Here is a 144,179-nt window from a genome sequence, read left to right as displayed (position 1 = left end):
CGCCACTTGGCTTGCATTGCACAGGAAGACGTGCATATATCTCCAGGGTTCATAGTAGGAAAGTAGAATTACGAAGTGGGGCAGTGTCGTGTGAAGCTGGGATAAATTTTAATTGAAGTGGGAAAGCTGAGAGTGATAATGTTGTGACTGTTACCTGTGTAGTATTTCATATTGTAGTGTGGTGTATGTCATGTAATTTGGGTATGTGTGGTTTGCATGGGAGAGTAGCGAGGTAGTTTCAAAAGATTAGTGGGTTATGCTTGTTCCTTCTGTACCGCTCGGTCTGGAGGAAAGTTACGTGATGATGATTGTGAGATTAGAAGTGTGAGAAATAATAAAATATCCACCATCCAATCCAGAAAGTGCACTGTAGCGTTAAATAATTACGAGACCATAATATAGAGATTCACCAATGTAAAGCCATGCCCACTGGGCGGAATTTCTCACGTGTTATTGTTGTAGGTTATAGAATTTGTGTGTTTAGGTTATAGAATTTATCGGAATAAATAAGATAGTGAAAAGAAAAAGATTGGTGGACTTTTCCTTCGAATTGTATGTTGTCATGATGTCCCGAATTTATAATGTGTGCGCCATTCATATTCAGTGCGGTGGCCACGTGTTGATAAAAGCCGTTAAATAAAAGACATAAAGAAAATGTGGTATTGCCAGTGCGTAGTGAACAGTCTGAGTTCTGTAAATCACTGACAGTCAGATGTGCGTTTCCGTTGCGTATTATTCGTACAGGAGGATAATTTGTAACTTAATTGTGAGTACGAGAGTTCATGTTACTCGATAAATAAGAATGAATCCACTCGCTTGGCAGACCACTCATCTTGCAGGCCTGACTGCTTGATGCCACAGTATGACCAAGGCATGTGGGTGCCTCTCAAATTAATAAGGAGCAATAACAAGCCGCGCGGGGTAGCCGCGCGGCCTGGGGCTTCTTGTCACGGTCCGTGGGGCTCCTCCCGTCGGAGGTTCAAGTCCTGCCTCAGGCATGTATGTGTGTTGCCCTTAGCGTAAGTTAGTTCAAGTTAGATTAAATAGTGTGCAAGCTTAGGGACCGATGACCTTAGCAGTTTGGTCCCTTAAGACCTTACCACAATTTTCCAATAATAACAAAATAGGCAAATACGTTTCACAAAGGAATTGGACTGATACAAAAATTCATATTCTTTGAACTTCGTTGTATGAAATCTATTCCCAGTAAGACTACTGCGAATTCTTCAGGAAGTACCACAGACTAGCCACTGCACTATGCTTGTTTACAGCCCAAGGGGTGTGGAACGCATGAAAATTAATTCCCGGAAAAGAAATATTTGGAAACGTTAATCAAGTCTGTTCGCCCCTGAATCTTCGGAAGAAACCGTGTAGTTGCATCAAGACTGCGTTCATTAGATTGTCCCGGTGCCGTGAGTACATTTTCTTCGAATGTTTATGACCGGGGCTCGTGATCAACGGGCTAGCGCTGCTGACTCTGGATCAAGGGGTCCCGGGTTCGATTCCCGGCCGGTTTGGGGATTTTTCTCTGCCCGAAGAGTGGGTGTTTGTATTGTCCTTATCATTTCATCATCATCGTCATTTGTTAGAGTGACTAGATTGGATTGTGAAAAGAAAATGGACTGTGTAATAATTGGGACTTTGTACGGGCGCTGATGACTGCACAGTTGAGCGCCCCACAAACCAAACATCATCATCATCGAAAATTTATATAAGACGTACCATCTGTGTAATTGTTAGATGGAAAGTGAGGTCTTTAACAGTGCGAGTGAAAGAGACATTGCAACGCCGTCAGTATTAAAGTTTTAATTCTTTAATAATCGGAATCATTTGAGGTATTTATTTTGCTACCTCGTTGTTATTCTTTGTTGACTAACTCGCCTTATTAACTTTCCCATTCCCACCAATTTCGATACGGAAAAAGTACAAAGAAAGAAAACTGGTTTTGGGAACCGAACACGGGATTTCTGTTCCCCAGCTCTGCGACTTGGTCGTTCGCCAATGGCGCTTTCGTTAAATAGCCTTTATCTTATGGGAGCATAAGCGGCAGCTATGCGAGTTTCTTCCACCGATTTGCCTTTGCGGACCTCTTTCAAGATGATGAGAAATGCTCAATTTCCAATTATGAATGGAGTCCGTTAGTTTTGATTCGATTACTCGTCGTGAGTTTCAAGAGTGTTTTATCTAATATGGGCGTGGGCGTGAGGGTGAATGGGGGGGGGGGGCAATACTGAACCGAAACATCTTTTCCAATTTAGATTGTAGACGAGTGAACGGAATCGGTTGGCCGTGTCTGAGGCATTCCCTTTGTAAGGATAATGAACTAACTGCTTTTCTTATGCCAAAGAACGCTAAATCAAAATACTTAAAAGCCTAGTAAACAGAAATTAGAGGAAGAACATTGAAAAAATATAAAAAATATAAGTGGGTGGAAACGAACTTAAATGTCATGGCTCGCTGATCAAAGTAGGCGACGCTCGCTCGCTCCGCAGCAACCACGCGGCACCATCAAGCATAAACGCAGATACCAAGACGCGCACCGAGAGCTACAGACCACCGGATACCTGGCCGGGCATCAGAAGAGGTTGATGGCACACCACGAAAGCATTCGTCCATCCGGTCACGAGTGACGAGAGGGTAGCACGTCTGTTCCTGAAGAGCGCCCCTTTACGAGAGCTGGCCGAATCGTGCGCTGACTGCTTGCAGTCCACCATTTAAACTCTCGTCGATGGGCCATCAGAGAAAACTGCGTCATGCTTAGAAGTTAGGCTTCGTAATAGGCAACAGTCCTTCGAGTGCTAGTTTTTGCGTATTAGTTCTGGCTCCCGGGAGTTAGTTGGAACCTATAACTCGGAATTGCACTTTTTTGGAAGCGCTTAAGAGTCAGACTTAATTTGTCGTTATCCTCGTTGTAACCACTAGTTCTTTTGGAAGGTAATAAAGAAGTTGTGACATTTACCGCAATCGAGGCTGATAGGTTCTAATGTACACTAATGGCCATTAAAATTGCTACACCAAGAAGAAATGCAGATGATAACAGGTATTCATTACACAAATATACTATACTGGAACTGATATGTGATTACATTTTCACGCAGTTTGGGTGCACAGATCCTGAGAAATCAATACCCAGAACATCCACCTCTGGCTGTAATAACGGCCTTGATACGCCTGGGAATTGAGTCAAACAGAGCTTGGATGGCGTGTACAGGTACAGCTGCCCATGCAGCTTCAACACGATACCACAGTTCATCAATAGCGACTGGCGTATTGGGCCACCATTGGCCACCATTGACCATTCATTTTCAATTGGTGAGAGATATGGAGAATGTGCTGGCCAGGGCAGCAGTAGAACGTTTTCTGTATACAGAAAGGCCCGTACGGGACCTGCAACATGCGGTAGTGCATTATCCTGCTGAAATGTAGAGTTTCGCAGGGATCGAATGAAGGATAGAGCCACAGGTCGTAACACATCTGAAATAAAACTTCCACTGTTCAAAGTGCCGTCAATGCGAACAAGAGGTGACCGAGACGTGTAACCAATGGCATCCCATACCATCACGCCGAGTGATACGGTAGTATAGCGATGACGAATACACGCTTCCAATGTGCGGTCACCACGGTGACGCCAAACACGGATGCGACCATCATGATGCTGTAAACAGAACCTGGATTCATCCAAAAAAATGACGTTTTGCCATCCGTGCACAAAAGTTCGTCGTTGAGTACACCATCGCAGGCGCTCCTGTCTGTGATGCAGCGTCAAGAGTAACCGCAGCCATGGCCGCCGAGCTGATAGTCCATGCTGCTGCAACCGCGTCGTCGAACTGTTCTTGCAGATGGTTGTTGTCCTGCAAACGTCCCCATCTCTTGACTCAGGTATCGAGACGTGGCTGCACGATGCGTTACAGCCATGCGGATAAGATGCCTGTCATCTCGACTGCTAGTGATACGAGTCCGTTGGGATCCAGCACGGCATTCCGTATTACCCTCCTGAACCCACCGATTCCATATTCTGCTAATAGTCATTGGATCTCGACCAACGCGATACGATAAACCGAAATCGCGATAGACTAAAATCCAAAATCCGACCTTTATCAAAGTCGGAAACATGATGGTACGCATTTCTCCTCCTTACACGAGGCATCACAACAACGTTTCACCAGGCAACGCCGGTCAACTGTTGTTTATGTATGAGAAATCGGTTGGAAACTTTCCTTATGTCCGCATGTTGTAGGTGTCGCCACCGGCGCCAACCTTGTGTGAATGCTCTGATAAGCTACTCATTTGCATATCACAGCATCGTCTTCCTGTCGGTTAAATTTCACGTCTGTAGCACGTCATATTCGTGGTGAAGCAATTTTAATGGCCAGTAGTATATTAGATTATCACGATTGTTGACCGTCTTGCTGTCTGTTGAAAATACAAAAACTTTGAATATAATCCTGAAATCGGTTAGTAAATGTTTCACCCACGTTAACAGGTCGCTGAAAAGTAAAAGCCTACTATGAGTGCCACAAAATAAGACGTACTGCGCACATATAGCAGACGAGACCGAACTATTGATCACTTAGTACTGTCCTGCAGTAATTTAACTAAGGAGGGTGGAGGACAATCTCGGAAAACTAGTAACTGAAAAAATGAAGAAGGAATCCCACCTGTGATTTCATGAATTATCACAACAGCTTCTTAAGACTTTGTGATTCAATAAGTGTCTCAAAGACCACCATGCATGGTTTTACGTATCATTTCATGCATACTTTGGAAAACATGGACATCTCTTGTAGGGCTTAAGCCGTGCGGCTCACTTCGAACTCTCGACTGCCGGTGCGACGTTATGGGCCATCTTTCCCCAGCGCCACTCTGCGGCTTCGTAGTTGGAGGATGGGCTCCAAGCAGTAAGAGGTCGTAGGAAGGACGGCTGTGGTGTTAGTTGGAGAAGCTGTGAGAATTCTGGGGCAGACGGGGGTTTTGGGCGGCCAGCGGAGGTGTAATCAAGGGAAGCGACGGTGACTGAGCCTTGTCCGCTATTTTTGCGGCTGCCGGAGTATGTCTCGGGACGTAAGTTTTTGAGAGACAACCTGAAGCTTGTGGAGTTTCGACCATCGTCTGCCAGATGCGAACGGCCGGCTTCTGTCGTGGCAGTCTGAGACTGTTGGTGCATTGTTGAGGAGATGCCGTCCGAACATTGCCTCAGTAAATGAAAACTTTGGCCTTTTATATGAATCTTGCGTTCGTTAAATTTTGGGCTGTTACTGTGTGTTGAGCTGCAAAATGTTCAATCAGAACAGGTCAAAGGCTGTGCCTACTGCAAATTGTGTTATTCTCGAGTAAATTCGTGAGTTTAAATTACCATTCTGCTTGTTTAGTTGGTATTGCGTTACAGGCCGTAACTGCGGTATTATTGGGGGTTATTTATAAAAGCATTGAAATTTAGAAATATTTCCTTGTTAACTGTATAAGCAGCTTTATGTAACCAGTGATTACGCTTTCTGTCCGCTTGTTAAATCGTGGATTCTTGATTGTCAGTAAACTACGATCTGCGTATGAGCATGGTGTCAAATTAATCTTCTAGAGGTCTACTGTTTAGCCTTACCTAGCAGCTGGTTGGTTTGTGGGATTGAAGGGACCAGACTACTAGGACCATTACCTAACAGCCATTAGTTACAGGCCGAGTTATTCTATCTGCTTATTAATAACAACCGTTTCCTGAAAATTGTATATTATTGTTGCTATCGACAAGTCTTTTGGTTTTCTGTAGGATTAGGTATTGTCAGTTGAGCCTGGCCATTTTACAATCACCACCTTCTCTGGGCCTCCTGACAGTGTATTGCCTTCTGTGTTAATCGGCCTGTAATTGTGTAATCTAATTTTAGTTTTAGTTTTTTGTAGATTTCAGTAGTTCTCTGTCTTGCCTGGCCGGCTGTTAACTCGCCTTGCCGCGCGAACCCGGCCGTTGTTACCCGGTCTGTGGCGTCGGCGCCATGCCTGACTGCAACGTCATTGTAGCTTCATACGGAGCCTTGACCAACTGATCAATTTGTTAAACATTCTATTATCGTTATATTTTATTTAATATTGTTAACGTTAATTATGGATATGTTACTAAGCCACTTCATTCAGATGCTTTTTAAAAACTTACTTTGCATTTGTTGTTGCAGATACCAACTGATTTAAACCTACGTTTTTAAGATTCTAAACTATTGATTTTACTTCATAGTACACAGTGAAAAAGTCTGCATGAATAACAACATCGGAGACTTCTGAAAGGCTTTCAAAAGAAATCTCCCAAGTACACGGTTCAAGGGCCCAGATGGTAACATTGCCTACTATAATAAAGATAACCATAAAATCTTGGCAAATTATCTCGAATTCCTCCTCAGTTTTGAGATTCAAAAATGTAGCTTCAACTTCGAAAAGAGCACACGTGTCCATTTTGATTCATGATCTCCCGTAAGAGAAGAAATCGGACGGTCATGCTCTGACTGAAGAATAGCAGGGCACCAGAGAAAGACTCGATAGCTACCGAAATGTGAGTAAACGCACCAAACACGTCAACTGATGAACTAACTGAGAAAACCCGCAAGATCTAGGAAGCTGTGGAATTTGCATGTGGCTAGACTTGCACATTGTCTCCCACTCTGCACAACAAAGATGACAGAAGGCATACAAACAATTATCGTGACATCTCCTTCTTCTCTTAATAACCAACAAGATTCTTTCGATAGCGATTGAGACTAGGACAGAAAAACAGTAGAACTCACACCTGTGTGGTGATCAAGGAGAGTTCAGGAGTGGATGCTTATGTGCTGAACAAATGAATCTCTTACCTGAAACATAAGAATAAGAACTTTGTACTGAGCCTAGTACATTTCAAAAATGATTATGATTCAATCGATCGAACAGCTCTGCTCGCAATCCTGAAAGAATTGGCTGTAGATAACAACACAAGAGCTCTTACACGACACACTCTTAATGACACCACCACCAGCGTGAAGTTTATGGGACAAACTTCTGATGCGTTTGAAATGAAATCGGGAGTAAAGTAGACGGACTTCCGCTTCTACTTTACAATCATGTATTGAAGAAAATCATCACTGAGTGGAAAAACAAGAATAAGTGACAACTTGGCCAAAAATGGATTCACGCTTTGACAGTTGACTGCTAGGTGTTTGCAGCCGTTCTCTTTTCAATGAATCGCTAGACACAGCTGCAAAATAAAAAATAAAAAAAAAATTCAGCCAATTGATTACACAATAAGCAAAGGCAGAACTCCACATATCCTTCGAGGAAACTGAATTTATTAGAATCAAGTCACAATCTAGAATACACGAGGTAAAACAATTGCAGATCAAACAGACGGACTTATATCAAGGAGAGAGTGTAAGTAGGCTGTTTAGATTTTTATATTGGTAATGCCAGGTAGCGCTCTATATGAAAATCCCTGGCTGTGCTGTGTGCAGTATGTGGCTAGTTTGCATTGTTGTCTACCATTGTAGTGTTAGGCAGCGGCAGCTGGATGTGAACAGCGCGTAGCGTTGCGCAGTTGGAGGTGAGCCGCCAGCAGTGGTGGATGTGAGGAGAGAGATGGCTGAGTTTTGTAATTTGTCATGAACTGCTATATATATTATGACTATTAAGGTAAATACATTGTTTGTTCTCTATTAAAATCTTTCACTTGCTAACTATCCCTATCAGTAGTTAGTGCCTTCTGTAGTTTGAATCTTTTATTTAGCTGGCAATAGTGGCGCTCGCTGTATTGCAGTAGTTCGAGTAATGAAGATTTTTCTGAGGTAAGTTTTTTTTGAAAGATATAGTTTAATGTTAGTCAGGGCCATTCTTTTGTAGGGATTTTTGAAAGTCAGATTGCGTTGCGCTAAATAATATTGTGTGTCAGGTTAAGCACAGTCTTGTAAAATTGTTCTAAGGGGACGTTTCAAGAGGATAGAGCCAAACACCTCTGAGGATAAGGACCTTGCGTGGTGGAGCAGGAAAATGGAAACAGCATACCAGCTAGCCAAAAGTGTCTACAATAGGAAATCAATATCACTTAACTACAAGAAACGACATTAGTGCACAGTTATATGACCGGAGGCCCCGTATGCCGCAAAATGTCTCTCTGTGAACAGAAATGATCTGATCGAGTAATCGAAAATAAGAAAACTTTGGATCTTGAGGAAAACATCATGTGCAGTCAAATAAAATGGTGAATTCAGACAACCATGAAGTATTCGGAGGAAAAGGATTATTTTCTACGGCAACTTTTCTCTTATGGATCCAAAGTTGTTGAGCAGTCGAATACTCTCTTACTTTCTCAGCAAGAAAACGAAGAAGACGTGGTTCACTGACACAGAAAAACAACAAGATGTAGGGACAATACTCGAAGATATCCATAAATGCATTCCATTCAATAAGAACACCAAGGTCAGCTTGAGTTCTAAGAGACGCCAAAACTAGATACTGGGAAAACGTGTACCGAAGCGAGGAAGGAACGGCATTGCAGTTGAATGTAGGAATACTGGGCTACAGTCAACGCCCAGATGCAAGGAAAAGAAAAAAGTGGCAATTGAAATATCGCGTTCCGTAGATGGCCAAGTAGGCAAGGAAAAGGAAGCATGTAAGTACTACATATTCGTCAGAGACGTGGTTGTCCAAGCGAATTTTCGTTTACAGATCGCAATTTTTTTGTGATTGTATAGTCTAGTGCCCTTCGCAATGAATACGAGAACAATATTTTACATGTCGCGTTCGTAGCATTTGTGATACTTTTGAACCTGTCATAATCGTGACTGAAAATTGTAGTAAGACTCAGTAAGAAATACTGTGACGAAAAGTAAACAGCACAGCGTTTTCATCCACAGCTTCTAGACCATTAAATATTTACAAATTTAATTCTATTTCTAAAGAATGGATACAATACTTCAGTGATTGGAGTTGCATGCAGAGAGCTGTGATATTTTGGTGTCAGAATCTAATTTGTTAAGGACTGAGCTCATTTCGAAAAAATCTTAGTTGTACGAAGGGCGATTAGTATCCCACCTATGAAGAGATCATCAGTAGCGCTTGAACCTGATATTAAATATGGATTCGAACCGTTCCACTCCACTCTCCAGTATATTACAGATCACAAGCTCATTGCCTTAACCACTGCATCGCCTCGCTAGATGTGATCATTGAAGACAACGTGCTAATTAGGAGGAATTTAGAGCAAAATTACGCTGTCACTATTTAAGACAACCACAGTAAATCTAGATTAGGATACCAGGCGGGGCTTTAAGCTGAATATGAACGCACTGTTTTTAGCAGCTCCAGTACTTCACTAGATGAGGAAGGGGTCGGTGTATTTTGGTCAGATACCCATGCTGTATTAATTTAAGGTTCTTTTAAAATACCGCGAAATGTTTTAAAACTGAATGGTTTCTTGAGCATGATAGTCTCCTGTATGCGTTTTCTGAATGATAGTTAGCGAACAGCAGCCATCCATGACGTTAGTCATTAAAGTATGGTTGGTAGGTGGGAGGGGATGGCATTTGTAGCATGCAGGTAGTGCTCGTTTCACACGTGTTAAAGCACAATTAATACGTCCATACAGTCATCTCATGGCACTCGATACAGTAGTGGCTGCTGTGTCAGTAGTTATAGTGGCAGTAGCACTGACGAGCCAACTCGTAAATGGATTCGCTTCGTCCATATTGCATTATGACATACACAGTTGGTATTGTTCGAGTCTAATATAGAGCAGGGGCAGTCCTGGAGGACAGTCCTCGCTCCCTTTGATAATTTCAGCATTTCGCTTCTACAGGAATCCGTGAACTGCAGTACTAACAGTCCTAAACTATCCCCAAAACTATTACTCCAAACGTTTGTTCATATATTCGAAGTTATCATCAACACGATTAAGCGCTACTAGTAGCAGATGCAGAATAACAATCGTCTTAGATCTTTACTACGCAGCTCGTTAGAACGGTAAATAACGAGTCGCAAGATGTATTTATATCTTATAGGCATTGCCAGTTGACAGTTCTTCATGAGAAGACAACGGGACGTCAGCCATAATTTTATCATTGAAACAATCATGAAGTTCTACAGCTATTATATAAAAAGTATTGTTATTACGTCTACAACTTCCACCGTTTTGCAATAGACGACAGCAGCGACAAGTGATGATGCAGGTGGTAGGTCGTAAGCGCCATAATAAGCTTAGGCATTTTTAAACATAATGCCATCAGAATACTAGTCGATTTATGAATACATCATAAAGTTATTCTCAACTGAATACGTCACCTTACGAGCACAACTCCAGTCAGTTCCAAAAAGTTTCAATTTTTTGCTTTAAAATTAACAAATCTGCAACTGAAGGTGTTATGATGACGTGTAAGACATTTTGAGGCCCTTATTAATGACAGAACGTGCGGAGAATGGTTTCAACGCTTCGAAAACGGTGATTTTCACGTCGATGACCGGCATGGCGGCGGAAGAAAGACGGCTGTCGAAGGTACTGAAACCGAGGGAAACGTTCAAAGGAAACATTTATCGAAAGCAATTGATACATCTGAGCTGAGCACCGAAAGACAAACGGCCCCAATACAGCGATAAACATGGAAAGGTGATTTTGCAGCATGGCAGTGATCGATCCCGTGTCGCAAAACCCGTTAAAACATGCTCGGAACCTTTGAAATGTGAAGTCGTACCCCACCCGCCGCATTCTCCAGACATTGCACCCGCTAACCCATATTTTCCGATCAGTGGCACACGGCCTAACTGACTAGCATTTTCGGTCATATGAACAACTGCGACGCGCGGGATTAGCCGAGCGGTCTGGAGCGCTGCAGTCATGGACAGTGCCACTGATCCTGGCGGACGTTCGAGTCCTCTCTCGGGCATGGGTGTGTGTGTGTATGTCCTTAGGATAATTTAGGTTAAGTAGTGTGTAAGCTTAGGGACTGATGACCTTAGCAGTTAAGTCCCATAAGATTTCACACACATTTCAACATTTGAACAACTGCAAAATTGGGTCGATTAATACATCTCCACAAAAGAGGCCCAGGTCTTTCTCCGCACGATTCGCTGCTGCCCACAAGATGGAAGAAGGAAGTGGCCAGCCGTAGTAAATAATACTAATCGTAAGGTTTTCGTATGTTTTTCAGAATAAAGCCGCGAACTTCGAGAAAAAAAAAAACCGGCGGAAGCAAAGTTCACGTGATCTGCAGTAAATCTTTAGAGTATTCTGCTTTTCTTGCTCGCTAGACCGTATGTAGAATACGAAATGGTCTGACTAAGATCAATATTTCGTTCCTTATCCATTAGGAAATACGTGTTTCATATTTTAACGGAACGATTTGCAACATGGAAACCACTGTAAGCTTCTAGTGTTCCGTCAGGTAAACCATAAACCTACAAGTGTTTCCTTTGCTCTGAATGAGAACATAGCAATAAGGATGCGATCTACTTGCAGTGCATGAAGTAGCAAAGTAAAATAGCCATAATTACAACACTGTCAATTATGTGATAGTTATAGCTAAGGAAAAAGTCAGAATTCATTAGATATACTTATATGCCTCGCTCAATCTCTGTTAGTGTTTTAAATTAATCTATGTATGTATGTCTGTGTAACAAACATTCTTGATGATCTGCTTATCGTATCCAAGTTTGTTATTACTCTAGCGTATGTTCCCTCTATTACTTCTCACACTGAAACTTAACTATTCCGATATGCCGTAGCGTCCCGGTATTATTCTATTGCCTTTGTTAGTTCCTCTTATGCTTTATCTGTTTACTTAATTTTTAATAGATATAACGTGCACCAAATGCCTATGGTTTGTTCTTATCGTATTTACTCCCGGTCCATAACGAATTTGCTTTCAATGTTTTGCTCCAAACCTGCAGTCAAGGACTTTGTTCCTCAGTTCTGTGCTTAGATTTTACATCACTGTTCCATTTCTGACGTAGGAATCTACTCTGGTATGTATAAATTTGTTTCTGAGGATATTCTTACCCGTACTATGTTGTTTAAGTTCCTAGTTATCATATTTACTCCTGTTTTGAATGATTAGCAATTCGCTAACGTCTTTCGTACATGTATTACGTGGCAGCAGAGGCGTCCTCTCTCGCAATTCGCAATTTTATTTGTATTTTATACTTTTTATGTTAGCTGTTGGGCCGTCTCCCAGCACGGTTATACCAAACTCGACCAACGGACTGACACATGGCACACTCACTATTTCTGAACCAGACTTTACATTTGCCATTATCACTTAAGGCGTTGTTTTTGTAAGTCTGTAGATTAATAAAACCACCCGTTTATGGGCGTGTGATAACTGACTGCTCATTCATTTTTGTAAGATGACAAAACGTTAACAACAACCTATTTGTGTGCATCTTGTTTTATAAGTTTTAGAAAAGAGGAGCAATCCTCTAGATTTTAAACTTTCCACTGCATTTAACAACTCGTAATTTTTTTTCAAGATCACTGCTAACCCTCTGACTTCTGTATATTAAATTACCACGTTTCTGGTACGCTGAAATTTTCTATAGTGTCACTGACGACGCAAAGTTTCCGACATCGTCTTTTTCTTCTTCCAGCTCCAAACGCAATATCGTTATTTTTTACTTCTTCATCACCATCATCATCTTCTTCTTCTTCTTCTTCGCCTTCTTCGGTGACTTCCCTTTGAGTTAATCCTTTTCTACCTCCATAGGGCTCTTTCGTTCCAGCCATACTGTCCTAGATTTCTTTCTTCCGTTACTTCCTGTACATATTTTTTTCATTCTTACTGCTGCAGTTTCTCTCCTTCTCCTGAGTGGCCTGTATCACCGAAGCGCTCTATTCTTCAAAGGTTTTGTAACAGAGCACGTTACCACCATTCGCCTCATTTCATATCCAATCTTGCCTCGTCTATTGGAGATGTCTTCTCATTCAGTCCATTTACAATATTCTAATTTTCTCCCTATCTTCCTTTCTTTGAGGCCACATCTCATCTCCATACCGAACGATATTCTCCAGCATACTGTGAAATGTTCTTTTCTCAGTGTCCTACCGAATATCATTGATCTAGTTTCGGATAGGTCTATTTCGCAGTGCTGTCCTGGAATTAATATCCTTGGCAGATGTAGCAGTTACATTTGTTATTTTTTTACAAATATTGTACCTTCTACAAAATATTATTTCTCCTTCCTCTGTGTCAGTTTTCACCAAATCCTGTCCTGTAACATACACTCCGTCTTGTCCATTTGTTATACTTCTCCTTCACCTTTCTCAGCATGTATTCCATATTTCCATCTTGAGAGAATATTACCTGGTCATCGGCATATAACAGTGTTAAAAATGTCATTGTCAATCTTTATTTCCATGCCTGAGCATTTCGTCTATTAGTGTATCAGCTATTCAGCGCCTGTTCCAAATAGATGTTAAACAAACTATGTGACATTCCCCAACTTTTGGCAACGAAAATACTTTGGGTGACACATTCTGAGACGTCAAGGGTTCACCAGTTCAGTATGGGAGGGAGGTGTGTGTGTGGGGGGAGGGGGAGAAAGGGGGAGACTTTGTAGAGGGAGACTAAGAGATGAGAACAGCAAGCAGATTCAGAACAACGTTGGTTGCAGTAGTTATTCGGAGGCGAAGAGGCTCGCACAGGATAGAGTAGCATGGAGAGCTGTATCAAACCAGTCTTCGGACTGAAGACCACAACAACAAAAACAACAACCATCTTTCACATTTTAATCATTACTTTTGTGTTTTTGTATAACTTTTTTAACCAGGTTAAACCATTTTTCTCTCACATTAACCCCTCTCATTGCTTCCATTGATTTTATTCTAGGGATATTGTTAGACGCATTCAGTTGGCTCACAAAATCCTGAATACGCGTTTTTAACAAAACTTACGAAAAATTTACAAACTACTTAAGTCTAGACCGGATTTACATTACATACTCAAGATAAGATGACTGCTAGTTTCTGCTGTAAGTAATAACCTTCTTCAGATCTGTAAATAATCAAAAAAGAAAAACGTCGTGTTAGAAAATCCTCGAAACCTCTTTACAAAGTAAATAAATATACAAGACAAAAACGTTTGAAATAGGGGTAAAATATTTAGGTGTACTCTACTACACTGGTACAAAAATGGCAGTATTATCTCGTATATGAAAATCATCATATAGAAACATGAACCCACCTCACAGTCGAGATTACACTGCAGCTTAGACAAAACTTTCATGCTTTTAGTGTAATCTATCATGCACTACTCGATATACTAGTAGTAACCATCATACTGTGACATGCGTTCGTGTAGAAAGTAACATGAATAAGAAAACTTTTGAAGCTAAAATTATCAGTTGCAACCTCAATTATTTTTTGCATGTATTCCAATCTCTGTCTTACTCTACAGTTTTTGCCCTCTACAGCTCCCTCTAGTACCATGGAAGTCATTCCCTCAAGTCTTAACAGATGCCCTTAAATCCTGCCCCTTCTCCTTATCAGTGTTTCCCACATATTCCTTTCCTCTCCGATTCTATGCAGGACCTCCTCATTCCTTACCTTATCAGTCCACCTAATTTTCAACATTCGTCTATAGTACCACATCTCAAATGCTTCGATTCTCTTCCGTTCCGGTTTTCCCATAATCCATGTTTCACTACCATATAAAGCTGTACTCCAGGCGTCCATTGTCAGAAATTTCTTCTTCAAATTAAGGCCGGTATTTGATAGTAGTAAACTTCTCTTGGCCAGGAATGCCCTTTTTGCCATTGCTAGTGTGCTTTTGATGTCCTTTCTCTTTCCGTCATTGGTTATTTTACTGACTAAGTAGCAGAATTCCTTAACTTCATCTACTTCGTAATCATAACTCCTAATGTTAAGTTTCTCACAGTTGTCATTTCTGCTACTTCTGATTACTTTCGCCTTTCTTCGATTTCCTCTCAATCCATATTCTGTACTCATGAATTATTCATTCCATTCAGCAGATCATGCAATTCTTCTTCACTTTCAGTCAGGATAGCAATGCCATCAGCGAATCGTGAAAGGATACCTTAAGTTTTAATTCCACTCCTGAAACTTTATTTCCTTCATTGCTTCTTCGATGTACAGATTGAACAGTAACGGCGAAAGTCTAAAGCCCTGTCTTACACCCTTTGTAATGTGAGCATTTCCTTCTTCTTATTCCCTCTTGGTTCTTGTACATATTGTGTATTACCCGTCTCTCCCTATAGCTTACCCCTAATTTTCTCAGAATTTCAAACATCTTGCACCATTTTACATTGTCGAACGCTCCTTCCAGGTCGACAAATCCTATGAACGTGGCTTGATTTTTCTTTAGTGTTGCAGCCTTACTGATATGTGAAATTTAATTCTCTAAGTGCCTCAGAAAGTATTTCATTCAATGGAGTGCTGTGTAACCTTGTAACTTGTTTTTAACTGCTATTTTATTCTGGCCACTAATAAATTTTGCCACTCTTCGGGTTACAGCCGCAGTAATTTTCTGGAGTTTAAAGTTAATTTGGGTTTAAGCTTGAAGTTGCGATTGAGTTTCCTTCTGTAATGCTTCCTTGTATAAGTCCATTGTGTACGTGATTAATTAAAGGTGTAATTAAGATCCTGTAAGGATCATCTCTGAAATTTTATTTGCAATAAATAAAATATGATGTGTCTATTAACTAATGTAGCCTCTCACCACTCCAGCCCTAGCTCCTTGGTTCACACCATTTGAATTCTTGTTTGTGTTTACCATGACAGCGGTTACGTATTAAAATGACAGATGTGCGTTTGTATACATCCTCATTCGGTGACGGTGTAAATTTACTTGAAAATGAAAAACAGCCGAAATAAGTTGATAGCGGTATTAATGATAATGATTTTGTAACAACCAGGGTTCAGTATTGACATACCCTCTATTTCCCTCAGCGATTGGAGCTCTACGACCGTTTTTACAGAGCTTCAGCTTCCCCGATTGTGTGATTAGGTCACATACAACTTTATAATGTGGGCAGCCACAACCGTTGAAAGTCAAGGTAATTTAACTAGCGCCACCGGTATTATGGAGATCCCAGACACTTAAATATGAAGTAGACCGCCTCCAGTGTTTTACTCTCGCGACAACCAAATACAAGGTATGTAAATTTCGGCCGGCCGCGGTGGGGGAGATTTTCTAGGCGCTTCAGTACGGAACCGTGCGACTGCTACTGTCGCAGGTTTGAATCCTGCCTGGGGCATGGATGTATGATGTCCTTAGGTTAGTTAGGTTCACGTAGTTCTAAGTTCTAGGGACTGATGACCTCAGATGTTAAGTCCCTTAGTGCTCAGAGGCATTTGAACCATTTTTGGAAAATCTCGTGAATTGGTGTAACTGGACATTCAAGATATGTTAGGCGGTTCTTCTTGTTTCCAAGATTTGCCATAAATGGGGTCCCCAATTATCTGATGTTCGTTCTCGGTTGCGACTAGTTTGTTTTTGGTAAGTACTGTCGGTCGGTACTGTTGGGCGTTCAAGGTCTGTTCGAATGGTTTTTGGTTGTTTACATGATATTTTTTGTCGATTGAAAGGTGGCTACACTGAGCCACAGTGCCAGAGATCGCGCCAGAGCGTTTTGTTCCGCCGCCTCCACTGGCAGTGATTATTGAGAAGTAGCGGCAGGCAGTTCTTGTCGAGAAGCGATGGTAGGCGGTTCATGTTCAGATGTAGTGGAGACTGCTTGTCGTGTAGTGGAGAGTTGTTGAGGTGTGGTAGTAGTGCGTGTTTGTTCCATGTTTCATGCAGCTGTTTGATGGGAGAGATAGCAAATTTTGTTCTAATGGAGAGATTGTAATGATCAGAGTGCTTTTCGTCAATATATATGAAGGTAACAAATTCCCTGTTTTTTTATTTTTATTATTTGTGTGTCTCAAATAATGCATCATTACCGGTTCAGTCAACAAAGCATCTGGCTTGTGTTCTTGTATTAGAGTGTAATTCTGATTTTCTTGCGTAATTATAGTATTTCTAATTTTCTTTTATCACGTCAATATAAATGGTACTTGAAATTTCTTGTCTTATTGGAGAAGAACCGTGCCAGATGTGTACGTTGAGTCACACTTCCACACACAGAACAGTTACACTTGTGCTTGTTGTGGCGTTGGTTTTATAGTTGCTGGGGACTTAATTAATCAACTGTGTTAACGAAAATTTTGTTTCCTTGTTTGTTGTTATTCTATGCAGTCAGATTGCGTACTAAAACTAGTCAGGGCCAGCCGTTTACGAGACTTGCGTAATCGGACTAACAGCTACTAAAAAGTATTTTCATTATATTTAAATAAGCCCCCATGCACGATATAACACTGTAAAGCCGCCAAGTGATGTAGATTCATTTTTAATACAGGATGGTTTCTAGCTACATTATATACTCCCATTTTTTTATCAAAGTAGTACGGCATACCTTCGTATTTTGTACCGTCTTCAAACATTTTCGTCTTTTGCATTTACTTCGTAAAGGGGTTTGTAGAAAGCGAATTTATCTATTTTTGCTTTCCTGTTTGTTTATAGATCTGAAGACGGTTGTTATTTTGAACTGAAAGAAGCCAGTCCTCTTATCTTGATACATTACGGAAAAAAATTTTAAAACTTTAACTTATCATGGAAAGACCGTTTCCTCCATTACTGATAACGTCAGGCATTACTACTCTATTTTTATATCCCCACGATTTCAAAAGAGTTGCACTATTGAGAATGCCATTTACATGTTCCCTCACCAAATTTTACAAGCATTAGATAATAAAATAGCGCTGATTGCTACTGTCTGCGACCTATGTAAAGTATCTGACTGTGTCAATCACAGTATTCTCCAAGGTAAATTGGCCTTTTATGGCACTGATGGTAAAACTTCAGTTTATCTTGGAGAATGCAACCAGTGGATAATGTCATATCTAACCAAGACATCCACAAAGTCTTCTTAGAAGCTCATCCCTTGTAATCAGGGGAGATTCTTCTGATTGGGAGAAATCACCTATGGGGTTTCCCAAGGTCCACTACTTTTTCTCATAATTATGTGTAAACAACCTTCTGCTTAATATACAAGAAGCAGATTTCCCTCTTTTTGAAGGCGACACTAGTTTTGTAATGAGTCCAAGCATACACACAAAAACAGAAGAAATGGTGAGCGATGTTCTTAAAAGTATCCTTGACTGGTTTTCTGCGAACGATCTCACTCTCAATTTTAAAAAGACAAAATACATTCTCTCCTGCACGTCTAGGGATTCTACACCAATGATTAATGTAACACATGGTGGAGAAATAATAAATAGGATGGAAACTTAAAATGTTTAGGTGCCCATACTGATGACAGTTTAAACTGGAAAAAGCACGCGTTAGTACTCATAAAAGAACACGTCTGAAATCATAATCATTGGAAATCTTGGGGAGAGACGAATCTGTACGTTGACGTATTTTGCACATTCTCATTGAAAAAGTCATACAGAAATTGTTCTGGGGTAACTCATCTTTAAGAAAGAAAGTTTTCGTAACTCAAAAACGTGCTGTAAGACTAATGTGTGGAGCTCATCCACGATCATCTCTTTAAGCAGCCAGGAAATCTGACTTATTTGACAGTATATTTATTCACTCGTTAAGTTTGTTGTAAATAATCCAGTGCAGTCCAAAAGGAACAATCACATACGCAATTTCTATACCAGAAGGGAAAATGAGATTCATTAGTTCACATTTCAGCACTAAAGGGGGCGCACAATGCTGCAACTACAATGTTTGATCACATATTTGGGAATATAAATTGTCTTACAGATAGCAAAGTAAAATTTGAATCAAACTGAAAGTTTCTCCTTGACAAATCCTTGTATTCCATATAGGAATTTCTGTTGTGGTAATGTGTAAAAGGTGGTAGATAGGAGTCACTAACTCACATCTGTATGGTTTGAAAATAGTTTAGCATCTAGCCATATTTAGGAACTAATTTGTAGTGTGAAATGATCCATGGAAAATGAAACTAAGGAAAATGGTGACTCGGGGTATGACAAATTATAATGGAAAACGTTTTACCTCAGTATCAGCCAGAATTTTTCACAGTATTTTGAGTAAGAAAACAGAAAAACATTTGTCGGCTTTAAGTGACGAGCAAAGTACGTTTTCGTTAGGACAATAATGTGCAGAACTATACACCGTGGTACAACAACCGAGTTAGAAGACTGCTGCGGAAGCAAAGGGAACTTCACAGCAAACATAAACATAGCCAAAGCCTTGCAGACAAACAAAAATTACGCGAAGCGAAATGTAGTGTGATGAGGGCTATGCGAGAGGCGTTCAATGAATTCGAAAGTAAAGTTCTATGTAATGACTTGGCAGAAAATCCTAAGAAATTTTGGTCTTATGTCAAAGCGGTAGGTAGATCAAAACAAATTGTCCAGACACTCTGTGACCAAAATGGTACTGAAACAGAGGATGACAGACTAAAGGCCGAAATACTTAATGTCTTTTTCCAAAGTTGTTTCACAGAGGAAGACTGCACTGTAGTTCCTTCTCTAGATTGTCGCACGGATGACAAAATGGTAGATATCGAAATAGACGACAGAGGGATAGAGAAACAATTAAAGTCGCTCAAAAGAGGAAAGGCCTCTGGACCTGATGGGATACCAGTTCGATTTTACACAGAGTACGCGAAGGAACTTGCCCCCCTTCTTGCAGCGGTGTACCGTAGGTCTCTAGAAGAGCGTAGCGTTCCAAAGGATTGGAAAAGGGCACAGGTCATCCCCGTTTTCAAGAAGGGACGTCGAACAGATGTGCAGAACTATAGACCTATATCTCTAACGTCGATCAGTTGTAGAATTTTGGAACACGTATTGTGTTCGAGTATAATGACTTTTCTGGAGACTAGAAATCTACTCTGTAGGAATCAGCATGGGTTTCGAAAAAGACGGTCATGTGAAACCCAGCTCGCGCTATTCGTCCACGAGACTCAGAGGGCCATAGACACGGGTTCACAGGTAGATGCCGTGTTTCTTGACTTCAGCAAGGCGTTCGATACAGTTCCCCCCAGTCGTTTAATGAACAAAGTAAGAGCATATGGACTATCAGACCAATTGTGTAATTGGATTGAGGAGTTCTTAGGTAACAGAATGCAGCATGTCATTCTCAATGGAGAGAAGTCTTCCGAAGTAAGAGTGATTTCAGGTGTGCCGCAGGGGAGTGTCATAGGACCGTTGCTATTCACAATATACATGAATGACCTGGTGGATGACATCGGAAGTTCACTGAGGCTTTTTTCAGATGATGCTGTGGTGTATCGAGAGGTTGTAACAATGGAAAATTGTACTGAAATGCAGGAGGATCTGCAGCGAACTGACGCATGGTGCAGGAAATGGCAATTGAATCTCAATGTAGACAAGTGTAATGTGCTGCGAATACACAGAAAGATAGATCCTTTATCATTTAGCTACAAAATAGCAGGTCAGCAACTGGAAGCAGTTAATACCATAAATTATCTGGGAGTACGCATTAGGAGTTATTTAAAATGGAATGATCATATAATGTTGATCGTCGGTAAAGCAGATGGCAGACAGATTCATTGGAAGAATCCTAAGGAAATGCAATCCGAAAACAAAGGAAGTAGGTTACAGTACGCTTGTTCGCCCACTGCTTGAATACTGCTCAGCAGTGTGGGATCCGTACCAGATAGGGTTGATAGAAGATATAGAGAAGATCCAACGGAGAGCAGCGCGCTTCGTTACAGGATCATTTAGTAATCGCGAAAGCGTTACGGAGATGATAGATAAACTCCAGTGGAAGACTCTGCAGGAGAGACGCTCAGTAGCTCGGTACGGGCTTTTGTCAAAGTTTCGAGAACATACCTTCACCGAAGAGTCAAGCAGTATATTGCTCCCTCCTACGTATATCTCGCGAAGAGACCATGAGGATAAAATCAGAGAGATTAGAGCCCACAGAGAAGCATACCGACAATCCTTCTTTCCACGAACAATACGAGACTGGAATAGAAGGGAGAACCGATAGAGGTACTCAAGGTACCCTCCGCCACACACCGTCAGTTGGCTTTCGGAGTATGGATGTAGATGTAGATGTCTTGATAACATTTATTGTATCAATCGGTTATTGGAAAAATATAGACATTTGTGGACCTACAGCTAGCATATGCTAATGACATTATGTCCCCTATTACTTCTGTTATGCCGAAACCAGTCTGCCATCTTATTTGAAACCTAGGAACAAGCCGTTTTTCCTTCCGACGCAACTCTGCAGACGAATCGGTGAGGTAGCACGCGGAAGGGTAGGAACGCCGGTGAAAGCAACTTGCGGAATACCCCCAGGGAGCCCGCAGAGTTCGGCACAAAAGCATTTCGCAGGGCGTGGCTCGTACAACTCCCCTCCGAGGCGCCTGGCGTGCATAGGCGGGAGGCGGGGAGGCCGCAGCCCGGCACGCCGCGGGCCACACGTTATGCAGAGCCGGCGCCGGCGAGTCAGCGCGCCCTGGCCCTCTCAGTTTCTGCTGCCGGCGCGGCGCGGTGCTGCATCCGTGAAATACGGCGGCGCCGTCACTGCCGCTGCGACTGCCACTAGGTCACAGCAGACAACCCCGCGGCATGCGGGTCGCCCAGCGACGAGATTGGCTTCGCTCTGTGAAACACGTCTTGTTATCAACACTCCCCTATCGTCTAATACAAAAAAGTAAATAAATAAAAATAAGAGAAACAAAAACGAAAACAACGCACGACGGAGGAATTATGCAAATGGGTCGGAAATTGGTAGATGTTATATACGTTTACAGACAAACAAATTACAGAAAAATTGAATGATTAATTCGAGAGACAGGGCTTCACAAATTGAGCGAGTCAGTAAAGCGTTGGTCCGCCTCTGGCCATTATGAAAGCAGTTATTCGGCATGGCATTGATTCACAGGGTTGTTAGAAGGCCTCCTGAGCCATATCATGCCAACTTCTGTTCAATTTGGGCGTTAGATCGTCAAAATTCGGAGCTTTTTGGAGCACCCTAGTCATAATACACCAAACGTTATCACATGAAAATAGTCCGGCTGCCTTTCTGGCTAGCAGTAGAAAGTTACGCCGTGGGGGCGTGTATTATCTTGCTGAAGTATAAGCCCTGGATGGCGTGCCATGAAGGACAACAAAGCGAGGCGTAGAATATCGTCGACGTATCGCTATGCTGTAAGGGTGCTGTGGACGACAACCAAGGGGCCCTACTGTGAAATTAAATGTTACCTCAGGCCGTCGCTCCTGAGTGTATGGCTGGCGACAACTTGGTATCCCACCATTGTCTGGGCGTCTCCTGGTACGTCCTCTCTGGTAATCAGGCTTTATTTCGAATCGGGTCTCATCACTGAAGGCAGTTCCAATCCAGTTAATGAGATTCCGGACCGAATGTACCCTACACCGCTGCAAATAGTGTAAGTAGGCTGTTTAGATTTTTATATTGGTAATGCCACGTAGCGCTCTGTATGAAAATCACTGGCTCTCCTGTGTGCAGTCTGTGGCTAGTTTGCATTGTTGTCTGCCATTGTAGTGTTGGGCAGCGGCAGCTGGATGTGAACAGCGCGTAGTGTTGCGCAATTGGAGGTGAGCCGCCAGCAGTGGTGGATGTGGGGAGAGAGATGGCGGAGTTTTGTAATTTGTCATGAACTGCTATATATATTATGACTATTAAGGTAAATACATTGTTTGTTCTCTATTAATATCTTTCATTTGCTAACTATGCCTATCAGTAGTTAGTGCCTTCTGTAGTTTGAATCTTTTATTTAGCTGGCAGTAGTGGCGCTCGCTGTATTGCAGTAGTTCGAGTAACGAAGATTTTTGTGAGGTAAGTGATTTGTGAAAGGTATAGGTTAAAGTTAGTCAGGGCCATTGTTTTGTAGGGATTATTGAAAGTCAGATTGCGTTGCGCTAAAAATATTGTGTGTCAGTTTAAGCACAGTCGTGTATAAATTGTTCTAAGGGGACGTTTCAATAGGTCTGTTTGTGTACAGTCACCATAAGAGCGGCATGGGCTCACCTCTTGCCTGTGAGTTGTCTATTAATGGTCCTTGTAGTCCTGAAGTACCAGCTGCATGTCCGATTGATGATAACGATGAATCCTGGGCTCTGAGTGCCTCTCTGACGATTGTTCGGTCACCACGTTCTGTGGTCTCTCTCTAGGTCGAGCACTATTTCTTGACGCTGTCCGATTCCTCGATTACTCGAACCGGCTTCTTTGATGCCAACTACACGTCCCCCCTCTCTCATACGCAGATATGTGCATATATTGTTTACCCATCTGTCTTCGAGGCCTAGTTACTGTACGAATGAGTATATGGAATTAGATACTTAATGACTGTATTCCCTGGTATCTACGGGTCCCCTGCCAGCTTGATTCTTGCCAGCCCTCTTGCCACCTACAGCATCACATCCATCGCCTTCAAAGTTTAAAATTTGCTTTTTCTGTCCTTTCCTACATGATTTTAATTTGTGACCAGGTTTTTTTATTTATTTTTACTTTTTTTATTTTTATTTTTTTGCCTGGAGTGTTTCTTTCAATTTACGTACGAGTTGTTTACGTCACACAGTAAAGTGTTACACTCCTGGAAATGGAAAAAAGAACACATTGACACCGGTGTGTCAGACCCACCATACTTGCTCCGGACACTGCGAGAGGGCTGTACAAGCAATGATCACACGCACGGCACAGCGGACACACCAGGAACCGCGGTGTTGGCCGTCGAATGGCGCTAGCTGCGCAGCATTTGTGCACCGCCGCCGTCAGTGTCAGCCAGTTTGCCGTGGCATACGGAGCTCCATCGCAGTCTTTAACACTGGTAGCATGCCGCGACAGCGTGGACGTGAACCGTATGTACAGTTGACGGACTTTGAGCGAGGGCGTATAGTGGGCATGCGGGAGGCCGGGTGGACGTACCGCCGAATTGCTCAACACGTGGGGCGTGAGGTCTCCACAGTACATCGATGTTGTCGCCAGTGGTCGGCGGAAGGTGCACGTGCCCGTCGACCTGGGACCGGACCGCAGCGACGCACGGATGCACGCCAAGACCGTAGGATCCTACGCAGTGCCGTAGGGGACCGCACCGCCACTTCCCAGCAAATTAGGGACACTGTTGCTCCTGAGGTATCGGCGACGACCATTCGCAACCGTCTCCATGAAGCTGGTCTACGGTCCCGCACACCGTTAGGCCGTCTTCCGCTCACGCCCCAACATCGTGCAGCCCGCCTCCAGTGGTGTCGCGACAGGCGTGAATGGAGGGACGAATGGAGACGTGTCGTCTTCAGCGATGAGAGTCGCTTCTGCCTTGGTGCCAATGATGGTCGTATGCGTGTTCGGCGCCGTGCAGGTGAGCGCCACAATCAGGACTGCATACGACCGAGGCACACAGGGCGAACACCCGGCATCATGGTGTGGGGAGCGATCTCCTACACTGGCCGTACACCACTGGTGATCGTCGAGGAGACACTGAATAGTGCACGGTACATCCACACCGTCATCGAACCCATCGTTCTACCATTCCTAGACCGGCAAGGGAACTTGCTGTTCCAACAGGACAATGCACGTCCGCATGTATCCCGTGCCACCCAACGTGCTCTAGAAGGTGTAAGTCAACTATCCTGGCCAGCAAGATCTCCGGATCTGTCCCCCATTGAGCATGTTTGGGACTGGATGAAGCGTCGTCTCACGCGGTCTGCACGTCCAGCACGAACGCTGGTCCAACTGAGGCGCCAGGTGGAAATGGCATGGCAAGCCGTTCCACAGGACTACATCCAGCATCTCTACGATCGTCTCCATGGGAGAATAGCAGCCTGCATTTCTGCGAAAGGTGGATATACACTGTACTAGTGCCGACATTGTGCATGTTCTGTTGCCTGTGTCTATGTGCCTGTGGTTCTGTCAGTGTGATCATGTGATGTATCTGACCCCAGGAATGTGTCAATAAAGTTTCCCCTTCCTGGGACAATGAATTCACGGTGTTCTTATTTCAATTTCCAGGAGTGTATGTCACACGGTAAAGTGGGTAGAATAATTGTCATTTCTACGGTGTAACATTTCTGGGGCCTAGTCCGTGAGGAAAGTGATCCTAATTACAATCTCTGTGTTGACCGTGTAACGTTATGGAATTTCTTAATTGCTCAACAAGGGCCGCAGGTGGTGGACAGAAGTTACAACAAACAAAGAAAAAGATTGTCTTCTAAATATACTGAAAATGAGAACATTACACTTTGCGAGAACAATGTTCACATTTTACTGATACAACAAAGAAATCACTGCAGAAAATGACATGGAAACTGTTGGTATACCCTAAAGGAAGAACAGACTTTATGGATAAGCTACTAAACAGGATGCAATAACAAAGTCGTGAATAAAGTGTCGCTGCACTAGAAGTACAATTCTATCTCTACACAAGTGATACCACGGGAAATGATTTCGAGGTACATCAGAGTGATCAAAGAGATCACACACAGATCTGAACACATGAGTGAACGGTTAAGGAAAAAGGTTGGAGATTGGTGATGCCAATATATCCACCAGTCTGTAACAACACTCCTCCGCAAAGGAGTTAACCTCGCCGTGTTAAACTGGCCGACGCTTTATCATGGTCGTGATTACTCTTCTCTGCTCCAGGGAATGACTAGAACTGTAATATCACTTCATCCAGCCTTATCATGAGGGACGACAGGGCGACAGCCGATAGAGGTTCAACCAGCTGTATTTTCATCTCTTTTGTTCCAGAGACTACCGGCTTCGGCGTTCTATTACACCATCATAAGGCTCTCTAAACTAACATACTGGCAGGGCTTGTGTTGCCAGACAAAATGTGCAAAAGCAAACCAGTATCCACACCGGTGCATGTAACACGTCTGCACGCACACACAGTCAGAGCAAGAGTTGCCCACTGTTTGCGAGTGGACAGCTGTATTGCATACGTCGGTGCGGATAATGGTTCGCTTTTGCATAATATTTTGTCTGGAAACACAAGTTCAGCCACTATGTTAGCACAGAGAGAGTTATGATGGCATTAGGGCGTCGAAACCAGTTGTCTCTGGAACAAATCAGAGATGAAAAAACAGCTGGTTATACCTCCTTCGGCTGTCGCCCTGTCGTCCCTCATAGTAAGTATGGATGAAGTGGAAGTGATACTGCAGTTTTGGTCATTACTGGGGCAGAGAAGAGTAATTACGACTATTATAAAGCGTCAGCCGGCTTATTACGACGAGGTCAATGCGGAGGCAATGCAAGCTCAGACAATATTTTACCATAAAGGGCCTAATGATGGCATAATGGATGACGAAACCGGTTGTCTCTGAAACAAATCCGAGATGAAAATACAGCTGTTGGTTTATTTATTGTTGGTCAGAACTGTAATAAGTCTCTAGGTAGCAAGTTGAGTGCACAATATAACTGTGCCTGCTGATGTCCGAAGAGAAACGAGAGTGAAGTGCTCATGCTCCAGAGTTTGATAACTATAGAGTGATTACTTGGCTTATGACCTCTCCGAGCAACAGACGACAGTCGCATTCGACGACCAAGAGAGTCCACAAGTTTCCTTAGATGTGCCATAGCCAGGTGCATGCTTCCCAACAGCTATCAAATTGAGAGGATGTTTGTCTCTATATTTCTCCCACCGTTCCAAATACCCCTATATATTTTGTAAGAGATTAAGATTGGGTGATTTAGCGGGACAATCAACGTGGAATAGGATGCCTCAGTGTTCGTCTAACCAAGAATGTTTGCGTGCAGCCTGGTGAAGGCGTATATTGTCATTTTGGAAGACGGGATTGTTCACAGCATACTTATCATCAGCACTGCAATACTACATCTTTCTTCAGCTAGAAAAATGAATAAATATTCTGGTTCATGGTCACGATAAACTGCATAAGTGGAGCCAAGATAAAACTAAATATCATAGAACGACCCTGGCTCGATCTACACGCTCCATATACTGCGTATTAAACGTCTCATTGTGCCATGCATGCACTCGTTGTTTGAGAATATGGAAGATAGCATCTCGTCTGACCACAGTAGCAGACTTCCGTCACCACACGCGTTAAGACATTTATCCCACTGGGAGGCGGGATGATCAATACTTGATTAACAGAATGCGGTCAGCCGCTGACGGATCCACTCTCGCACTTCTTCAACTGACTGAAACCGACCCCCACGTGTGCCTTTCTTCAGGCCGCCTAAGATTTGAAAATAACATGGTTACAGTTTCGCACGTATGGAGGACGTTGCAGTGTTTCTCAGCCAACCGTCTGACACTGAGGCCGCACAGCCAGTCGGACGGAGGCTCCGCTTCAGCGATGTGGTCGACAAACAGAGTAGCACTGGCGCTACCGTTGCAGTGAAATGAAATTTCTTCAAAATAAAAATAAATCCCTCGACGTACGTACCAGGTAGATGAAATGATTTCATGAAATAAAAGAGTATAATAGATTAGAAATTTGTCAAGAATTTTGTTATATTTATGGAGCTTCAGAAGTGTCCAAAAGTACGAAAAAAAGTATCGTGTGGATATTAAATGAAGGACGAATGTGTACGATGCCAGAAGACCTTCCTGAAGTTGTGAAAAACTTTTGGATACAGTAGCTTCACTGAAGGAAAACTCATTATTTTCATTAATATCAGGGGCACCGTCGTACCAAGCAGACATGAAGATAGGTAAATACATTTCACAGATAATCTACACGACTTCTGTTAAAAAAAGGAAAGAGACGACTTAGAGACTTTGTCTACACGACGTGTTTGTGTGTGCTCGCCATTTACAAATTACTAAGTAATTACCAATTTCACGTGCATGGCTTGATTCAAACTGAAGCAGCTGTTAACAGACCTATACAACTGTAAGTAGGCTGTTTATGTTTTCTTTATGTAAGTTTGCTGTTTATGTTTTTTATTGGCAACGTTACGTACCGCTCTCTATATGAAAATCACTGGCTGTGCTGTGTGCAGTATGTGGCTAGTTTGAATTGTTGTCTGCCATTGTTGATGCGAACAGCGCGTAGCGCTGGGCAGTTGGAGGTGAGCCGCCAACAGTGGTGGACGTGGGGAGAGAGATGGCGGAGTTTTGATAATCTGTAAGACTGAATGTCAATTATGAATATTAAGGTAAATACATTGTTTGTTCTCTATTAATATCTTTCATTTGCTAACTATCCCTATCAGTAGTTAGTACCTTCAGTAGTTTGAATCTTTTATTTAGCTGGCAGTAGTGGCACTCGCTGTATTGCAGTAGTTCGAGCAGCGAAGATTTTTGTGAGGTAAGTGATTTGTAAAAGGTATAGGTTAAAGTTAGTCAGGGCCATTGTTTTGTAGGGGTTATTGAAAGTCAGATTGCGTTGCGCTAAAAAATTATTGTGTGCCAGGTTAAGCACAGTCTTGTACAATTGTTCTAAGTGGACGTTTTATATGTATAATTTTTCTAAGGGGGCGTTTCATATGTCGACCCTTAGCCTAGGATACCTCACTGGAATCTTCTGATTTTTTCTTGTAGTTTGTGTATTTAATGTAGCTTTTGTTTATTGCTAGTGCGTAATTGTAGAGAGAATCTCCTTTGTAGTTGCAGTCTTTCATTGTTGTACAGTAAAACAGTTGTGGCATGCATGTAGCTTTGCGCCAAGTATTTCGCTGCTGCAATTAACTAGATATTATTTTCAGTGCTATGTTAATGTGTTCTCTTGTTTTTGCTATTCAAGTTGTGCTTTTCTGTGTTGTCGTGTGAAATATTGTGACAATAATGGCGTGTGAAAAACGTAACACTAGGCTCCAAACTAAATTGAGAAATAATAGTGACGACGAACGTAGCTTATCAGCACCACTGGGTAGTGAATTAACTAATATTCAAAGTAGTAATTTGGTAACTGTGCATAGGGAAATGGAGCGGGCGTCAGACAATGGCGTAGGCAGTGAAACAGGTAGTGAACAGGGAAGCATTATCGATCGATCGGTCGGCAACAGCTCGCCTCAGGAATCCGAAATGACAGGACACAATTTTGCAAATACTGTAGATTCAGGTTTTGCGTCCTCACCGTTTTCTCAAATGAGTCAAGACACATTTTCTGCTTGTCAAAATGTGAATGCTGCCGGTGAAAACGCACTGCCAAAAAGCATAGAGAAACAGATTCCAGACACTAATACATTATTATTGCAATTAATGCAACAAATGGAACAAAATCAGAGACAGATGGGACAAAAGCTTCAAAAGTTAGACACAATGGAACAAAATCTTCTAAAGTTAGACACAATGGAACAAAATCAGAGACAAACACAGCAAAAGCTTCAAAAGTTAGACACAATGGAACAAAAGCTTCAAAAGTTAGACTCAGTGGAACATATGCTTGAACAAACACGTGAAGATTTAACTACTGAGTTACATAAAATAGAATCGAAATGTCAAAAAGTCTGTAATGACGTAAAAACACAAATTTGTGAGCATTTTCAGCCTATTTTTTCGCGGCATGAAAATGCATTACAGAATCACGAAGCAGCCATAAAAGAGCTGCAAACCATTGTTCATGAAAATCATGAGACCTTGTGGGCTAAAATTGACTCAGTTGCATCTACCGATTCGGTTACGCAACTGGCAAAAACTCAGGAAAATTTAAAGAACACAGTAGATTCGATTTCAACACAAATGGACACTCTGAAACTTGGTTCAGAAAAACACACTGAGGAAATGTGTTCACTATCGGAGAAAGTAGCCGAACTTTCGGATCAGGTCACTAACTTATCTACAAAGGTAGATGATGATCTGAATGACACAAGACCCGTAGCCTTCACTGACACAGAAGACTATGAACAAATAAGAAAATTCAAACAAAATCAAAATCAAATTAATACACAGTATAAAAGAGAAATCCGGGAAGTACAAGATCAGTTGACGCAGGTGATACAAGAATTACGTATTTCAGAGGACACTCGCACCCCAATACTGGAAGAGGGACATAGAAATACGGAAAAGCCACAATATAATAACACAGAGCATTTCGGTAATTATGAAAGAAATTGGCAAGGTGCACCGAATTTTGAGATGGAACCGCCGACACGACGTAACAATGACCGATATGTGACTCGCCGACATGATGATTTTGACTATAAGCTGTTCATTACTACACGTAAATTCAAAACATTTAAGAATTCTGGCAACGACATTCATCCACAAGCGTGGCTCCATCAATTCTCTCATTGTTTTCCTCCCAACTGGTCATTAGAACACAGATTAGAATTTATGTGTGGCTACTTGGAGAATGAACCAGCTGTAAGAATGCGATCGGTCATTCACGATTGCCACAGTGAAGGAGAATTTTACCATGCGTTCCTCTCAGCATATTGGTCACAAGCTACACAAGATCGCGTAAAACATAGCATCATGATGATGAAACACTTCGAACAATCTGAATTTTCCAGTCTTGTGAAATATTTTGAAGACATGTTGCACAAGAATCAGTACTTGTCAAACCCATACAGCCCCTCAGAACTCATCCGCATTTGTTTAATCAAACTGCCTGAACATTTACGGCATATTATTTTGGCAGGACGTTGCAAAGACGACATTGAAGCTTTTCAGGGACTGTTACAAGAACTGGAAATTGACACAGACAGTCGCGGGATGCGAAAACAGGAAAACAATCACTACAGGTCACATCCGTCACAATTCCGTGACGACAGAAACAATAAATGGCCACGACAAACCTATTCTTACAACGTAAATCGTGACCAAAACAGACACCACCCATATGACAACCACTGGCAGAGTAATAGTTACAGGGAAAGATCACCTTTCCGCAGTAATGACTATCACAGAGACAATCAGAGAAACAGACAATATGGGAACCAAAATAACTATTATCAAGGGAGACAGAATAACTTTAGACGCAACGGTCCAGCACGCAGTTACGACTCAGGCAGAAATTCTCCACCACGTGACAGACAAGAAAGAAACTATCGAACCTACCGACATGACGACAGACGATATGATCGTAACGACAGACCTGAATTGCATCAGAACTGGCGAGATTTAAATAGAGCAGAGCACTCTCGTCATGATGAATTTGTAGAAGTTAGGTCTCCAAATCCCAATAACGACGCGCGCCAACAAAGAGACAATAGGCGATGACTCACACCACTGGCAGCCACAAGACGTACTTATGAAACTGACGACGCAGCTGCCGTAGCTAGTAATTACGTAAAAATGGAAGACATTAGGGACATCTTACTCCAGGAACACGACGTAAAACATAACAACATTGCATATCCTGTGATTCATATTACTGTAAATGACGTAAAATTTACGGCAGTACTTGACTCTGGCAGTCCCATTTCAGTAATTAGCGAAACAGCTTTTAGCAAATGCAACAAAGCGAACGATTGCCCCACACTTCCGTTACGTAAGATTAAATTACAAGGTGCAATCTTTGGAAAAAGTGTAGATGTACGCCAACAAACCAACTTAGAATTCTTTTGTCAAAGCCACAGCTTCTCTATGAACTTCCTTATTGTTCCATTATTGTCGACGGAAATTATACTGGGAGTAGACTTTTTGAATGAATACAAAGCAATCTTAAGCTTTCACGATGCTGAAATAAGTTTAGAGAAAGAAGGTATGTCAATAGCTTTGAAATTTGAAGACTGGCTCTCAAACCATGATGTGGAAATTAATCGGCTTTACCTTCTGTTAGATAACAGTTCGGAATTTTCTACGGAACTAGACACTAACAATCACTCTGCAAGTACTGACAGGGATGGTATCGACGGCATATTTGAAACTAATGAGTTAATTCAGAATAAAATTCAAACAATTGAGAATTGTAATGACACTGATAGGCAGGACCTTTTTGAGATTTTACAAGCACATTCCACAGTTTTTACTCACAAAACAGAAACAATCAAGGGATTTCAATATCAATTTCGTGTTCGTGAGCATACTAAATTTTGTGTTAGACCATACGTAATTCCAGCACATTATAGGGACCGTGTTAGAACAGAAATACAATCTATGCTTGACGAGGGCATTATTGAGCCTGCAGTAAGCTCATACAACAATCCGTTACATGTTGTTGAGAAGAAAAATGGATCGATCAGACTTGTCTTAGATTCGAGACAAATCAATATTATTATCACTCCTGAAACAGACAGGCCGCAAACGTTGGAAGAACTTCTTCAAAATTTTAATGGTGTAAAAGTGTTGTCTTCCATTGATCTCAGATCCAGCTTTTATCAGATCGAACTACATCCAGAATGTAGAAAATACACAGCTTTCCTTTGTTTCGGCGTTTGTTATCAGTTTCGGAAACTTCCTTTTGGTTTGAACATTTCTTCAGCAGCATTCATTCGCGGGTTAAATTCCATATTACCTGAGTTCTTAAAACGTCACATCACCTTATATGTGGACGATATTCTAATAGCAGAAGCCTCATGGGAACAACATAACCGCATCCTCAACAGTTTGTTACGTATTTTTGCAGAATCTGGAATTACAGTTAACTTGGAAAAGTCTGAATTCGGTAGGTCAAAGGTGAAGTTTTTGGGACATATTATTTCTTCTGAAGGCATTCAGCCGGATCCTGAAAAGTTAGAAGCAATCAGAGCCATTCCTGTTCCATCCACAAAAAGACAAGTCCGCAGTTTTCTAGGTCTCGTAAATTTTTACCGTCGTTTTCTGAATATGCAAATTCTAGTTACACCAAAACTTTGTTCTCTCACTGGAAAAAATACTATTTGGAACTGGGACGAACAAGCACAGTTGGAATTCAATTCTTTGAAAGAAGCGTTACTTCACGCGCCAATACTAGCTCATCCAGATCTGTCACAAGATTTCTGCCTTAGCACGGATTCTTCTAAAGTCGGTCTTGGTGCCCATTTATTTCAAGAAGCCATAGAAAATGACACTACCATACAGAAAACCATTGCTTTTGCTAGCCGAGTGCTAACAAAATCTGAAAAAAATTATTCCGTTACTGAATTAGAAGCTTTAGCTATCGTTTGGGCATTTAACAAATTTCGTTTCTTTCTTTCTGGTAAGCACGTAAAAGTATACAGTGATCATCGTGCATTACAGTTTCTTATGTCTTCAAAATTAAATCATGATAGGTTAAAACGTTGGGCATTGTTTCTGCAAGAATTCCGCTTCACAATAGTCTACATTCCCGGCAAGGAGAACATTGTTGCGGACGCGCTGTCACGCGCACCGGCTGGGCTTGAGAAAAGTAACACAGAAGGCAACCTCGAGAAAAATTTCAGTATTCTTTACATTCAGAAAGTCGCCTTTGAAAACTTCATCACCACATCTTTAAAGGACATTGCTCATGAACAAGATAAAGATCCGATTTGGAAAGATATCAAAAGTAAATGGCATGAAAAGACACACACTCAGATTCGGCATTATTACCTGGTTAGAAACAACATACTCTTCAAACGCTGCACTGTTGATGACAAGCTATGGGTACTTTGCATTCCAGACGATTTTGTTAATAAGCTCATTTGGTACATTCATTTCAGCTACGCACATTTTGGTCCACGAAAATGTTATCATATTCTTCGAACGACTTGTTATTTTAACAATATGGAAAAGCGAATTCGAAGAGTCTTGTCTATTTGTAAACTTTGTCAAAAGGCGAAACCATCTACTATCTCACATCGTGCTCCGTTGTTTCCTATTATTCCTTCCAAATTAAAAGAATTTGCTGCTGTTGATCTCTTGGGACCCCTTGTCACAACATCGAATGGATTTTCGTACGTTCTAGTCGCTGTTGAACTTACTTCAAAATTTGTTTCTTTCACTCCGTTACGTAAAGCCACTGGACGGTCTGTATCCAACGCCTTTGTTAAAAATTTCTTACGTGAAGTGGGACACGTTAGTAAAGTCATTTCAGATAACGGACCGCAATTCAGATCTGCTGTTTGGTCACGCATGCTTCGGAATCATAAAATCAAACCTGTTTTTATTTCATTGTATTCACCACACTGTAACCCGTCTGAACGGATTATGAAAGAAATCAATAAGCTTTGCAGACTTTATTGTCACAGAAAGCATCAGCATTGGGACAGATATTTACACTTATTTCAAAATGTGCTGAATGAAATGCCTCATGATTCCACTGCTTTACCACCTACTCTTGTACTGAAGAATGAAGAACCTCCGAACAGAATCAGAGAGCTTGTACCTTTCCCGAATACACGTAAACTTCGACACAAAGACATAATTGATTTGGCTCTTAAAAATATAAAATCTGCAGCAGACAAAAGGAGAAAACTACACGGTAAAGCAAATGCAAAGAAATTATATATTGGTCAGAAAGTTCTCATTAAAGCTCATTCATTGTCACATAAGAAGAAACACTTGAGTCACAAATTCTTTCTAGTTTACAATGGACCTTACAGAATCCGACGTATGCCACATGATAATTGCGTTGAAGTTGAAACTCTGCGTACTAGGAAGAGTAAAGGTTTACACCACATTTCTCATGTAAAACCATTTATTGACAGATAATCTGCTTTTTAACTTAGTCTTTGCAATTTTCACTTCACATCACTTGTACAATTTGTCACACTGAGAAACTGTTAACATGCAACTATGTTTTAAAGCTAACTAACCATCCAGTCAAGAACATAGGTAACTTAGACAAGTAATTGCGAATGCATTGTTATTGCGAACAGACGACACAGTGTTGTTATTTATACATTCCTCCTTGTTAGTTGCACGATTAGAACATTTACCAGCCCTGCTAATGAAATTTTCATGCAACATTTTGGTTTGCTTGAGAGTGGATTCTGGATTTGAGGTGCTTTCTGTGAAATGCCAGATGACACAGTGTTTAGTTTATGTGACAGCTACACGATTTTATCACGACACTGCTAATGCGTGACAATTTACAATGTTGCTTTTGCGGTGTATCTGTTTTATATCTGCACAGTTTTTTCTGAATTCTTCTATAAAGTGAGAGATGTTTTAGTGGTAACTTTTGTGCTATTGCTACAAGGAGACAGCCTTTTCCGTAGGACAACAATACGTTACAGCACAGTACTTTCTTCATCACGGCAATAAGCGTAATAAGTAAGATATCTATACGCAAAGCATTTCACTTTTGTGTATCATGAGGTAAGTACATTGACTTCTGCAGAACTTAGCTTTCGGAGGACAATAACTACGACACTTCCCAGAGATTATCTTACAGCAAGACGCACATTTAGCGCTACAGGACACGTATTTGAGTGATTAATTTTGTACTTAAAACATTTATTTTTAAAGAGTTTTGAATTACAAAGAAAGTTTTTCGTGATACATTTCGTTCGATTGCTGTAATCTGTAACACCTGAGGTTATAATTACAACAAAACCTCAGGGGGGTACACGCCTACTTTGTGTACCATGTGTTTGGCAAGCACAAGAAGCCCTAGCTAATATGGTATTTGCTTATACAATTTAACACATCGGTACCATATTTCTCTAACACATAAATTACACAGCTATCTGATCATTTAACAGAGAAACAAACATCTTTTTACTACGTCAGTGACACATGTTTACGTAATTACAGAATTGGATTATTTCACACTTAAGAAATTGTATTTTGTCTGTACTGTGTGAACTCTTCATATTTTTTCGGAACCATTGTGATACTATGAGAGCTTTGAATGATGTATTTGGTGTGAGATCATGATTTTTAAAGTACGTTTGAGGTAGATGACACTACTGAAATGAGCAGAGAATTTTCTTTAGGTTTTGAAATTATTGGAGGAAGCTACGACGATTTTGAGATTTGACTGAGGTTTTATGATGTTATTTTTACGACGACGATGTGTATTATGCTGTTGCGGTAAGTTTATGATCCATAAGCTGATGCTATATGAGTTATTTGATTATGCTATGTATCTGTTATGATGAAATATGGAAAAAGTGTCGACGAATAAGGTAAGGAGTAATGAATAGTGGTTAGGGACTCTTGACCTGTGAAATATTTTTATATGAGACTGTCACTGTAGCGAAAACTGCTGTCGTAAATATTTCCATAAGAATGTTAAGTGACCACCTGCACATGCGTCGTGGGCACACAGCTGTGTCAGACACCTGGAGAACAAGCCATTAGTTTGAGTGCCTCGTTAGAAGCACAGGTAGAAAAAAACAGAAAGGGAAGGCCATTGTACGCGCCACTGACATTTCCTCGTTGAAAGCATACTGTGGAGCTCGTAATTTATGATATTTACTGAAATGCCTCATGAAACGATGCGAAACATTTCACCGCTATTGTCTTGCTAGTTGAGAAAAATGCCATATGGCTTGCTTTATGTATTTATTTACACATTTTGTTTAATATCAAGTTTCTAGCTGCACTGCAGCATTGGTTAAAATAAAATTTAATATATGCACTAATATAAATATTTTATGCCTACAGATCCAGTAAATAATTTTATGATCTATCCAAAAAAATGAGGGAGCACAAAAAAGGACATTTCCCTTCACAGGAATTGTATAAATTATTTTTTATGATTTGGTAACTTATCTACTAGCGTAAGTTTTTGTGATGCATCACTCTAATGTTAAGATGTGACATAGGTATTAGACATGGCCATTTTAGTGTAATATTTTTTCTGCTTGCGCTATGTCATGTCTAGGTATAAGTTGCTGCTGTTTGCCAGGCATAGTGTTATTGAATTTGACTTTTGCTAATTTCTTAATGCTGCTTGCTTCGCAAATCTGCGTTTTTTTTCATTGCTGTTTATATTAACTGTGTTTTGTGATGCTGCATTGCCTCGTCCCTTGGTATATATATCTGAGCTCAGTAGATTTAAGTTAGCTTAAGAGGGGGTAGACTATATAAGAAACTGACTATGGAGAATAGGTAAAGTATGCATTGCAAGGTTACATGAAAAAGATTTGGGCCCAATGAGTATGGTACAATCAGAAATAATTATTTTGAAAGAAATATGAATAGAATACAGGAACGAGGTATAGGTAGGATTTTCTTGGAAATAAATGATGAGGTAAGCAATGTGTGAACATATAAATACAGAAAGCATGCTTGGATAGGTTTTTTTTTGGTGGAAACAAATGTTGAAATAAGACGAAAGATCTATCGAATGAAGTTGTGGGGTGGACTGCAGTACCAAATGTTACACTGAAAACACACCCTGTCCTTTCCTTTTGTGTTATTCCGCTATATGTTTGTGTGCCCTTGTGTATTTGTGTTTTCCTGTCTTTATGTGTTTAGCTGATGAGAGCTATGTTGTAGAATTTTTCTAATACTCTGTTATTTTCTTTGTAAAGATGCTTAGACTTTATTTATTCTGTTTTGTTTTAATGCTCATGTGTGAAGTTGACGTTTCAAAAGTGATTCTGATCTTTTATTTTTGTACTCATGTCATCATTCCTGTAACACTGATGTATATGTTTATTTCTATTCTTTTGTAAAGCCCCTATTACTACAAATATTATCTGTATTGTTATGTTTTTAATGATGTATTTTGTACCTTTGTTATTGTATTTTTATGTTATAAAATTGTAATTGACACCAGTTCATCTAATTAAGTAACTTGTACGTTACATTTCACTGCGCACGTTTCTGTTGGTCATAGTACATGGACAATATGTGAGAAGTTGGGACTGTTAGTGTCTGCACATGTGTTGATAATTCAGCAAGGGACTGGATAACAGCATTGCTGGTTCTAAGGATAATTCCAAAAACTTTGTGAGTGCACAAGTGGTGGTTATGGACTTGCTCTATTATCCGCAAGACTCTTCAATGGTGATTGTGCACCTGCACAGTTGCAACAGATGGCTGCTGGCCGTCTCTACAAGGACTACAGTGGGTCTGCATCTCTGGTGGCCCACCAATACGACAATCTCTACCAGGACTACAGTGGGTCTGCTCTGTGATGACCTACCTACCAATATTCATCAACTTCGACTGACTCTGCTGTGGGTTTGCTCTGTTGTGGCCCATTACCTGTCAGCATGTCAAGAGTCAGCACTGTCTTACCGTTGGAAGGACAATACTACTTCTTCAAGACTGCATGGAAATCCACTACTTCTATGTGCAATTTCTTTTACTAATGAGACTTTGTGAAAAACAAAAACTGTAATTACTATTATGATGAATGATCAGGACAGTCTTTATGGACTGTGAGAAAATTTTAGCTTTTGACCAACATTGTATCAATAAGTGTGTGCATTTGATATCTTTGTTAGTGTAATTATGAAAAATTTTATCAAATCATTATTGGCCACTGGCCAAAAACATTTGTAAAATTTTTTGTGGGGAGCATGGGGGCTATGTAAGTAGGCTGTTTATGTTTTCTTTATGTAAGTTTGCTGTTTATGTTTTTTATTGGCAACGTTACGTAGCGCTCTCTATATGAAAATCACTGGCTGTGCTGTGTGCAGTATGTGGCTAGTTTGAATTGTTGTCTGCCATTGTTGATGCGAACAGCGCGTAGCGCTGGGCAGTTGGAGGTGAGCCGCCAGCAGTGGTGGACGTGGGGAGAGAGATGGCGGAGTTTTGATAATCTGTAAGACTGAATGTCAATTATGAATATTAAGGTAAATACATTGTTTGTTCTCTATTAATATCTTTCATTTGCTAACTATCCCTATCAGTAGTTAGTACCTTCAGTAGTTTGAATCTTTTATTTAGCTGGCAGTAGTGGCACTCGCTGTATTGCAGTAGTTCGAGCAGCGAAGATTTTTGTGAGGTAAGTGATTTGTAAAAGGTATAGGTTAAAGTTAGTCAGGGCCATTGTTTTGTAGGGGTTATTGAAAGTCAGATTGCGTTGCGCTAAAAAATTATTGTGTGCCAGGTTAAGCACAGTCTTGTACAATTGTTCTAAGTGGACGTTTTATATGTATAATTTTTCTAAGGGGGCGTTTCACAACTAGCCACAGTACATCTCATAGAGGATGAACAGCGCCCTCTGTATCAGGGACAAATGTGTATAACCAGCAGTCCAAACAAATTTAGAGCTATAAAAGTAAAAGAAGGCAGATAGCAATAGCGTACAGAATAGAATTGCAGTATTTTATATTAGATTTAAAACATGCCTCACTGCCTATAAATCATTTTACGTCAGTAGACAAATGACCTAAAGTTGTTGTCGATACGTACTAAACTCCTCTTCCAGCTACTAACAGCCTCAATAATGAGTAACTAAAGTAGTTTTCTATTTTATCGTTGTTTGCCATCATTCTGGAACTGCAATATGTTATTTACGACGAATTACACTAGAGAGAAAATTTATTAGGAATTTTCAATTAGAGTGCCGAATTACTGGCGGGCGGTCGTACAAGATTGTGGGTAAGCCCTGCTTACCATACACACTGATGTTTACAGCGAAACATTCAGTGACGTTATTCAAACTCACTAAAGGCGAAAAAGTACAGACAAGTTAGCACAGGACACCGTGACGCCCATCCTTGAGGACCAAAACACTGTGTTCCTGCAGGTTTTTAATTAGTAGGTAAGATTAGTTACACTAGAAAAGTAAACTCGAACATTTTTTACTATGACATGCAACTCAGAACCAACTAGAGGCGAAACAAGATCTGCTTCTTCCTGTGACAATGAAATTTCGGATTTTCTGGTGAGAACTTCTCGAACACTTTCCTTGTAAACGTAATTTCGCACAAAATAACGCAAACGTCATATTTTAACACGGAATACCTGTTAAGAAAGCGTAAACCGTGAGCCAGCCAAAAACCTGTGCAGACTAACGCTTTAAAGACGATGAAACTATTGCAATTAACGGTTTTGATAGAAAATGAGATTTGGAACTACCAGTCCCATGTGCAATAATTTATAAAAGGCGTTTCTGGACGTGCAATTTCTGTGTCGACAATGTGAAACGTAGTAATTTCATAATGTTCATGTGATACAAATCTACATGACGCATCTACATCTACGTGATTACTCTGCTATTCACAATAAAGTGCCTGGTAGAGGGTTCAATGAACCACCTTCAAGCTGTCTCTCTACCGTTGCACTCTCGAACGATACGCGGGAAAAAGGAGCACTTAAATTTTTCTGTACGAGCCCTGATTTCTCTTATTTTATCGTGATGATCATTTCTCCCTATGTGGGTGGTGCCAACAGAATGTTTTTGCAATCGAAGAAGAAAACTGGTGATTGAAATTTCATGAGAAGATACCGTCGCAATGAAACACGTCTTTCTTTTTAATGATTGCCACTCCAATTCACGTATCATGTCTGTGACACTATCTCCCCTATTTCGCGATAATACAAAACGAGTTGCTCTTCTTTGTACTTTTTGGATGTCATCCGTCAGTCCCACCTGATGCGGATCCGACACCATACAGCAATACTCCAGAATAGGACTGACAAGCGTGGTGTAAGCAGTCTCTTTAGTAGATCTGTTGAACCTTCTAAGTGTTCTGCCAATTAATCGCAGTCTTTGGTTTGCTCTTCCCACAACATTATCTGTGTGATCGTTCCAGTTTAGGTTATTTGTAATTGTAATCCCTAAGTATTTAGTTGAATTTACAGCCTTCAGATTTGTGCGACTTATCGCGTAATCGAAATTTAGCTGATTTATTTTAGTACTCATGTGTATAACTTCACACTTTCCCTTATTCAGGGTCAACTGCAACTTTTTGCACCGTACAGATATCTTATCTAAATCATTTTGCAAGTCGTTTTGATCATCTGATGACTTTACAAGACGGTAAAAGACAGCATCATATGCAAACAGTCTAAGATGGCTACTCAGATTGTCTTCTATGTCGCTAATATAAATCAGGAACAATAGAGGGCCTATAACACTTCCTTGGGGAACGCCGGATATTGCGTCTGTTTTACTCGATGACTTTCCGTCTATTACTACGAACTGTGACCTTTCTGACAGCAAATCACGAATCCAGTCGCACAACTGAGGCGATACTCCGTAGGCACGCAGTTTGGTTAGAAAACGCTTATGATAAACAGTGTCGAAAGCCTCCTGGAAGTTAATTGTGGTGTGCAAATAAAAATAACGTTAATAATTAAAATACAGTGTTTTAGTATAGTCAACAGTTACATTGCTAAGAGTAACTGATCATCTCTCTTTATTCCTAGGCATTTGTTCTCGAAACGGACTGCACTATTGTCGATAATATAGAAATTATCGTCTCCGAAGAATGGTGAAGGGTCGTGACAAATGCCAACAGTAAATGTGAGAGTTATATAAATTAGTGATTTCACTTACTTAGAATCTTCTGATAATGATGATGATGATGATGTTGGTTAGTGCTCTAGGCAAATATCTTGTATGGTAGGCACTGTTTGCAGAGTTCATTACTTTACGAAAAAAGTATGGAAACTGCGACAACAAAGAGCAGAAATGTTAACTGTATTCCAGAGGAACCGACTCGAATCCAATCTAATAAACAAATACACCATGAACATCAAAAACGTAGTGCATTTCTACCTCTCATTCATCGTAAGTTCTATATAGAGTTGCACGTAGCTAACTCAAAGAAAGAGAGGAAGAGAGAAACCGGAATCAGTAGAAATTAGGAGAGGCAAACAAAAGATATCAGTGATGAGAATCGAAAACTGCTAGGACAAAAAATGTAATAGTAATGATATCAAAATTATAAAGAACTAGGTTATTTTTACTATAATGACTGTAATCATGATAATGAACACAATTTCTGTCTGATACGAGAACAGAGCGACCAGAAAACAGACATAGAAGAGAGTGACGAAGGAGTGTGACTAACTGCAATGTGAAGGGTGAAATAGACAGTAAAGATAACGGCAAGGAAGACCAAGATACCATGATAAAAAACAAAAGGCCATTTGTGATTTTTTGGGACATGTGGAACCATGTAGTTTCATTTTTTAATTGTATAGTTATTATAAGAATTGTGGCTAATTATGTTGTGACTCTATCATTTCAAGTCTATCATTTCTCTCAGTGGACATGAAGAGCGGATGAGGAAGGTTCAAATGGTTCAAATGGCTCTGAGCACTATGGGACTTAACTTCTGAGGTCATCAGTCCCCTAGAACTTAGAACTACTTAAACCTAACTAACCCATGGACATTACACGCACCCATGCCCGAGGCAGGATTCGAACCTGCGACCGTAGCGGTCGCGCGGTTCCAGACTGTAGCGCCTAGAACCGTTCGGCCACACCGGCTGGCGAAAGGGGAAGGTGTAGAATACTACTACAGGTCTACCGAGAATGGTAATATATTTGAAGAAACAGTTCTCTATGATCAATTGTCAGCTGCAAATTTTTATCTTCATTTTCTCAAAACTGACAAACTGTATGTGACCCGTTTGGCTTCTCGGTTCCACACATAAATAACTTGGGTATGTTGTTCCGAAAATGAAAGATCAATAAAAGGAACTTGACAACGTTTCAGCTCTAGAGCACTGAATTGTGTAACAATAAAAATGGAAAAAAGTAAAATTGGAAAATAAACGCAAATATACGTGTTTGGAGTAAAATATGAAAGAGACGTTTACATGCCTTCTTTCTAACGTGTTTGTTTACATGGTTATCTTCTGTTTTCTGTGAGACTGTGCATTGTGCGGAACAGGTGAAACTACATAAATATTTCTAGAAAGACAATCTTGGAAGTGCACCAAATGCACGTGCAGCAAAATTGAAGACATGTTCGTAAAAGGTAAAAGAATCGCAGAAGGTGAAGTGAAAAATTCTTTTTTATGCTCTAACAAAGAGGGAAAAGCAGTGGACTCCAGAATATCTAAAATACATGAACACTAAATACCTGTGGACATGCTTTGTAAACATAAGCGAACGCTATTCGCTATTTGAAGTAGTAATTCCAATCAGATGAAAAAAGTAGAGAAAACTTTGCGTAATATAACACGGTTGATGATGTTGAACCATATCGTATCGAAATGTAGGAGAGAAGTATTTAAACACCAGAACGTTCGTGAATTTGCTGCAGGGAATGATCAAGATCTCCGTATCTGCACCACATGTTCAGCCACGTACGGAGCGGCGTTGTGCTGGTTAAACAAGGTACCCAGCTCACCACAATACAACTATATACGCTATCATGGAAGTATTCAGGTCCAGATATTCGACGTCGTGACCTTTTCTATCTCAGCGCACAGCGGCTTCACTAGAGCTGACACGGTCGCTTCTCAGTACAGCTAATCTTCTTTGTGCAGCAATGAATCAGATGTGGGCTAAAATTTATTTATTTCTCCCGATCCCTATCTTCTATAGAAATTTTTACTAACGGTTGCGTCGGGATAGAAGCATATGAGAGGCAGATTTTTTCAGACTACATTCCGCATTGGCGCAGGAAGGGTCTTCCTTGCAAGCTTGCTTATGCGGGAGCTACAAATCGGCTTACATGTGTGCTCGACGCCTAGCGAAAGGAGTACGTAGCGGCAGCTCAGCTCTGCTCTGCGTCGCTTACACTTCCACACCCTGCGGTTCATACCTCCACAGGCAGGAGCTGCGGATACACCCGTGGGAATATGAAAATCTGTCGACGCATAAGCGTGCGAGCTACCAACATTCTTGGAACGGAGGTGAAGATTATTAATACACTACTGACCATTAAAATTGCTACACCAAGAAGAAATGCAGATGATAAACGGTTATTCATTGGACATATATATTATACTAGAACTGACATGTGATTACATTTTCACGCAATTTGGGTGCATAGATCCTGAGAAATCAATACCCAGAACAACCACATCTGGCCGTAATAACGGCCTTGATACGCCTGGGCATTGAGTCAAACAGAGCTTGGATGGCGTGTACAGGTACAGCTGCCCATGCAGCTTCAACACGATACCACAGTTCATCAAGACTACTGACTCGGGTATTGTGACGAGCCAGTTGCTCGGACCATTGACCAGACGTTTTCAATTGGTGAGAGATCTGGAGAATGTGCTGGCCAGGGCAGCAGTCGAACATTTTCTGTATACAGAAAGGCCCGTACAGGACCTGCAACATGCGGTCGTGCATTATCCTGCTGAAATGTAGGGTTTTGCAGGGATCGAATAAAGGGTAGAGCCACGGATCGTAACTCATCTGAAATGTAGCGTCCACTGTTCAAAGTGCCGTCAATGCGAACAAGAGGTGACCTAGACTTGTAACCAATGACACCCCATACCATCACGCCGGGTGAAACGCCAGTATGGCGATGACGAATACACGCTTCCAACGTTCGTTCACCGCGATGTCGCCAAACATGGATGCGACCATCATGATGCTGTAACAGAACCAGGATTAATCCGAAGAAATGACGTTTTGCCATTCGTGCACCCAGGTTCGTCGTAGAGTACACCATCGCAGGCGCTCCTGTCTGTGATGCAGCGTCAAGGGTAACCGCAGTCATGGTCTCCGAGCTGATAGTCCATCCTGCTGCAAACGTCGTCGCCGGCCGGAGTGGCCGTGCGGTTCTGGGCGCTACAGTCTGGAGCCGAGCGACCGCTACGGTCGCAGTTTCGAATCCTGCGTCGGGCATGGATGTGTGTGATGTCCTTATGTTAGTTAGGTTTAATTAGTTCTAAGTTCTAGGCGACTGATGACCTCAGACGTTAAGTCACATAGTACTCAGAGGCATTTGAACCACTTGCAAACGTCGTCGAACTGTTCGTGCAGATGGTTGTTGTCTTGCAAACGACCCCATCTGTTCACTCAGGGATCGAGACGTGGCTGCACGATCCGTCACAGCCATGTGGATAAGATGCCTGTGAGCCGGCCGCGGTGGTCTCGCGGTTCTAGGCGCTCAGTCCGGAACCGCGTGACTGCTACGGTCGCAGGTTCGAATCCTGCCTCGGGCATGGATGTGTGTGATGTCCTTAGGTTAGTTAGGTTTAAGTAGTTCTAAGTTCTAGGGGACTGATGACCACAGATGTCAAGTCCCACAGTGCTCAGAGCCATTTGAACCATAAGATGCCTGTCATCTCGACTGATAGTGATACGAGGCCATTGACATCCAGCACTGCGTTCCGTATTACCCTCCTGAACCCACCGATTCCATATTCTGCTAACAGTCACTGGATCTCGACCAACGTGAGCAGCAATGTCGCGATACAATAAACCACAATCGCGATAGGCTACAATGCGACTTTTATCGAAGTCGGAAACGTGATGGTACGCATTTCTCATCCTTACACGAGGCATCACAACAACGTTTCACCAGGCAACGCCGGTCAACTGCTGTTTGTGTATGAGAAATCGGTTGGAAACTTTCCTCATATAAGGACGTTGTAGGTGTCTCCAGCGGCGCCAACCTTGTGTGAATGCTCTGAAAAGCTAATTATTTGCATATCACAGCATCTTCTTCTTGTTAGTTAAATTTCGCGTCTGTAGCACGTCATCTTCGTGGTGTAGCAATTTTGATGGCCAGTAGTGTATGAAGGGCTCATCGATCAATGACAATTTAACGTGTCCCCTAGGTGTAACAAAATGTTCGGCTAAGGCAAAGAACGTGTGTCTCAGTGATAGTAGCCTACTAGCAGTTGCCGACTACTTAGATGTCTGCTATAGCAAGAAAACCTTTGCCATCAGAATTTATAACGGTTCCCGTCAGATTACCGAAGTTAAGCATCGTCGTCCGCAACCAGTACCTGGATGACTGGCAGTACGTGTAAGACGCGAGCTGTTGATGAATTTCCCGTTCCCTTTATGAAGAGGGGAGGGGGGGGGAGAGAAGTGGTGGTGTATAGCTCCTGATCACCAGTTTTTGCGCCTACTGCTTCAACTAGGTTTCAAACGGCTCCGCAGCATCTCAGGAAGGGAGGGTGTGCTACATTGCCTGTCAGATGGGGACTTTAAGCTCGGGGACCCCCTTGTTGCCATTCAGTGTGAGTAGGCTAGGTTTCCCCCCCTTAATTCTCTCATCACCTCCAGTAACAAACACAAAATGATCACTCACACACAGACACATTTACGGTGATCGACACATAACACATCCACTTACACGCGCCGATCTCATATTTCGCGATGGAAAGGTGCCTGCAATCGCGGAGGATAGGAGAAAAATTTCCAATTATATGTATGAACCTGCCCTTCAGGCTCTGTCTTCATGCAAAACGACCTTACTTCACTTTACGATAAGAGTTCACAGAATCGTTCCTGAAGAGTGGAATGAAGGCCAAGTGATTATTTATCTAAATTTATTGCGATTTCGACACATCGTTCGATCTCTCGAGAAACAGCAGCATGGCAGTAATGTCAAACCGAAGATGTTCCAAAACTAATCTACATAAGAGTTGAGAATGTCCTGGCGCCTGCAGATGGCTTTCAAACATATGTACTATGAAACCTATTGCCTCCAACAATACATTTATCCATGTCTTATTTGCTATACCTTCCTAAATTAAAAGAAAATTATGAATATGGCCTCTACTGTTCAGTATCAAATGGTGCATCCTAACAAGGAAACATCACCAACTCGACTTCATACATCAAGGAGAAAAAATTATAATTGCAAGATATCAGCCCCAGAAACCGATCCCGCACTAACGTTTAGACCTTAATTCTGATAATTCGCTGATGAGGTCTTCTGCCGACACAGCTTTTAAATTTCGCGCGCACCTTTTGTTGGTCAGTCCCTTCAGCTCACTGCATCCTTCTCAAATGCCCGACCGAAAGCTACTTACAGTAGAGTTACAAACAGAGCCCTGCAATTCGAGGCATGTTGAAGGCGAGGGAAGATGAGTGTCATGAAATCTTGTTCGCGAACACTTTATTCTAGGTGAAAAATAGGTAAATAATGTGAGTATTGTTGTTGTTGTGGACTTGAATCCAAAGACAGGTATGATGCAGCTTTCCATCCTACTCCATCCAGTACAAGTCCTTCATCTCTTTTGAACCTGCTTATTGTATTCATTTCTTGGTGTTCCTCTATCATTTTTACCTCCCATACTTCGCTCCAGTAGTAAATTGGTGACACCAGAATGTATCCTTTCAACCGATCCGTCCTTTAGTCAAGTTATGCCACAAATTTCTTGCCTCCCCAATTCTGTTCAGCATCTCCTCATTAGTTACGTGATCTACCATCTAGTCTTCAGCATTCTTCTGTAGCAACATACTTCAAAAGCTCTTATTCTCTTCTTCTCTAAACTGCTAATCGTCCATATTTCACTTACATACATGGCTACACTCCAAATACCTTCAGAAGAGACTTTCCAACACTTAAAATCTGTATTCAGTATTAAGAAATTTCTCTTCTTCAGAAACGCTTTTCTTGCCATTACCAGACTATATTTTATATCCTCTCTAATTCGACCATCAACAATTTGCTGTGAATATAGCAAAACTCCTCTACTAATTTAAGTGTCTCGTTTCCTAATCTAACTCCCTCAGCATCACCTGATTTAATTCGGCTACATTCCATTTTCCTTCTCTTGCTTTTATTGATATTCATCATATAACTTCATTTCAATACACTGTACATTCCGTTTAACCGCCCTTCCAAGCATTACTGATAGAATTACACTGCCATCGACAAACTTCAAGAGTTTTATTTGTTCTCCCTGAACTTTAATTCCTACTCCAAACTTTTTTCTTTGATTTACTTTACTATTTGACCAATGAAGAGACTGAATAACGTCAGGGATAGGCTACAACCCTATCTCATTCCTTTCTCAATCACTGCTTCCGTTTCATGACCCTCGACTCTTCTGACTGCCGTTTGGTTTCTACACAAGTTGTAAGTAGCCTTTCGTTCCCTGTATCTTACCTCTGCTACCGTCATAATTTAAAGCAGCGTATTCCAGTCAAGATTGTCAAAAGCTTTCTGTAAGTCCACAAATGCTATAAACGTAGGTTTGCCTTTCGTTAACCTGTCTCGCGTGTTCCTACATTTATCAGGAGTCCCAACGAATGTTGCCCGAGGTAGGCTTCTACCAGCTTTTCCATTCTTCTGTAAAGAATTCATGTGAGTATTTTACAGCCATGACTTATTAAACTGATAGTTCTGTAACTTTCACATCTGTCAGCACCTCCTTTCTTTGGATTTGGAATTACTACATTCTTCTTGAAGTCTGAGGGTACTTCGCCTGTCGCATACATCTTGCACACCAGATGAAAGAATTTTGCCATGGTTGGCTCTCCCCAGGTTGTCAATAGTTCTGACGGAATGTCATCTATTACCGGATCCATGTTAGGTCTTCCAGTGCGGTGTCAAATTCTACTCGAGTATCAAGTCTCGCATCCCGTCTTCATCTACGTCCTCTTCCATATCTATAATTTCCTTTAATAGGCCCTCTGTATATTCCTTCCACTTTTCAGCTTTCCCTTGTTTGCTTAGTACTGGTTTTCCATCAGAGCGCTTCATATTCATACAGCTGCTTCTCTTTTCTCCAACAGTCCCCTTAATTTTCCTATAGGTGATACCTATTTTTCCCCTAGTGAAATATGCTTCTAAATATTTACATTAATCCTTTAGCCATTTCTGCTTAGCTATTTGCACTTCCTTTGAATCTCATTTTTTCGCCGGTTGTTTTCCCTTTGTTAGTATGACACGTAATATCGCAACCTCACGAACATAGTCGTGTCGGTATTTTACAGCTATACAGGGTGAGTCACCTAACATTACCGCTGGATCTATTTCGTAAACCACATCAAATACTGACAAATCGATTCCACAGACCGAACGTGAGGAGAGGGGCTAGTGTAACTGGTTAATACAAACCATACAAAAATGCACGGAAGTATGTTTTTTAACACAAACCTACGTTTTTTTAAATGGAACCACGTTAGTTTTGTTAGCACATCTGAACGTATAAACAAATACGTAATCAGTGCCGTTTGTTGCATTGTAAAATGTTAATTACATCCGGAGATATTGTAACCTAAAGTTGACGCTTGAGTACCACTCCTCCGCTGTTCGATCGTGTGTATCGGAGAGCACCGAATTACGTAGGGATCCAAAGGGAACGGTGATGGACCTTAGGTACAGAAGAGACTGGAACAGCACTTTACGTCCACATGCTAACACCTTTTTATTGGTCTTTTTCACTGACGCACATGTACATTACCATGAGGGGTGAGGTACACGTACACACGTGGTTTCCGTTTTCAAGTACGGAGTGGAATAGAGTGTGTCCCGACATGTCAGGCCAATAGATGTTCAATGTGGTGGCCATCATTTGCTGCACACAATTGCAATCTCTGGCGTAATGAATGTCGTACACGCCGCAGTACATCTGGTGTAATGTCGCCGCAGGCTGCCACAATCCTCTAGGGTTGTAGGCACATCTCGGTACACATTCTCCTATAACGTACCCCACAGAAAGAAGTCCAGAGGTGTAAGATCAGGAGAACGGGCTGGCCAATTTATGCGTCCTCCACGTCCTATGAAACGCCCGTCGAACATCCTGTCAAGGGTCAGCCTAGTGTTAATTGCGGAATATGCAGGTGCACCATGCTGATACCACATACGTCGACGCGTTTCCAGTGGGACATTTTCGAGCAACGTTGGCAGATCATTCTGTAGAAACGCGATGTATGTTGCAGCTGTTTGGGCCCCTGCAATGAAGTGAGGACCAATGAGGTGGTCGCCAATGATTCCGCACCATACATTTAGAGTCCACGGTCGCTGTCGCTCTACCTGTCTGAGCCAACGTGGGTTGTCCACGGACCAGTAATTCATGTTCCGTAGATTCACTGGTTTGTGAAACCCGCTTCATCGGTAAACAGGTAGAACTGCAACGCATTCTCTGCTAATGCCCATTGACAGAATTGCACTCGCTGATTAAAGTCATTACCAGGTAATTGCTGATGTAGCGACACATGAAACGGGCGAAAGCGGTGACGATGCAGTATGCGCATGACACTACTTTGACTCAGTCCACCGGCTCTCGCAATGTCCCGTGTACTCATGTGTGGGTTCATGGCAACAGCAGCTAACACGCCAACTGCACCCGCTTCTCCTGTGACGGCCCTGTTACGGACCCGTTTGCGTGCTACGACCATACCTGTTGCATACAGTTGGCGGTAGATGTTCTGCAATGTGCGGCACGTTGGATGCTCTCTGTCCGGGTACCGTTCTGCATACACCCTGCATGCTTCAGCTGCATTTCGTTGACACTCGCCATAGATGAGTATCACCTCCGCCTTTTCAGAGTTCGAATACACCATGGTCACAGTTCCTACAACACTACACTGTCACAGACGTCTGATAACATGGTGTACTACAGTTGGTCTTCGTGCGGAGACGAATGCAGAATAACAATAGCAGCAAGCGCTACATGCCGACACTGCGACAGCTAGACCAAACGGCAACAGTGCACTACAGCCACACTCGTAAACACGGTCGTCATCGTAAACATGTCCCTGCAGATGCTGCTCGCCGACCGTGGCCCGTGTTTGTTACAACACGCAACTGAACGTCGGAGGTTTCAAGCTTGGTTCAAATGGCTCTGAGCACTATGGGACTCAACTGCTGAGGTCATTAGTCCTCTAGAACTTAGAACTAGTTAAACCTAACTAACCTAAGGACATCACAAACATCCATGCCCGAGGCAGGATTCGAACCTGCGACCGTAGCGGTCTTGCGGTTCCAGACTGCAGCGCCTTTAACCGCACGGCCATTTCGGCTGGCAGGTTTCAAGCGTCAACTTTAGGTTACAATATCTCCGGATGTAATTAACATTTTACAATGCAACAAACGGCACTGATTACGTATTTGTTAATATGTTCAGATGTGCTAACAAAACTAACGTGTTTCCATTTAAAAAAACGTAGGTTTGTGTTAAAAAACATACTTCCGTGCATTTTTGTATGGTTTGTATTAACCAATTACACTAGCCCCTCTCCTCACGTTCGGTCTGTGAAATCGATTCGTCAGTATTTTATGTGGTTTACGAAATATATCCAGCGGTAATGTTAGGTGACTCACCCTGTATATGCCTGAAAAACAACTGAAGCCTCATTATGGAATGAAGAATAGCGCATCTCATGCATATGTACTTCAACATTGTCAACTTTGGAATCCAAAGAAAATAACGAACACCAGTGGTCTTAATAACGAAACAGAACTCCGATACTTCTTTAATGGCACTTAAAAGCAAAGAGATGTCTGGTATGTGCTACAGGTTAGATACCGCGAACTTTGATGTAATGAATAAAGCTTGTTACCAGTGTCTCAGCAGTGTTTACTTCTTACTCATTCCGCCGTACGGTAGCGGGGTGGACCGAGTGACTGACAACCGGTGCGCGCGAAATTTAAAAACCATATTGTATATTCGGAAGGCCATAAGTGCGTACTTTTAGAATTATGGTCCAAATTTCGCGCGCCGGCAATTTCTGGGGCTGATACCGTATCCTGCAAGTGTTCATTTTTCCCCTTAAAATATGAGGTTGAAATGAGGAAGTTTCCTTGACAGAAAAAAATACAGAATTCAGCAAAAACATTTTTACTTGACAAATACAAAATTTCATTATGGTAAGAGGCACTGTTATTGGATAAAGCAGTACTGTATAAAAATACCTATCTCGCCTGTGGTAATTATTGCACTATTTATCAGGTAGACTATAGTTGTTAGTGTGGCAGAACATAAATGCAAAACACTGGTAATTCACCACTGGGTTGTAGGTATTTTCCACTTGTCAAGAAAAAAACTTCATATATATTGTAACATAACTCTCGCTTTCTTTCGAAGAACCAAACTCAACTTCACGTACGTCCTTTCCTGGCATTTATCTAATTTTTTCAGTCGCTTATTGTCATCTAAGGAAATATGGCTTCCTTAAACAACAAAAACACCAATACTATAGATAAGGGAGAAATGTTAAAGGCTGAAAAATAGGTACATTTAAGTTTCAAAAGCGCAAAGAATGGTTAAACAGTACGGGTCTTCAATTGCGAGGGTCGTTCAATAAATAATGCCTCGTAATCTTTTATAAAGCCATTAATATGCAGAGACAAACGTCTTTGTTGGTGTTTCACATTTGATGTTTGTTCTGTGCGCCAGTGAAGTTTCGAACTATTCTGGCAGACGGCAGAACCGTAGTACAGCGTCATAATGGCGTCTACATACAACTCGTGTTACAAGCAGCATGCTGTTATTGAATTATTGTGTGCAGAGAAAGAAGTCATGGTGAACATCCATAAACGTTTGTGTGCAGTGTTTTTCAATGTTACAGTTAATATGAGTACTGTTGGTAGATAGTCAAAGAAAGTTACAGCCTCAGGAAATGCACAAACAGAGGTCCATGATTACCCGCGCTCTGGACGTCGTGCCACAGCCACTGCTCCAGACATGCTCAGTCGTGCGGATGCAATTATTCGTGCCGACCGGCGCATAAAAACTCGACAGCTGGCTCTACAGTTGTCGGTCAGCATTGGAAGTGCGTATACTATGATAGAGACTCTCGTATATTCAAAGAGGTGCTCAAAAATGTTTCAAATGGCTCTAAGCACTATGGGACTTAACATCTGAGGTCATCAGTCCCCTAGACTTACAATTACTTCAACCTAAATACCCTAAGGACATCACACACATCCGTGCCCGAGGTAGGATTCGAACCTGCGACCGTCGCAGCAGCGCGGTCCCAGACTGAATCGCCTAGAACCGCACGGCCACAACGGCCGGCAGAGGTGCTCACGATGGGTTCCACGAATGCTCACAGCGGACCAAAAGATTCAAAGAAATGCCATTTCATCTGAATTGTTGGCGTGTTTTGAGACCGATGGAGAGGCCTATCTGTTACGGATCGTTACGGGGGACGAAAGCTGTGTGTACCACTTTGCGTCGGAAGCAAACAGGCAGTCCATTGAGTGGCATCATCGTCATTCGCCGCAAAAGGAAAAAAATTAGCCTCCTCTGCCGGAAAAGTCATGGTGACAGTCTTGTGGGATCGTGATGGCCTCATTCTCTTGGCGTACGTGAAGACTCTGAAAAAACTCAAGAACCGTTTCCGACGTGTTCGATCGGACAAGAATCCAGCAGAAATCTTGCTCCAATACGATAATGCACGGCCACACAGAAGACTGAGAACCCGGAACACATCACCAAATTGGCGATCTTATGCACCCTACAGTCCAGACCTGGCACCCTCGGACTTCCATCTCTTTGGGCCGCTTAAAGATTCTCTACGTCAGGGGCGGGCAGGTTGCGGCAGTGTAGTACAAGGCTAAGCCGCGGACGTTGATGCGAAGCGACCACTACGTAGTGAACGTTGTATTTCGAGAACCGGAAAATGCAGAGTGAATCAAGGAAACGGAGACGTGGAGATTTGCTATCTTTTAAAAAGTAATGGGAGAATCATTTTTTCTTTGTGCAAAGACGTGAAAATTCGAAATGTTTAATATGTGGCAGTATTCTCGCTGGTCAGCGGAAGTTTAGTATTGAAGGCTATTATAATAAATTTCACAAGGACGAGTACAATTTATTGTTGGATTCTGAGCGGATGGGGAAATTGACTGAGCTTAAGAAGAGCGACCTGACGATATTAGATGCATCTGTCCTAGTTGCCGTTGTCACGAGAGATCTGCGACTTTCTCTCGTCATGTCTCTCATCTAACTGATTTAATATTTTATGGAGCACTGTTTTCAATTTTTCAGGACGATAACAATAATAGCCCAGCGGTACGTGCAAGCTATAAAATTGCGCTTAATATAGTGAGAGCTGGGAAAACCATTTGCTGAATTAATAAGCCTCGGTTAAGAGCAAACATAAGTGATGAAAATTTACGTAACTGTTTGCGTTTGTCTGTATGCAGAAATTTTGTTCCAGATATTAAACGTATTGTAAACTCCACCTGTGATAATTAAATAAAACGTATCGTAGTTAATAGGTACTCTTTCAAACCATGATTTACTTCAAGCACTCCTGCTAACCTTATTCCATTATTCAATAAAGCAAGCTAGAAAAACAAAACGCATTGCAGAGGAAGGAGTGGACAGAAGGTATGGTAGGGAGGGGAGGTAAGCGGGTGGCCAGCTTGCTCCTGTGTGCACGCAGAACACCTGTTAACTGCACGCGTGCAAGTGCACCGCACACGTGCAGGATTCCTGCCCGCCCCTGCTTTCCTGCTGTTACTGTTTACTGTTTACTGGAAGTTGTGGTAGTTCGCACAGGAGCCTACAGGGTAAATGATGTAATAGGCAAAAGTGTTTTGCATAAGTCCCGTTCTTACCAAACTAAAATTCAATCTACAGTATTTATATGAAAGAGAAGGGGAAGGGTTTGATTTTACTTCCTTTCAAACACTGTAGTGAATGGGTACCAGAAATGAAACTATTTGCTTTTGTAAAAAAACTCAATCCTAATTTTTCAAATTCTCACCACTATGTTTAGCCCATGAATTACTAACTGTCGCTTATTTGTCCATTAAATACTTACTTACTGGTGTTTCTGATAGTTTTTTACTGCTGTACGCAGGGAAATGTATTGGCAAAAGATAAAATAAAATAAAGTAAATAAAATTAAAAAATGAAAGCTTTTTCAGAACGACAAAATCTGTTGTCAGCATGAAGAGACGAAATATTAACGAAGTGGTACAGGCGTAGGAAAATATTTGAGCGACAAATGTTTGAAATTTCCTGATGTTTTGGGAGACGGGAACCCGGAAGAAAAATGAGCCATTTTTGTTAGCACACAGATGAAGAACGGTCGTTTATTTTTTACATATCACTGATAAGTCTCGCGAATAAAAATAAACGGAACGCATTTGTATCAGTAACAAAATACACTGTACGCCATTTAATTTAGAGCCAAAAAATTATCCACGAGGAGACTTTCAAACAAACAGACATAGATACAAAATATTGCGTGAAATTAAGAGCATGCATTCATTACTTCATTAATAAATCTGTGTCTCTCCTTTGCTGCAAATGTCATAAAAGTCAACGTGTGTAAGAAAAATTAGCAACGTATGACAGCAGTTATTTTCAGTATCGCCAAACAATAGATCAGCAAATTCTCATATCTAGGTTTGACACCTTGCTGACGTCTTTAACGATGATTTCGTTACATATACGAAAAAGTTTTAATTCTGTGTGGAGAGGCTAAGTCATGATTTAGAAACAGTAGCTTAAATTCGAATAAATTCTGATATTGTTATCATTTAATCAGAGTGTTCAACAAAACAGGCCTAAATAATACACATCACAGTAAAGAGAATCCTCAGAAGAGTGTTGGGAAATACGTTACTGATTATTTCGTAATTTCAAAAGTTCGTCTCGAATTTGAATCTCCAAGTGCTTGTCTTTCAAATGCAACGTGCAAGCTATTAAAAACAAACACTTAAGCCGTGCTGTAAATGCGGTTTGTTTACAACTAATTAATATCACTTTTGTGTGTTTATTCTGTAGCATAAGAACTGCCGATAAAAGTTTACAGCTCTGAAAAGACATTTTTACTTTTTATTCGCATAATGGTTTTATTTTTGTATGAACTGTTCTGACTACCAAGAGAAACATTTAAGATGACGTGTGCCACTCCACTATATTTACATTTAATTACCATAACTAAATAACTAGATTAAAAGCACCATGGTACAATTAATTTGTCGCGTAACGAATAAATCTATATACTGCTAAACCAAGGGTGCCACCGCACTTCTATGTAACATAATTATTCATACTAGTTTTGCTGCTGCTGAGGAACATCCGATGGCTCTCTAGATTCCACATAGAGTGAGCTCTTGCTCGTGTTTATTAGTAGGCTGGTTTCGTATTCCCACCAACTGTTCATTTTCGAAATGAACCAATGGCCCATTGCTAAATCCAACACCAGAGGTCAGGCCTATCTCCCTTGTAAGGAGACTGGGCGTTACTCACTCTGTTTATTACTCTATATTAGGAACTCGCTATTTTGCCGCAGGGATTGTTCCCGTGGTTAAGTGTAACCGTTTAAAAATCTCTCCTCTCAAATGGTGACGAGTGGGCAGAATGTCTCGCCGCTATCTCAATGGTTGCGAAAACCAGCCTAGGAATTGGGCCCCTGACACCATGGTGAATGGTACCCGCCATCTTGGCGCCACGGCCAGCTGATCACGTAGGCCACCAACCACACCCGCTGTCTGTCACCTTAAAAGACCTGCGATAAATTTCAGTTAGTAGCAGCGAGCACACTGTTGAAAAATCACATTAGGTGGAGACTTACTTGAGAAGGACTTGAGACTTAAGAAGATCCCAGCTGGATTCCATAGTGGTCACAGACGTTGCAAAATCAGATAATATAAGTAATGCCCAGGAGCAGATGTACTCACCAGTCACAATTTAGTAAAGATGAAGACTAGGCTGAAGAGCAAGAGAACCGTCCAGAAGAGTCGATTTAGAAAGAAGTGGAATACTGAAGAACTGAGAAATGGTGTGCATTTGAAGTAATTAATACTATAACAGGCAGTTAAACTGAAGAGGAATTAGAATTTGTAAAAAGAGCCATCTCGGTAGGTGGACAGACAGATATAGGTACAAGGAAAGTAGTTGCAAAGAGTCTTTGCATTGCAGAAGAAGTACTTCAGTTCTGGTGATTTTTGTTTCATAGGCATCAAAGAAAAATCTACAGAGAAGAAAATAATGGCGGGGAAAGGCTGCATTGTGTGGTCAGTACTTCTGTTGATCGAAGTACAAAAATACTGAGAAAAAGTCAGGAACGCGGCAGTTTAAGTCATTTAGGAATTAAATAAATAGAAGTGCAGGGAAGCGAAGGTGATATGGCTGCATGGTAATTGTGAAGATACAAAGAAAGAAACGTTCGCTGGAAAGATTAATTCAGCATATAGAAAAGTAAAAAAAAAAACTCCAGTGAAAATACAAGTGTAGCGGTCAACATCGAAACTGAAGGAGAAATTGCACGGTTAAATGCAGAGGAGACAGCGGACAGATGGAAATAATATATTGATGGATTTTACTGTGGGAAGCAAATGTCTGATAGCATGGTAGAAGAAGAAATGGTAATCGATATCGAAGATATAGGTGGTCCAGTTTTAGAGTCTAACAGGGCTTTGGCAGAGATGCGATCAAAAAAGGGAAAGGCACACTCCTTTGACATTTCTAAAATGGGAACTATAACTCTGGAGACATTCCAAAAGAGTTTCAGAAAATTATCATCCATAAAATCTCGAAGACAGAAAGTGCAATAATTAACGCGTAATTATCTTTACAGCTCATGCCGTCAAGTTGCTGATAAGATTGATAGAAATGGTGAAGATAAATGAGGATTTGTTAATACACTGTAAGATGACGAACAATTCAGGTTAAGGAAAAAGAAAGACACCAAGAGAGATTGTTCTCACGTAGCTCTTGATAATGAACTTAAGGAAAATCAAGACACGTTCGTGGGATATATCGACCTAAGAAAGGCGTTCGACAATCTAAATTGGTGCGAAATGTTTGAAATTCTCAAGGAAACCGGGGAAGCATAGGCAAATACAGTAAATTAACACGTACGAGAACCAAGGTAATGGGACACCAAGAACGAAATTTTCGAGACGAAATAGTTCACAGGTTAACTGCCGGATGTCGGTCCCCAATGGGCTCAATATTTCTATAACGAGCACTTAACCATCATCAGGTGCGATGACATCCGGCCATTCACCCGTGACCTATTCAGCATGAATTACTCCGGCAAGAAAAACATTAAATTTTTGACTTAGGTATGACGTAAGATAGGAATGTAGTCTTTCATCTACGCCTTTAACTAAAAATTTGAAAAAGTAATTACGTACATAAAAGAAAGGCTGAAGAAAGGGATTATGACTCAAGGTGAACGAAGGACATTGCTATTCTCAGTAAAAGTGAGGAAGCCTTGCAGGACACGTTTAATGGTCTGAATGTCACAAACATACTCTTTGAACTTAAAACAAATCGAAGAAATACGAAAGTCATGGGAAGTCGCACAAATGAGATTTGTGATTAACATATTAAAATTGACTACCAGGATTAGATGATGTCAAGGAATTCTGTTTCCTAGGACGCATAATAACAAATTCCTAGCCATTACTATTATTAAATGTAGGCCTTAATTTGAGAAGAAATTTCTGAGAATGCGCGTTTGGAGAACAGTAGCGTATGGCAGAGAATACTGAACTGTGGAAAAACCGGAAAAGAACAGAATCGAGGTGTTCAAGATTTGTACTTTAAGAGGATGTTTAAAATTATATGGACTGATAAGGGATTAGGTGATACTCCGCAGAATTGGTGAAGGAGGGAACATAAGGAAGCCACTGCCAAAAAAACGAGATCATAGAGCATGTGTGAAGACCTCAGGGAATAACTCCCATGGTACTAGCGGAACAGCAGAGCAAAAACTGTAGGGGAAGACAGAGACTGGATTATATTCGACAAATAACTCACGATGTTAATTGCAAATATTATTTTGAGATGGAGGTGGCGTAAGCGAGGAGTTAATGTCAGGGCCGCATAAAACCAATCACAAGCCTGATGAATAACACATTTCTGTATTTATACTATATTCACTACTACTGCAAACGTAGGTTGGCCATTCTTTGGCCTATCTTCTAAGATAAGAAATGCGCCTAGTACTGTCTCACGTGTTCCAAAATTTCTGTGGAAACCAAACAACACTTTCCAAAGGAAGGAAGATTAGGATTCAACGTCGCATCGATAACTAGATCATTACAAACGTAGCACAAGTCGTATTGGGGAATCACGACGAAGAAAACTGGTCGCGGCGTTTTCAAAGGGTCCATTGCATAATTTTCCTTACGTGATTTAGGGAAATCAAGTAAGATCTAAACCCGGATGGTCGGGCGGAGATTTGATCACTCCCCAAAGGACTGAAGAACAGTGTTCAACGTCCCGTCGATAACTAGGTCATTAGAGACGGAGCACAAGACGGTTTGAGGTATTACAATGAAGGATAGTGTTCGTGCCGTTTTCAAAGGAACTGTCCCAGTATTTGCCTTATGCGATTTAGGGAAATCACGGAAGACATTAGTCCGAATGATCGGATGGAGATTTGATTCATCGTCCTGCGGAGTACGTGTCCGTTGTGCTCACTACCGCACCACCTCGCTCGCTCCAAATACTTCCTGAATCAAGCTCTACCAAACAGTTACCAGTTGTTCCGCATTGCGATTGCACCCGTAGTATACTTCCTAATTGCGTTTTGTGAAGTGCTCAGTTTTACATTTCTGCGCGTTTTGACGTGGTGAGTCAAGAATGCTTTTAAGATGACAAAGACGCCATCATCAACACTTTGATCGACATCGTGTAATAGGGCTACGAGAAGCTGGATGGTCCGTCTGCGATACTGCAGAAAGACTTGGCAGGAATGTAGCCACTGTTCACAATTGCTGGCAACTGTGATCACGAGAATGTATGACCTCTAGAAGACCGGGCAGCTGACGACCACATTGCACTACCGAGAGGTAAGCCCATCGTGTTCGGGATATGGCTCTGACACATCGACCAGCATCTGCAGCAACAATTTGAGCAGCAGTTGGCACCACTGTAACATAACAAACTGTTACAAATCGGTTACTTACAGGACGACTCCGAGCCAGACGCCCTATAGCGTGCATTCCACTGACCCGAAACCACGACCATTTGCGACTTCATTGGTGTCAAGCGAGAGCTCATTGGATTACAGGGTGAAGGCCTCTTGGATTTTCTGATGAGAGCCTGTTCAGTCATGGTGTCAGTCATGGCCGAATGTTGGTTAGCAGGGACCAATTGAGGACCTGCAGCCAACCTGTCTGTTTGCTAGGCACACTCGCCCCTATTTAAATTTGTATGGCAATATGGTGATTCGATCTGTTACGTAGTCATTCATGAACAGCATTCCAGGGAGTGTTTTCGAACAGGATAACACTTGCCCACGTAATTCTATTGTAAACTAACATACTCTACACATGTCGACATGTTGCTCTCACCTGCTCTATCACCAGATCTGTCTCCTGTCTCCAATCGAGCACCCATGGAACATAAGAGAACAATTTCAGTGTCATCCGCAACCAGCAATAACCAACCCCGTATCGACTAACTGTGTGCAACAGGCATGCAACTCCCTGCCACAAACTGATATCCGGCACCTGTACAATATAATGCATATACGTTTGCATGCCTGCATTCAACCTTCTGGCCGTTGCACCGTACCAGCATTTCGCAATTTCAATGGCTTATCTCACACATTCACCTGTGATCTTGCTACGTTAATAACTTAAATAAGTTACTTAAACAAATGTATTCCCTAAATTTCATTACTTTGTTTCTTCTGAAGCTAAATTATCCTTTGGTGTTGCGATTTTTTCCGACAGTTTTTATTACTGGGGTGAACAGCACGCTAGGATTTCATTTTCGGATATATGCTCAACAGATCATATTTTCCGAATATTCTTTTGAGGACTGTTTCTCGCAGGTTTCCCAACTGATCCAGATAAAATTGTGTATTTAAAAGCGGTCTGTTTCTATTCAACAATTGCTTTAAGTAAACCCTGAACTGAATTATTTAGAGCCCGCATCTCGTGGTCGTGCGGTAGCGTTCTCGCTTCCCACGCCCGGGTTCCCCGGTTCGATTCCCGGCGGGATCAGGGATTTTCTCTGCCTCGTGATGGCTGGTTGTTGTGTGATGTCCTTAGGTTAGTTAGGTTTAAGTAGTTCTAAGTTCTAGGGGACTGATGACCTAAGATGTTAAGTCCCATAGTGCTCAGAGCCATTTGAACCTTTTTGAATTATTTAGAAGTAGGCGAGAGAAGACGGACTTTTCCTTAAAGGAAGGACACTCATCATTCTTTAACTTTTAAGAAATTCTTTACGTGTAAATGTACATTATTCCTTCTGTTTCAGAGACGTGAAAGCTTTCTTTAAGTGCAAGTGGAAGAAGTGCCCCCAGCAGACTTTCAGGCTAACTCACGTCTCTATCCTGGATTATATTACGCCGACAGGCCACAGCTGTGGGACGCACACACACACACACACACACACACACACACACACACACTTCAGTCCATTTCTATAGTCCCAAGCTGTGGCAGGGTGGGCTCTGAACAAAACCGCCGACTGGGCTGCATAATGCTGGTAGGCCAGAAAAACGGAAAAGTGCAGAAAGATGGCAGCAGCGAATGGGCGTGGGAGAGGTGTGAGGGGGCAGCCGGTGGCGATGCAAGGCGTGGGCGGGGATTGGCCATTTGGCAGGGCGCGGCGACGGCGGCCGTATGTCAGGCGCGCACACTGACTCAGCGCGCAGGCTGGCCAACTTCGGCGCCGCACTGGCGCCGCCGCCGCTGGCTCTAATGCATGAAACATTAAGCCTGCCCCTGGCGGCCGACTGCCCCAGTGTAAATCCCACGTGCGTTCTGCACCGTGTTTTCTTTCACATATTTTCTAGTTCTTTACAATCTTCCATGTAATCTACATGTTTTTCTTTTGAATAAATGCCTACCGCCAAACAGATTCAGCATCGAGCACCATGATCGGACAAAAAGTAATGGAAGTACCTCAGCGATTTAAGTTTTCGAAATACTATGATTAGAACCAATGACAAGGTGGAAAATTAAAGGCACAGAACAGAGATGACAGTAATATCAATGAATTTTATGTCATGTTGATGTGGGGCAATTTAACCCTTAACTCGCGGGGTGACTTTTCTGTAACGTATACCACGAGGTGGCGCCCCTGGGACCCCTATATTTAAGCCGAAATTTATGGCAAAAGTCATTTGAAATTTTTAATTTATTCTGTATAACATTTGTTTTTCGAATTATTTAAGTGTTGTTTAAATGCTTCTAGTTTATTTTATTGCACTAAACGAAGCCTGCAACATTTTACCATTTATCACGCAAAAGCAAATAACTTTGTGTGGTTCTTTTAAATAGTACACAAAAATAGACTGTTAGAGTACTGAATTTTACATTCTAAAAAATTATGCAATCTCTGTAGCAAAAATGTTTCCAAATAAAAGTAAGTTCCAGAGTTTAAATTGGCGCATAACAATTCCATCCAATAGGTACAAAAATAGAATATGTCAAACTGAAATTCATTTCTGAGAACTACATTTTTATCACCACTCAGAACACATTCGATTTTAACATGCACTTCAAGTAATTCATTGAATAAATAGACAGATCACCATCACAACATTCCTCAAGTTGTTCCTCTGAATGTACTCTCTTTCGATAGCAGAACTGTGATCACAAGCTGATGTAAAATCGTTGTCTTTTTCGTTCATTTGGTGATCTATATCACTGACGCCTTCCTCCTTAAACCAACTAATAATTTCATGAAACTCGGAAAAGAAAAAAATAACACCTTGGTGCCAACACATTTTGATCTATGCGGTACCGTACTGAAGAAAACAGATACGTAGTTCACGAGGCGCGGTCTAGGAGACTCCAACATCCATCAATAACACTTGTCAACAATAAACATCCAAGGTGATTACGCAACCGACAACAAAACATCGTAGGCTTGGCAATTTAAGGAGGGCAGGGGGAATATAGAAGCATTCCACCACAACTGGCCTTGGAGAGCGAATTCGGAAGTTTTCGCGCGGTCTGAGAGACCACACATAGTGTTTTAAGGGTTAAGAAATACGAAGGTTGGAACATTAATAGTGGCAACTATTTATTTACAGCTCGTACAAGCACTGTATGTGCTTGAGCATTGTCCCGCTAAATGATCATCAGGTCCTGCAGAAAGTGTCATCATTTTTGTCTCTATGTGTCAAGGGAGACTTCGGCTCCGTAGGTAGTGAGAGAGGAGACTTGAAATTCAGACTCTGCGGAAGGCTGACGAGAGGTGACAGAAGTCCTTGAATAGCGATATGCACATATACAGATGGCGGTAGTATCGCATACACAAGGTATAAGAAGGCTGAGCATTGGCGAAACTATCATTTGTACTCAGGAGAATCATGTGCTGGACAATAGGGAGACTGCCTGCAACCTTGCTCTAACTCAGTGGGCAGATGCCTCTGCCGTTAAGGCGTTCATATGTTACTCAGTTTGGTTCAACGTGTCCTGTACATGTTTCTCCTTCACATGCCTGCCGCTGTCCTACACTTAGCTGGTCGTTCTCGCTCACTCGTATCCGTACAATACTCGATACAATAAGATGGCTATTCTGGTTACATGTATACATTTTATATTTGTAAAGATACATTTCATTTGTATTCGGTTTCTATTTTTCATTCTGCTGCTTACATCTTGTGGCGACTTGTTTGCTTATTTTTCACATTTTATTGTGTATTTAATATTAGTAGATTAGTAATTAGTATTTTTGCTATTGGTTAATGAATCATGTGGTTGCGCAATCCATCTTTTATATAGATGCAATTTCGTATTTCTGCTTACCTGGTTAGTTCCTCTCGATATCTATATTTTCGTTAATTATTACCTACTCAGGCTAGAGAAGAGAAGAAGATACCATCACCCAACATAAGTTACACCTCCTGCCGAGCTTAGCCTTCCTCTTCTGCATGCTGTTCTCTATACTTCCACCTCTTTTTTTTTCTTTCCTTTAATCATTCCGCCATTCCCACACTATTTGAGGTACATTGAGCAGGACTGCGCCTTCTCATCATCGTCGTTTCAGTGCAAGTACCTCGATCCTACGCTTACAAACAAAACAAAAATTCGTTATAATAAAGTTTCTTCCCTTGGTCAGATGCATGCTCAAACACATTATTATTAAAGTTCCTGGAAGATTAAAACTGTGTGTCGGACCGAGACTCGAACTCGGGACCTTTCCTTTTCGCTGGCAAGTGCTCTATCAACTGAGCTACCCAAGCACGATTCGCGCCCCCTCCTCACAGCTTTACGTCTGCCAGTACCTCGTCTCCTACCTTCCAAACTTCACAGAAGCTCTCCAGCGAACCTTGCAGAACTAGCACTCCTGGAAGAAAGGATATGCGGAGACATGGCTTAGCCACAACCTGGAGGATGTTTCCAGAATGAGATTTTCACTTTGCAGCGGGGTGTGCACTGATATGAAACATCCTGGCAGATTAAAACTGTGTGACTGACCGAGACTCGAACTCGGGACAGTGTGCACTGATATGAAACTTCCTGGCAGATTAAAACTGTGCGCCGGACCGAGGCTCGAACTCGGGACCTTTGCCTTTCGCGGACAAGTGCTCTACCAACCCCTGCGAAAGGCAAAGGTCCCGAGTTCGAGTCTCCGTCAGGCACACAGTTTTAATCTGCCAGCAAGTTTCATATCAGCGCACACTCCGCTGCAGAGTGAAAATCTCACTCTAGAAACATCATTATTAGTCCACTCATCATTTAATCCTTCACTTCCCTCGACCATTTTAAAAACAAAACACTTGGCCCATGTCGCCAAAAATTACTACGTTTCCTCGCGTCTTGGCCCGCCGTAATTTTACACCGCCAAGCGTTACGGTTACTGTGTTGCTGTGGCGTATTGTTTGGCATGAATTGCTGTTCCCCAAGACGTCAAAGATGGCGATAGTTTTCTGTATTCTCTATTACTGGACTAGTGAAAGGAGGAGAAGGTTCCTGATCGCGATTATTTCAGTTCAATCTGTTTTCGATGTGTTTGAACTGTGCTTGAAGCTGCCTACTGTCTTCCTTCTCCTGTTAAGCTTTTTTTCTTTTTTTTTAATGTTTCAGCGACTGATATTCTGCCGTTACCAAGAAATGCACTGGTGCCATAGGAACTGAATCATTGTCAGTGTTGGTGAAAAAATTTGCCATTTTATTGCTAATCTCTTCTATTTGCTCTGTTATTTGAACAAAACGTTCAGTGTGCGCATGTGTCAAGGTTTGCTAACTTTCTACTTGGGCAGTTACCGTGTCGTCCTGTTCCTGTAGCTGTGTGATACGTTGTTCTACTTGTTTTATCGTTTCATTACGTACAAGGCTTGAAATTTTGCCAAGAATCTCATCGTATTCGCTCTGTTGCCTGTTTTTAATGTGCTCGACTTCCATCTCTAATATTTACACGCAACCGATTACAAGTTGTAATTCAGTTTTCAGCTTCTTTTTCGATAGTGCTTCTAAGTTCTCTTTACTCTATTTACTAAATTTGTGATAGGATTTGTACCCGTAATGGTTCCCGTTACACATTCTGAACCCGTGTTCAAACGGTGTTTCCATTGGACACCGACAGTTGGATATTATTTCATTCTTGACCGTTTCGTTGACTGTTTGTTACGTCAAATAACTGATTTATATTACATGTGGTTGTACTTTCACGTAAATCCCTTCTACAGTTACTATCTGATTCACAAGTAACGTCAGAAACAGGAGACTCCTGACTGTTTCCACCGTCATAGCGTCACTTTGTTGCGCAATTACGTTCGGTGAAGTTTTGTTGCACTTTGCATTTCTGGTGTTCATTGTTGAGGTTTAAAGACTGCCAGACAGTACTGGTGCTCAAAAAATGTATCTAAACAATTTTGTCTGTTACTACACGTATCGGCAAATGAAGCTGAATCTCAATAATGATTTGGCTTTTAAAATTACGAAACAAAAAGCACCGGAAACGGTAGTTACGCAAACACAAAAACGTATCTACGAAAGCACGAACTTCGTACCTTGATCAACAAAATTAAACATTTCCTACGTAGTAGACACACGTATTATACAAACAGAATACACATTAAAATCACAAGCACTAAAAGAATTACACAAATGGTTAAGAACTGTACTAACTACTAGCTGTTGCTGTTTGCTGCAGCCAAAAATAACAATAATAATAATAATGATATTCTAATCGTTTCAAAGAAAACCAAATGAGCGTATCTTACGCAGGCTGACGCCAAGTGTGAGTGATTAGCTTTTACTTTTGTTTGTTATCGTAAATACAAACCTGGGAATGTGAACTGACAACCTCAGTGTGCTACTAATCTCAAAGCCACGTCACTTACATACTGTAATTGGAAAAGAATCCTGTGTGAGTGAAAAGCGATCTCATTCATAAGCAAATGAATACGCAAACGAATAATTTCACTGGAATGTCGACCTGTATTAGAATGTAACGTGAAACATACAAAAATTTCTGCACTGAACATATGGCTCTGGTAAAATAAAGAAGCTGACAGGAACTACATTGCGCAAAGGAAACGAAACAATCATATTATGTCCCCCACCTGCAAAATGAAGTACTGGCAGAAACACAATACTGCAAGAGTCCGCAACAGCTAGAAAAATATTGCTAAAAGCTAATTATAGCGGGTCATGGAAATTGGGTTCACAATATTGACACTGGATGCCAATAAAACACATGCCTCAACCTTTAAGTATTGAAATTTCAGTTAGGAAGGAACTTATCGAAGAAAATAATTATAGATTCTAATGTAAAAACGCATTTAATCCAATAACTTCCATGGTACAGTAAATTAACTGAGAAGGTCAATCAATAGAATAATTATCAAAAACTCGAGTATGACGAGGACCAACAATACAGGTCTACAAAAATAAAATTTAACCTTTTACCTCATCAAATAATAACTTGTTTTCTATTTCAAAACCTTTCTTTATGTCTGTATGCTATCCAACCATTGTTCTGAGTCTTCATTCCTTCTCGTGATAAATCTGCAACTCACATAGTTCCAAAAGTGCGCCCACGCATTACACTGTACGCTCAACGAACCCGACCTGCTGCACACCGCACCTGTCCACTACTGACTGTCAAAGATTCTGCGTCTCCACAATGCTGCCACTACAGGCACAGATACTCTTGCGTAGCAACTGTTTCTCTGACCACAATTCTTCAACTATATCATTTTTCTTTACAAATATTAACACATCCAACAACATCATTAAAGAATACCCATCTTACAGGGATCCCAGACAGATGAATAACACTCAAGAATCGGTCGAACAAGCGCCTTATAAGCAACTTCCTTTGTGCATTAGTTTTATTTCTTTACGATTCTGGTATGTACTTTTCTGGCTATTTGTTTAATGTGGTCATTTCTAAGGCCGCTCTGAATAGTTACCCTTAGATATTTTACGGTAGACTCTGTTACCAGCGCTTTATCATCAATAGTGTAGCCGTACAGCAGTGGCTTTGTTTCCTATTTCTGAGCAATACATTAAATGTGTATACCTTCAGGGTCGACTGCCAGAGCCTGCATCGTTGATCAGTTCTCTGGAGGTCAGTCTGTAAATTGTTACTTTCGTCTGGTGTTGCTAATTTGTTGTAGATAATCGCATCATCTGCGAACAATCTTAAAGAGCATTCAATGCTTTCTACTACATCACTTACGCATATTAACAGAAACGGTCCTATCACATTTCTTTGGGGTACTCCGGAAATTACCTTTACATCTCTCGCATTCTGTTCCGTTAAGAGTGACGTGTTGAGTACTCTCTGCAAGCAAGTCTTGAATACAATCTCAAATGTGCTCCGATACTCGATAAGCTCGTATTTATTTTTCACTAAACGGTAGTGCGGTACGGTGTCAAATACCTTCCTGGAGTCAAGGAACGCGGCATCAACCTGAGCACCGTTGTATACGGTGCTGTGATTTCATGGAGGAATACAGCGAGCTACGTTTCGAAGGATCTCTGTTTGCGGAATGCATGTTGATTTTTATAGAGAAGATTTTTCATTCTCCGAAAACGTCGTAATTCTTGAGCACCAAACATTTTCTGTAATTCTATAATAGACTGACATCCATGATATAGGTCTACAATTGTGTGCTTCTGTCCTAGGGCCTTCTTAGAAACGGGAATGACCTGCGCTTTCTTCCAGTCGCTAGGTACCCTTCGTTGCTCAAGCGACCTACGATAAATTGCGCTAGAAGGGAAGCAAGTTCTTTCGCGTACCCTTTGTAGAATCTTGTAGAATCTGGTCCTGAAGGCTTGCCACCACTATGCGATAATAGTTGTTTTTCTATTCCTCTATCGGTTATCTAGGTATCTACCATTTTGACGTTCGTATGGGCAGTTGAAAGGAGGGATGGTGTTGCGATCTTCCGTGGTGAAACAATTCCGGAAGACCGAATTCAGCATTTCGGCCTTCTCTCTGTTATCTTCCATTCCGGTGTCAGTATGCTGAGTGAATGAGCAGATGATTTCGACCCGCTTACTGGTTTTACAAACGACTAAAACTTCTTAGGGTTTTATTCATGTCGGTTGACGATGTTTAACTTTCAAAGTAATTTCTTCTCAAATTACTCTGGATCTAAATTACTTTGGATCTAAATTTGGTGATCAAGATAAATCTTGGGCACCACATAAGGTATGTTATGTGTATGTTGAAGATATGAGAAAATGGTCCAAAAGCCGGCCGCGGTGGCCGAGCGGTTCTAGGCGCTCCAGTCCGGAACCGTGTGACTACTACGGTCGCAGGTTCGCATCCTGCCTCGAGCATGGATGTGTGTGATGTCCTTAGGCTAGTTAGGTTTAAGTAGTTCTATGTTCTAGGGGACTGATGACCTAAGATGTTAAGTCCCATAGTGCTCAGAGCCATTTGAACCAAAATGGTCCAAAAAGGAGGAAAAAAGCCTTTGGATTCCTATGCTATGGAGGGAGCCAAGAAATCATTCAAATGATTGCTACTTTTGCAATGTTGATATTACTGGTCATAATTCGAAAAAAAGAAGGTAATAAGCTACCCTAACCTTTCGTCCGCCATCTGACCAGTAGGGCAAGGTGTAGATTTACCGGTTCCTGAACCATCAGATGATTTAAATTCTATTCTAACAGAAGTATTTTCTGATGTGCAATCTGACTTTGATGAACCAGATGAAGATGAATTCCATTGTAATACAGGACGTCTAAAGCCCAAATTGTTTACTCAGACCGAGCTGGACGATTTGGTTAAGGTTCTGGGCTTAACGAAAGAAAAAACTGTATTCCTTGGCTGTAGATCAAAAGAAAAGAACTCATTGGCATTTGGAACCAGCATATACACGTAGAGAAAGAGAGAGCAGCAATTTTCCAAGTTTTTTCGACAAGAAGGTCATGTACTGTACTACTCAGACATTACCAGTCTGATCAATGAATTTGGTATTGAATACAAAAAGGAATACTGGGGGCTGTATATTGATTTATCAGAAACAAGTTTAAAGGCTGTTTTATTACACAATGGTAACATACATGCATCTACACCTGTTGGACATTCTGTACATATCAAAGAAAGCTATGAAAACCTAGAAATAGTGCTAAATAAAATAGGCTGTTCTGCTCATGGTCGGATGATATGTGGCGACCTAACAGTAACATGCATGCACCTTTGTCAGCAAGGTATCTTTACCAAATTGCCATGTTTCTTGTGTGAATGGGACAGTATGGCTTCGGGTCAACATTGGTGCACAAAAAACTGGCTTGTCAGGGAGTTTAAAACCTGTTAAGAAGAACATTCTATTCAAAAACCTTGTAGATCCAAAAAACGTTCTCCTACCACCTCTATATATAAAGTTAGACCCAATCAAACAGTTTGTAAAGGCTTTGCCTAAAGATGGACCATGTTTTAAGTATCTCTGCCAAAAGTTTCAGAAGCTGAACTAAAAGAAGGCGTCTTTGTTTGACCTCACATTAGAAAATTGATGTTTGACGTTAACTTTGAATCCACAATGACCTTAAAAGAGAAAGAAGCTTGGGTATCATTCAAGCAAGTCGTTACAAAGTTCTTAGGACACAAAAAAGATCCAGAATATGTTTGTATTATAGCTACAATGTTAAGAAGTTTAAAACTTTAGGATGTTTAATGAACCTGAAAGTTCACTTTTTGAACAGTCACTTGATTACTTCCTGGACAATATGGGAGATGTTAGTGAGGAGCAAGGAGAACGTTTTCACCAGGACGTTAAAGTGATGGAAAAACCAAGGCCGCTGGAACACCAACATGATGGGGGAGTACTGTTGGTCACTTCACCGAGAAGTTCAGCAAGCTGCTCACAAAAACTCATTACAAGACATCAATGGAAGCATTGACTTCAGAGCACACGCCTTAACAGACATCATTGCACACATACAGAATACTTACATACTCGCTCCTGGAAACACAAAATGTCACACTACTCCCTGGACTCAAACGTGAAACCAAACATAAACGAAAACTCTATCAGAGAGCAATCTCAGATAGAGAAAGACAGATACGACTGAAAGAATACCGGCTTGCCAAGGACAGATACAAACTTGAACTGAATAAGACAAGAAAGGACCACTGGGACAGACAGGTTGCAGGAAAAAACACAGATAAACATTTGGGGGGAACCATACAAGATCGTGACTGAAAAAACTTAAAAGCCCACTGGTTCTGGGAACGCTACGACAGGATGACGGTGCGATGACCAAGGGCTGGAGACGCACAGCGGAGTTTCTGCTAGGAAAACTCCTTCCTGATGACATCGCAAACACTGATACACCAGAACAAACAGCACTTAGACGTGAACTAGACACTGTATACATCTCACCAACCGTCACCAGTCTGTTTGCGCAAGAAGAAATGGCGAAAGCGATCGCAGAACTGAAAAATAAGAAAGCGCCTGGCCTAGATGGTATTCACTCCGAAGTACTAAAAGAAATCGCACTACAGATCACCCCATACCTGACAACACTGCTAAACGACGCATTAAGGCTGGGCCATGTGCCTGCAGTGTCGAAAACCTCGAAAGCGATCATCATCAAAAAAGCTCCATACAAAGATCCATCAGAACCCAAATCATACCGACCAAGTTGCCTCATAAACACACTCGCAAATGTACAAGAAAAATTGCTCTGCAAAAGACTACATGCACACCGAATACTAAAAGGACTAACACCACATCAGTTCTGCTTTCGGGAAGGGAAATCAATAGATGATGCAATAAACAGGGTACTTCAAATAGTACATAACACGTCAACAAAATACACACTAGCTAACATGATAGACATTTCAGGCGCATTCGACAGCCTATGGTGGCCGTCTCCGTTTAAGAGACTCAGAAACCTGCAGGTGCCGGATACTCTGTACTACAGCTTTGTGGACTATTGCAGAGACAGAACTGTCGTTTGGCACATGGACAACCAGAATGTAATCAAGCGCATTACAAAAGGCTCTCCTCAGGCCCCATCTTTTGGGACATAATGACTGAACCACTCCTACAATTATTAGAAGAGCACAATTTGACAGATGGAGTTGTCGCCTATGCTGCCAATGAAACACTACGCGCAATTACCCAATAGTGCACAAATAACTAACTCAAGATAGCCAAGAATAAAACAACCTACACATTGCTAAAGGGCATCCTTCACAGGAACCCAACAATCAAAATTGGGAACACAAACATAAAAAGGTCTGCAGTTACACGCTACCTTGAAGTACGAGAGATTCAACTTTCATGAACACATAAGAGTATGCTCAGATAAAGCAGAAAAGATACTCCATAAACTGGCAAGGTTAAACTCGGAACAATTCAGACTTCCCCTGTCAGTCACACGGACATACCGTTGTGCTCTCTTCGAGCCAGTACTGTGCTTTGCTGCCAACACGTGGGCCCACAGACTAAGTCTATCTACCAACAGAACTGCTGTGCGTCGTGGGCAAAGAAGTGTCTTACTTCGATTGACGGGGGCATTCAGCACAACGTCAGCTGATGCACTATGCGTCGTGATGGGAATCTTCCCAACAGATATAACCGTCAGGTATCGTGCGGCGATGTACTGGCTTAAGATGGTGAGACTAGATCAGGTTCGACAGATCACTGGTGCACCACTTGAGACAACACGCCAAATCAGAGCATGGCGAGTGGATACCTGGCAGAGCGAGTGGGACCAAAGCGATAAGGGCCGTCGAGTCTACAACTTCTTCCCTGATATCAAGGAAAGACTGAAACTAACACATATCGATCTCAGCCGCGGTACACCATGGTACACTTCCTCACAGGACACGGCCCTTATCCCATGCACCTGAGCCGCGTGAGTCTGCAACAGACTAGTAGATGCACATTCGGGGAAGAAGGTTCCCCAGAACACATTGTCCTTTTCTACGGGCAGCGCACAAACATAAGACACACACTACATGTCAACCACCAGAACACACAGAAATATAGCGTGACGCATACCAGTGGACGGAACTAAATACACTGACTGGCGAAATCTTTGAAATCACATACATATAATACTTAAGCAACAGTCCATACAGAAGGCAAGTCGGTTTAGAAAGACAGCAGAGTGCCCACGGGTTGGATGACACCACTGATATCTCTAGTCAATAAGAAGATACACATTCGGACGAAAACAACGACGTCGATAATCCATAGTGGCAACCTGTGCGACATTAAAGAGGCTAGGAAAGACGATGCTAAGTGCTTATGACTCAACAAACCCATATAAAACCATTAAGGACCACAACTGTAAATACGTACATATGTAGTAGCACCATCATGTCTAGCTAGAGGCGTATAGTGACCTAGGAGGGGCTTAAAGATAGGTACCTCTTCAAAGTGCCTATGCCTCCTGGTGAATAACGATGCACAGCCTGGATGGAAGGATCTTAATTGTGGTTACTCTTTCTAAAGCCCAACCCGACGGATAAAGTGATGTAGATAGGGGAAAACCACCGTCCAGGCAGGGTAGTTTGTGCAGCCGGGAGGTGCCACTTGCAGATCAGTTGACCAGAGTCAAAAACGTACTCTCTTCCTTTATTTTATATTAATGTTAACTTAAAATGGTAGATATAGTAAAGGAATTGTGGGTGGCGTCCAGCGGCTTGAAGTCCACTCCAAGACCCTGCCCGCCACTCACAACCAGGTGACGGGAACCTCTCCTCCTATACTCTTTCGTATCTTCTTTTTCACATCTTCTTATACATCAAAAGTTTATTTTTTATTATCATCCTCTTACCATTATATTGTTTGTAAAGTTATCAGATGCTGTACATGACACCACTATTAGAAACAAAACAAATAGAGCCCTCCTCTACGTGGCGGGACACGGCAACGGTGTGAGTGGGATCAGGAGTCAGGGTGGTGTATCACTAGCCGCTCTGATCCCCAAATCCAGTCACAGCGGCCAAGTGGCGTTCAACGACCCACAATAAGAAATCAGAGGGTGGGTCAAAAATAAGAGCAGCAAGTGAAAAAAAAGCTACTCATTTTAGAAAAAGCTACACAAGAAGCTTCAATGAAAAAAGAGAAAGAAAATACAAACCAATTCCAGCTGACAAGTGAACACGTATCATTATTTTAAGTACCTTACTGTAAATACAAACCATGCTTATGTTGTAACAAAGCGTTTCATTAATTTCCCCGTTTACCGTAAAGCATAGGATTTTTATACTATATAATAAAAATAAAATAAAAAAACTAAGGCTAGATTTGGATTTAGCTCATAAAAATCTATAAAGATAAGCTATCAAAGTAAAAAAAGTTTTTAAAAAAACTTCTTAAGTGTAGTGTCCGTTTGACCTATTAAGGGGAATGCTGCAATTCTTCTCCGGATAGCAGAGGTCTAGAAATTCGCATCCGGTATCGTGGCAGAGCCGTCTGAGCCTCTGGTTTAGACCTGCCACTCGGCTCCAAACCAGAGGACGGCGATGAAACCTGGATGCGATGCTACAAATAGACACCTTAGCCTGCATCCACGTGTGACGCTAGTTCCCTTCATCAAATAAGTCATCCGGCGAAAGGAGCCGAAGATGCCCTCAGAACCCAAGCGGTAGGCGTCATTCGTGCCGACCTATACCACTATATGCGGCCGGTTGTACCCAGTGCGCTCTACAGCCGCCGGCAGGGCATCGTCCACATCACAGACGAGATCCCCCAACAAACATATCGACTGCACGCTGTCTTTCTTTCCAGCTTTGCCTGCTGTTTCCCAGAGAGGTTCCATCAACGCCCTAACATTGGAGATCCCAATGACAAGCATACCCACCTTCTGTACTTCTCCGGACTGGGCAGGAAAATCGGCTGCCGGCGCAACGGGAGAGACAACCAGTGCTGTTATCATCAACACTGTGTAGCACCTCGTACTTGTTGCTAGGCGTAGGGAGCCATCCTCGCGATCTGCTCCGTCTTCCGCCTCCCGCCAAGTGACACGCGTACCCTCCACTGTCCGCCACCTGATCTCGAGTGAGAGTGTCCACATGTTGCGTATCAGAAGATGCAGCGACACCCGGGTCACCAAGGGATTCCAACGGCACAAAAGGTGTCACAGGTCTTGTCACCAGCGCTCCTATGTCACCACAACTGTGAGCATTACCCAGAAGAAAGTCGACGGTAGCCAACGCAGCTTCCAGCTGTTTACAGCCAATTCTCCTTGTGTCTTTAATAGTTATTAAAGATGACCTTTCTCAAAATTACCACAAGACGGAACATCCGGTTCAGTAGTGGAAGGTGCCAGCCGCACACACCAAGAAAGAAATTTGTACAGTTTTTTATAAAATTTTATTTTATCAAATAACTTTAATAGAACAGCCAGCTTAATAAATTAAAAACAACAATAAAGGCCACCAAGGCGAACAATTATTTTCCTTTAATGCATGTACAGGGTGAACATTAAAATAGATACAATTCCGTTATGGGGCCCAACTGCTCGTAACAAACAAGCCGTCGGATCCAACTCCCCCGAAATGCAATGGGCTGTCTCCAATATGCTAATTGGATACACAGGGAATGACACACTCTTCAGTAATCTTAAACAAACTTAAGGAACAACCACATGTCTTAAAATGAAACGAGCTACATATGCTTTCACTGTGAAGGAAGGTGAACACTTTCGTGGGAAATGTAATCTGCAAACCAAGTAATGGAACTCAAAAAGATCTTAAAGCGAGGGCCCCAGTGAATAAAATGTAACTCTTAACGATGAGTTAAACAACGAGATTGCACAAATTCTTTGACAAATAACGGGCATTAAAAGATTAAAACAACTTTTTCACCAAATGCTTTCAGAAATGCCTTGCTTGACATGAATCACAGCTTAACCAAACTCTCTCTCCCTCTCTATCTCTCTCACTTTCTCTCTTTCTCCCTGTCAGCGAGGCAAGTAGCCTGCTCATGTATGTATAATTTTTAACAAAGACTGTGCCATTAAGCATCAACGTCAGTACACAAAAATTTACTTCATCCAGACGAAACGAAAATCGGGAAATCGTCTAGATTCAGACTGCACCATTTGTAATACGGACTTGAACAGGATGCTCTCATACAGCTTGAGGCACTAAAAGAAACTTAATCTGTGGCGTACTTTCATGCAAAAGCCGAGAAACGTTTGCATATCAAATCGTGAGGCACTCCGTTCGTTGTGTTCTGTCCACTCGTCTAATATAGGTTTCCTACGAAAACTGCTTTCTCGGATCGCTAGTCAACAATTCAGTGAAATCGTATTAATGGGTTTTTATTACATTAAGATAAATCAAAATAATTAACTTTATGAAACACAGGTGTGTCGCAAGCAATGGGCGGCATGAAACATAAGCAATCTCTTCAGTATATTCAACTCCCAAACAAGTCCAGTAATACTGTTCATAAGTCACTGCTGTAAAGTTCGTAGATCGGTTAGACTTCAACTCGCTGCAGCCAGGCGCCTAGATGCCGCTCCTGTCTCACTGTCGTCCTAGAGAGGGTCGGTCAGGGTACTAATGGCTGACGTCGTCTCACAGCCCTCGAAAGACCATTGTGACGACGCTTGACTTTACGCCGGAACACCGTTTATTCGTTCACGTTGCCCTTCCCTTGCCACAACGAAGATCCACAGGCAGTACAATGACATTCGTCGAAGTTGCCAGATTACACGAGCCTTACTAGTTAAACCTGTTGTCCTCTAGCAAGAACAGGAGCCCATGCAAGAGTTCACACACTTGCAATCTCTATTATGAATTATCCGGTTCGGCAAGCACAACTTATTTGTGTCAGTTATCAATTTAATCTCCAAACACTCGTGTAACTCGAACTCATTTCACATGCAGATAACCCTGCCAACACCTGCTATGAATGCTGCCGTTCATGGTAACACTGCGGCACACCCACGGTATAAACTCCAGATACGAACAGCTCTCCCGCTGTTCGACAAAACCCACCCGCTCTTGCATTCGCTGAGGTGACAAGAGATGCACCGTGTGCGAACAGCGCTTTAAAGCTTAAAGCCTCATCGCACGATCTCGTCGCCGCCTAGTGGGATGCCGGCGAAGGCCTTACCAGGAGATGCGGTCCCGACATCTTTGAAAATCGATAGCTGTAATAAAACGTTACACGCTAACACTGACAGCTTCCCAAACACACAATTAAATGTATATGTAGCATGAAAGTATTCTATGTTCACTTTTCAGTTATCTTTTGTTTACAGAAGACATGCAGGCGCCACAGAAACTACTACTGTCTTCCATCTCCTGGCGCTCCTTCTGACTGCACATTAGACAATTCCAAATTTAGTTGACAAGAGACTGCAATTAATTATTATTTTCAAACATTCCTTGCCCTAAACTGTTTTCTAAATGTTTTTCAGCAATTTAGCACAAAGTTGAATCAAATTGGTCGCCTTGAGTCGACAATTCCATTCATCAGTCGCCATTGTAGCGGCTTTAATTTCACATCGCAAGATCAGTTCAAAAATCTACCTTCACTGTAAACTTGCTTTCCGAACTCAGATACTGTTTTTCCGGGAATCATTTTTACTACAAGGTCAATACTGCATAGAAACCCTTAATTCTCTTTTTACGGTCACGCACCACCTTATTACGACAGACTGATAACTACTAGTTGCGCCAGTTTCGTGACATCTCTCCACATCAGTACAATAGCACTTCCCCTATATGTTTACTTTATCCTTTACGATCAACAGTTAAAATCTCGTACCACGGGGAAAAAGTGATTATAAAGCGGACCGCCTTTACGGGAACTGTTCCTAAAATATTTGTTAAATTCCTCTACATTTGTCAGAATGAAAAGATTTTTTTTTTAGTTCGTTGGTCCTTGCAATCAAAAGTTTGCCCGATGTGGCGAATCAACTTTACTTCTTTTGATACTTGTAAGATAGACCTGAGTTGTAAATATATAATTACTTTTTAAATTATTTTATTTACAATCAGTACCTTATTATTCTCCGATCCTGACTCCCTACCAGGACAAGATGTTTGTTGTTAACAAACAAGGCGTAACTTCCTCGATATATAAGGGAGTTTTAAACGGTAAAAGCTGTAGATGAAGGCAGATATTGGAACACATCCAACAAATAAATGAGGACGTTGGGTGGGAGTGCTACCGTGTGGCAAAGAGTTTGGCACATGAGAGGAATAAAGGGGGGACTGAATCAGTCAGATTATTGATGACAAAAAGAAGGTTTCTTCATGACATTCGCGGCTGTAAATGTAACTTAGTCAAAATAAACATTGTACAACGTATTACTATCATCAGAAGCTGAAATATTTTGTTTCCGTATATCTAATGAAACGTCCCCTTGGAAGAATTAATGAATTGCTCTACTGGTTAACCCCTTACGTTATTTTATTTTGAAACAGTTGAGCAAAACTGAACGCACTCAGACATTTCTCTCTTTACATATATATCAGTATTGCAAATTTACTCTTTCTGATGGACACACGTCCAGATCATCCGCTCTCAAAATTCTGCCATCTCTCTCCCCACATCCACCACTACTGGCTGCTCACCTCCAACTGCGCAACACTACGCGCTGTTCACATCCAACTGCCCAACACTACAATGCAAACCATCCACAGACTGCACACAGCACAGTCAGTGATTTTCATACAGAGCGCTACGTGGCGTTACCAACATATAAACCTAAACAGCCTACTTACACCAAAAACTGTTTTTGTTACATTTCTGCCTAAATAAAGGCTACGATCGTGGTCTATAAATAATAAAGAGATACTAAATCGAAACGAAGATTAGAAGAAATCTTCGGTCACCAGAAGAACACATTAAATTATATTTAGTCCTATGCCCATTTATAGATTCATAAGGACCTGGCGTTAACATCCAAGTGTCTTCATGCTTCCATCGAAACGCATCAGGCAAGTGGTGGACTGACACGTTTAATATACCATTGCTTTTCATTAATTTTGTCACAGTTCGTATTAGGTTTTTACCAGTCGATGAATATGTGGCGGCGATAGTGATATCAGTGACTACAAAGATCGAGCCGCTATGTAGTTGACCGCATGTCCTATACTTGTTGTACTGTAAAAATCAGAAGCAGTCTTTCACGGATCATCACGGAAGGAGGAGACAGGGACCGCCGGAGGCCAGCCTGCGGAAGTCCCTAGCAAGAACGGGCAGCATCCGAGGGCTATGCTGCTGCCAACAGAGGCAGTGGTCCGGACACTGCCCGCCAGGTGGGTGTTTGTGGAACCCTGTTCTGTCCGCTTTGGCAGCGGCATGGCGAAAGCGGCTGTTGCGGCAGCGTGCTCTGGGATCCCGACATCTGTCCGAGATGGGTCAGTATAATGAACCGTGTCTTCTCCATCCCATGCAGAATAAATTATTTTTACAAATCCATCTCTTTGCCCGAAGAACGCCTGATGAGAGTGTTTTGTTTCGATGATAATGCTTTTCCTAGGAAAACGAAGGTTCCCAGGCTGGTCGGGAGATATTCATCCCAGCTTTCTCGTGGGAAGCTCGGCGAATGTTTATTGCTAAACATTTTATTCTTCTGCCCTTGTGGGGATGGAACTGACAAAATTGACAAGGTTTGTCACCACATGGAGACTTCTCTCCCTCGAAAGGCGTGAAGGTGGCCCATTGGAGGTGTTAAAATCGTTCAAATGGCTCTACGCACTATAGGACTTAACATCTGAGGTCATTGAACTAATTACACCTAATTAAACTAAGGACATCACACAGATCCATGCCCGACGCAGGATTCGAACCGGCTACCGCAGCAGCCGCATGATTCTGGACTGAAGCGCCTAGAAACGCTCGGTCACATTGGCCGGCGACATGTTTAAAAATATCTTTAAGTGGTAGTTCAGCTATTTTACACGTTGACTGCAAGCAATTTCTTTTTAATTTGTACACTACTGGCCATTAAAATTGCTACACCACGGAGATGACGTGCTACAGACGCGAAATTTAACCGACAGGAAGAAGATGCTGTGATCAAATGATTAGCTTTTCAGAGCATTTGGCGCCGGTGGCGACACCTACAACGTGCTGACATGAGGAAAGTTTCCAACCGATTTGTCATACACAAACAGCAGTTCACCGGCGTTGCCTAGTGAAACGTTGTAGTGATACCTCCTTTAAGGAGGGGAAATGCGAACCATCACGTTCCCGACTTTGATGACTTTGATAAAGGTCGGATTGTTGCCTATCGCGATTGCAGTTTATCGTATCGCGACATTGCTGCTCGCGTTGGTCGAGATCCAATGACTGTTAGCAGAATATGGAATCGGTGGGTTCAGGAGGGTAATACGGAACGCCGTGCTGGATCCCAACCGTTCGTATCACTAGCAGTCGAGATGACAGGCATCTTATGGACTATCAGCTAGGAGACCATGACTGCGGTTACCCTTGACGCTGAATCACAGACAGGAGCGCCTGCGATGGTGTACTCAACGACGAACCTGGGTGCACGAATGGCAAAACGTCATTTTTTCGGATGAATCCAGGTTCTGTTTACAGCATCATGATGGTCGCATACGTGTTTGGCGACATCGCGGTGAACGCACATTGGAAGCGTGTATTCGTCATCGCCATACTGGTGTATAACCCGGCGTGATGGTATGGGGTGCCTTTGGTTACACGTCTCGGTCACTTCTTGTTCGCATTGACGGCACTTTGAACAGTGGACGTTACATTTCAGTTGTGTTACGATCCGTGGCTCTACCCCTCAACCGATCCCTGCGAAACCCTACATTTCAGCAGGATAATGCCCGACCGCATGTTCCACGCCCTGCACGGGCCTTTCTGGATACAGAAAATGTTCGACTGCTGCCCTGACCAGCACATTCTCCAGATCTCTCACCAATTGAAAACGTCTGGTCAATGGTGGGCGAGCAACTGGCTCGTCACAATACGTCAGTCACTACTCTTGATGAACAGTGGTGTCGTGTTGAAGCTGCATGGGTAGCTGTACCTGTACTCGCCATCCAAGCCCTCTTTTACTCAATTCCCAGGCGTATCAACGCCGTTATTACGGGCAGACGTGGTTGTTCTGGGTACTGATTTCTCAGGATCTATTCACCCAAATTTCGTCAAAATGTAATCACATGTCAGTTCTAGTATAATATATTTGTCCATTGAATCCCCGTTTATCATCTGCATTTCCTCTTGGTGTAGCAATTTTAATGCCCAGTAGTGTAGTTATGTGCTTCTCTCCCCAGTTATATAAATTGGAGGCTATAAAGTAAACCCATCAAAGTTGTTGTTGTTGTTGTCTTCAGTCCTGAGACTGGTTTGATGCAGCTCTCCCCATCAAAGTAGAATGCTAATTTTTATATACGGCACACAATGCCACAGTAATTTCCCGCCCATCTTACCGATGTAAGTGAAGGCTCCACATGAAATTTTTTGACCGGGAAAAACACGATGCAGTCACTATTTTAATACAGTTAATGTGGGTTAAAACTAATAAGTCACCTAAATTTACGCCTGCTTGTAGCAAATCATTACCTGCTAAGCATTTGTCCTTTAGCAATCTCTATATCCGGAATCAATGGGATAAAGAATTGGAGGTAATAACGTCAGTCTTTCGCGCAACTGAATTTTGATAAGAAGGCTATAGTCCTCTATAAAATACTGTATAAAATTCACTTACGAACAGCAAAGAAAAAATTTTCCTTGATAGGGAATGAACGATATCTATGCTTACACCGCTACCCTTAAAATTCATGGTCCGAATATGAGAAAGAGAGATCAGGATAAAGAAATAAACTGAATTTTTTGTGACAGAGATCTCATAATGCAAAAGGAAATTGAAAACAATGGAAACAGCAAAGGATATAACGCGATTCTCGTTAGTTAAAGGCGATTTTGTCTGAGGCAGTTTTGTTAATACGGGAGAGCACAAAATGGTTCAAATGGCTCTGAACACTACGGGACTTAACATGTGAGGTCACCAGTCCCCTAGAAATTCAGAGCTACTTAAACCTAACTAACTTAAGGATACCACACACATCCATGCCCGAGGCAAGATTCGAACGTGCGACCGTAGCGGCTCTCGCGGCGCCAGACTGAAGCGCCTAGAACCGCTCGGCCACACCGGCCGGCGCACAAAATGCTGTAGGGGTAGAATGTGAAATAATAACTAGCATTTCAGGTAAAATAAAGTGTAGTAAAAATACTTATATACTTCCGATAAACGTAGAAATTTTTTCGTTTTGTTTATATTTATTTTAGTTCACTAACTAATGCTTATTACTATGGTCTCTCGTAAAAATCACTTTTAGTTACATATAAACTGCTAGAAATAGTCGATTATTCACTCTATTTTCATATGCAACTATATTAGTATTCTGTAATGGACAATGTCATTTTAAAAATTCTTTCAATACTACTTACTGCAGAACTGATAAAACAAGTGAAACAATTCAGTTACTTTTACTACCGTCTTCCCAGAAAACGTCCAAAATACTAAGTCGGTAATCCACCTAAGCAACTAGAAGTGCCCTGCCTTTTAACAGGCAATAATTTAAAAATTCCGAAAGAAGGAGACAAAAGAGAAAGAAGTAGAAGAAATCTAATAATTAATTTGGGGTTTGAAACGTCAACACGTAACCGATCGTATTTTAGGGGAATAAGAGTAACGTCTCACTTTAACTGCATTATATAAATCAGAAAACTTCATGGTATTAAAATGCAGCACAAATGCCATTTGCCTGTTTGTAAAACGAATGGCTGCAGTTGGCAGCACTTTTTGGCAGAGCCCCAGCAAAAAAGAGAAAACGATCTCTCAAGTGGAGACGTTACTACGTGTCTGAAAGTGGAGCACTGTTCCGGGAAAATACACACGTAGCGAAGTTGAAAGCCTTTCCGTCGACTCACAGTGAAAGTAACTGAGAATGGGAGATTCCAACTGAAGGAAAGAAAAACACGTTGATATGCGATACCGCACAGTCATTAACTGCATCAGAAACTTGCAGAAGTACTAAAATACACCATCATCAAGTGAACTGGAAAGACGCCGACAACAAAAGAGTTCTTATACTGTAGCTTTTAGTCTAAATGATTGACATCCCGAAGTAACTGGTCGATTTCAACGTTATTACCACCATATAACATGAAAACGCCGTCAACATATCTATTCCATAAAATTAGTCTTCTAGAATGATGAGGGAATTTTGTCACAAATTCTTGCTGAAAGTTGCTCATAAAAATAATGGCTATGCAATAGGCAAGTGGGGAGCCCATGGCTAAGCCTTCACGTTGTCAATAAAATCATCCCCGAATTTAAAATAATTAAAAGATAAAACAATTTTTAATAAAATACGGTTCATTGGCATTGCGCCGAGAATGACACCATACCGTTTTGGACCTCCAAGCGACCGTAAAAAATGGTAATATAAGCCTTGATATATATCGAAAGCCAACCACAACAGATCTTGTCATACACAGGCAGTCATGTCACCTGATGGGGTATAAATCTGCAGCATTCCGAGTCATGTTAAACCGTATGTATGAAGTGACCCTTACCAGAGAAGCTCAATTGGCTGAATATGAGTTTATGCAGCACATAGCGTATCAAAACGGCTGCGATTCAGAATTTTCTAACGCTATTAATAGTAGTATATTGAAAAAGAGAAGTCTTCCTTCCCATAGTGGATTAGGGTTAGATTTTACAACGCTTAGACCAGCCGAGCAGGCAAAGGAACGCTCTACTTTTTGTAGAATACCATATCTGAGCGCAATATCCAAAAAATTGGCAGATTCAAAAACATTACTTCAGTGTATTTTCATCTTCATATCTAGGCAGATAACTCAGGCACAAAGAAAAAGCTGTGGTGAATAAATATAATGGAGTGGCTTTATGTCACATTACATGCAATGATTGCCGTAAGAAATATATAGGACACCAGTGTCATTTCGAATAAGATTTCAGTAACAATATAACTTCAATAATCCCCCTTTTGAATAACAGCGCACCTACTCGAAAAGGGGCACAGCATCAAAAGCCCTCCATAAAATTAAAAACTACTTCACAACAAAGAAAAAAGCTATATTTTAAAATTTGTTAGAGGAAATGGAATTTTTAGACATAAAAGAGATAACGTATAGTTCACGTTGTATAACCAGTTTGAATTAAAGCACCGTAGCATTCTTCCTAATTTTGATTGTTTGTATGATTAGGTGCTAGTATGTAATAACATTCTGTACTATTCTCGCCTGTAAAGGTACTGACCCAGTGCTCCTAGTCAAAAGTACATGACGTCACAGTGTTCACATGGATAGCTTCCTTTTCGCCAGCTAGCTAGTCTCTCTTTTTCGTTCGTGCGGGCCGCTTTTGCCTTGCCCTTCACTGAGATGCCCTGCTATCATAGTATTGCAGGCAAATTTTAAGGAATGGGGCACTTCTGCTTTACCTTTCGCTCGCCATATTCCCTAAATAGTAAATTTTGACTAGGAGCGATGGGTATGCCTATGATCTTTTAACATTGTGAGTATATTATAGACACTCCTTTACTAATGTTAATATCCGGAAAATGTGGTAACACTGTACCTTACTTTTCACTACATAGATTCACCTGACGATGTGGCTTAAAACCGCGAGGTCGGTCGTGATGATAAACAACAGTTTTACCAGCTGTAAGAGGAGTTCTTAATAACATCGTGCCTTTCAACAGCTGAGATTGCCCGCAATACAATATAGTTTGACTTCCTGCCACGTATAATCACTTCGTATCTTCATACTTCCTTCTGCCAAAATCCTCGAATCTAATTATTTTCATCCTGTAACCACGTCTTACGAATATATCTTGATTTTTATGCTTTACTAAAGCAGTAAATTTTAGCAACCTACCAACAATCGCGTTTAAGACATTTGATGTTTCCTCTTTTGCTATTTGGAGTCGTCAGCAGTTTACATCCACAGGGGAGGAAACTGTAAATGAACGCTTTCATAGTTTCCTCACTTTAATTACGTCTATATTTAGATCCAAGCACTGCAAACCACTGTGAAGTGCATGACAGAGAGTACATGACATAGTACATGTTAGAAGGGTGTCTTCCCGTTCCGTTCACGTATGGAGCGCGGAAAAAATAACTAAATGCATAGGGGATTGTCAAATAAAGCAAGTGTCATACTGGTTGTAGCGTATTAAACTGACGAAGAACTACGCCACCTGTCGGTGTAGTTTCCTACTTTGACAGTTTAATACTCTACAGCCAGTATAAGACTTGCTTTTATTGAATTGACAAACGTGCTACTATAAGCAGTGTTTATGAAATGAGAAATGTATTACTACACACAGTCCATGTGTTCAGTTCGTTGAGCCTGAAACTCCACACATCAAAAAACGTTTTGCATCTTCCCGGTTCCCAGAACTCCTGAAGATAGACGTTGACTGTGGATATTGTATCACAGAAACAGTCCCTTTGACTGCTCAGAGATGTCACTAAACCCGCCCAAATATGCAAACAACTACGCTTGAGCAGCGCCTATTAGACGGAGGGGGTCCGACAGCAGTTGCAGTCATTCCACCAGGAAGGAGGTACACGGCTCATGTTGTCTGTAGTTCAAACACGCCTATACGGTCAATACCGCGGTTCTATCTCGACTACGTTGTTACTTTGTGCCAGGAAGAGCTCTCAACAAAGGAAGTGTCCAGGCGTCTCGGAGTGAACAAAAGCGATGTTGTTCGGACATGGAGGAGATACAGAGAGACAGGAACTGTCGATGACATGCCTCGCTCAGGCCGCCGAAGGGCTCCTACTGCAGTGAATGACCACTACCTACGGATTATGCCTCGGAGGAACCCTGACAGACACGCCAACATATTGAATAACATGCTTTACGTGCAGCCACAGGATGTCGTGTTACGACTCAAACTGTGCGCAATAGACTGCATGATGCGCAACTTCACTCCCGACATCCATGGCGAGGTCCATCTTTGCAACCATGACACCATGCAGCGCGGTACAAATGGGCCCAACAACATGCCAAATGGACCGCTCAGAATTGGCATCATGGTCTCTTCACAGATGAGTGTCGCATATGCCTTCAACCAGACAATCGTCGGAGACGTGTTTGGAGGCAATCCGGTCAGGCTGAACGCCTTAGACACACTGTCCAGCGAGTGCAGCAAGGTGGAGGTTCCCTGTTGTTTTTGGGTGGCATTATGTGAGGCGTACGCCGCTAGTGGTTATGAAAGGCGCCGTGACGGCTGTACGATACGTGAATGCCATCCTCCGACTGATAGCGCAACCATATCGGCAGCATATTGGCGAGGCATTCGTCTTCATGGACGACAATTCGCGCCACCATCGTGCACATCTTGTGAATGACTTCCTTCTGGGTAACGACATCGCTCCACCAGAGTGTCTAGCATGTTCTCCAGACATGAGCCCTATCGTACATGCCTTGGATAGATTGAAAAAGGCTCACGACGTGACTCACCAACCACTTTGTGGGATCTACGCCGAGTCGCCGTTGAGGAGTGGGACAATCTGGACCAACGGTGCCTTGATGAACTTGTGGGTAGTATGCCACGACGAATACAGGCATGCATCAATGCAAGAGGACACTCTACTGGCTATTGCACCGGTGTGTACATCAATTTGGACCACCACCTCTGAAGGTCTCGCTGTATGGTGGTACAACTTGCAATGTGTGGTTCTCATGAGTAATAAAAAGGGCGGGGCGGAAATGGTGTTTGTCGATTTCTATTCCAATTTTCTGTACAGGTTCCGGAACTCTCGGATGTGTGTAGATCTACATCTAAATATACTGAAATAACTGAGCTTCCGGTGTTTATCATCATCATGCATTATAATGGTATTTGTTACTTACTTTTCATAATTTCTGTACATTATCCAACAGATTACGATTTTTCAAAACGCGAACATCTAACAAAGAATTGTGCAGTCTAGACTCTTCCATAATTGCAATTTGTGTGGAACCTTTCTTTTATATGTTTATTACCTCTGGTTATTCCTATTTGCTACTGGTTCCATTCACTTCATCCAGTACTCTAGCATGGGTCGCAGGAGTGATTTTTAAGTAAGATCCTTTGTAGACTGATTGCATTTCAGTCCGCCTCCTGTTTTTTTTTACGACTAAGCCTGAATGTTCGTTCCATTTCGTATCTCCAAATTATTACACCCACGTTTTCGCGTCAGTTGACTAATTCCAGCTGTTCCCCATTTTTATTGTAGTCATAGAATTTTTCTTCCTCACGTTTCGTTGCCAACCGCGGGCAACATCTTCCGAAGTGAGTCGTTGGCTAACCTCGGAAGATGTCACCCTCAGTTGGTAACGAAACGTGAGGAAGAAGAATTTCTACTGTTAGACTACGGCCTCTTAGCATGGAAGTTTTAATTAATGGTATCCAGAGTATTTTCATGCAGTATCCGAGAATGATAGAACTTACCGACTTCCAACAAACTTTACACTTAATTTCAAAAAATGGCTCTGAGCACTATGGGACTTAACGTCTGAGGTTATCAGTCCCCTAGAACTTAGAACTACTTAAACCTAACTAACCTAAGTACATCATATACATCCGTGCCCGAGGCAGGATTCTTCTGCTCTATATAGCCCTATGCTTTGTTTCACCCCTATCATGTAGCAGTTTCTGTTTCTCACCATAGGCCTATACCATGGAGAGTCCCTCCAATCATGAACTGTTTTATTACGTGCATATGTATCCCATGCATGATCAGTAAGTCTTATCTTGAGCCACAGTTCTTTGCTTAGTTAGAATACGCTTCTTTCGATGTGAGTGTATCATCTTACAACACCCAGATCATAAACGATGACCTCAATGTTATGAGTATTTCTCAAAGGTCTTTGTGCTCCTGAGACGATGCATCGAACATGGAATCTAAGCCGCATATTATATTTCAGTTCTCTGGACAAGCAGTGAGGGTTGAGTAAATATCCACAGCATCATCGACGATAAACGAAAAAAATGAAATTATGTTACATTTTGTCATACAGGGTGGCCAGAGACAGTCTGTAAAGCTTGTAGGGGTCTTAAATGTTAGGATGTGTTGAGAAATAATTGTTAAGAAAAACATTTCGTACGTTGCGCCGTTTCAGAGTTAATTTGTATTGAAGTTAGCCAGTCAGACCTAGCGCGGGCGAATTCGAGCGGGCCGCTACAGATGGTGTCGCCAAACGCGTCTTCGTTTGGTTTCCTAAAACCGAACAAGAGAGTGATACAAAAATTAGACATGGAAAGGTGGTAAGGATCCTACCCCAACCAAAGGCTGAATAATCTTGTGCGCATCACCTACACTATGATAACAATTGACACTAATTGTATCCTGCGGGCCACTTGAATTTGCGCGAGCAACGGCCTAATTGGCTCACTTCAGTACTAATTCACTCGGGAACGCCGCAATGTAACGAATTTCTTTATTAACAATTATTCCTCAACAAAAACCTACCCTACATCACCACTGCAAACTTTTCAAATTTTTTCTGACCTCCCTGTATAATAAAATGCAACTTAATTTCGTTTTTTCCCGTTTATCGTTGCTGATAATGTGGATATTTACTGAACCATCACAGCTTGTCCAAAGCATTGAATGTAATGTGTGGCTTAGATTCAATTTCGATTCACCGACTCAGGCCACTAACGAATTTTGATCATAGATCACGCTTCTGAGCTATCACTTTGATCCGTGTGAGAAACAAAGTGCTCATTCCGTCTTTGTGGCACTGTTTTGCTATCCTGACTTTTCTTAACTTTCCGATGTTGGCGTATATCGTACTCTGCAATACTGTAAAGATATATTAAACTAACACTCTAAGCTCCGTCCGAAGAGGCGTCGTAACACCCAACGGTACTGATCAACCGGCGTTTTATTATCTCCCGATAGGCGTCTCTGGATGCGGATGTGGAGGGACATGTGGCCAGCATACCGCTCTCCCGGCCGTTGCCAGAGCCGCTACTTCCCAGTTGAGTAGCTCCTCAATTGGCCTCAAAAGCTCTGAGTGCTCCCCTATTGCCAACAGCACTCGGCAGACTCCAAGCGATACCCCAGCCCAACAGTGCTTAACTTCGGTGATCTGACGGGAACCGGTGTTATCACTGCAGCAAGGCTTTTGGCAGAGATATATTAAGAACAGTGATAATTTATTAGAAACTAATTCTTTTTCAAATCAAGTCAAAAGCAAGACATATTATAGTTATGAGTTTCGCCGTAACTATGCTGTAAACCCTCATATACAATTAACTAACAAAATTGAGTACTGCCTGATAAACCCTTATAAATAATTTAATGATGTAATTGATTATTGCCTGATAAACCCTTACAGGTACCCTGACAGTTACAGCGTGGCTACATTTTGATGACAGTGGCCTCATTTTTTACGTGGAATGGGAAGTGGAGGGAGGGGCAAAACTGAACAGTCGCGACGCTTATTCTTGCGGTAGGCCAGTGTCCTTAGGTCTGTGGAAGATGAAAAACCATACCGCTCCCCATGCGTTTTACCTGCCGTTGAAAATGAAGAGTGAGAACGCTGCCAAATGTAATACGGATTTTAGTGCCAAAAACTCACAGAGCTATTGACGTCCATAGAAAAATTTTGATGTGTGTGGATTGGAAGAGGTGGGTGAAAGCATTGAGGCCCAGATTCAATCGAATGTCGGAAATTACTCAAAAGAAAACTAATGAAACTGGATCTAGCGGTCTGGGTCCGTTAACAACGGATCTCCGGGTGCGAGCAGAAATAGACATAAGACGAAGAAACTGACACGTGGAGACGACACTACAGACAAACAAAGTCCAATGAGTAATCCGGAGAGATAAAACCTTAGATGAAACGGAAGCTGAATCCAAAAATCAACGATTCATTATTACAACGAGACAGTAGCAAAGTGAATACAACACCGAGTCCCATTGTTCACAATTCTCTGGCTACTTTTGAAGTTCGCAACATGTAAAATTTGGTTATAATTAAACTATCTGAGCCAGCATAGCCGGAAAACTATCTACCGTATGGTTACCCAGTTTAATACGAATGATGTTCAGACTGTGCGGTGGGTTGTGTTGGTGTCATGACTTTTCGTTGTGCGCCAGTACTGGTACGGCGACGTAGGAGTGAAATACAGTCATCATTGTTCATTAGAGTTGCAGCCAATGAACATGGGTATGGACAAGGTGAGCAAGGCTTCACACATAAGCTATTTTATCAAAATATAGCAATAGTGATGCTGCCTTTCGCGAGTGTAGATGCGTTAAAGAAATATAGAGGGTCGTACTCCCGCATGGGTGTTGAAGAACAGGCTTCGGAAATTCGAATTAACTGCCGATTTAGGAATTGCTTCCAAACCGCGTGGCCACCTTGAACACCAGACTTGAAGCCGTGTAATTTCCGGCTTTGGGGTGAAGGACAGGGCTGCTTAACGTGACGCTGAAGACGTTGGAGGTTGGATATGAGCACAGACTGAGAAGCAGCTAAAGTCTCACCTGAACTGTTTCAGGCAGCAGTGGAGCAGTCTCTACTGCAGTTCCAGGTTGTTATGGACGCAGATAGTCGGCAAGTTGAGCAACATTTGTAACCTGGTACGCAATTAACAAATGTTATCCTCTGTGGCAATTAAAATCTGTTTGTTGTAATGTTGTGTTCGTTATTTCTCTTCCGCATGTCCTTAAAAATGTTTCCACGGAGTTTCATTGTCCTACGATCATTCTTTTATCATGGGGGGGGGTCCTCAGGTAGAGAAATTTTAATTATAACCACTGCATACGTTTTTCCTCCAGTTCTCAGTTGACTGTGTTTTCTGTACATTATATTTGCCTTCTTGTTTACTCAGTCTGTTATGAGTCGGTAGCAGCTGTCCATGTAGCTAACTATTAACCATGTCGTATAGACACTACGCTGAATATTTCGGCCCATCGCCTGAATTTACTTGTAGAAGACTCTGGCAGCCTCTCTGAAATGGTCCTTTAGATTGGAACTTCAGACATTTCGTGTGGCTGAGCTGTCGGAAAGGTCCTTGGTAGATGCACAGCCAACTGCAGTAGCGGTTCTGCGCAATTTGTAGCGTCTGTATGTGCGACTTGGCAATTTAATCCCAAACGAAGGCTGCGCATGCCAGTCAAGGGCGTAACAGGGCCCTATACAACGTGATACCAAGATGCCGCGGTAGGATGGAAGACGGATTCAGCAGTGGGCACAGCTTGCTGAGCCGACGGATGGCTTTATTCCTGACGTCTCGGGTGTGCTGGCCCCACGTTAGGCGCCGAGTTAATAACACCATGTTATCACACTGAGTGAATATGACAAAAAGGGCTGCCTGCGATGATGGTCGGTGACAGCGCTGCAAGGATGGCGCGGCTAGGAACCACCAGTAATTGTGCCTCGGTACCATTCACTTTGTTGGCTCCACTTGACGGCCCAGGTGTGCACATTGCCAGCAGGGAGCAATAAGCACAAGGTTAACTGAACACGAGAGGTATATCCGTCTCAAACAATACAATAAATTAGCGGTGGCAGAACACCAGGAGCAGTGCAGGATGAGGACAGAATTTCGAGAGGTTCGCGTACTGGCGAAACAGCCGTTTAGTTCAAAATGGCTCTGAGCACTATGGGACTTAACATCTGTGGTCATCAGTCCCCTATAACTTAGAACTACTTAAACCTAACTAACCTAAGGACATCACACACATCCATGCCCGAGGCAGGATTCGAACCTGCGACCGCAGCAGTCGCGCGGTTCCGGACTGAGCGCCTAGAACCGCTAGACCACCGCGGCCGGCCCGTTTAATTTGAGGAGGAATATTAGAGAGGCTACAGAAATATTCAAGCGACCCGACAACACGAACAGAGAAGACAGGTACCGACTTGCAGCAGTGACAGCTTTGTGGAAGGACAGCTCTCGCAGGAGGCCACAGTGGCGGAGGGTACACAGAGTGCTGACGCGCCCTAGTCGATACTAGGCAGTTAGTAAATAAAAGGCTACGCTGCAGTCGCCGCTCAGTTTCCTATTCGCCGATTTTCACCAACGGCAAGCAATAAAGGAAAATCCTATTTCCATCAATGACAATACGCAATGGACAGACCAATAAAAGAAGACCTAATCCCTTCCTCATCACCCTCATATCCAATGACAGCACTCCTCCATAGCATATAAGTAACCAAAGTAGTGCTTATTCAGCAGTTAGCAATACACCCTGAAGAAGGCGTCTTGCAATAGTCTCCGAAACGTCGGAATTTTATAGTTGACAGTGCGGCATCAAACCCGCACAATTTTATTGACTATTCTCTCTTCGTCTCTTGCCACAAGGTAGTGTGGGAGTCACTCAGTGACCAACGCGATATGTGTTACATCCCAGTGAATCGTCTATACGTGTGAATTTGGGGCATCAGGTTGTTTTCTCATTTTCTTCACGGATGATTAAATCAGCATCATGGAGTGGAAGTATTCGCCGAGTGGTCAGATGAAATGTTTGGTTGTCCTCCAGCTAGAATCATAACCAACGATGAGTGGGGCGATCTATGTGCCAATTCTTAATTTCAATGTGCTTCTGTGGCCACAGTGGAAGTCAAGATATCGAATCATCCAATTGGCGCAGTAGTCTTTAGGATATATTATGCGTTTTATGTTTATGTTTGTATTCCACTACCGCATTAATGTTGTTTTATAGCGTTGGCAAATATAAAACCTTGTTCATCGGCTGGGGTGGCCGAGCGGTTCTAGGCGCTTCAGTCTGGAACCGCGTAACCGCTACGGTCCCAGGTTCGAATCCTGCCTCGGACATGGGTGTGTGTGATGTCCTTAGGTTAGTTAGGTTTAAGTAGTTCTAAGTTCTAGGGGACTGATGACCTCAGAAGTTAAGTCCCATAGTGCTCAGAGCCATTTGAACCATTTTTTTTGAAACCTTGTTCTTGAGTCGTGCTGCAGCAATTCGGTTTACCTTTGCACGAATATCCTCTTTGCCTCATATATGATTGCGGTCAATTATTTGGTTGCGACCACAGCGTACGATGGAGGGGAGCGGACACTTAGTAGTGCTCATTTGGTGAGCGACCGTCAGAGAAACACAAGGCTGCATGGCGTTGGTTGAGACGGCGTTTGCTTTGGTGCGCTCCTAGTGATAGTTGTGTTCTTGCTATAGAGTTGAGTGGCGAAGGAGTACGCCTGTATCGCTGTGGTTGTTCGAAGCGCGTCGCTGTTCTGGGGCATATGCGGACGGAAGCTTCTAATGCACGTCTTTGGGGGAGCAATAGCTGCCGTTATGCGGCAGTGTGATGGCGATCTCTACCTGGACCGTTAACATTCTGTCGGTCCAATTTGGTTTGTCCGCTTTTGTTTAATAATTGTTATTCTTAGGGCGAAACTATCACCTTACAGCGCTCTCGTTGAATAGTTACCCGCTCTGTGATAAAATTTGTCCTGATGCTTTTCAAGTATGAAAGTGTGTTCAGCGCGGGCAAGTTTGATGACTGAAATTATCATCTATTTGTGTAAGACACTTGTAGAAGCCATTAACATATTTAAATCGTTACTTTAAGTAGAATCCTTTATCAGCACAATAGTTGCTAAATTCCAAGTACTTTTTTTTTTAATCTGAACAGGTTCCTTTTAAACTGTCTGTGTCCGTTTGCTCTGAGCCTGTTGCTTTTTTTTCTTTTATGTGTGCCAGGTAGGTTACTAACTGTGTTTGTAAATCCTGGAACTTGTACGTCACCTGATGCCAGTAGCTACCCCATATGGTTCTGTCCATGATGCCTTTGTCATTACTGTAATTCCTTAGACAACGTGAAGCTTTACTGACGTGTGAAATTTAATTCTTTAAGTAACTCAAAAAGTATTTCATTTAACAGAAAGCTGTATAAGCTTTTAACATGTTTTTAACTATGTTAGTGTCTTGCGATTTTATTCTGGTCACTAGTAAGTTTTGTCACCGTAAGAACTCTTCGGCCTGCAGCCTCAGTAATTTTCTGGCGTTTAAAGTTAGTTGAATGTTTCAAGGTTTAAATGAGAAGTTGTGATTGAATTTCCTTCTGTAGTGCTTGCTTGTGTATGTCCATTGTGTACGTGATCAATTAAAGGTGTAATTAAGATCCTGTTTATCCTCTGGGAAATTTTATCTGTAACAAATAAACTATGATGTGTTTAGTAGCTAATGCAGCTCCCACCACCTAGCGCCTGGCTACCATACCATTTCAGATATTGTTTGTGTTTACTATGACAGCAGTTGTGTATTAAAATGGCAGATGAGCGTTTTTATACACTCACAGTCGGTGACGGTGTAAATTTACGAGCATGGGACTCCTCAACTGAAAATGAGAAAGAGCCGAAATAAGCTGATAGCGGTATTAATGAGAGTTATTTTGTTACAGCCTGGGTGGAAAATGGAATTGTCCTCCAACAGTGACGTATCCTCTATTCCCCTCGGCGATTTGAGCTTTGCGGCCGTCTTTACAGAGCTTCAACTTCCTCGTTTATGAGATTAGGTCACACACAATTTTACACTCCTGGAAATGGAAAAAAGAACACATTGACACCGGTGTGTCAGACCCACCATACTTGCTCCGGACACTGCGAGAGGGCTGTACAAGCAATGATCACACGCACGGCACAGCGGACACACCAGGAACCGCGGTGTTGGCCGTCGAATGGCGCTAGCTGCGCAGCATTTGTGCACCGCCGCCGTCAGTGTCAGCCAGTTTGCCGTGGCATACGGAGCTCCATCGCAGTCTTTAACACTGGTAGCATGGACGTGGACGTGAACGTGAACCGTATGTGCAGTTGACGGACTTTGAGCGAGGGCGTATAGTGGGCATGCGGGAGGCCGGGTGGACGTACCGCCGAATTGCTCAACATGTGGGGCGTGAGGTCTCCACAGTACATCGATGTTGTCGCCAGTGGTCGGCGGAAGGTGCACGTGCCCATCGACCTGGGACCGGACCGCAGCGACGCACGGATGCACGCCAAGACCGTAGGATCCTACGCAGTGCCGTAGGGGACCGCACCGCCACTTCCCAGCAAATTAGGGACACTGTTGCTGCTGGGGTATCGGCGAGGACCATTCGCAACCGTCTCCATGAAGCTGGGCTACGGTCCCGCACACCGTTAGGCCGTCTTCCGCTCATGCCCCAACATCGTGCAGCCCGCCTCCAGTGGTGTCGCGACAGGCGTGAATGGAGGGACGAATGGAGACGTGTCGTCTTCAGCGATGAGAGTCGCTTCTGCCTTGGTGCCAATGATGGTCGTATGCGTGTTTGGCGCCGTGCAGGTGAGCGCCACAATCAGGACTGCATACGACCGAGGCACACAGGGCCAACACCCGGCATCATGGTGTGGGGAGCGATCTCCTACACTGGCCGTACACCACTGGTGATCGTCGAGGGGACACTGAATAGTGCACGGTACATCCAAACCGTCATCGAACCCATCGTTCTACCATTCCTAGACCGGCAAGGGAACTTGCTGTTCCAACAGGACAATGCACGTCCGCATGTATACCGTGCCACCCAATGTGCTCTAGAAGGTGTAAGTCAACTACCCTGGCCAGCAAGATCTCCGGATCTGTCCCCCATTGAGCATGTTTGGGACTGGATGAAGCGTCGTCTCACGCGGTCTGCCCGTCCAGCACGAACGCTGGTCCAACTCAGGCGCCAGGTGGAAATGGCATGGCAAGCCGTTCCACAGGACTACATCCAGCATCTCTACGATCGTCTCCATGGGAGAATAGCAGCCTGCATTGCTGCGAAAGGTGGATATACACTGTACTAGTGCCGACATTGTGCATGCTCTGTTGCCTGTGTCTATGTGCCTGTGGTTCTGTCAGTGTGATCATGTGATGTATCTGACCCCAGGAATGTGTCAATAAAGTTTCCCCCTCCTGGGACAATGAATTCACGGTGTTCTTATTTCAATTTCCTGGAGTGTATAATATGGGCAGCCACAACCGTTGAAATTCACGGTAATTGAACGAGCGCCTCCGGTCGTATGGCGATAGTGGCGATCGCCGCCAGTTTAGTATACGGTTGACCATCTCCCTCGCGACAGCCAACTACAGGGTACGTAAATTTCGTGTTTTGGTATATCGAGATATTCAAGATATGTTAAGCTATTCATCTGCTTTCCTAGGTTTGCTGTTATCAATGGGGCCCATAGTTATCTGATGTTCATTCTCGGCTGTGACTTGTTTGTTATTGGTAAGTACGTTAAATAAGCATTATAATCTTATAAGATTTTTAAGACGTTTAGGCCTTCATCTGCATTCAATTTGCACATGGATGCGCATATAGGCCCAACACCTTAATTAACTTCTCGCTTCCCGATTTTTACTCTTGCATAATTTCTTCCTTCTGGAGATTTCTACCTTCGTAGTAACGCATATAGGCCCAACAGGTTAACTTCTCGCTTTCCGAATTTTAATCCTCCAAAACTTCTGGTCAACTGACTACTTAAGTTCGATTTTTTGTCTCAAATATTAAATTCATCAAAATACATTAATATTTGTTTTACAGCATTTCGAAAAATGCGTGGACACCACTGTTCACCTACTTTTACAGGTTAAAGTGCGCTTGTTGATGAAATTATTTCGATCATCGTACCAGACGAAACAATGTTTTTCGCGTATTTAAATAGAGTGACTGATTTGTCAAACCCTCGTCTTGGTTTGGCTAAAACGATATGAAAATCAGCCAAACATTGTAGCTGAGTATTAACTTTAATCTTGCAGTTCAAAATGTTTGTCATCCCCTACTGATAATGCTAACGTACGCTGCAACACAGTCAAGCCTACGTGTCACTTTATCCCCCCTGTAGTGTAACGACGTATAGGTTTGTTTATAAATGACTTTCGTTTATCATATGACCATGTGCAGACTAGGTCACCTACGCCAGTTACAACCCACTTCAAAATGATTTATATTCTTTTTAAATTGTCACAGAATGGTTCTTGAACGAAACTGTAAAACATCAGTTGAGTCGTAAGCAAAGAATTTCGTCACTTGGGCCAATTGGTTTGCGTAAACTCTTGCAATTTTAGACGTCGTTTGTTTCTCCTCAGAACTTATATTGATACACGTTATCTTGATTTAATCGAAATTAGAACCACACATTAAATAAACCTTCTTAGGTTCAAAGTTGCGATGACCACTGTCAAAATTCAATAATCTTGTCAAATATACTATTAATCAATTCACATAATTCTTCATAAATAACTCCTCAGAACACGTGTTTCAACTTTAGTAACATCCACTATTTTTATTAGCTTCCTACATACAGTTGTGAACTTGAACGTTGATACGACAGGACTGTCATTTTCAATAAGATTAAGCTCTCTATGACGTCATTGTTATACAAAAAGAGTACAAAATTTCGTTTTCAATTTTTAGAAGCACGACGCAACAACTCGGTTCCAGGACCTTCTGTTGCTCTTTGGCTGTCGACCCGCGACGTATAGTGGCCAGCAATTTCCTCTCTGGTCGCGGCAGCGAAGATACTGTCTCCGTTCGTTGCGCCGCCCTCTCCGTACATGAAACATACAAAAAATACGAAAAACTTTAGATAATTCACAGCTATTACACAAAATATTACAGAAATACATAAACAAAACTAAATTAAACTTCTATTCACCTGCAAACTGGGCTGACACTGGTGGATGGGTGACGCTTCAATTTCGCGTCCCACTACATACCCCACCCACAAGCTCAGTTTGTCAGGTTTTAACCGAAAATAAGACCTTTTCTGTATACCATATTTAACTGTTAATACATGTTCCTCACATTTTACGTAATCTAGAGTCCTTGTTCTCAGATAGATTTAATCCTTTTAATACGATATTGTTGTGACTATTTGTCATTTACTCTTAATTGTGCCATTATGGTAATTCATAACCGAATATATGGAGATTACTCCTCTTCCTTTAATAGGTGCTAGTAAATACTCATTTAGTACGTTCTTTAAAGTTGTTACATTAGGACAGAGCGTTCAAATTGTGATAAATTAGTTTCAGTTTTATTCATTTCCTAGAGTTACTCTTTCCAAAAATGTACATTACTAATAAGTTTCTCACAATAACTAATAGTACTACTTACTTTACTTCATTCTTTCCCTAATGTCTTATTTATGCCTGAGGTCAAGAAGAAGTCAAGCAAAACTTTCTTTAGAATCTCGGCACGGCTTTCTTTACCTTCGGACACCTTGTTGGGTAATGGCAATTTATTTAGGAGAAACATGCGAGAGAGGCCCGTTTGGTGTGTTCTATATTAACACTATTACAAACCTCAATTAAAGGCACTCTGCTATGTTCTCGTGAGCCATATAGCTCTGGACGCCCATGGTCCCTAAAATTATTGACCATCCCCTTCGGTTCCTACTATCCGAGTAAATATAAAATATACAAAATTCCTCTTGACCTAATGGCAAAATTTCTTCCATATAAATCCCCCTTTTGGTTATCTTTCTCTTTTTGAAGTACCAGTAGATTATTGTAGAACACTTGTTTAAGCTTTCTGTTATTTCTTTAAATAACACGTAACTATCACGAAAAACTTCACATGAATAAACTGTGAACGCTCTTCCGTATGTAACATATACTAAATATTAACTTATTCAGGAATGAAGGGTTTCATTTGATCAACACTATATAATCCTTTAATTACACCTGATGAAGGTTCCATAAGAAGTAATGTTTTGGGATGTACAATCTTATGTACAACATATGGACCTTCAAAGATAAAGAAGAATTTTCTACATTCCTTACCGATCTTAGAACTTTTAGGATGAGATCGTACTAGCACAAGATCTCCTACCTGAAATGAGGGTTCTATAGCATGTTGATTATAACTTTTAATTCTCCGTTGGGCATTTTTAATAATCTGTTCGCAAACTTTTTCGTCTGGGATGCATTGTTGACTCTCATTTACTGGTGGCCAAGGTAGAGCAGCTAGTAAAGGCTCACCTATAATTCGTAGAGTAACATTTTTCTTTCCTTTACATAATACGGTAATCCACTAATTAGGACTCGTATTGGATGACTTTCAATAATTGGTTCTTCAATTAATTTAGCACGGTTTAAATGCCATTTCAAATAATTCCTATAACCTCTCCATCGTTTAGAATGTGGAGGAGGGTCTAGCAACTCTAAAGTTAAGTGTTGTTGTTTTCCTCTTGACCAATAATGTTGTTTAAACTGCTTAACAAAATCATCCCAGTCGCTAAATTCATTTCTATGCAGTACTGCCCACTCCGCAGCTTCTGCTTCTAAATGTCCTATTACAAATTGAATCCTTTTTTCATTACTCCATTTAGGAGATAATGAAGTTTCAAAAGCTTTTATAAAGATTATAGGGTGAAGTTCGCCTCCTGGTTTGAATACAGGGAATCGACTTGCCACATTTGAATTTGTCGTTATATCATCCAAACATTCTGCGAGAGACATAGTTGGATTTTGTTTAGATTGCAGAGACGGAGTTGCATCGGATTGGCTTGGCGTGATTTCTTTATTTGTATTGTTGTCGTCCGAGCTAGCAAACACGATGCGACTGTTGTCTCTGATTACGTTATTACTTCTGCTACTTGAAATGTTTTCATTATTATCTAATTCCGATAACCGTTTAGTAATTTCCTGTATTCTCATTTCTGTATGGGATACGCGGTTAGTTAATATCGATTCTTCACTGTGTTCACGATGTGACCGCTCTGTACCTTCGTCAATGTTATTATCTTTGGAGGTCTCAAGGTTACTGCATATTTCCGTAATTAAAAATTTCATGTTTTCTATTTCAGTATGATCTTTTTCTACTTGATGCGTTAATGTCTCTAATTCTACATTATCTATTGAAGAAATCTTTACAGGTTTGGTAGAGACCACTTTAATAGATTCTAATAATTCTCTAAGAAAAGTTTCTGTTTGCATAGAAAATTCATCTCGTAACATATCGTTATTTTTCTGTATTTCATTTACAACTAAGATATTGACATTATCTAGTCTCTCGGTTAAGTCAGTAATATCATTTCGCATACGAGCTTTTTCCTCACGCGATTCCTGGATATGTTCTTCTAACCTTTTACAATTATCAGCAATCTTATTACTAAGTCCTACTAGTTTTTCCTGCATTTCAACTTTAGAAGCCTCTATTTTATCACTTAATCTAGCAGTAGATTCTTCATTAGATTGTTTTAATTCCTCTTTTAATCTAGCAATAGATTCTTCGTTAGAGTGTTTTAATTCCTCTTTTAATATGGCAGTAGATTCCTCGTTAGACTGTTTTAATCTAATAATAGATTCTTCTTTAGATTGTTTTAATTCCTCTTTTAATCTAGCAGCAGATTCTTCGTTAGACTGTTTTAATTCCTGTTTTAGTTCCTCTTTTAACCTAGCAGTAGATTCTTCGTTAGATTGTTTTAATTTAGCGATCGCCCTAAAAAGGGATCTCATGCTCCTATCGGACATAGACTGCTCTTCGTCTGACATTTCACTTCCCGACATTATTGTAAGATATTAACTAGTTACACACGCAGACTTGTAATCAACAATCCTGTAAAAGCACACTCCCTATGTACGACACTGCACTTCCAACTTGAAACAAACTCACCGGGCACTAATATTGTAATTTGTAGTTCTCGATGATCAGTGTGCTGCTATGGGCTGCAGATGTAACAGCCGTCGATGCAGCCGCTGAGATGCTGCGACCCCGCTTCCGCAACCGGCAGGACGCTGAGTCGAACACCGAAGACGTCACTGGCTGCAACCACGCCCGGCACCGCCGTAGTCAGGCGAAGCCCTCAGCAACACCTCTAATACCAGCCGGAGGAGGTTAGGTTAGGTTAGGTTAGGTTAGGTTAGGTTAGGTTAAACACCCCGCAGCTGACGTACTGGGCCTGTTAGTTTATGGAGAAAAAGGGTTGTCGGGGTTTGCAGCGTTCAGCTGCTGCCCAACAGATGCGCCTTCTCGTGGAATAACTGCGTGACCGTACTGCTTGGCTGCGCTCCGTCAGATGCCCACACCCGCGAAGTCGCCGCTGGCTGGTGAAGGCTCCACGAGACCTCGCGCTGACTTCCGAAGGACTCTTGATGTTTTGTTTCGTACCTGTGTGCCTTAGTTGCACACAAGTCCTGTCACGGTCGCCACGGTGTAGTGTAACGACGTATAGGTTTGTTTATAAATGACTTTCGTTTATCATATGACCATGTGCAGACTTCGTCACCTACGTCAGTTACAACCCACTTCAAAATGATTTATATTCTTTCTAAATTGTCACAGAATGGTTCTTGAACGAAACTGTAAAACATCAGTTGAGTCGTAAGCAAAGAATTTTGTCACTTGGGCCAATTGGTTTGCGTAAACTCTTGCAATTTTAGACGTCGTTTGTTTCTCCTCAGAACTTATATTGATACACGCTATCTTGATTTAATCGAAATTAGAACCACACATTAAATAAACCTTTTTAGGTTCAAAGTTGCGATGACCACTGTCAAAATTCAATAATCTTGTCAAATATACTATTAATCAATTCACATATTTCTTCATAAATAACTCCTCAGAACACGTGTTTCAACTTTAGTAACATCCACTATTTTTATTAGCTTCCTACATACAGTTGTGAACTTGAACGTTGATACGTCAGGACTGACATTTTCAATAAGATTAAGCTCTCTATGACGTCATTGTTATACAAAAAGAGTACAAAATTTCGTTTTCAATTTTTAGAAGCACGACGCAACAACTCGGTTCCAGGATCTTCTGTTGCTCTTTGGCTGTCGACCCGCGACGTATAGTGGCCAGCAATTTCCTCTCTGGTCGCGGCAGCGAAGATGCTGTCTCCGTTCGTTGCGCCGCCCTCTCCGTACATGAAACATACAAAAAATACGAAAAACTTTAGATAATTCACAGCTATTACACAAAATATTACAGAAATACATAAACAAAACTAAATTAAACTTCTATTCACCTGCAAACTGGGCTGACACTGGTGGATGGGTGACGCTTCAATTTCGCGTCCCACTACACCCCCCCGCCCCTTCCATACATCGTACATCGTCCTTTTATGGAAAAATTATTATAACAATTTGCCAACACATCGTCGTATTATGGAACAAATTGTTCCATAAATCGCAAAATTGTAATAAATTGGATGGTCAGTCTGCAGGGCGTAATAATTTAATTTACAGGGTGGCTGCCATTACCCTGTAGACACTATTGGGAAATTATGGACAGTTTACAGGGAAGGGCAATTATGGTCAATTTACAGGGTAGGACAGTGATGGTCAGTTTGTGTGGTGACTGCCATTACCCCCCAAGATGTTATTTTGGGGCAACAATGGTCATTTGATAAGGCGTCTGTCGTTACGCCAAATATACTACTGATAGGTGCAATGATTGTCGATTGATATGGCAACTGCCAGGACCCTGATCATGGTGATCACTGTTAGCCCTGAATGCATGATGAAAATACATGTACCGTAATCTGACAGTAGCTACTGGTTCTCAATCAAACAAATTGCTACATAAATCGTAAATGCGTGGATACTGTTGAAGCAATAACTGTTAGTTGATATGGTGACTACCATTAACTTGAGTGTGTGGTGTATTATACTCTGTGCAATATGACATGTTTGGAGGTTGTGTCAATGCAAGCTCACATCACACAAATGTACCCCTCCTCCAACCACTCCCATCCATCACGGGAGGACTGTTCTAAGACGTGTACATATGCATAGTCAGCAAGTTTTTAGATTTCATGTTTACATTAGTTGATGTCTACACATGTGCGTTTTTGCATTCTCCAAGCACGTCACATTTTGCTTAGTACCACCTAATAAAATAATCTCGGATCAAACTATCGCTGTCTTCAGGTATTTTGACAGGCATTTCAGACATGCAGATACCACTGTAACGTTTGACACACAAATTGTTTTTGTTGCTAATGTATTTTTGAGACGTATGTTTTAGGCAAGGCTGTGCTGTTAACTTCCATCCTCTGCATACATTGATAGACTTTTAAATGTGTGTTATCTTCTTCCCCCGTAAAATGGCTCTAGATCAGGTTTTCTGTTGATACACTCATTTACACCTAGCACAAAATGTCAACTGCCTACTTAGCATGCTTCATTTGTTTTCTACATACATAGAAAATGGTATTAAAAACAATGTGGAAAGATATCAATTAGAAGCTTTGCTGATGACATTGCCAGTCATCAGTGAAAGTGAAGAAGAATTACAGGATCCGTTGATTGGAATGAACAGTCTACTGAGTACAGAATATGGATTGAGAGTAAATTGGTAAATGACAAAAGTAATGAAAGTACCAGAAATGAGAATAGCAAGAAGCTTAATATCAATATTGGTGGTCACGAAGTAGATGAATTTAAGGAATCCTGCTATCTTGGAAGCAAAAAACCCAGGACAAGTGAAGCAAAGAACATAAAAAGCAGACGAGCATAGACAAAGAGGGAATTTTCATGCCGAGAAGTCTGCTGGTTTCAAGCATAGGGTTACCTTAACCTGACGAAGAAATTCCAGAGAATGTGATTTTGGAACACAGCATTGTATGGCAGTGAATCATGCACAGTGGGAAAACTGAAATCATTTCTAAGATCCCCGGAGTAGTGAGTGGGTTGTGCCAACACGACTTATGGTCAATCACAGTGCCATGGGGCTGTAGACCCAGTATTGTAATCATAACAAGCAAATCTACAACAATGAATATATGCTCTTCTACGGAAGCGAATACTGCATCTCTGCAGTGCACAGAACCGACATATGTAACGTTTATAACAGGAGATACTATCAGCGATACGAAATATTAGTCACGCGGTACCTAATACACCAGTTATTACCAGAGATACAGGCTGAGTTTCGCAACACGTGGTCATGTAATGATGGCAGAATAAAAGATATGGTAGTGCGCTTGACTATCAGATAAATGATCAAGGGAAGTTGAAATCAGACAGAAAGTTTAAATTCTACTTTACATGATTAATTAAAAAGCTAAACTGAGTGGAAGAGTGAGTAAGTTGACTAAATTCGGAATCTGTATCACGCTTCGTTGCTACTGACCTTATAAACAAGGAATCAGTAACAGTAAGCGAAGCTTAGCTGCACTTCTGGCGTTCGTAGCAACTTCACTACATAAATCAGTGAGAATTTAATCATGGAATGCAAATACCTCACGCAAGCTTAACGAAATAACTTTCCAGATATCGAACGACTTCGAATAATCCCAATAACAAGCTACACCAAATAGCACACACAGTGATTGGCTGCATTCAACACAGCATGCCAGCGATCGCTCATTCAGAAATCAACTCAGAATTTCTCGCTCGATAGGTACCAATGCGATTGACTCACTGAACTGGAAACCAAACAAATGGCTTCCCAGAAGTTCCAGAAACTACACAATCTAACCAAACTGTATGCAGCCGATTCTTGGTACAGAATAACATCTTCGCTTTACTTCAGATGTAACTGGTTCACAAAATAAAGTAGTAATATGACTGAAAATTGAAAGTAGGTAAATAACAAACCAGCTTTCAATCACTTTGCCTAGGAGTGACGGACTCTGAGAAAAGTTTTCTTTAATTTCCAATAAGGTCGATACTAGTAGCTTTTAAGTACTTTTAAATTATTGATTCAATCCACTGTATAGGCAATGAAGAATATGTACATTAGTCCCAGGAAAATGAAGAACTCATAAATAAAAGAGATGTCAGCAGGGAGACTCCGTATAACCAGACTCTTTCTTAGGTAACCAAGAGGATACTTTCATGTTATTAAAATAGAAAAACGAGAATTGAATATGCGTTAATTGATCATATTTGAACCAATTTCGTTTCGTGTATGACATTTAACAGACTGTTATAATGTTTTCTTCAGTTCATTCGTATTTTAACTTGTAAGAAGCAAACTTCACAGAGGAAATTTTAGTGTAGGCCTGAAAATCACCTGTAATCAGACTGACATATAGTGTAATCACCACAAAGAACATTGTACAAATTAACAATGTTTTAGAACCATTCAAGGAGTTTTTAGGATTTAGAACGATTGAAGTGAACAGCCGGATAGACAAGAAAAAAATATTAAAAGCACCTGAAGTTCTTTTATTAAAATAAGCAGAATTTTCATGGCTTAGCATCCTACGCATCTGAAAGTTAAAAGTCATTTTATACTGCTGGTTTTGAATTTTGGCTGTGTGATATGAATTTACAGTGCGAAATCTACTCATAAACTTAGGAGCAATATGCCTACAGTGGAATGATGGATGATGAGGATTGCTTGAAGAGGCAGACAAACAATACAGTCGACCAGCGAACAAACTGTAGTGAAGTGCATAATTTTGACTGTAAGAAAAATGAAACTGAAGTGTGTTGTAGTACATAAAGCCAGCGCAATCGATGTTACATGGTCCAAGGAACTTCTTTCCTGCACTCCAAGACGTAAGTAAAGGCCGAGGTGTCCCTATGAGACAGGCAAGAGTAATATAGATGCATGTGGTAGACAACTATAATACCTAGAGAAGTCTGAAGCAGACTTTTATTCAGTATTGGATGTCAAATGGCTGTCAATAATTCCAAATTACTTTAATGTACTTGACCGTTTGAAATTGATCATAGCCATGCATGCGGCTTAAAGACGAAACAGTATCTTTACTGTCTGACGTACAGTGAAAAAATTTGGGCCTTCTCTTACACAGGACACATTAAAGGCACACGTTAAACTTTTACATGCGAATATCTTTTACACAAACGCACGTGAAAAGTTTACAATCAGTGCAGCAGTAATTAACAGGTCAAATTATACTACTCATAGTAATAGTAAATGTAGTGTTATAGGACTGGCAAGAAAGTTTGTAAAATCAGTATTCACATACTTCTCGAAAAGTACACATTTTTACGCAATGGCGACTACAGTTACTGGTAAATTTTAAAAAATATTTGTTCACCGAAAAATTTCTAGTTTTACACTGTTACGGATTTCGACCGTGCAGTGGCTATCTTCAGAACTTAAAATTTAGCAGAAATGTAATTAATATAGATCTTAAATTTTGGGTAGACAACATCCGTATAAACATCTGAACATGAGAATTCATAACACAAGGGACTATGTTCCAATGATGACAATCTCCGATGTTGGCGAAGAGAAAGAAAACTGTTTTCTTAAAGAATTTTTGGGATAAGGTACAGTACATGGGAGTGAAATAACTACAAGGGTGACTAATGCGTTTGGAGGTGAATCATTGATAAGTGTGCGTAATTGTGAAGCTTACATGTAGTGACAGGTTTTCAGTTTCTTAAAAATAACTTAAATCACTCATAGAACTTCAGAGCCACGTACAGAGCGTCAAAGAACGTGAACATATTGCAAGTGAGTAACTTCACTATAAGATATGGCGAGACAGTTACGGCGTTCACATTTCACATTTGGAGGATAAATGCTTGAAGTTTCGAGCTGACCAGTGGGAAAACGGCTTGTCAGCCATTTTTCAGAAGGCAGAGCAGCGACTTTCGCCATAAAGCACGGTTACAATTCCCAAAGACACTGGGCCAGGGCGTTGCACGCTGCAGCCGAAACACAGACGGTAACTCGGCGAAGAGTCAGGGCAGTAAGGAACGCTTTATGGGGTTGGCGATAAGGCGTTAACGCTGCGAAGCAGCAGGAACGCAGCGTGCGAGATGCAGAACAGCGGCTCAGGAAAATACCCTGCTCTGGGAGGATGAGATCGAGAGAGAGAGAGCTATTCGCTCTTGCATGTTTTTTCCCTGTGATACAGACAGTAAAGTAAGCGTCATAACTTCTAGTGGATAGCTCCGTTCACAATGCTTTTGAAAATCAGTCAAGTGGTAAGTACCCCAGCTTGAATGACTAAACAGAATAAGAACTGATTTAAAGCACACCTATATCACTGTTTACACACCGCAGATCATATCATCGTTTGTCAATGTGAACTGTCTGTTTATTTCTGTTCTACCTGAGATTCAGCAGCAAGGCCGCTACGGTCGCAGGTTCGAATCCTGCCTCGAGCATGGATGTTTGTGATGTCCTTAGGTTAGTTAGGTTTAAGTAGTTCTAAGTTCTAGGGGACTTATGACCTCAGATGTTGAGTCCCATAGTGCTCAGAGCCATTTTTTTTTTTTTTAGATTCAGCATTTGTAGTAAGCTACCTAAATTTCAGGCTACAAGAATACCTACTCTGTAATAAGAATATTCTGATTTCATTTATACACTGCCCAGTCACACTGTTGTGACCATTTGTCGGAAGTCTTAATAATCACCTTTTGCAGCGCCGACCGCTCGGAGGTGTCAGCAAAAGAGTCAGTGAGGTTCTGAAAGGTCCGACAGGGATGGGAAGTCGTGCCCAATGCAGTGCCGGGGTTTCTCAGTTGAGCACGCAGGTGCTAACAGCCAGTTCGAGGTGGTCACACAGATTCTCGATTGGGTCTAAGTCTGGGGAATCTGGTGACCAGGGGTGTAAGGTTAACTCATCCTGGTGCTCGTCGAACCTTCCACATCCGCTGCGAGATGTGTGACACGTTACATTGTCCTGCTGGTAGATGCCAACGTGCCGAGGAAAACTGCTCATAGGGGTGGACAAGGTCCCCAAGAAAGGATATACACTCCTGGAAATTGAAATAAGAACACCGTGAATTCATTGTCCCAGGAAGGGGAAACTTTATTGACACATTCCTGGGGTCAGATACATCACATGATCACACTGACAGAACCACAGGCACATAGACACAGGCAACAGAGCATGCACAATGTCGGCACTAGTACAGTGTATATCCACCTTTCGCAGCAATGCAGGCTGCTATTCTCCCATGGAGACGATCGTAGAGATGCTGGATGTAGTCCTGTGGAACGGCTTGCCATGCCATTTCCACCTGGCGCCTCAGTTGGACAAGCGTTCGTGCTGGACGTGCAGACCGCGTGAGACGACGCTTCATCCAGTCCCAAACATGCTCAATGGGGGACAGATCCGGAGATCTTGCTGGCCAGGGTAGTTGACTTACACCTTCTAGAGCACGTTGGGTGGCACGGGATACATGCGGACGTGCATTGTCCTGTTGGAACAGCAAGTTCCCTTGCCGGTCTAGGAATGGTAGAACGATGGGTTCGATGACGGTTTGGATGTACCGTGCACTATTCAGTGTCCCCTCGACGATCACCAGTGGTGTACGGCCAGTGTAGGAGATCGCTCCGCACACCATGATGCCGGGTGTTGGCCCTGTGTGCCTCGGTCGTATGCAGTCCTGATTGTGGCGCTCACCTGCACGGCGCCAAACACGCATACGACCATCATTGGCACCAAGGCAGAAGCGACTCTCATCGCTGAAGACGACACGTCTCCATTCGTCCCTCCATTCACGCCTGTCGCGACACCACTGGAGGCGGGCTGCACGATGTTGGGGCGTGAGCGGAAGACGGCCTAACGGTGTGCGGGACCGTAGCCCAGCTTCATGGAGACGGTTGCGAATGGTCCTCGCCGATACCCCAGGAGCAACAGTATCCCTAATTTGCTGGGAAGTGGCGGTGCGGTCCCCTACGGCACTGCGTAGGATCCTACGGTCTTGGCGTGCATCCGTGCGTCGCTGCGGTCCGGTCCCAGGTCGACGGGCACGTGCACCTTCCGCCGACCACTGGCGACAACATCGATGTACTGTGGAGACCTCACGCCCCACGTGTTGAGCAATTCGGCGGTACGTCCACCCGGCCTCCCGCATGCCCACTATACGCCCTCGCTCAAAGTCCGTCAACTGCACATACGGTTCACGTCCACGCTGTCGCGACATGCTACCAGTGTTAAAGACTGCGATGGAGCTCCGTATGCCACGGCAAACTGGCTGACACTGACGGCGGCGGTGCACAAATGCTGCGCAGCTAGCGCCATTCGACGGCCAACACCGCGGTTCCTGGTGTGTCCGCTGTGCCGTGCGTGTGATCATTGCTTGTACAGCCCTCTCGCAGTGTCCGGAGCAAGTATGGTGGGTCTGACACACCGGTGTCAATGTGTTCTTTTTTCCATTTCCAGGAGTGTAGATCAGTACTTGGTGCTGAGCCATTGTGCCTTCCAGAAAGACCTTTATCGTGACTGTTGCAAGGAGTTTGCTTCCAGACGTTTCACGCCGTACACGCCAACGCCCATATGTCTGATGGAGCATGAAATGTGATTTAATAGGAAAAGCCACCTGTCTCCAGTCAGCGGTCGTCCAATTGCGGTATTGCAGTGCAAATTCCAGCCATCGTCCAACGACGGTCCGTACTGGTGCTTGAACCAGGCGCCTGCCGTAGAGGCTCACAGACAACGATCTTCGCTGGACGGCCGTTAAGGAGACTCTGTTTCTACTCCCCGGGTTCATCTGGGTGCACGTCTATTCGCCCGCGCACGTCTCAACAGCCGTCGTTGACCCCCGATCATCTATGGCCCATAGTGAACCACAGTTGTCTCGTCTCAAGATTTCGATGGCGCCATTTAATCACCGCGGCAGGTGAACAGTTTACATATGTAGCGCTTCCGGAAATGCTTCCATTCTTGGTCTGAAACCCAATGATCATGTCTTTTCGTCGCTCAGTTTCCGCATTACGAAAATGACTGCACATTTTTGGCATCCACCCGGTATGCTTTACGCAGGGTGAGTCACCAAACATTATCACTGGAAAGACCTCCCAAACCACAACAAACACAGAATAACCAATTTCGCAGACCGAAAGTGAGGAGAGGAGCTGGTGTAAATGGTTAATACAAACCACTGAGAGATGCACAGAAGTATGATTTTCAACACATACTTATGTTTTTTTTAATGGAAATTTGTTATTATTTTTAGCACAACTGAAAGATAAAATATTCTTAATCCATTATGTTTCCTACACTGTAAAATGTTAATTACATCCAGAATAATTTGTAACCTATAGTTGCCGCCTGAGTAACACCACAGCAGTTCAATCCGGGAGAACCGAAATAATCCGAATTAATTAGGGATACAAAAAGAGCAGTGATGTAACGTAGGTACAGAAGAGACTTGAAGAGCACGTTACGTCCACATGCAAACATTTTTATTAGTCTTTTTCTCTGAAGAATAATGTACAGCATTGATCTGTTAGAAGAAAATGGTTCAAAATGGTTCAAATGGCTCTGAGCACTAGGGGACTTAACACCTGTGGTCATCAGTCCCCTAGAACTTAGAACTACTTAAACCTAACTAACCTAAGGACATGACACACATCCATGCCCGAGGCAGGATTCGAACCTGCGACCGTAGCGGTCGCGCGGTTCCAAACTGAAACGCCTAGAACCGCACGGCCACACCAGAGAGAAGAAAATGTACATTAACTTGAGAATGCAGTTAAACTTACAAATTTGTTTCATGTTTTCAGTTACAGAATGTAAAAGTGTATGTCCTGTCATTTCAGGCCAATGAATGTTCAAAGTGGTGCCCATAATTTGCTGTAGACGTTTGCAATCTACCACGTAATGAATGTCTTACACGACGCGGAACATCTACTGTGATGTTACTGCAGGCTGCCTCAATACAATGTTTCATATCCTCTGGGGTTGTATGCACATCACGAGACACTTTCTCCTTTAACGTACCCAACAGAAAGAAGACTAAAGGTGTACATTCAGGAGAATGGGATGGCCAATTTATGCGTCCGCCATGTCCTATGAAACGCCATCGAACATTCTGGCAAGGGTCAGCCTAGTGTTCATTGCAGAATGTGCAGAAGCACCATCGTGTTGATACCACATACGACTACGCGTTTTCAGCGGGACATTTTCCAGCTATGTTGGCAGATCATTTTATAGAAACTCGATGTATTTTGCAGCTGTTTGGGTGCCTTCAATGAAGTGAGGACGAATGAGATGGTCGCCAATTACTCCGAACCATACATTTACATTCCACGGTCGTTGTCGCTCAACCTGTCGAAGCCAGCGAGGATTTTCCACGTACCAGTAATGCTTGTTTCGTAAATTCACTGCACAGTTGTTTCTGAAACTTGCTTCATCGGTAAACAGGTAGAACCGCAACGCAGTCTCTGTTAATGCCCATTGACAGAAATTCACTAGGTTATTAAAGTCGTCTCCACGTAATTGCTGATGCAGCGACACATGATACTGTTGAAATTTGTGACGATGGAGTATGCGCATTACACTATTTTGACTCATTGCACTGCCTCTAACGATGTCACGTGTATTCAGTGTGGATTCACGGCAACAGCAGATAACACACCAACTGTACCTGCTTCTCCTGTGATGAGTTTGTTATTGCACCGTTCGCGTGTTACGGCCATACCTGTTAAATGCAATTGTTTATAGATGTTTTCAAACGTGCGACGCGTTGGATGGTCTCTGTCCGGGTACCTTTCTGCATACAACCTGCAGGCTGCAGCTGCATTTTGTCTACAATCGCCAAAGATGAGTATCATCTCTGCCTTTTCAGAGTTGGAATAAACCATTTTCACAGTTTTCTTACAATACTGTATACACTGTTGTACTTGCGACCTTCTCACGTTCCTACTGTGCGTACTTCTGTTCTTACTTGTGTACAGTACACTATCACAGACGTCTGGAAACACAGTGTACTACAGTTATTCAGAGTACAATATAATTTTGCGTAAACCATGCTTCCTTGCATATATGCATGTACACAAGTACACATATAACGTCTGTAAGTTTCAAGAGCTGAAACAAAAATGATAAACTGAACAGAGAAAAGTCAAATACTACAGCTATGAAATGTATTTGACTCATCACTGGCCTAAAAATGAATGTCAGCCAGTCTGAGACACGCTAAAACTTCTATACTAAATCTTGAGGTGGGGTTCCGAAAACAGCCATAATTTTAACTGTATCATGGACGAGTAAAATAGAGGGCAGTTTATTTCTACACAGTTATCTACACACTTATCAAAGCGCAAAGCACACTCCATTTAAAAGTGATGTACGTCACGAACGCCACACTTAGGGTCAGAATCCCCCTCGGAGACTAGGAATGTGACCTCATTCCTCTGAAGTGGCCAATGTGAGGTGCAACACAGCTGGACCGTTGGTTTCAGAGACAACAGCTTACTGTCCCTCAGCACCATCCACTCCTTTTTCCAGAGTTTCACATCTCTTTCACAAAGAAACATCATGATAGCCTGCAGGGTTTGCGTTATTCATTCCCCTATTACCTTCTGTCACGGTGTGGATATGGTCAGGAGTTTCCTGCTTCTTGGCTACCTCGAGCAGACTACACTGTCCATATCACCTGGCAACTGGTCTTCTTCTAACTCAGTTAAGACCAATTATGTATGTTTTGGCAGCTTTAGGTGTTGATTTTTGTCGTTCTGTTACTTTACTCTGCTCACATTTTTCTTTAAGGATGAAGTTCTCTTTATAGTTTGGGGCAACTTGCTAGTAAAGTCTCTGTATGTCTGTATGGCAGTAATACAAAGGTCGAATTTGCAGTGGATATCAGTGGATACGAGAACTACGGGATACACAAATGCTTATCATTCGGCAAGAAACGTTTACCACATTGAAAGCAACTGGAACAGAAATGGAACCGAATTACACAAGTAGCTTGGGGTATGTGGCATTATTTTCTATTTTAACCCAACAGAATCAGTGGAAAATTTGGGAACACAGCCTTAAGAATTTCAAAGACAAGGATACCATACAAATAAGTAAAATAATGCGCTGATAACTACGATGTTGAAATACCTGAGTATAAACTCAGAGAATGTAAAACGAAAGTAAAAATACAATAAGAACGCTTGTGGAGTCTTGTGATCGGCACGAAACCCTTGTGAGGCTGGTTGCTGGGGTGCTCCTTTGGAGTTTACAGAGCTGTGATGGAAAGAAAGGAGCGAAGAAACGTGGCTTCTGATTAAGACTCTGGTGTGGAGATAGGATTCTGGTCTTGACTCTTGAGGGGGTTGCACTTGGGACACTCATCCTGAGTACGACTTTACACTGACACTGATCTAGACTGGGGAGCCTGTGGTGAAGTCTTCGCTGTACAGACAGTTTAGGCCTTGGACAACTCACTGTGCCTAGGACAATCTTATTTGTATCAGGCCTGCCACCTTGACGTTAGATCTCCTCGCGCAGTGCCGTATAAGTGAGTCAAATTGGTCCATGGCATGACTGGCGAATTGGAGTGTCACACGAGATTTCAGGGCTCCATCACAGACTAATTGCGATCTATCTAACATATCACCAGCACATGACTTCACACATTTCACGTCCTCAATAACGAATTACAGGTGCCGCACATCGCTACACTGCAGACGCTTCCAGCACGACCACCGCCTGAGACAGCACTGTGCGTCAAGAAAGGGGTATGGTATTCCTGCTCCAGCTTGTCAGGGCAAACGGAATCAGAGTCTTGAAGAAATCTATCAAAGTCCATTTATCGTTAGAGAATTTCAGATTCGTTATCCATGTTTTGAAACAGGGTAAAGAGATTAAACCGAAAAACCTTAGTCTTTGCCAACTAAACCCTCCCAGTGGACTGATAATTCTTTGTTGTTTATATTTTTGTATCCAGCAGTTCATGATTTATTTATTGTCTCGCTAAACTTGTGTTGTTTGTCTTATTTTATGACCAATACACTTTCGCCATTTTTTTAATAAAAGATTAGTCCCATTTTACTTTATTAATTACCCATCCATAATTGACTACAATAATGACATGGCCACCATTTCATAAAATTATTTCAGCATTCAAGCTCTATTGAAACTTTTGATAAAAGTGATAAACTCCAACAACAACCACTGTAAGAGAGCAGAATCAGTTTAACAAACCCATGGCCAGGTAGACACGTGGAAGGTTTAGAAGTTGAAGTGATTGTTGTTTGGGTGTAAACTCATAGTCGCCTGTAGCCTTTCAAATTAAACCGCAAGACCAATGTAGTCTTGCAACATCAACAGCTCAGATTTCCAATCTGGATAATTTTAGGCAAATGACAGAACATGATATAAATTTTGCCTTCATTTGGGAAGCTGTTGATGTCAGTCTTATGGTGCAATAATCATTTTGCAACATTTGTATGAGTCTCACAATAATGCCAGCTTCAAACATATGGTTTTACTAAGTCATTGTTTGTTGGGTGTTCAATGTAGGCTGATCCAAGTTCACTTACCCCACAAAATCCATCCAGTAGAGCGTGCCTCCCTCATCCGCGCTCCCTGTAATGGAGTTGTGGTCATTGGCAGCTGCTTAAGAGCTCATCCATCATGTCAGAGCGCTGTGTCGCCGCAGATGCGGGTGGGGAAGTTGCTACATGGGCTAGCATCGATTAGAAGGCAGGTAAGCTTTTCAGGAACAATTCACATAGTATGTGATACCAGAAAATGCCGCAACTGCCTATCCAATTCCCCTTCTGCCATAAATGCTCCTAACACTCGACGCTAACTACTGACATATATTATAACACCTTAACAGGGGCGCGATTTGATTTTGTATAAACTACTTTTTTTCAGGTGATGTACTAAGACACACATTTTATTTGTGAAATATGTTGTGCAATTGCACGAGTACAAACAAACACTTTTTGACTTTTTATGTGTTATGAATGCTTGTACATGCTCTTCCAACAAGAAGCAAATATATTGCCTCATTAAATATGGTGTTGTCATGGATGTAGTGTAGTTTACGTCACCACCAGAGAGAAAGCTGCGTATACGGTAGCTTTGAATGAAAGCAGTCTGCGTTGGTAGCACAAGTAGAAAAAATCTTTGTTGAATCCTTAGCGTCAATGGACTTACTGGTTTTTTTTTTCATTTCATTAGTGAGTTACGCATATGTTGTCATACTGTGAGCTGCGGTAGACTGTGAAGAGTTGAATGAAAATCTCACCGTGAAACATTTCGTCTAGAAGACATTCGTGCTACGTCAGAATGTCCTCTGATTGCGCCGTCCGGCGGGGCAGAGCTGTTCTAGGCGCTTCAGTCTGGAACCGCGCGACCGCTACGGTCGCAGGTTCGAATCCTGCCTCAGGCATGGATGTGTGTGATGTCCTTAGGTTAGTTAGGTTTAAGTAGCTCTAAGTTCTAGGGGACTGATTATCTCAGATGTTAAGTCCCATAGTGTTCAGAGCCATTTGTACCTCTGATCGCAGCGAGCAGATTGGCCATTGTCATCTTCTTCCAACCTGGTCGTATCTACTGCATCAGCGACAGTAAATTAAATATGGTATAGAATGTATAAAGCTTACATAAAATTAACTACTATTTTCAAATAACAGTGTGGGTACCCACCAAATCACTTAGGGCAATTAAGATTATTTGACGAAACAAAAATAGAAATAAATTCAGGATAGAAAATGACAAATGGAAACAAAATCAATCAAAGAATGAGATAAGAGTATTCCCTTTAACCCACTCTATTGAACGTTTACATTGATAATGTCCTTGAAAACAGAAAATTATATTATTATCCGAAAATTAAATTACGAAAGCACATTAATATAGGTGCTTCACTCTTTGCAGATGACGAAGTAATAATACAAGAAAGTGAAGACAACTTCCGGTTAGCAGTACATCAGCCAAATCAAATATGTTCAAAATTCATTCCAAAATTTCGTGACATAAGACGAAAGTTATGACCTTTCAAGATAAATAGCCAGTACAGTTGAAAATAGTAATTAACAGAAAAGTTACTCAACAAGCATCACATGTTAAATATATGTTCAACAACCATGTTACGATTATGATATGATACTGATGAAATTTTGCATAAATTTCAAGTAATATGTGAAATAATAAACAGAACACTTACCTTCAAAACACAAAGACACACAAAAATTTAAAAAACACACATTAAAAGTCGCAAAATTTAGTTTTTTTTAAGTCTATGTCTATACCATTGCCGCTGTATGGAAATAAGAGTTAAACAAATATAGAAAAATGACAGCAAAATACAGGCAGCGGAATGAGCTTCCTAAGTAGAGAAAAAAACTGCAGAAAAAGAGATTTACCAGGCTGTGAGGGTGCTACACATGAGAAGAACATTAATAATGAAGAAATAGCTGAAGAAAGAGAGAGGTGGAAACAATGTGTAAGAAGGCTGGAAGGTCAGAAATTACCCAATAAAATCCTGAACTGCAACCTCAAACGAACGATGATGATGATTAGTGTGTTAGGGCGCACAACAACGAGGTCATCAGCGCCCGAAAGTCAAACGAACGAGAGACATAGCCTGACCAAATAAACCATACATACAAATTTTGTGAAGACAGAGCAAGAATTTGCCTTATACCTGTACCATTGTGTCTATCATAGACTGTTTAATTTCCTGGAAGAAGTTCAAGTTTTAATTCAATATTTATTTTGTACTACTAGTCAGTTTCAGCCCTTAGCCATTAACAAATGCAAATGTACTCAGTGAATACAGTGTCATCATACTTAAGGCTACATACATTTCATATGCAACCAGTTCCTTTCCTAATTTTACAGAGACCTCATAAACGAGTAAGTGAGAGGTAAATTCCGAAGGAGTCAGATCTAGGGACTGTGACAGATGTTCCAACACCAGATTTGACACAACATATGGCATCCATATTAACATCCATTATTCTACTGACATCTCATTAACAATGAAACAAAAAAGTCGAAATCGTCTCTACCTTAAGGTGTTGATTGATTATGCATTTTTATGCTTGGCTGATCCCAAAATAACTTATTTGGGATACATACCAAAATATTAAAACTATGCCTTGTTTGCATGAAATAAATCAAACACAAATGTAAGAGTAAGGACAAATATTCCAACTAAAAATAAAATATTGACTTTAACATACATTGTGGTACAACTATGTGTCATTATTAGAGTTCATTGTTGCAAACTTTTCTTCAAAGCAAACCACTAATTTACAACAAGCTTTCTTTTTAAATCAATAACACCATTAAATTTTAATTCAGATCAAAATTTTGAAATTACCCTCTGTTGAAATGAACCACCTTGAGTATAATAAACGTCCAAATCACTTAACCACGATACTGGGTAAATATTTTTTGTAACTAAGTATATATTGTTGCTAAATTCTGTACAGGAATTTAAATTTTCAAGTATGGATGATGATGAGAGAAACTGTCAAAAATAGTTGCAGCATAATAGAGGAAAAAGATTTTCAAGTGTTTATAGTATATTTACAACTGCCTAAAATGTCTAAAAAAATGTTTGTGCCGCCCACCACGAGTTCCTCTCTTGTGCAATCTCTTCATTTCAGAGTAGCGCTTGTAACCTCATCCTCAATTATTTGCTGGATGTATTTCTCTACAGTTTTTGCCCTCTACAGTTCCCAATAACACCATGGAAGCCACTCACTGATGACTTAACGGATTTCCTTTCATCCTGTCCCTTCTCCTTGCCAGTGTTTTCCACATCCTTACCTTATCAGTCCATCTAACTTTCAACATTCCCCTGTAGCACGTCATCTCAAATGCTTCGATTCTCTTCTGTTCCGGTTTTTCCAGAGTCCATGTTTCACTAACATACAGTGCTGTGCTCCCGACATGGTATTCAACATTCCCCAGTAGCACCACATCTCAAATACTTCGATTCTCCTCTGTTCCGCTTTTCCCATAGTCCGTGTTTCACTACTATACAATGCTGGACATACATTCCCAAAAAATATCTTCCCCAAATTAAGGTCTGCGTTTGATACTAGTAGACTTCTCTTTGGCAGGAATGCCCTTTTTGCCATTGTTAGTCTGCTTTTGATGTCCTTATTCTGTCCACCATTTGTTATTTTACTGCCTAATTCATGGCCATCAATCCTGATATTGTTTCAGGCTGTTCTCGCTTGTGCTGCTTCTCACTACTTTCGTCTTTCTTCGATTTAACCTCGGTCCACATGCAGTACTCACTAGATTGTCCATTCCATTCAGCAGATCATGTAAATCTTCTTCACTTTCACTCAGGAGAGTGAATCGTATCATTGATATCCTTCCACCTCGAATTTTAATTCCACTCCTGAAACTTTCTTTCATTTCCATCATTGCTTCTTGAATGTACAGATTCAACAGAAGGGGAGAAAGACTACATCCCTGTCTTACACACTTTTTGATCCGGTCACTTCGTCCACTCTTATTATTCCCTTTTTCCTCTTGCACATATTGTACGTTACCCATGTTTCCCTATAGATACCCCTATTTTCCCGGAATTTCGAATGTCTTGCTCCATTTCACACTGTCGAACGCTTTTTCCAGGTCGACAAATCCTATGCACATGTCTTGATTTTTCTTTAGTGCTATTTCCACTGTCAACTACAACATTAGAATTGCCTCTCTAGTGTCTTTATCTTTCGAAAACTCAAACTCATAGCCATCTAACACGTCCTCAATTTTACTTTCCATTCTTCTGTGTAGTATCAGTGTCCGCAACTTGGCTGCATGTGCTGTTAAGGTGACTGTGTGATAATTCACGCCCTTGTCGGCTCTTGCTGTCTTCTGGATTGTGTAGAAGATGTTTTTCCGAAAGTCGGATGGTATGTCGTCAGACTTGTACATTATACACACGACGTGAATAGTCGTTTTGATGCGAATTCCCTCAATGATTTCAGTAATTCTGATGGAATGTTATCTAATCCTTCTGCTTTATTTGGTCGTAAGTCCTCCAAAGCTCTCTTAAATTCTGATTCTAATACTGGATCCCCTATCTCTTCTAAATCAACTCCTGTCTCTTCTTCTATCACATCAGACCAATCCTCCACCGCATAGAGTCCTTCAATGTACTCTTTCCACCTATCCGCTCTCCCCTCTGCATTTAACAGTGGAATTCCCATTGCAGCTTTTATGTTAGCACCCTTGATTTAATTTCACCACAGGTTGTTTTGACTTTACTATATGCTGAGTCAGTCCTTCCGACAATCATTTCTTTTTCGATTTCTTCACATTTTTCATGCAGCCATTTCATCGTAGCTTCCCTGCAAGTCCTATTTATTTCATTCCTCAACGACTTGCATTTCTGAATTTCCCTGAATATTATTGCTGTATCTACAGCCTTAGAAACTTCAAGTGTACCTTATCATTCCTTAGTACACCCGTATCCCACTTCTTTGTGTATTAATTATTCCTGACTAATCTCTTAAACTTCAGCCTACTCTTCGTCAGTACTACATTGTGATCAGAGTCTACATCTGCTCCAGGATACGCCTTACTATCCAGTATCTGATTTCGGAATCTCAGTTGACCATGATCTAATCTAACTGAAATCTTCCCGTGTCACGCGGTCTTTTCCTCTTGTGATTCTTAAACATTCACTATTACTAGCTGAAATTTATTATAGATCTCGATTAGTCTTTCTCCTCTCTCTTTCCTTGTTCCAAGCCCATATTCTCCTGCAAGCTTTTCTTCTACTCCTTCCCCCTACAAATGCATTCCAATCTCCCATGGTTGTTATATTTTCATCTCCCTCTATATACTGTATTACCCTTTGAATATCCTCATATAGTTTCTCTATCTCTTCATCTTCAGCTTGCGACATCGGCATATATACCTGAATTATTGTTGTCGGTTTTGGTTTTCTGTCGATTCTGAAAAGAACAGCCCCATCACTGAGCTGGTCTCAGTAACACATTCTACGCCCTACCTTCCTATTCATAACGAAATACTTCCATTATAACATTTTCTGCGGATGCTGATATTACCCTACACTCAAATGGCCGAATATCCTTGTCTTCTTTCTATTTCACTTCACTGACCCCTACTATGTCCAGATTGAGTCTTTGCATTTTCCATTTCAGATTTTCTTGCTTTCCTACCTCAGGCAAGCTTTTGACATTCTACGCTCTGACGTGCAGAATGTTATCCTTTCGTTGATTATGCAATCTTTTTCTGGTGGTCACCTTCCCCTAGGCAGTCCCTTCCTTGAGATCCGAATGCGGGATCATTCTGAAATCTTTTGCCAATGGATTGATCATCGTGACACTTTTTCATGTACGTGTCACATGTACCGTGGATATACGTTATGTCCGCATCTCGTGGTCGTGCGGTAGCGTTCTCGCTTCCCACGCCCGGGTTCCCGGGTTCGATTCCCGGCGGGGTCAGGGATTTTCTCTGCCTCGTGATGACTGGGTGTTGTGTGCTGTCCTTAGGTTAGTTAGGTTTAAGTAGTTCTAAGTTCTAGGGGACTGATGACCGTAGATGTTAAGTCCCATAGTGCTCAGAGCCATTTGAACCATATACGTTATGTGTCTTTAACGCAGTGGTTTCCATTGTCTTCTGCCTGCGGAAGTCTTCACCCGCTTATGGTGATTGTTAATCAAATTTAAATGGTGGTGGGTTTCGAACCTGGGACTACGGACGCTTTGATTAGTAATCAAAGACACTACTCCTACGCCATGTGTATTTTATAAATAGTGAATGTATTTTAATTCGTACTAGACAGGTAGTGAAATGTTAACTTCTCCAGTTCCATTCAGTACTGCCAATTCCACTACTGTAATCTAACGAACCGGTTTATAGCATGGTCCTGATTGTTAGTACAGAAGCTGATACAAAGTAATGAGTGTGGTAATATTTTGTAGCTACAGTCAGTTTTGTGATACGAATGCTCATTACTGTTTACTATGATAACTGTAAGTGTAATTAATGTTATTAATTACAACCAGTAAAAATTTGTTTCTTTGCATTATAAATCAGCTATATTTTCAAGAGTTATTTAAATTTTTATACAAAGGTAGACTCACTACACGTATTTGAGTAAAGTGAAGTAGTACTGTGAACTTCATGTTAAAAATGATAATGTAACTGAAATGTAATTCTGTGTAATTCTGTAGAAAGCACGTTTTATTTACTTTCTAACTGAAAATGTATTGTAGCTAAATTCCATTTACGCAAAATATATTTCTTCTTTTTGTAAAATTCAGCACTGTACCAAAATTCTTATAAGCTCGTGACTTTTAATTATAATCTTAAATTTGTATGTATTTCAATAAGGGTTTGTAAATTGCTAACTGTTGTGTATTTACTCACGCAGCAATGCTGGTATCTGTCTAGTAATTGTAGGATATTCCAGTATGATCGTAAACCAAGTATTTAACAAGTGACATTGAAAATGAAATGAAGAACATAAAAACGTTTTCTTATTACTTGGTGCTAAGAGAATTAATAATGAGAAGATGATGTGAATATTGTTTCATGTTGTTAATTTATGTGTAAACCCTGGTAACACTAATACAACCTCAGTATGTAGGTATTTATACAAATTTCATTTCGATATACACTACGAACATTGATGCTATTGTCTGTCAGTGATGCGTTAAAGGATGTATAATTTATGAAAATAAGTTTTACTAATGTTCAACAATTATTTTTACTTTCTCCCTATAACTGTACAGTGAGATTGTATATAAAATTATCTAATACCTTGGTTAGATACCAACAGCATACATTTTGAGACTTACCATGTCTGTAATATCAGACTGCGCCTTCTGTGGTGGCCAAGTAAGTGTTTCACGTCAACTGATCCACACTTACGTAAATGTTGCTTTAATATGTATATGCCAATTTCACGTCTTCGGGATCTTGAGACATGTTAGGCAGGGTGATGAGATCTACAATACTATTAAATTATTATCTATCACTTCTGATCATGATCTGATTTCTAGTGTCTGACGGGAGTTTATGACATCTTAGGTTCAGCTATTTTGATTACTGAAAGGCAGAAAATAAAATGTAAATCTATTTCTTTCCGTATATCATGGAAACGAATCTTAAGCACGCAAAATTATATCTACCTACGCCCTGAACAGCTTCTAGAAGCGTGTAATGGAAATTGTGTAAAAGCCTTTACTTTAACATAGAATACATAGCTTACAATTAGATCTATCTCATACCATGGAGATGATACAAGAAGATACAAACACATGGTTTCTGGACGAGCTGATTCGTTACCTGCAGTGTGAAGTTCTAAGGTCTACGAACTACCTAGTTATGGCTGTTATAATCTGTTTATTGCACTAAACTGTTTTCCAGCAAAAAGTTCATTTCGGTATAAAAATAAGTGGCAATGAGATGATGTCGTTACTGTCAGATAACAGTTTCCTATTGTTGGAAAATGTTTTCTTATCCTTATGCTACTTGGATGACTCACATAGACGAGTACTGTATATGCTAATGTACAGATTACTGAGTAAATAGGCAGTGGCTTTGTGCAGGGCTGTAGCTGCCCCACTGAACAAAGTTTTGTTACGCCTTTGTATGAGTCTGAACGTACTAGCAGAATTAATATTGACACACGTTTCCAAATGAAAGTTACATGTTTGAAGTTACTATCTAGGTTAGTCACTGAACTGGGCTTGTGGTAGGCAGGCTAGAAATTAAACAAAATAGTTAATCTGAAAGGTTAAACTCTGGATATAAATATTACTTTATTGTACTTTAATGTAAACATACTGGTATGCAAAAGTTAAGGACGAAATGACTTATACATGGTATGTCACTGTCAAGTAACATAGCTCGATGAATCTTTGATCATACAGGGATGGAAAATCTACAGCATAGTACAGGCGGTAAACGAAAGAACTACGCAATGAGACGAACGGAAATGACACTTTTATTCGAAGACAATAATTACACTGAAGTCACCGCTGCCATGATGGTCCCCTGGAAATTACAGATTGCGGACAATGGTTCTTAATAGGGTGTGCGATTACTACGGATAGCAGTGCATCCTCTGCACCATGCTCCCATGCTGGACACACTCTTGGTACATCCTTGAGGAAGGGCGTTGTATTCCTGCAGCAGCGCGATCTAAATCTGCTGTATGGTCGTTGGCGCATGTTTAGGTGCTGGAATACGTCTCCTCAAGGCGTCCCACAAGAGTTCGATAGGATTTAAACTGGGGAAGGGGCAGGCTACTCATTCAACAAATATCTTTTCTTTGAATGGGTTCCTCCACCTATGCAGTTCAATGCAGTCAGGCATTGTCGTCCATGAAATGGTCAGGTCCCAGTTCATCCCTGCAATGACGCCCATGGGGAAGCAGGACAGTGTCACATAATGCTGATCAGTGAGTGCACCGTGTCCAAAGATTAAGAGATCTGTACACTAATGCAACGCTTTAACACCCGTACCACCAAAACTATCGTGTTCGTTAATGTTCTCGCGATATGAGGGTAGGAACATTGTTGAACAATATCATTTTGGTGGTCCAGCTGTTATGGTGTGGGGAGGCAACTATGGAGAAGTTACACGCCTTTTTTAAAATTGTGTCTCAACAGTCGTTAATTGAAATGTATAATATTTACATCTCTAAAACGGGCACGCTTAAATCTTTCCTTTTTATTAAATTTAAATGTTGTAATTAAATGCAATTACTTTCTAATTATGAAACATAATCAACATTAATTTGTTTCCCAATGTCAATCTCAATGCAAGCTGCACGACAATAAGTTAACTCTCTAATAGCTTTCTAATATTTTACTTATATTTGTAAGTGTTGTACCCTGATCACAGGTGATGTGAATATTTATTAACGCTCTTATTTCGAATAAATGACCAACTGTATAATAAGTGTAATAATATGGGTGCCATGCTGGACGTTGGCGACATGTTTTCGTCTCAGATGCCCAAATAAATGTCTGCCTCGGCTGGTAGCTGGAGTAGGGCGCCAGTAACTGGTGACTGGCTTTTCCGTGGCCGCGGCCCACGGAGGCAGGCACGCTGCACAAACAGTGCTGGCCTAAGATAGGGCAGTGACTGTGTGCTCGCCAGTCGTGGCTGCACCGCCTTCCGCCGGATTTGCGCGTTTCTCCTAATGTCCGCTGTCAACTGGTACCCTCCGTCCACTGTACAAGAGCCACTGTTGCAGCCATTTCTGACTTACAGGTACTGCAGTCGCAGAGAGTGACATCTCATGTGATTCCGAGAGAAACATTCAGTAGTGATAGCAGCTATGCATACGTCATTAGTGTGTTACCTGCCACATCGCTGCCCTCAGAGAGTGAAAGAGAGGGGGAGATGAAAGATTCTGCACTGATACTAGTGTTGCTTTCGGGTCATCTACAGGCGTCAGCACCAACCGCTGAGTGATTCCAGCCACGTCTTTCGTGAATTACTGTCTGTAAAGGAGGGCAGTTATATCATTTCATTTGATAATGGAGATAAATTTCAAGAAAAACCAGACATTTTTAAAAGATTTGTTGCCCTAAGAAAATCATTGAAGAACGTAAAATGGTGCATAAAAAGCCGTACAGAAAGACACTACGCAGTATGAATAAAACTCAAGAAGGAACAACTGCAACTGAAACAAAATTTTCATCGATTAACTTTCTGCTTCAAATTTGAAAAAAATCGCAAGTTTTCAACGACATTTCCATCATGTTACAAGTTAACCGAGAAATTTTTGTCTAGTAACAATGGAATATAGAGAGAGAAGAGGTGGGAAGGTGGAATAATATAATGTTGAGCCTGAGCGGTCTAATGACTACAGAATATCGACTAGAAAGAGAGATAGGGACGATGAGTAGCAAAAATTGAATTAGCGCTAAACTCATCAAAGTTGATGATGTCGTTGTGAATGCAGAGAAGGAAAGTTTCTATTTTTGGAACAAAAATAACGTATGACGTGCGAAGAAAGAAGAATGTAAGTAGCAGATTAGGAAAGACAAGAGTAACATTCGCAGCTGAAAGAAGGCATTAACTTTAGGAAGATACACTCCTGGAAATGGAAAAAAGAACACATTGACACCGGTGTGTCAGACCCACCATACTTGCTCCGGACACTGCGAGAGGGCTGTACAAGCAATGATCACACGCACGGCACAGCGGACACACCAGGAACCGCGGTGTTGGCCGTCGAATGGCGCTAGCTGCGCAGCATTTGTGCACCGCCGCCGTCAGTGTCAGCCAGTTTGCCGTGGCATACGGAGCTCCATGGCAGTCTTTAACACTGGTAGCACGTCCAGCACGAACGCTGGTCCAACTGAGGCGCCAGGTGGAAATGGCATGGCAAGCCGTTCCACAGGACTACATCCAGCATCTCTACGATCGTCTCCATGGGAGAATAGCAGCCTGCATTGCTGCGAAAGGTGGATGTACACTGTACTAGTGCCGACATTGTGCATGCTCTGTTGCCTGTGTCTATGTGCCTGTGGTTCTGTCAGTGTGATCATGTGATGTATCTGACCCCAGGAATGTGTCAATAAAGTTTCCCCTTCCTGGGACAATGAATTCACGGTGTTCTTATTTCAATTTCCAGGAGTGTATTTCTGGGAAGGTATGCCTGGATCATTGCAATTGGGCTGTGAGAAAGCCGGGAAAAAAATCGAACCATTTGAGAAGTGATGTTACAGAACGAAAGTGAAGATTAAAATGACATAACAAATGAGGAGGTTCTACGCAGACTTGGCGAGGAAACTCTAGAAGAAGGAACAAAAGTAAAGCTTTCATGACGCTAGGTGGAGCGTAGTCGGTATATATTGCAAGGTAATGTATCCAACAAATAATCGGGGACGTTGGGTGTAAGTATCACACAGAAGAAAAAATTGTATGTAGTCCACACATCAAACATACATCTCGTGTTCACATCTTATGTCACTGCGATCCATCGGCTAGAAGTTGTTGTGGCTACTCAGAGATCTACAAACTTCCACCTACAGACTCGATAAGGATTCTGCACTTGGTATTGCAACCGAATCACGTGACAACAACGGACCGCCGCTTACTTCGACACCACCTTCATCAAGCCAATCCTCACGTTACCGCTTTCCTCCACTCTGTGTTTGTGTATGAATTGCGTGTCAATAAGCGTCTTCTTATACAAAATGTCTATGCTGTAGCGCTCTCGCAACGGATGGCAGATTATTTTAATGGCAAATCCAGTACGTCCACTGTGGAAGACGAACTGCGATTGTGATTTAAATTGCCGATCTGTCTGGTAATAAATATGCAACACGCCGCTTCGCTTTTTTCTAGGTTTATGGTATTATTTATTCTCCATAAACATGTTTTAGAGCCATTACAGGCTCATGATATGGAAGTATTACAAGAACATTATGCTGTGGACCAAGTGTAACTAGACGCTGTGCTGATGCTGCTGTGGAAATGATGGAAATTTAGTAACTGGTGACGAAACGATGTTGAAACCGAATGTTTGTTATATTTTAGGTACTTACAGTGCACTGCTTTGAGGTATCCGTATTAAATCTGTTCCTCTAACGTACATTATCAAACAATGTAAACAAATATACGTAGTATTTAGCTGCACTTGGTTTCACACTGACTCACTGGAGTTAAACACTGGCTGTTTTTACAAAGAATACGTATATGATAGATATTACACTCTACTACATCATGATCTTTGGCATAAGGTACATAGCATTACAGTACAAGTATTACTAGCACAGAAGTTATACATTTAAGTAAACTTCGCTTACTGCAGGAGTTCTTTTATATTGGCAATATAAATGCAATATAGGTTAAAATTTACACAAAAGGCAAACAAATAGAGTCGAATATTTACTATATAATAAAAAAGTTTTATAAGTTACAGAATGCCACAGTTGTTATATGACATGGAAAACCAAATTTATGCAGCAAGATAAATGTGTGTTATTGTTGTCATTTTTGGTATTCGGGTGGCAGGATGTCTTCGAAATTCCTTACAAATACACAGAAAACGCACTACCATTGATGCTGCCATTAACAGTACTTCATGCCACCCTAACCAACATAAAACCCTTCAGGTGAGCCTATAAAAAGCGAAGAAGATGCATGTAAAGAAATGAGCATACTTAAATCTATAGCCCAAAATAATGGTTATAATACTTGTTTGATAAACATCCTATTTGAAAAAATTCACAGTAAATTTAAGCAACCACCATCACCATTTCAAGCTAAGAATGAAATATCAAAATTTTTCTATCTTCCATTCCTTGGCAAAGTGTCATATAAACTTGTTAATATGTTCAGAAGCCACAACATGAAAATATCCTTCCACACTGACAATAAACTACAAAATAAAATTGTTCGCAACAATAAATCCACTGGAGACTGGCACGGAAATTCTGGCATATACAAAATAACATGATCTTGTTCTTGCTTCTGCATAGGTCAAACAGGCATAAATTTTGCAACCCACTACGAAGAACAAATTGATACCCTTCGATTCAAAAACTTAAATAAGTCCTGGTTTGCATCACACATTGCTCATCATGAACACTGTGTTGGCGATATCAGTGACAAGATTTCTGTTTTACACAGTGCTGAGAGGAATCTGCCCAATCAGAGAATATGGTGACAAGCAAAAATGCACTTAACAGCTGGGAAACACTCTTATAACAGGAATGAGAAAACCAATAAGATTTATGTGTACCAAAAATTAATCGGGAAATAGTTATTTGTACTAATTATGCAGCAGAAACAGTCATTAAAAACTATTTTGAAATGGAAGAAAATTCAAACTCGCTGATTTCTAACAGGTTCTGGAGTAAGACACTAGCTATAAGTAACGAAATGGTCAGATCTTACTAACGTAAACTACACTATTTCAAATAGCTAAGCAGCCGAATCTCAGGTTTAATTCTTGATTTACCTGGCTGCCCATAACAACTACAGTGGAAAAGTACATCCTTCTTTTAGGGGAATTTAGCATAGAAAATCTCAGGGCAGATCGACTAACAACCCCACTAAAATGTTTTACAAACACAGCCTAAAATGATTACAGCGAAAAGACACTTTGATTAAATTAGTTCACCCAATAAAATGTTTTACAAATTCTGAACCAAAATGATTAATATGGAAAGATACTCTGATTAAATTAGATTAACCCCACTAAAATGTCTTGCAAATACTTAACAAATGATTAAAGTGAAAAGGCACTCTAATTAAGTCAGACTTCATCGTACTTAAAAGGGAGAACACCACACAGTTCAGCCCTCAACATGGTCCACGGTAAGCCACAAGAAATATTACTAATTTAAAGACGTAGTTCTGATTAACGTAACTCCACTAGCACTATAACACAGACCACGTTACTTCCATACATTCCGTAAGCAGTTGCGACTAACGTCTGTAATGAAACAGAGTCGCTTTCATTAATGTAAACTTCAGATGTTTCGGAGCGAACCCCCATAAACCGCAAACACAGCAGACCTTCCTGGAAGGAGAAACTAGTCGCAGCACTACTACCTAAACAAAACAAAGCCCAGGAGCCACAGAAAGGGTCTCATCAAAATATATAATATATTTGTGGGATGAGGCCTGCAAAAGTTGTTTACTGACAGCGGAGGTAAGCCGGCCTCGACCCCAGCAAGTGCTCCTTGCAGTTCCGCCGCAAAATTCTAACTGTCCTCCTTCGTGCCGGTCAAAGCTTCTAGCGCGGAGAACTACGAAAGATGAACCCCGCTACCGTAATCTAGCTATCGATTGACCAGTGTGAGTTGGTACGGCTCAATGTATTTCCATCCAGCGCGTGTATCGATCCTGACAGCGAGTAGATATGCATGTGCTCTTAGATCACCTAATACGATGCTAACTCACCAGAGGCGCTGGTAGAGTGAAAAGTGTGCAACACCAATTGGTCGCTACTCTAAAAATGTAGCATCCGCTTTCCAGGTGACGGCCTTATTATACTACTGTGATGATTTTCGTCTCGAATCATATTAGTAATCTGATAACAACCGTTGTGTCTTTTTGGATTTTCTTTGGAATACGGTGTTTAGTTTACAACAGACGTATAAGTATCTCAAGAGTTCTTTTACGGTTACACTCAAATTTGTATCCTCGCCATTTTAAATGTTAAAGACATGGTGGGGTTTCTGGGTCTCAATTCGATGGAAAGCTAAATTCGATGATACATTTGAGGCATCTGAAAGCACCATTCTCAGTGTGGTCATTATTTTAAAATGCATTAACCACATGACATAGGGAAGGAACAAAACACGTCTGTTCAAATGTTATACAACCTTTGTTCGATCCAGTCTCATTTATACAGCATATGAGTTTCCTCGACCATAACATTTAAAGATTCTTGACGTGGTTCACTGTGAGGGAATCAGGCTCCACACAGCAGCATTTAAAACCAGTCCTACTCCCAGCATTTACACTGACTGGGGAACCACCCCTCAATATCAGGTGGCATTTCCTCCTGCTGTGTATATCTATTCTTTATTCCAAACACCCGCACACCATCTCGTTGCTCGCTTTGTAACTTAGAGCAAAGAGATCCTTTGGAATTCGTGCAAATATACTGATGTAGAAAATGATAATGTCTTACGAAAAGGTTCCAGCGGTTAACTACCTTTACCTCTTACGATGCCTAGAGTTATTTTACATTTGAGGAATTTTTTTAAAACAAGAAATTTAAATGACAAAATGAATATGGCACACATTTTAAGAAGGCTCCAATCTAAACAGGTAGGCTGAAGATTTTAGTGTGTTTCAGACTGGCTGGCGTATCCATTTCTTGTTTAGCGATCACACAACTGCATACATTCTTTTTCTTTTTTTGCGTCGTCAGTCTTCAGACTGGTGTGATGCATCCCAGCTCGAATTCCTGTCCTGTGCTAACCTCTTCACTTGTACTCTACTTCTTCAACTACACTCCTGGAAATTGAAATAAGAACACCGTGAATTCATTGTCCCAGGAAGGGGAAACTTTATTGACACATTCCTGGGGTCAGATACATCACATGATCACACTGACAGAACCACAGGCACATAGACACAGGCAACAGAGCATGCACAATGTCGGCACTAGTACAGTGTATATCCACCTTTCGCAGCAATGCAGGCTGCTTTTCTCCCATCGAGACGATCGTAGAGATGCTGGATGTAGTCCTGTGGAACGGCTTGCCATGCCATTTCCACCTGGCGCCTCAGTTGGACCAGCGTTCGTGCTGGACGTGCAGACCGCGTGAGACGACGCTTCATCCAGTCCCAAATATGCTCAATGGGGGACAGATCCGGAGATCTTGCTGGCCAGGGTAGTTGACTTACACCTTCTAGAGCACGTTGGGTGGCACGGGATACATGCGGACGTGCATTGTCCTGTTGGAACAGCAAGTTCCGTTGTCGGTCTAGGAATGGTAGAACGATGGGTTCGATGACGGTTTGGATGTACCGTGCACTATTCAGTGTCCCCTCGACGATCACCAGTGGTGTATGGCCAGTGTAGGAGATCGCTTCCCACACCATGATGCCGGGTGTTGGCCCTGTGTGCCTCGGTCGTATGGAGTCCTGATTGTGGCGCTCACCTGCACGGCGCCAAACACGCATACGACCATCATTGGCACCAAGGCAGAAGCGACTCTCATCGCTGAAGACGACACGTCTCCATTCGTCCCTCCATTCACGCCTGTCGCGACACCACTGGAGGCGGGCTGCACGATGTTGGGGCGTGAGCGGAAGACGGCCTAACGGTGTGCGGGATCGTAGCCCAGCTTCATGGAGACGGTTGCGAATGGTCCTCGCCGATACCCCAGGAGCAACAGTGTCCCTAATTTGCTGGGAAGTGGCGGTGCGGTCCCCTACGGCACTGCGTAGGATCCTACGGTCTTGGGGTGCATCCGTGCGTCGCTGCGGTCCGGTCCCAGGTCGACGGGCACGTGCACCTTCCGCCGACCACTGGCGACAACATCGATGTACTGTGGAGACCTCACGCCCCACGTGTTGAGCAATTCGGCGGTACGTCCACCCGGCCTCCCGCATGCCCACTATACGCCCTCGCTCAAAGTCCGTCAACTGCACATACGGTTCACGTCCACGCTGTCGCGGCATGCTACCAGTGTTAAAGACTGCGATGGAGCTCCGTATGCCACGGCAAACTGGCTGACACTGACGGCGGCGGTGCACAAATGCTGCGCAGCTAGCGCCATTCGACGGCCAACACCGCGGTTCCTGGTGTGTCCGCTGTGCCGTGCGTGTGATCATTGCTTGTACAGCCCTCTCGCAGTGTCCGGAGCAAGTATGGTGGGTCTGACACACCGGAGTCAATGTGTTCTTTTTTCCATTTCCAGGAGTGTATTTGCTGGATGTATTCCAAACTCTGTCTTCCTTAATAGGTTTTGCCCTCTACAGTTTCCTCTGGTACCATGGAAGTCATTCCCTCATGTCGTAACATATGTCTTAACATCCTGTTCCTTCTCCTTATCAGTGTCTTTCACATATTCCTTTCCTCTCCGATTCTGTGCAGAACCACCTCATCCCACATCTAATCAGTCCACCTAATTTTCAACATTCGTCTCTAGCACCACACTTCCAATACTTCTTTTCTGTTCCGGTTTTCCACAGTCCATGTTTCACTACCATACAATGCTGTGCTCCGACCGTAGGTTCCCAGAAATTTCTTTCTCAAATTAAGGCCTATGTTTGATGCTGGTAGACGCCTCTTGGCCAGGAGCGCTCTTTTGCCAGTGCCAGTCTGCTATTGATGTTCTCGTTGTTCCGTCTGTCATCGGTTATTTTGCTGCCTAGGTAGTAGAATTCCTTAACTTCATCTTCTTTATGACCATAAATCCAGATGTTATGTTTCTCACTGTTCTCATTTCTGCTATTCTCATTACTTTCTTCGATTTACTCTCAGCCCTCATTCTATACTCATTAGACTGTTCATTCCATTTAGCAGGTCCTGCTGCTCTTCTTCATTTTCACTCAGGATAGCAATGTCATCAGCGAATCGTATCACTGACATCCTTTCGCTTGAACCTCTATTTTATTTCCATCATCATACTGTCTTACAACCTGTTTAATCCGAGCACTTCGCTCTTGGTCGTCCACTCTTATTATTTCTTCTTGGCTCTTGTAGACATTGTATATTACACGTCGGTCCCTATAGCTTACCTCTATTTTCCTCAGAATTTTGAACACTTTGCACCTATTTACATAGTCGAATGCTTTTTACAGGTCGACAAATCCAATGAACGTGTCTTGATTTTTCTTTCCATTTATTTCCATTATCAGCTGCAACGTCAGAATTGCCTCTCTGGGGACCTTACCCTTCCTAAAGCCAAACTGATTCTCATCTAACAGACCCTCAATTTTCTTTTCCCTTCCTCTGTATATTAGTCTTGTGAGCAACTTGGATGCATGAGCTACTAAGCCGATTGTGCGATAATTCTCGCACTTGTGAGCTCTAGTAGCGTTCGGAATAGTGTGCATGATATTTTTCCGGAGTGAGATGGTATGACTCCAGACTCATACTTTCTACATATCAATGTGAATGCTTGTTTTGTTGCAATTTCTCCCAACAATATTGCTCAGAACAGCTTTCGCTACCGATAAGGCGTGCGCCTCGCTGGGTAACCAGGGGAGTCCTACAATCCATCTTTGGTTTACTGTCTATGGCAACCTAATAACACGATGTCATTACAATTTTATTGTAATATTATGTAAAAGAACATGTAAATTGTTACTTAAATGTAACTTACGATAATTCCCAACATAATATTAAGGTTTCTATTCATGTTCCATGGCACGTATTGCGTATGTTGTATCCCACTGGCCAAAGAAGATGTAGAATGACAGAAAAAGGCCGGGGCTTCTGCTGTTTAACTCCATGACACTGACACATAGTCAGCAGTCGACATCAGTGGGTTGTATCATAAATTCCTGCACCCTGCCACACGTCATCACTGGATATAAACAGTTTACATGTTTCCCTCTGTTCTATTGGAGTCTTAATTACAGAGTCTGATCCAAAGCTGATCCCTATCTTGTCAAAACCAGTCACCACTTATGAATAATAGCATGTTTTTATGTGATCACGATTGTTCTATAAAATGTTTTATTACTAGTTCATCACGACTGCTGCTGTTCTCAATATGTTTACAAATATTATCAAGGACATATATTCTTGCTGGAAGACATGGTGTATAACAGAGACTTCAGAGATACTTCCTAGGGTGCCATACGGTACTTTGCTTCCAGACATGCCCTTTGTACTGTCAACAAGAAGGAAGAAGAAGTTGAATTCAGATGAGTACTTGTTTATCTGAGCCAAAGTAGGCAATCGAGATTGTAAAATAAATGTAGTTGGTGACATATGTTGTATTATAGACAATAAATGTAAATTCCTCATCTCCCTTTCCTCATTCCTTATCTCTAAAAAAATGTAAAAACTCCGATCCACTTATCTAGCATCTCAGCTGAGAGGCTTTGAAGAACAGAACGAGTTAGGAGCCCGTGTCCGGAAACGTCATCTAACGGTGCTACAGAGCGTCAAAATTACAAGAACCGACCACCTGTATATGTATGTGCATAAAGGGTGATTCCTACTGAGCTATTTCTTATTGCTGTATCTATAGCCTTAGAGAACTTCAAGCGTATCTCGTCATTCCTTAGTACTCCCGTAGCCCACATCTTTGCTTTTGATTCGTCCTGACTAACATCTCAAACTTCAGCCTACTTTTCATCATTAGTACATTGTGATCTGAGTCCATATCCACTCCTCGGTATCCTTTACAATCCAGTAACTGATTTCGGAATCTCTGTCTGACTATGATGTAATCTAAATGAAATCGTCCCCTACCACCCGGCTTTTTCCAAGTATACCTCGTCCTCTTGTGATTATTGAACAGAATATTCGCTATTACTAGTTGAAATTTATTAGGGAATTCGATTAGTCTTTCACCCCCCTCATTCCTTGTTCCAAGGCCATTCCCTCCTGTAACCTTTCCTTCTACTCCTCCTAAAACAGCGTTCCAGTTCCCTAAGACCATTAGATTTTCATTTCCCTTTTCGTACTGGATTACCTTCCAGTATCCTCATATACTTTCTCTATCTCTTCATCTTCGGCTTGAAACATCGGCATGTATACCTGAACTATCGTTGTCGGTGTTGGTTAGCTGCCAGTTCTGATAAGAAGAACCCCACCACTGAACTCTTTACAGTAACACAGTCTCTGCCCTACATTCCTGTTCATAATGAATCATAGTGCCGTTATACCATTTTTTTCTGCTGCTGTTGATATTTCATTATACTCATCTGACTAAAATCCTTGTCTTCAGTTTATATAGATTGAGCCTTTGCATTTCCCTTTACAGACTTCTAGCTTCCCTACCACGTTTTTTTTCTTCCGACATTTGACGCTCCGGCTCGTAGAAGGTTTCCTTTCGTTTGCTATTCAATATTCTTTTCACGGCCACCTCCCCCTTGACAGTCCCCTCCCGGATATCTGAATGTGCGTGCGGTTCTAGGCGCTACAGTCTCGAACCGAGCGACCGCTACGGTCGCAGGTTCGAATCCTGCCTAGGGCATGGATATGTGTGATGTCCTTAGGTTAGTTAGGTTTAATTAGTTCTAAGTTCTATTCGACTGATGACCTCAGAACTTAAGCCGCATAGTGCTCAGCGCCATTTGAACCATTTTAGATATCTGAATGTGGAACTGTTCCGGAATTTTTTGCCGATGGAGAGAGCAACATGACATTTTTTTGAATTAGAGACCACATGTACTGTGGATATACGTTACGTATCTTAAATCAGTGGTTTCCATTGCCTTCTGCACCTTCATGTCGTTGATCATTCCTGATTCTTCTGCCTTTTGGGGCTGTTTCCAAGCCCCAGGACAAGGGAGTGCCATGAACCTCTGTCCGCTTCTCCGCCCTCTTTGACAGGGCCAACAGCAGTAAAGAAAAATAGTTAGAAATTACTATTTCACTTGGCAGGAGGTGTTGCACCGGTCGCACAAGCATCAACAATGCAGACAAGTGCGTTACAACCACGCCCGATACGACTTCGTGAGAATGTGAGTGTCTGACTGGATTGGAAATTGACCTTGGAGGGGGGGGGGGGGGGCGGCATGGTCTGCGGGACGAATTCGTATGACAACAAGAGCATTCTGGTTATCATCCCACGTCAATCTGGTTATCGGACCTGTCGTGCTACCATTCATGAATAGCAGTCCAGGGAGCGTTTTCCAACAGTATAACACTCATCCACATACAGGTGTTGTAACTCAGCGTGTTCTATAGAATGCCGTCACGTAGCGTTGCCACCGGCCACACAGAACAAGGTTCTACGAATAATAAGAAATGCCCCACGATACACAGGCCAAATGGATATGCGCAAGGAATTGCACTTCGAGATCTCGTGGAGGTATTCAAGAAACTCGCCACACGATTGTACAAGAACCAGACTTCCACAACGCCAAATGGAAGCATAACTGCCCAGAAACGCTTTTTGTCTGTGATACTTAACCGTCTATGGCAAGCGTAAACCAAGCACGAAAACAGCGATATATCGGAGTGATCCTGTATTTTAGAAAATATGACTGACATTTACAGGTGCCCCCATACGACCTGGTTACAACAGGGAAGCCGTGCCCAAATAAACTCAGACGAAACTCACATGACATTCAAAACCTAGCGGCCGAGCTTAGGATCAAATGGACCTCTCTGGTAACGACCTCGTCATTTTAGAGGAACGAGGAGCAGCAACTGAAACCCAAGCATGAACTGTCGTTGCCGTCAACATAAATTTTCCACTAGTCCTGCCGTCCAGACTGTAGCTGATAATGTTTTCCCTGCGACACTTGCCATTTGCCTCTGCGCTAAACCGCTATTGTTCAAACGCTTTCTGTCTACTATCTTTGAGATGGGATCCTATTAGCTGGTGATCACACGCAGACGTATGGACAATATATCATTCTCGCCGAGCCGTATCGCGAATCGACCCATCTCACTAAGCTTTCGTGGGTGCTTACCTTTAGCTAGACTGCGTACACGGGTCGCTTCTAAGAGGTCTCGGCGAGCTCGACCTGTCGCAGACAGTCCGCCGAGGAGGTAAGTGTGGCCTCAGAGGAACGCTCGTGCAACGTGCGGAGCACCTGGGAGTATCGGATTGGCGGCTGCGCTTTCGACGACGGATGCGCAGGCCGCGTGCCACTGTAGCTTGTGGTACAGCGGGAAGTGGAGACTCAGCAACGCGGCCTAACTACTGATCCCGCAGGCCGCGTGCCACTGTAGCTTGTGGTACAGCGGGAAGTGGAGACTCAGCAACGCGGCGTAACTACTGATCCCGCAGGCCGCGTGCCACTTTAGCTTGTGGTACAGCAGGAAGTGGAGACTCAGCAACGCGGCCTAACTACTGATCCCGCAGGCCGCGTGCCACTGTAGCTTGCGGTACAGCGGGAAGTGGAGACTCAGCAACGCGGCCTAAACTACTGATCCCGCAGGCCGCGTGCCACTGTAGCTTGTGGTACAGCGGGAAGTGGAGACTCAGCAACGTGGCCTAACTACTGATCCTGCAGGCCGCGTGCCACTGTAGCTTGGGGTACAGCGGGAAGTGGAGACTCAGCAATGCGGCCTAACTACTGATCCCGCAAACCGGCGTCTGTGCCAGAGTTCTACTCTACCTGTCGCCATCAGACAGCAAGCTGCGTGTTCACGTCTCTCCATTCATATGTGGTGAGAAGTTTTCGGAGTGGTTGCTTACATTTAGTAGTGCAACAGCGCTGTTCTAACTGCAGTTACACGTTATACCAGTTGTACTAATCTGGCTAATGCTCGTTAACTGGGCGGACCTCTGAGAGAATCTGATACCCCTAATTACTGTCTATTCATTTAAATGCTTCGATTTGTTTGACATGGTTCAGCCTCCCGTGGTAAAACTTCCTTCTAATTGTTTATTGCGTGGTCCTTTGCCGCTGTGGAAACTGTAAAGTTTTGGTGTGACATGGCCCAGACTGGGCTGCCTAAGGCAAGATTGTTTTATTAAGAGCGGTAGTGGAGTTTTGCAACCAAAAAATCTTCTGCTTCTTACATATGCAGAAAAATTTTGTTAATTTACTGTAGTTACCTGTTACGTCATCTGTTAACAGGAATTTTTACTTGCCCTTTCTTATATTGTCAGACTAAGGGGTGCTGAAGGAAGGGGAGCAGCTAATGCCTGAATCTAATACCCAGATTGTGAGATTTATCTGTTTGTTGCCACGCTATATTGCGTGTGTTAATTTTATAGCGTTTGTAGTAAAAGCATTGAATATATTTTGGAGCCAGTTAATTTGGGCTACTTTGACGTGTTCATGTGTAGTGTCACGGGTTCTATCACTCTGTGAAAACCGCTTGAAAAACCAGGAGATTGTTCAGAGTATTTTGTAAAAATTTCACCTTCAAATTTCTTATTGCAGTTGTTGTATATATACTTTCTCAAAAAGTTCTTTAGACTGATTTTAATGTCACTGGATGCGCCCACTCACGGTACAATTGGGTGTTTCTGTGATTTTATGTAAATTATTTCACTCACTGCTAAAAGCTTTTAAGTATTGTCCGATTTCATTTAAAGGTCTACGCCGTTAAGATTACACTACGTGATCAAAAGTACTCAGGCGCCCACAAAAACATACGTTTTTCATATTAGGTCATTGTGCTCCCACCTAATGCCAGGTATTCCGTATCAGAGACCTCAGTAGTCATTAGACACCGTGAGGGAGCAGAATGGGGCTCTCTGGGGAACTCACGGTCTTGGAACGTAGCCAGGTGACTGGGTGTCACTTGTGTCATACGTCTGCACGCGAGATTTCCACACTCCCAAACATCCCTATGTCCACTGTTTCCGATGTGATAGTGAAGTGTGAATGAAATGTGAAGGGACACGTACAGCACAAAAGCGTACAGGACGACATCGCCTGTTGACAGACAGAGACCACCGACAGTTGCAGAGGGTCGTAATGTGTAATAGGCAGACATCTATCTAGACCATCACACAGGGATTCTAAACTCCATCAGGATCCACTGCAAGTACTGCAACTGTCAGTCGGGAGGTGAGAAAACTTGCATTTCATGGTCGAGCGGTTGCTCATAACGACGCCTCGCTTGGTGTAAGGAGTGTAAATACTGGACGATTGAACAGTGGAAAAACGTTGTGTGGAGTCACGAATCACGGTACACAATGTGGCGATACGATGGCAGGGTGTGGGTATGGCGAATGACCCGCGAACGTCTTCTGCCAGAGTGAGTAGTGCCAATGATAAAATTCGGAGGCAGTGGTATTATGGAGTGGTCGTGTTTTTCATGGAGGGAGCTTTCACACCTTGTTTTGCGTGGCACTATCACAGCAGTGGCCTACATTGATGTTTTAAGCACCTTCTTGCTTCCCACTGCTAAAAAGCAATTCGGTGATGGCGATTGCATCTTTCAACACGATGGAGCACCTGTTCATAATGCACAGCCTGTGGCTTCCTGCATTACTGATGGATGGCGCCACGAACTTGTAAGTCATTTTGCGGCAAGAAGAAAGGAATAAAAGTGAGATAGTGTTATTACTTTCATCCTTCTTTACCTCCTCTGCATTGTCACTGAGCACATTTGTACTGCGCATGCAGTACACGTGAGGTGCCTAGTTGTTTCCACTGCCCTGTGTGGAATACATAAGTTCTTGTACTCTTCACTAACCTACTGTCTTCATGATGATGATGTCCCCAGCGCAGAAAACAGCACGCAGGTCGTGGATTCTTTTTCTTGAGGCTGAAATTAACTTCGCAAGGAACTGCTGCTATGAATAAACTATAACTCATTTGCGATGCCATTCGCGTTATTATTGATATAGACATGAGAAACTATTCTTGATCACAACGTATTGAACATATCTAACATAGCTAAAATAACATGAAATACACCCTGCCACAGACAACATGTCTGTCTACTGGAACCGTCAGAACTGGAGAATAAAATTACATGAATCAAATACCACTATTACAGACAACATCTCTGTACCTAGCGACGGTCGGAACTGTAGTAAATAAAATTGCATGAAACAAATATTGCTATAACAGACAACATGTCTGTCTACTGGACGGTCAGAACTGGAGAGCCGGACTGCCCGAGACACTTCGCGCGCCAAGTTAGCAAGAAGTGACCCGAACGCCACCGAAGTGCATCGGCAGTAATATCGTCAGTCTTCTGTTTTATTAATACTTTGATTTTAATAATTTTGAAATGACTCATTGATAGCTGGCCATTGAGAGATGTTTATCTAAAGAAATGAAGTAATTTGGAAGACAGGTTTAATTAATAATAGCAACTAAAGTTTAACGTTTTGGCGCCCTACCGCCGAGCGCATCAGCCAATCACAGATCAGCAGCATCATGCAGGCGGTCTTTGTCATGGGAATGGTCACCGGTACCTCATCCCACATTGCGCCATCTCTATGCTTCTTACATCTCCACTGCCCTGGGAATAGTTTCCTGGAGCCTAATATGATGGCTGAACAAGCCAGAAATATTACGAGTACAATTTTCAGCCAGGTATCCGGATACTTTTGATCACATAGTGTATGTAATTTAATCTCAGCTGCTCGTTGGTGTAAGGAATATTTGGTAAATTTCATCATCTTTGCTTTGCAGTGTTCTCAGTTTGGGAACTTGTAACTATACTCTTTGGTTTTTGGGGCCATCCTTTAACTTTACTGTTTTGGTGAATTATGTGAATTTTTTGTAATTTTAATAAATTGTATTTCAAATGTGCTCTAGCGAATGATGTTCCCATTTGCCCAGGCTTCCTTTGTGTTTCTTAGCCATGTCAGACGTGAAAGTAATACGTTTCGTGATGGTCAACAAGCAAATGAGGACGTGTAGGAGTTCCACTTGCAGGACTCCATAAAGAAAAAACATTCCGATTATTGAACCCCACTGACACCACTACTCCGCATTGCATATGTAGAGAACAGGAGGAGAGCTTCACGTATTAATTACGTGCTGGAGTATCAGTTACTTCACAAAATGCACCACGCCTGCTTTGTGTTGTTTAGGGTAACGCCGCGAGCCAGAGGGAAGTAATTTTGAGTGCTCCGTCTCCATCAGTGCAGGCGAGGCGCGGGGCGGGCGGTGTCCGGCGGTCGGTAATCCGCCTTAATTTCTGACGAGCGCCCGCCGTCTAGTATTCCCCATTACGGCTGCGGGCCGCCTCTGGTTGCGGACAGGCAGTAATGAAGCCGCCGGTACACACACACACATACACACACACACACGCACACATACACACACACACACACACAGACTCGCGTGGAGTCCCTAACGAGCGGCACCCGAACCGGGAGACGGACTGCCGTTCCAGCTTCCAGAGCGGACGAGCCGCGCCTGGCTGGAATTACTCGCAGCCTGCCCGCTATAGTCTCACCGCGAGAGGCCGCAAATGCTGCCAGCTATCACCCCCACCACTGCTCTCCTAACGACACGGCAACATTACACGCGTCTCTAGTTCACACACAATCTGGCGCTGGAGGTGTTTACACGGAGGTATCAGCAGTATACCTGCGTATGTAATCTCCCTTAGTCCAGCGCTAGGAACTTGCGTGACTGTCAACAGTAAATGCGTATAAATTTGTTTGCTCGATTTGAGTCGCCTCAACGTAAATCTCCGTCCAAAATTTTTGTGTATTTCATTGCATGTGTAACTTTGTGCTATATCCGGTCCACATAGTGCGAATCGGACGTGTAGTAGACACTGCTTACGTGTTTGGGTTCAATACACAGTCACTGACAATAGTCATTATTAAATTCTTGCAGTGTCTGATAAATTTAATGGGCATGGAATGTGTTTATTGAATATCGTTGCGAATCTTCGTTCCGATCGATCTGCGTGTGTAATTTGGGCTTCACCCACACTAATATCGTTCCTCAACCTTTTGAACTGTTAACAGTCAGCAGTTGTTTCTCTCCCTCGCGTCTTATGGCTCTGAGCACTATGGGACCTAGAACTTAGATGATGTTCAGATGTCTGTGAAATCTTATGGGACTTAACTGCTAAGGTCATCAGCCTCTAAGCTTACACACTACTTAACCTAGATTATCCTAAGGACAAGCACACACACCCATGCCCGAGGGAGGATTCGAACCTCCGCCGGGACCAGCCACACAGTCCATGACTGGAGCCCCATAGACCGCTCGGCTAATCCCGCGCGGCATAGAACTTAGAACTACTGAAACCTAACTAACCTAAGGACATCACACACATCCATGCCCGAGGCAGGATTCAAACCTGCGACCGTAGCGGTCTCGCGATTCCAGACTCGCGTGTGGTAGAACACGAAAACGTATGCCATAGTCGAACCAGTGATCCACTGAAGTGCTTCAGGCATACAGCTACAATCGTTGTATCCTTTCGTTGCCTGAAATAATCATCTTTTCAATCTAGTTATCTCTAGATAAGAATCCCGGTCTTGTTACCATTTCGTAGAGCATGTGTACGAACGTTTGTGAGTCAGAGCAGACAGACCATATGTTGTCCCCACTTTCTATCTCTTTTCCTACTTCGTTTTGTACGCAAATGCGTTTAAATACTATGGATTGTAACAGCGTAAAAATACGCTGGCATGCTGTAAACCGCCAGATAGTTTTGCTTATTCATGATGTCATTTGTCTTTTTTCAAGCTAAATAAATTACGAGCTCATTTAAGATCAAATCGTTTTGTTTCGTGTAGTTATTCGAACCTCAGACTGCTGAAAGAAAATCTTTGAGTGATCTTTAAAGCAAATCCATAGAATAGATATCACTGGCATTATCTGAGTACTGTCCAAGACGAATGCCAAATACTAATGCAATTAAATTATCGCGTCCCTTTCTCTGACTACCCCACTACCCCTCTGCATCATCCATCACGGGTTTAAAATACGTCAGTAATTATTGAATTCAATCGGAATCAATTGGCTACGTGGTGTGTGGTATCAACGAAGACGCACGGGCGGCTTACGACGATACAGGTGAGTGCCATGTGGTTAGATGTTGAACACCATATGCGACATCATTTTAGAGTTTCTTTAGATTTTGAAGACTATGTGGAGATGCACCTTGGAAGACACGGCTGCGACAAGGGAAGTAGCCACGATGTTTTCATTTTATTATCAATTTTATTTTGCCTGGTGCATGTTCCATTTTAGCGAGTTTTAATAGGTTTTTTAACTTTTTATTATTCTGATGATGGAAGCTTGACTTCTGAAACGCGTCAGTCTTAGTGTTTTACACTATAAAAAAGTTGTTGAGCCGATATATCCTTTTACATTGAGGTCTTTCAGTGTTTTGTCTTACTTTACTCGCAATATTGTGTTTCCTGTCTCATTCTCTTCCACTTCTCCTTTCCGTTCTATAATCCGGTCTTCAATTTTATAGTTATAATTTATGTTTATCAAAAGAATGGCATCGTTTATGCCACTTGTGAGTTAACTGGTAGGAATACTGACGCAAGAGCGAGCGGAGGAGGCGCCAACCGGGTGTTACGCCGGCGACTCGACTGGACGTGGGAGTCGCGAGGAATCCGCGAGTTGCAGCGCAGGAATGCCGACGGATTCGAATTAGACACGGCAATCGCATTCCGCGCGCTCCAGCCGTCGCGCCCTTGTTCTGCGCTGTCCACGTGCGCGGCGCGCCTGTCTGGCGGGCCGCTATGACCGAGGCGCCTGCGCCCCGATGGACACTGACCGTGGCCAGACATCACGCGCCTCCTCCGTTCTGTTGACACAAATTGGTGCTGATGAATTCTCACATGAATTTTGCAGACCCGCAGGTTTCAGGTAATGAGCGATACGGTGTAGACGTGTTCATCGGCAGTAAACTACACTACTGGCCACAAAAACTGCTACACCAAGAAGAAATGCAAATGATAAACGGGTATTCATTGGACAAATATATTATACTAGAACTGACATGTGATTACATTTTCACGCAGTTTGGGTGCATAGATTCTGAGGAATCAGTACCCAGAAAAACAACCTCTGGCCGTAATAATGGCCTTGATACGCCTGGGCATTAAGTCAAACAGAGCTTGGATGGCGTGTACAGGAACAGCTGCCCATGCGGCTTCAATACGATACCACAGTTCATCAAGAGTAGTGACTGGCGTATTGTGACGAGCCAGTTGCTCGGCTACCATTGACCAGACGTTTTCAATTGGTGAGAGATCTGAAGAATGTGCTGGCCAGGGCAGCAGTCGAACATTTTCTGTATCCAGAAAGGCCCGTACAGGACCTGCAACATGCGGTTGTGCATTATCCTGCTGAAATGTAGGGTTTCGCAGGGATCGAATGAAGGGTAAAGCCACAGGTCGTAACATATCTGAAATGTAACGTCGACTGTTCAGAGTACCGTCAATGCGAACAAGAGGTGACCGAGACGTATAACCAAAGGCACCCCATACCATCACTCCGCGTAATACGCCAGTATGGCGATGACGAATACACGCTTCCAATGTGCGTTCACCGCGATGCCGCCAAATACGGATTCAACCATCATGATGCTATAAACAGAACCTGGATTCATCCGAAAATGTGACGTTTTGCTATTCGTGCACCCAGGTTCGTCGTTGAGTACACCATCGCAGGCGCTCCTGTCTGTGATGCAGCGTCAAGGGTAACCGCAGCCATGGTCTCCGAGCTGATACTCCATGCTGCTGCAAACGTCGTCGAACTGTTCGTGCTGATGGTTGCTCTCCTGCAAACGTCCCCCATCTGCTGACTCAGGGATCGAGATGTGGCTGCACGATCCGTTACAGCAGTGCGGTTATGAGGCCTGTCATCTCGACTGCTAGAGACTCGAGGCCGTTTATATCAAGCACGACGTTCCGTATTACCCTCCTGAACCCGCCGATTCCATATTGTGCTAACAGTCATTGGATCTCGACCAACGCGAGCATCAATGTCATGATACGATAAACCGCAATCGCGATAGGCTACAATCCGAACTTTATCAAAGTCGGAAACGTGATGGTACGCCTTTGTCCTCCTTACACGAGGTATCACAAGAACGTATCACCAGGCAACACCGGTCATCTGCTGTTTGTGTATGAGAAATCGGTTGGAAACTTTACTCATGTAAGCACGTTGTAGGCGTCGCCACCGGCGCCAACCTTGTGTGAATGCTCTGAACAGCTAATCATTTGCATATCACAGCATCTTCTTCCTATCGGTTAAATTTCGCGTCTGTAGCAAATCATCTTCGTGGTGTAGCAATTTTAATGGGCAGTAGTGTAAAGCGCTGTTCATCAGAAAATATCTATCAGATCATTTATAAATGAATTATAAACCGCTGGTGGCATGCGAAGACACTCAATGCACGGCTAAGAACGCCACGGAGATACACAAATTATGCCCCGCGCCTGGATAGGAAAGGGAAGGACAGATTATCTGAGCATCTTTCGGAATGTGTTAGGGGGACCGAAAGCACACAGGGCAAAGTCTCTGTGTTTACTGGAGTCAGAGGGACTCACTTAAAGATTACAGTCAGGTTATAGACCGACAATCGTGGAAGAAATTAGAACAAAACAGTATGGTCTGGGTGCCATTTCATTTCAGGCAGAAGCCTATAATTTTCACTGCGCTGCTGGGAAGTATAGTAAGTAGGGGACATGTCTACACCAGGGCATAAAGTCTTTGCGGATTTCATCCCGCGTACACAGTTGGACTGTTACTATCCCTCAAAGACGCACTTGAGCAATATTCGCAGATGTCAACATTTGAGAGAGGATGTGTAGTTGGGCGCAAAGAAACCTGTATGTGTAATCGGCGAACGGCTCGACATTGGAACAGGAGCTGATATTCGACAATGTTGGCTAGAATGGCTGAACCATAGCCGAACACAACGCCTAGAAGAAAGTGGTCGATCTGGAGAGACGGCAGAACGAGGATACAGAGCAGCAGTCAGAGAGGCACTTAGAGCCCGGGGTTTATCATTATCCGACGTGCAACTGGTGTTTCAGCTCACAAAAAGCGGTCTGATCTCAGGACGCCCACGCGCGGACTACCATTGACCCCTGCGCACCAACGATCACTTTACCGGAGGTGTCGGGCACATTCGGCCTGGAATCTCTCTGACTGGAGTAGAACTTGTGACGATACGTCACATAAATGGACATTTGGAGAAAGGGAAAGGAAGTTTTTGTTGTGAGACGTGTGAATTACAAATTATTTCAAGACTGTGTACGTGTGCGCGATGTATAACAAATAGCAAAGAACTTAAATTATTATTATTCAAACACAAATATCGATGTAATTAACAAAACACAGGTTTTTTTTGGTATAATCTCCGTGTAACATAGGCCATGAAGATCAGAGACAATGCTTTGATTGAACTAGCTCTCCTGTTTTGTTTCGTCTAGCGGTAGGCCGCCATTGTAGTGCTGTCTGATAATTAACGTAAGTTTTATCTGTATTTTGAAAAATATAATAGAAATTGTCATTAGAAAGAGTGTGTTATTGACTTAGTTGTCACCTCTCATGATTGCAACCATTAATTATAATTATCAAAATTTTTACAGAACTTCGTAGTGCCGGGAGTTCATCTCCCCTAGCAGAATTCAGTCGGCCATTACGATGACTGTATTATTTAATTAAAATTTCATATCATAATATTAAATGTAAATGCGAGAGACTTCTAAATTTTGATCTTTCATTAATTTCAAAGTTAAAAAGAGTCAAAATAGATTTCGTTTATTAATATTTAGAATACT

This window comes from Schistocerca cancellata, chromosome 5 (assembly GCF_023864275.1).
Source record: "Schistocerca cancellata isolate TAMUIC-IGC-003103 chromosome 5, iqSchCanc2.1, whole genome shotgun sequence".
NCBI classification, from domain to species: Eukaryota; Metazoa; Arthropoda; class Insecta; order Orthoptera; family Acrididae; genus Schistocerca; species Schistocerca cancellata.
The sequence above is the reverse complement of the archived record's forward strand: the minus strand, read 5'-3'. Positions refer to the sequence as shown.